General features: G+C 41.1%; 2 protein-coding genes across 5 annotated transcripts; one reads left to right on the forward strand and one right to left on the reverse strand.

The window, feature by feature from the left end:
• The first annotated feature begins 13,043 nt into the window (after nt 1-13,043).
• ncor2 (nuclear receptor corepressor 2) lies at nt 13,044-104,854 on the forward strand. 4 transcript variants are annotated; one of them, XM_082555934.1, is made up of 46 exons: nt 13,044-13,296; nt 31,777-31,972; nt 32,679-32,794; nt 40,255-40,432; nt 44,051-44,233; nt 51,287-51,400; nt 57,197-57,253; nt 59,027-59,079; nt 62,905-62,971; nt 64,005-64,177; nt 64,377-64,470; nt 67,538-67,716; nt 68,387-68,441; nt 68,534-68,632; nt 70,246-70,385; nt 72,791-72,951; nt 74,193-74,255; nt 79,415-79,557; nt 79,687-79,825; nt 80,414-80,840; nt 83,614-83,734; nt 84,307-84,568; nt 85,622-85,786; nt 86,258-86,385; nt 86,513-86,612; nt 86,793-86,903; nt 87,348-87,451; nt 90,032-90,182; nt 90,319-90,468; nt 90,567-90,659; nt 90,833-91,038; nt 91,132-91,468; nt 91,648-91,839; nt 91,990-92,238; nt 92,893-93,027; nt 93,125-93,409; nt 93,501-93,681; nt 93,806-94,188; nt 96,051-96,169; nt 96,381-96,550; nt 96,684-96,818; nt 97,690-97,835; nt 97,938-97,991; nt 100,640-100,828; nt 101,563-101,742; nt 101,833-104,854. In XM_082555934.1, the coding sequence occupies exons 2-46, from the start codon at nt 31,868-31,870 to the stop codon at nt 102,033-102,035; spliced, it is 7,095 nt and encodes a 2,364-aa protein (XP_082412060.1). In that variant the 5' UTR covers nt 13,044-13,296; nt 31,777-31,867; the 3' UTR covers nt 102,036-104,854. The 4 variants fall into 4 exon arrangements, with proteins under 4 accessions (XP_082412060.1, XP_082412061.1, XP_082412062.1 ...); XM_082555935.1 differs by having other exon boundaries at nt 91,993-92,238; XM_082555936.1 differs by having other exon boundaries at nt 86,796-86,903.
• A 4,583-nt stretch (nt 104,855-109,437) lies between these two features.
• rflna (refilin A) lies at nt 109,438-117,834 on the reverse strand. Its single transcript, XM_082556171.1, has 4 exons — nt 117,349-117,834; nt 116,895-117,238; nt 112,671-112,780; nt 109,438-112,567 (listed from the first exon to the last, which is right to left on the reverse strand). Exons 2-4 carry the CDS (start codon nt 117,111-117,113, stop codon nt 112,234-112,236), a joined length of 663 nt encoding a protein of 220 aa, XP_082412297.1. The 5' UTR covers nt 117,114-117,238; nt 117,349-117,834; the 3' UTR covers nt 109,438-112,233.
• Nucleotides 117,835-144,179: the final 26,345 nt, after the last annotated feature.

The following is a 144,179-nucleotide window of genomic DNA, read 5'->3' on the forward strand; positions in this document are numbered from 1 at the left end:
TTTCATAACTCCCAAGGAGGCAAGAAAAACTTCAAATCAACCATTTTCCACACCTCAGTTTGTTTGCAGCCTTTACAGTTTTTTACAGACGCTAGGACACATTTCCCAATACTTAGGTCACTTTTGCAAAACTCTTCACACAATCCTCCTAACTGACCGTCAGCTTGGCAAAGCAGTTCATTTCACATTCAAAATGCACTACAACTACCAAAACACTTCATTCAGGTCTCAAATAAACTCATTCTTCCAGAACACTAGCAAAGGTTGACAGCCGACAAACACACTTTGTCACCCACAAAACAATGACCTAAAAAACACTAACAACATGTAGCATTACACAGTGTTTTCTTGTGTAAAACAAGGACACATCTCTGTTTATAATTTCAATATATGTTACTGGAATGAATCAGACATCATGCAGAATTCGTCAATATTTGTTTATGTATTTTTATTTTTTTGCACTAAGTAATCCCAAAATACAAGAATTTGTATACACACCATCCACTGATACACATACAATAGTAATGCTAATCTACTCGGTCTCCTCCATTTGGCCACAGGTTCTCATCCACATCACATCTTATGTCATCTAGGGCAACACACCTAGGAAATAATATTCTGGCTGCCAGAATTGAAGGAGTTGAAAGATTGAAGGAGTAACACCTGTGCAGATGTTCATCTACAATGAGAATCAGCTGTGGCTGGTTAAACTGCATTTTTAGATTTAAAATATGTTTCAATAAAATATTGCTGTTGAATTTTGCTGTCTTTTCAAGTTTTGCATTGTGTTATTGTTTTGGCCATAAGTTTAACAGTTTTGAAAACAGTATGTAAGCACATGCAAAATGTCCTGTACGTACAAAGATTTTTGGCAGTTGTTGCGTCTGAGTGAGAAAATAATTCATGAAATTTGAGAGATGTAGTCATTGAATGCATTTTGTGCCAAAACAATGATAACTGGTCCTCAGTTTAGCCCACATAGACTTCTGTTGTGCTCACTGTGTGAGGAGTTTTGCAAACGTGACCTAAGTATTGAGAAATGTGTCCTAGCGTCTGTAAAAAACTGTAAACCTTAGGCATGGACTAAGTAGAATTTTAAAACATTTTGCTCCTTTACAGAGGCATTGTATAAATGATACCAAAATGTCAGAGAAAAGACACCGCCTGAGACAAAAAGATCACCCCAGCACTCCTCAGTGCAATTATTTTAAAGCTCTCAAAAGAGCATTTAAGCATTTTATCAAGGAAAAACAACATTTGGAGAATATGGTTGAACAAAAGCAAGCAGAGGAAACTCAAGTGACAGAGAAGCCCAGAGAAATGCAGTGCAAACTCCAAAACATGGAAGAAATACATCAAGAGACGCAGTGCAAGCTCCTCAACATGGAGAAGAAAAACAAAGGGCTGCAAGTTATGTTTAATGAAGTGCTCCCAAGAAATACACAACTGCAAAAAGAAAAGAAGCAACAGTAGACAACAAACACAGAACTGTAGTGAAAGCTTAAGGAAAAACACCAAGGGATGCAGTGCAAGCTCATCACATGGAGAAGAAAAATGAAGGCCTGCGAGGGATTTTTGATGATGTGCGCCAAAGAAATGCATCACTACTGAAAGACAAGCAACAACTGGAAACATGTTCTCCAAGACTTTGAGAAGAAAATACAGAATTACCAGTATTTTACAACAAAGCAAAAGACAAAAACACTGAAATTGAGGACAAAAAACAAGAATATATCAACAAAAATGCAGAACAAAATCCAAGCAATGGTGAGCAAAAGACTTTGCAAAGACTGTATAACCAAGTACAGCACACAAACACTGAAATGGAAGAGGAGAAACAACAATAAAAGAAAAAACACAAAGACCTCCAGTGTACGTTTCATGAACTGCAGACATCAAGAGTTACTGGCCGTCCATGACAAAGTAGAACAAAAAAAAACAACCAAATGCACAAGAAAAAGAAAGTTCAAGAAGAAAAATACAAAAAAAAGAAAGAATAATTCACCTTAGTTGGACAATTGGACATAAATAAAGTTTCACTTTAACCATTTGCCTTCATTTTATGAAGAAATGTATGCGTTAGTGTTGACAAAAACAGGAAGGGGGTCAGTTGGAGCTACATATGAAGGCCTGCGATGTGTGGGGGGCTTTCACAATATGAGGAATAATTTCATAGATTGTGGAATTAATTCAGAATTAGTCTGGATCTTTGAAACACGTACCATCGCATGCATAAGAAAACTATGGATAAGAAAACCCCAAACACACAAAATGGAAGAATTATTCAAAGTTGGCGTATATTAACTTAAAATCTGACGCACACATCAACACAATCTACATGTGTCAGAATGTTTTGGTTTGAGTGAACGTTTAAACACATTTTCTTGGTTGCAGCTGGTGGTTAAATGAGAATGAATAGAAATGCAAACGTAGACGGATGATGAAAAAATGACCCAAAGTGGATGTTTTTCACTGCAACTGAGCAAAAACCATGAAAAACATGATCCGTCTCTAAAAGCTTCTACCTGCCATCTGGGTGTCTCCTGAAAAGCAGTAAAAAATCAAAAAACTAAACAAAAAATATCTTGCGTGTAAATAGCGATCCATTCGGACTGTTTGAAGCACATTCTTCATCTCAATGTCTAAAAAAACTCTCCTAGTAGTACTTTTAGACCTAACGGTAGCTTTTGATACTGTCAATCATTCTATTCTTTTATCTTGTCTTGAACAGTGTGTGGGCATTAGAGTAGCTCTTGACTGGTTTAAATCCTCTCTGACTGACAGAAGTTTCTCTGTTAAAAGTGGTGTGTTTTCTTCTTCTGTGGCTTCTCTCTCCTGTGGCGTACCTCAGGGTTCTATTTTGGGCCCTTTTAGGTTTTCTTTTTTATATATTGCCCAGGCTGTCCATTTTTTAGAAATTTAGATCTTTTCATTGTTTTGCTGGTGACACCTAGATCTGTTTTCTATCAGGTAGCCGGCATAGTATAGCGAGGATGGGAGTGATGTGGAGTTTTGAAAGAGCTGAAGGTGAGAGATTGACTTTTGATTGAGACCAAATTATTGAGGAAATAGTCCAAATGTGACAAGATGAAGGCATGGATGGCTTTTTTAAACATCTGCTTGAAGAAAATTTAAACTTTTGCAACATTTCTTAATTGGGGAAAGCATGATTATCCAACCTTTGCAATTTGGAACTGCAGAAAATAACCCGCTGCTCTGCCTTTACCTGAATATGATATGTTTGGTAACCCTCTTGACTTTCCATCCATCCACTAAATTTCTTAACCATTTATCCAATTCAGGCTTATTGTGTGCTAAAGCCTATAGCAGTTTTTGTAGAGTGAAAGGAGGGCCACACCCTGGACAGGTTGCCAGTCTATTGAAGGGCTGAACAAAAACGCACACACACACACAGATGCACACACACAGAGATGCACACACAATTCTGCGGCCTCCCCTCCAAGGCGCACAGAGCCATAAATCCTGTCACAGTTCCCAGACAAGTCTGGCCTTTGCTTGTCTTCTCTGTCACTCTGACTCATCCAGTGTACACAAAACTGGGGAGCCCGGACTTCGGCAGCTCTGTCTTCTCCTAATGTCAGTGGGGAACGTGTGCAAGAGAATGTAAATATTTGATTAAATATGTATAAGCTGGGGCGATGACAGTCCTTTGGGTAGATCCTGTGCATCTGTGAATGCATTCAAGCGAGCAGCTTGATCAGGAGCGATATGAGGAGAAAGGAGAGAGAATGGATTGACATTTCTCCTGCTAGAGCAAACACTGATGGGGCGATATGCGCGAGATAGCATATTTACATTTTACAGCCTTTGAGACTGAGTATAAAACGTCAGTCAACATTTAGTCACTGAGCCCGCTGATTCTCACTGAAGAAAATGTTTGCGCTCGGGAAATTATCTAATTTGCCCGTTGCACGACGGAGTCTTGTGCGTGATATTCTTGGGATGACTTGAACATGTGCAAGGTGTTAACCAGTTCTTGGATCATCCAGCGGCAGCTGACACTACCTCAAAAGAGCGTCATTAATTAACATGCCATTATCAGAGCTGAATGCTGGCTGGGGGAGATTAATGCTGAAAGGAGCTGCTAGTGGATTAAAGGTCACATCCTGTATGTTAATCAGCCAGCACCCCTGACCCCTGGAAGGAAACACAGTAGAATGGGCACATTATTGCCACCTGGCTGGGCACCAATCATTACCGGGATCAAAATGGGGGCCGTTGCTCTGGGCAGACACAGACAGTGAATGGATGGGATGCAGAGGTGCAAAAGAAAGGCTTTGTCATTATTAGGCCCTTTGCCCAATAATGACAGAAGAGATACAAATCTGCAAGTGTGAGATTATGGTTGAAATGTTGCACTTGCAGTGGTTGAGTCAATCCTTTATGTAGAGCAAAGGTCACAGAGTGCAATGCTGCTCCCAGGCAGCAAGTAGAACTGGTGTTGTGAAGTTACACAGCTGCACTGAGGCATGAGTTCAAGTTTAGGATATCACTATCACAGAGTTTTGGTTTTCTTTTCTCCAAACAATAGAATCAGTGTGCATCTTACACATAATCTTTGGTGTATATGGCGCAGTTTTTTCCCCCACTCCTTTACAGTCTCTATGGACACAAACACACAAAGACCCTGTTCAAGTCTGCTACTAACACGTTGCATCCTCAGTGTGAAAAAGCCTTGAGGACTTTCCAAGGTGGATGGATTAATTTCTGGGTGTTCAAGAGAGAACGCCAGCAGGCTGGATTGGCTCTTCTATATCATATTTCTGCAGCCCACACACACACGCACACCTCCCACTCTCCCACATCTGACACGAATCTCTCAGATCGGATGTGACTCACTAGCTCTGGCAGTGTAAGACTAAATTCTTCTTCTGTTACTCTCTCCTATAATGTCCACTCAGCTCTTTCCACTGCCTTTATTTTATTTTTTTTCCTCTTGTAGTCACCCACAGCAGACTTTCGCATAGTTTTACAGGAATTTACACACAGCCAAAGCGAGACCTACATCATCAAATCCCTAAATCTATTAAATCCCTTTTCATTCACCAGAAGATGACAAAAGGCGTTTCGGCAGAAAGACACTTGAGGGTCTTTGCTAAAGGACAAAAATTCAGATCTTGGGGAAAAAGGAATACTCGAAGTGGATGCTCGGGGAGCGACGTAGATGCTTACAGAGCAGCAGCTATTCTCAGAGGACCCGGTATTCCTGCATCAACGCTTTCCACGATGCAAGGCTTGGTTCAATGCTCGTTTGATGGACTATTTTCCCTCCTTCCTAAGCAGGGCTGTGTACATTTTGACCTTGATGTCAGCACAACCAAACAGAAGCTGCTGAATAGGATATCACCCTCTTCCTCAAGGACGCATATAGCAACATCCTCCTTTGTGTGTGTGTGTATTCATCTATTCTGTGCACATTGTTCTTTGCAAAGTACTGCTCAGATGTTTGGTTTGGTTTGGTTTTATTCTTATATCATATGTGAGCATGTTTGTCTTTTTTTAAATACATACAACAGCACAGGACATGGACATGTCACGTTGGAAGGGGGATAAATGGTGGTGGTGGTGGGGGGTAGTAAGATTTAAGTGAAATCAAATGACATAAGAATGCAGTATCAAGAACAACAATAATCATTATCCTGATATATATGTTTATCTACACATATATACCCACAAATATAAAAATGCAAAGCTGCAAACATACCGATATATATAATAGATTTACATACATACATATGTGCCGGCTTATATACACATCTGTTTACACACGGATACAGATGCATGTGTTTGGATATGCATATCGATACTGAACTTCAAGTTGTGAATGTCAGACAGAAAGCGCTTCTGTGAGTTAATGAGACATGTGAATGCTCAAAAGCGTTATAGAGCATTACATTAATATGCAGCAGTTAAGCTTTTTTGCTTTAGCTTTTTTGACCCAAACCGATTTTTTTTTTTTAACCAAAATGTCATAAATCTCACTGAAGAGAAATATTACAAACTTTTATGGTTCTTTAAATCCATAGTGCCACCATCAGGTTAAGCTTTCCATTTCCACTTTAGTTTATGACCATATATATGTAATATGTATGCTTTGGGGTTTTTGCTAATTAGCACATATTAGCATACTAACACACAAGATGGCAAACATGACTCCATAACATTAACAGGAGTTTTGTTTGCCAGTATTAACATTTAGTTTAAAGCAGCATTGTGCATTAGCATAACCTCTCAGTGACACTAGTGTGGTTATAGACTGATAATAGTGCTGCATGCATTTGTTTCCACTGTACTATTAAAAAAGTGAACTGCCACCTAACCATGCAGTTCCTCACTGCTAAATACAGAACAGTTTTTTATATATTTTCATATGTTGAGCATTAGTTAACGCAGTGTTGTTGTTTTCTTTCCAATTTCACCACTCAAAGTTCCTCTTAGAGCTGGTGAAGCTACAAAATAAAACTTCGCTAAAACATTGTACACTACCTACCCTGAATGACAAACAAGCTAATGTAACAGAAGGGCTAAAGGCTGGCAGGTACTAAAACCTGAGGGGAAACAAAAAGAGTAAGTACTGAGTATTACCTTTTTTCTACATTAGCTCTGTGAATGCTACTGTTGCTAATATTACTGGTGTAAATAGTAGACTGTTTGCTGAGACATTAACAGCGATATTAAGTTACAGACTGAGGTTAACATACTCTGCATCAAAGCTGTGTTTACTGTTTGCTTGCACAGCTAGCTTCTGAGAACACCTCACAGATGCTTGATTTTCAATCAGTTTGAAAGCAAAAAAAAACATTCAGTTTTCAGCATGTCTGACAGTCCGGTAAGATCTGAGGGTTGAGGAATTAGAGGCGAATATGTCTTTATCTCTTTTGCTTTGTTTGCAGACAAGCCAAAAGTAAAAAATTAAAAATTAAAAGAAGAAAAGAAACAAAGATGCAGGGAGGCACGTTATAGGCACCTACAGATGGGAGTGGAAGTGTTAAATCTGTGTAGCTGTGTGGAGCAGCTAACTCAGTCTTCCACTGGCCTGTCAGGGCCTGAGTCCTGCTGCATTTCCCAGAGGAGCTACATCTGCATGTCTGGAGACGGTGTGTGTGTGTGTGTTAAAAGAAATGCCCCCTAAGGCTCACTGTATATTACAACACAGAGGTCGTAGAGTAATACGACAGATAAAAGTGTTCAGGGGTGAAATTCAGTCAGCTTCATTCTCTGAAAAGTTAGAGTTGCTTTCCCACTGCAAATACCTCATGCCGACGGGACGCGACCCTGGAGAAGTTCTCTTAGGGCAATTGTGAATTCTTGACTTGACACAAGGAGTGAAGTCCTCAATTTTGTGATCAAAGTCCAACGTTTACTTAGCTGACACTGGAGCAGCTGAGAGAGAGCGAAAGAGAGAGAGAGAGAGAGAGAGAGAGAGAGGGAAAAAAGGGGGACTTCACAAGGATTTCATTCTGTGTCTCTGTGGTTTGAGTGTCGAGCTTCCTCCTTTTCAGCCACACTGCTAAAAAGCTACTCCCTCAGGACGACTTACTCAGCCTGCACAGACACTGCCACTATCTTGTGATCTCCCTACAAAAAGCACATGAAAGATATACAGACACGCACACAGACACACACACTCACATGCACAGAGTGAGGGATGTGTGTCAGAGATTACTTCAGTCACAGTATCTACTATTGCACTCTATTCTTATCTCTCCGCTGTTATCAACTCCCTCTAGACCGTAAGCACTGTTAACATTTCACCTCATTTCTAGTGTAAAACACTTCCAAGCCTTATTATCGTTGTCACGCAGCGTGTTTTAATTCCAAAAACCCTCTGTTAGACTAAAGAACTGTTTGCTGTGGCTTCACATTTTCAGTCCAACCTTTTGGGATCACTTTCAAAATCCCAGCACTGTTTATGGTACAGCACGATCTCGGGCATGAATGAACCTGTACTCTTCCAGTTTATCACCGGCATTGCTTATGAATTAGGTGAACCTTATCAATCATTTATGAGCCTCTCTGTGCTGTCATTTTCTTAGATCATAGCTCCCAGCGTCGTCTCGCTCAAAGAGTGTACGTTTGCACCTCACCGTCGACATGCAAGAAAAGATCCAAGCTGCTCCGTGTGACCATGTGGGAAATGCCAAAAGACTCCATTTCCAGCATGCATACAATCATGAGTTGGAGCAATGTGCTGAATAGTATTCTGTGCTGTATATTGAGCACCACCACTACCACCCGCACAGCTCACTGAAGTAACCCATCCCCCAGCTGAGACATTTATGTGACTACATTACAGCAACGTCCCATCCCCCCACTAAGTGAGCTTTTCTGAGCAGGTCCCTGGGGTGGGTGTCAGTGTGGAAAGCAGACCTTTTTCCCTGTCCATGGGATGTTATTGATGAGGTAAGGTAATGGATCCCCCTGCTGTGCTCACAGGACCACTGAAGATAAATCAGACAGTGGGTAAGACCCAACCAGCCATTCCACCTATCTCCACACTGAACTGCCATTTCATTAGCTTTATTTATGGGGGTTTTGCACTCTTCTGAAGCCCTCCCCTCTCTGTCCTCCCACTGAAAATGCTGCTATTTCTCTTCGTCCTTTAGTGCTATGGCAACCTATATACACCCCCACCCCATTCTTCCTCTTCTTCTTTTTTTTTTTTCCATCGAAATGGTAGTATTCGACCTCCCACACATTTTTCCTGGAACTAGTGCTAGCCTCAGTCTAGTTTATGTAAAAGTCAGCCTACAGCCTGTTATCTCACAGTGGACAAAGGGCTGGAATGGAAAGTGAAGGACATCCTGGGCTTTTTACATTAGATCCAAGTCTATAGAGCTCAGCATTTCCTGCAGAGCTGTATTTGAGTTGGCTGATCAGCAGCAATTCACCTTTGGGCTTACAGCTCTCCATGTAACAACAACAACAACAACAAAAAGCAGCCACTTGAGTAAGAAAAGAAATTCGTTTTTGGACCTTGCTGGAAAGGACTAGTTGAACTCATATCATCATCACAGATCAAATGTAATATTATGGTTTTTTTTTCTTTCAGAAAATGTGTCCAAAATTGGAAAGCAGGCACAATTCACTGCTCGAGCTGAACAAGCTCACTTCTACGCCCATGCCAGCAGAATATGACACTGATTCTTTGTAGCTTTTTCATCACTATTGCTTCTTAACTGCCAAGATTTATATCACAACTTTGATAGCACGCTTAGGAAAGTCCACAGCATCAGGAGCCGATTGCATCTGTACAAAGCATCAGTGTTATCGTTGTACGTCCTATCTGTTGATTGTAATGCATCCAATCAGAGGGCAGCTATCTATGCTGACTGATTTTTCTGACGAGCTTTACAAATGCCAAACCTCCATCCATATGCAAATGTATATTATATGCTAAACCATGTGTCTATCTACCTATGTACTGAAAGTGGTAAATGCAGTGAATCATCACACATCCTCCTCACATCAGTTTTCCATTGAAATTTTTTTTTTTTTTAACTTCCTTTCATGGTGAACACTGATCTCATGACAGTCCTGCTGGAACATGTCCATACAAGGTCCACTTTAGTGTACTCCACATGAATCCATGCAACCTGACAGATGGTTGACTGAGCTAAGCTCCTGCAATTTTTGACTCGAGCCCAGTTCCATCGGTTGACTTGGACATTAGACAAGTGTGAATATGCCTGTCACGCCCACACCAGCCAGAGGAAATTCAAGCATGATTTGTCACATGAAAGCAGAGTGTGCATCATATAGATGTGTTTATACATATCTATCTATCTATCTATCTATCTATCTATCTATCTATCTATCTATCTATCTATCTATCTATCTATCTATCTATCTATCTATCTATCTATCTATCTATCTATCTATCTATCTATCTATCTATCTATCTATCTATCTATCCAGCACTCTCTGTCTCTCTCTCTCTCTCTCTCTCTCTCTCTCTCTCTCTTTCTATATATATATATATATATAGAGAGAGAGAGCTGGTTATTTCAGTCAGGGGTTGAAATCACATTTCTGCCTTGCACAGATTTAAACTTGTACTCCAAACCAATATCTGTGATTTTGTTTTTTTAAAGCTGCTAAATTACATGGATGCATGATGTAACAAAGACACAGAGCACTATCCGACTTTGTATTACATGTGAGCGAGGCTGGAAAGATTCATATTATGTCTCAGCAGTGAGATTTAGTCTACACATGATCTTGATAAAAGGCAGGAAAAGAAAAAAAAAGAGAGAGAGAAAAAAGCGTTTGCTGGCTGTCGGCCAGGTGTGGACAGACTCAGGAAGTTAAGCCGGAATTCCAACAATGCAGGCAGTCGTTAGAGTCTTCAGCGAAGGTGCTGCCATTTCTGCTCTCAGTGCTGTCTTTGTTGTGGCGGCGAGGAGGCAGTTAGGTGAAATGCTGTGGCTGTGAATGCATTTCAGCCCTCGCTCTGAATTGCAAAAACCACGAGTGACGTGTGAATGATACAAAGCAAACAGTGGCATCAAAATCAGGCTCTTCTCTCGCGCCTGCGTCCAGGGGGGAAAGATAATTTTCCCAGGCTGTTTGACTCGAGCCCAGTCGTGACAATAATAAATGCCGGCAGTGACAGGATGAATTATGCCTCAGCTAAAAATGTACATCACAGCAATAGGAAGAAGCTGGCATGTAATTACACCGGAGATATAAATAGCGACGCATGCCTCAAAGTATCCATCACCTTCATCTAGAAATCACATTAGAAATGGTACACTCGATTTCAATTAGAGATGTTTTTTTGTATTTTTTTTTTATTTCTATTTATTAGAACAGACACATTTCCCGGATTAACTGTATTTGAATCCAATTAGTTTAAGCCTAAGTGAACATTCCTTAAATACTACCCATGAATGCACTAAAAAAATAAAAATGCCAGAGTCTAATAATGTGTTTCTAATCGGCCACGGGTTTTTGAAGGATGGGACCATGCGGCATGAGAGTATTTGAATTTGTAATCAAAGCTGATCATTCAGAAAGGGGAGCTCCATTAATCTGGCAGACTCCGGGTGGCGGCCCATCTTTTAAGAAGTGCTGTTTTGATGAGGATTTTCCCTCCAGCCTCCTCTCACCTCTAAAAGGCTTTCTATGCTGCTGCTGTTTTCACCTTGTGTGTCTCTGTGTGCCTGCGATGCAAAATGTGCTTCTGGATACACCAACTGAAGCAATCTGTGTACAAATGATGTCACCGTGACAATGTCACACAAGTGCAAGATACAAAACTTTACAGGTGTGCGGTTGAGATTAAAAAGCAGGTCAGCTCATACTGTTGATGGTCTGATCTAAAAGAAAGGAGAACTGCACATTACAGTTCATTCATTTGTTATATGTGTCACTCCTTATTTGCAGAAATTTATCTGGTGATAGAAAGATGTGGGCTGAGAATTCAATGGAGTTGTGGCTGTTGTAATGTCATCACAGGATGGTGCTTAGTTGATGTTTTATTTCCTAGCCATTATGGATGTCTGCAGTGCATCTGCCAACTGATTGCCTTTAAAATCTCCAAAGTCTGCTTAGTTCATGCTCTCACCCCTGGTGGTGCCTTTCATGTGGGCTCTGGATCTACTGAAGCAATCCTTTAGTTGCACGAATAACTTGTAGAAAAGATACCCCAGAGGATCCAAAAGTGAGCTGCCGAATTTGCTTTGCATTCAGGAAAAAGTGCGCCCTGTCCAGATTTATCAGTTGTGAGAATTTGGAGAGAAAGGCAAAGAGAGTGTTGTGTCCATTTGGCCTTTGTCTGGAGCTTTGTTTAACATTATGAGGAGTCTGGCTGCAGATAAAACACAGCTGTTGACATCAAAACTGGCAAGTGAGAAACATTTGCACTTTATCAACAAGCTGATAAATTGGGCATTGCAGATCTGGGAGAGATTGTTCAGACAAACGGCTGGGTCCAAAAAACCCAGCTGAAATAAACAGTTATCTCTCCTGCTCTGTGATGGCTGAACGAAGAGATGGTGGTTATACTGATGGTTAGAGGGGGTCTCCCAAACCGCAGAGCAGAAAGAAAAACACAGGGAAGAAAGAAGAAAGGAAGGAAAAAAAACAATCCCAACTGACATCATAGGAAAGGCTGCTGCTTAAATTTAGGGCGAGATAAAGCCTGGCTGGAGTGTGCCAGATAGTTATATGGCAAATACAGGTTGCCAAGGACTTGTCCAAGTGGAATAACACAATAAATAATCATAAAATTAACTGAAACTTACTACCATAGACTGTAAAAACCAGGATTACGTTTCAGCAGATTTTTTTTTTAATGAGCCCTGCTGATTGAAAAACAACAACAACAAAAAAAACCCACAAGGCAGCCAGACATTTTCCACAAAATCCTCTCTGTGACTCAAGTAGATGCAGCATGGGTGGTGACTTTTAGAAGCCAGTGTGAAGTAGAGAAAGCAGTTTCAGATCATTTGCAAGGGACCGGCTTCAGCAGAGTCATCAACTCAGTTCACAGCATGGCATGTTGTGATCTCCTGAATACTATCCTTCAATGTTAAGTCAGTGTATTCACAGCTTGTACTTCTCCATGGGAATCAAGCAGCACAGATGTAGACTTCCTGGAGTTTTAATGCTTGGGTTGACCCCCCTTTTTTTGGAGGCTCTGGGTTCATAAAGGAGCAGGGAGGGGTGTAACTGGAGAGGGCCAGTGCGTTTGAGTCTAATGTGTACCAATAAGTCCAGGATAAGATGGAAATTCTTGTGGACTGTTTGTAGTGTGTTAGATTATGATGGAAATTTAAGCAGCTGTACCGTGTATGCTTTATACATATATATTTGTTAATCACCTAAATAGCACACCTACAAATCTATTTGGAAAATTAATCATAACATTTTATTTACCAATGAAAATGAGTCATGCCAAATTACTATAATTTTGAATATGCTGTGGGCATGGGAAATGTGCAGCGCTTTGAGTAAAGAGGAGGAGCGAGAGAGCTTATGGACCTATTGAGAAAGACAGAGGCGGTTCATCCCTGCTATGGTCTCAGCAGCAGCAGCTCAGGGAGTAGTACTAGACCACTGTGTTGTGCAGGAACAGGCACGACGTATCCGAAAACCGCTAGCGGATTAAATGAAAACGAAAACTACTCTTTCATGTGGATTAATTCCGGGGAGAGACGTTTAGTCGAAGCGAGAAGACTTTTAAGCGAAATTGGACCGAGTGACGAGGATTGGGACGTTAGTCACAGTGCGATAACACCACCGAATGATTTCTTTTGCCCCGCCGCTAAGGTTAGTTAGCTTTCATTGCTCGCTGTGTCCATTGGTTTTGGGGGGGGGCGTCTGTTCTGCTGTTGGATGACGGGGTCCGGCTATTCTTTGGAGGAGAAACAGCAGTATTGACCTTTTCGAGTCTCTATGCTGTGCTATAGTTACATGACCTATCAGACCTGTATGAAATTAAATGTTTTCGCGGTGTTCGACTAGCTGGTTACCCATCTTGCCACAGTAGTGCTAGTTGGCTGGTTATTCCCAGCTAGTTAATTATTTTATAAATCCGGAACACGTGCTACATGGCTAGGCTAGGCTAGGCTGGCTAATGGCTAACCAGGGTAGCTTCCCAAGCTAGCTGTCAGAATGACCGAGTAGCCAGCGCCAGTTTTATTCAGCTGAATTAATCATACACTGGTGGTGACTCGTTACTGACGCTATTCCACACACAACACGACCAATATCCGACAATATTAGTGATTGTCAACTTTTTACTATACGGTACCAGAAAATGGGTTCAAGCTAAGTCATTTAGCCTGCTAACTTGGCTATGCACAATAGCGCCCGGTTTGCGTTTGTAAACACTGGTTGTACATGAAGTGAACGTAATGCGCTGAATCGGCTTTAGCGGGGACGAATTGGTTTGTTGTCAGATGGCTGATAAGCTATATTTGGCGTGCAGTAGTTTTGTAAGCAGCTTGATGTCAAGTCTCTAAAAACAAAAGTAAAGGGAGTTTGCGTTAGTGTTTGGCTTCTCAACATTGCTGCTGAGTGAGTATACTTGCTGGAGTTGGACTGGGGTTTTTGGACCTCTGTGTATTCTCCGGTAAACTGCATTCCTGTCTCTACAGTCAGTCTATGTAATGATAGTCCGTCATAAAAACATTCTAATTTTGGTGGCTCTAAGTAGTTAATCGCTATTGAGACACACCTGTTAATTCTGTAAAGACTGAAAACACTTTGGTTGGATACCTAAGGTAGTGAGTTACAAATAGTTTAAAAGACGTTTTCCTAATATTGAATGCTAGGGAGGACGTTCACCTTGATGGTGTCCTTGTTCTCTAAAGTTATTTGTTCTATAGTGTATATCTTCAACTCTTGTAACACGTACTGTAGATAAAAGCCGATTATCAGCAATCAAATAATAGGCATTTGTCTTGTGAAATTTGTGTTGCTGTGATTGTTCCCTAAGAAACACAAACTCATATTTTGTCTCATATCTTACTTTTATGTGCCTACGTTTGAAACGTGTGGGAACACACAATTGCGAACATACATAGTGGTATGGTAATGTATATTTAAAAACTTGCAAACCTTAAACTGTAACTGTCTGGATATCTGGGATTAAATGATGTATTTACTGATCTGTCCTCTCTGGTTATAAAACGGGGTTTTCCCCTGGATATAGTTTGACCAAGTTGGTAAGCCACTTTGATGCACTGTATCACGGATGACCAAAGAGTCAATGCATTTTCCTGTTTCCATTAGTACATAGATTATGCACGTCACCAATGATAAAAATAGTGATCTGTGGTAAGACCACAGGTTTGAAGCAGAGCTAAAAAAAACAACAACAAAAAAAGGAGTTGGACAACAATATGATGAGTGTGTTTGTGTAAAGCAGGCAATGCCTTATCACAAATGAATGAAATGTGTTTCACTCAAAATCAATCAGTATTAAATGCAATCCATGTATTTATTTTGCATGTGTTATAGCTATTCCAGTGCCTTATAACGCTTGTGTGATAGGTTATGCTAAACAACTGATTGCTTTAGATTACTTCCTGTCAACTGAAACATCTAACTTTATCAGCAGGAAGTTTTCCCGTTAAACATCTGGTACAGTGCACAAGTCAAATTGGGACAAATTTCCATAATATCTAAAGATAGTTGGAAGATAAATAAAGGGAAAGACCCTCTGATTCATTTCTTTTTCACTCTGATATTTATACATCAGATCCCACCCCTCCCCCAACACTAGCATGGTTTAACCACCCATTAACCACCTACTGCTCCACATTGCTAATTAGCATAAGCAACATGAGCACATGGGTAGTTAGGATATTATGATGTATGTGTGTGTGTTACTGAAGCTATTTTTATACACATGCTCTTTATAGCAACAAGGAGGGTGTTTTGTTACTGAAAATGGCTAATCAGCTGTTTCGTTTAATGCCATTTTCACCACCAACGTTGGCTAATGTACAAATAATGTTCCTGCAGTTACCAGTAATGATGAAGCAATCCCTCAGTTTCTCCGCCATAGCTTTTATGTAATCTTGTGATTGTCTCATTCATGTAGTCATCCTTGTTTGTTTGCATTTACATTCATGTATTGGATTGAAGCCCACGCTGTTGTTAAAGTAATGACAGTAATGGCTGTGGCAGCAGGTCGGGTGGGGGAAATATTGCGCCGGTACTGCGTCATGACACCGTAATATGTTATTTCGGGGGCTTCAAGCTAAGTATTATTAGAAACAAATATCATTTTCCTAAGCTTCAGCCCTCAATTTTTCTGGACAGCTGCATATTAAAATCGGTTGGACTGGACATTTAATGTCCTCTAGTACAAATTCTGTGTGATGTTTGATTGCGCAGGTTGTTTAGCTTATTTAGTACATTAATGTAAAATCACTCAATATTACAAGCAGTTATAGTACTTGTAGACACTTGGTGTGTGATCAGGCAGGCTGAAAAGCTTTTAAACCTCCTAATAATCCATAATGCACTCAAAATCAAAAATCTAATTCTGATGTGAATCCTCAAAATTGGAGTCTGTATTGCATAGTGTCAGGATTGTAAAGAGTTAAATTTGAGTGAGGCGATATCTCCCCCTTTTCCAGAAGGGTAATGGGGGCAGGAGATAATCCCGTGCTCTGCATGGAGCCTCAGGGAGACCGTTACACCGCTAGTTCAATTTCTTCTCTTATTAAGAAACACAACAGAGTTATGAAACCGGAAAGGGGAAGTTCTTGCTCATTTCATTTTATTTCATTGTGAAAGATGAATCCTTACAGTAAATTCTTGTGGGAAGACAAAGCACATTGCATCGCCATAAATCAAAGATTTCCATTAAAATTCCAAATGTCTTTCTTTCATAATAATAAATGTCACAAGTTCTTTATTTTTTATTTATGTGACCATTAGCTGCCTCTGATATAGCAGGTAATCTTCCACAAACAACAAAATATACCATATACAGGAAGAGCATGTGCAACACATCTAACTCTTGTAACTAAAATCATATTCTAGATGAGTTAAAAATGGTGTTATAGTCAGAGTAATGTGAGCATTTGCAGTACATGCATAGTAAAAGACTGCCTCAAATTTGATTACATTTTTTTTCTTTTTTTGCATTTGTTACATTTGAACTGTCAGATCAGTCTTGAATACACTCCAGACACATACATGGGCAGCTGGACACCTGATAACAAACTAATGTTCTGTTATACTACTTTGAAGTCAACTTGTTCATGCGTAGATATTGCAATGTACTGTAAATTTTCTATAGATTTTGCATGGTTACCCCCCTAAATAAACAAACAAAAAACATGAACATCCACATGGATCTTTGCAATCAAATTCTAAACCTGAGTTGATCCTAGTGGACTTGTGGATGTAGAAAGTATATAATGAATGCTTGAGACTTGGGTGTAGTGCCTAAGCATGTTTTTAATTTGGGGAAATAAATATTAAATATTTGCCAAAACACCTCAACTGGGTGTTTTGGCAAATAGGCAACACCATGGTGGAGATGGTGAACCCAAGTGAAGCTATGCAAAATACCTTTTTGTAACTCAAATCATGACGCGTGTTTAAAAGATTTACAGCCCTAACCACGTTTCATTACAAGGCTTTGCCTTTTCCTATGCTATCATCATAAATAAGAATGTTTTTAATGGCTTGCTGGTTAAATATATGCTACACTGGCTCACTGTTCCTTCTCATGGTACATATTTGAATTACAGGAAAGTACGGCCTGGTTATAGTCCAATTTTAGTTGATATTTCTTCAGCACAGTGCACACAAGTTTTGAACTGAAGTCATAGCGGTTGTTTCTTCACATTCTGATAGTGGATTTAGCACAGCAGGCATATTAGGCAAAACAACGTCTGTCTATATACATCCTAACTGCTAGCTTTATATGCTGTATGTCTTCAGACTTGACCAATCCTTGTAAAAATGAAGAAATGTACAGATATGTATTCATGGACATGTATGAATGTATGTAGGTAGGCAAATGTAATTTTTTCTTGATTCGGACTCAGTTGAGTGTCCTTAGTGCTCTATAAGGATTTTATTTGGATTTTAGAAATGGTATTTGTGGTATGGGAACAACACTTGCCTTGTACTTGCTTTTTGTTGGCCAGTGTCAAACCATGCATATACATTCTTAATCAGATGTTAACAGCTTACTAGATCTGGTGACATTTGTCCACATGCAATCCAACTCATCTGTCTGCTTGGTGTGTCAGGGCTGTAAGCCACTGTTTTATATCAGCTAAAGCCTTGATTCAAATCTCTACCCGAATCTTGGCTATACAGGCCAGTTGGATGGAGAATTAAATCACAAGTTCACATGGTTTCTTACCCTCATAATGCAGCAAATCCAAGCAGATGTGACTTTTCCAACACTTAGCACTTGACACAGCAAATTAAATGTTTATTTACTCTAACTGCTGCACAAACAGAGTGATTATAGGGAAACGACACAAGTTTAGTACACGGTGCACTTCATGAACCCTCAAGTTTACATGTGGAAACCTAAGAGAGAAATATGAGGCAGTCTCTGTAAAACTGCCTCACAGGCTCTTTCCCTCCTCCAACCCAGTTTCCTTCTCACTGGATGAGTAAGTGCAGCTGTCTAGCATTTCTTGCTCACTAGTGGACTGCACCTGGTAGGTTTTGTGTGTGGAGAATGTTATGCATGACTCAGTGTGATAGAATATTATGATCAAGCACAGCTGGTCTGTTGCTCTGCTTCAGATTACAATCTAAGTGCTATTGAACTGGACAATGGTACCACCCCAGCTCTAGTGGCTACATGGGGGGGGCCGAAGTTAGGCAGCTGTGCTATTTTTTTTTTTAATTTTTTTATTTTTTGTGATTGCAAATGGAAAAACTTGTTGTGATGTGTTGTTCAAAGAAAATGTCTCTGATATTGGTTATCCTGCAGCTTCAGATTTCTGCCCTAATCATCTAAGTAATCTAATTTTAACATTTAGGCAGTTATAGAGAGGAGGAGGTTGGGCATGTTCTGTCTGCTGGCCTAGGGATTGAAAGGGTATGGAGGTCAGACCGATTCTGTGTCCATCACCTTGCAAAGTTTAAAAACGGGAGATCTATTCTTCAATCAGGAATTTGTGTTGCTTGAGAAGTAACCTGTAAAATTCCTCATGTATAAACATTGAAAACTGATTGCCTATCTTGTTATAGTAGACATTTATTATTTTTTTTACACTCTTTAGGGTGTTCATGTTGACCTTTATTGTAAAGTAGTCTATCAGGGTTTTAAACAATACCTTATTTTTTGGCTGTTTGGCTTTTGTGTGTTTGTGTTACATACAAAGTACTTCCAGAATAATTTTGTGGTATATAGGCTGTAGATGATGTTGACAGTTGATATGGCGCTCTATCACTGCGTTAATGCACTACCTGTTCCTGTCAATTACAAAAACTGTATAAACAGCAGTCTAAACTGCTACTATTGTTTGTATTCATGTTGTGGCAGTATGCATTTCTAGTGGGGTTTTTTGGTATGTGGAAGAACACGTTTTATAAGCCCATGCTTTATCGTAAAACACTTGAATCTTAGGTTAGTAACAAGAATTTTTTTTTTTTTTTTTTTTTTTTTGAGCACCAAACTTCACTTCCTTTTGTTACAATGATCTATTACAGGAATCGTTGTATCTTTTCCTTTTTAGGTTAGCTTGCTCCTTTTTATTAAATGTCATGAGTTTCTCTTTTAGTCGGTGACTTTGAAGATTAGACATGACTGCGTTTTAAATACGAGAGAATATGATCAAATGTTTAATGTTGAGCTACTTAATTTACTCTTTTTTTTGTTTCATCGATACAATTATGAAGATAATTAAATGGTCAGAAAAGATACTTAGCACTTCTTATTGTGTTGTAAAACACCATCTCAAAACCTCTTGTGATACACCTGTGTTTGGATGCTGTTATTAGAAGGTAGTCATTTATTATTCATAAGGTGTTCTGTTTTGATTTCCCTAGCTATGAATTATTCTTGCTATTAAAACCAGTCACCCATATTTAAACGCTATAAAAGAGAGCCAGACAGCGGATTAGCAAAGATTAGAAATGGCTCTGTGGTAAGTGATTCACTTGACTCTCTTACGCAACACAGATGACAGCATGGTAAAGGGCATTACTCTTGTTTGTGTGTAGGCTACCAGTGTGGGTAGTGTTGCATTTGCCTCTCTGATTAGCCCAAGTTTTCTACTAAGAGTGTGTTACAGCGTTGTTATTTGTTTTTTTGTTTTTTTTTCCCCCATTAAAGGATGTTAGTTAGCCAAGCTGAGAGTTGGTGAACACATATCAGCTGTATTCCACTGTAGAAGTGAGAGGTATGAAAGTGTAATTACTGATTGCGTGTGCTTGTGTGAGAGGACTGAACTCCTGTCTTGACATGTACCTTGGATCCATGACAGTGCAGTTTGGAACAAATTAGTCCTTTTGAATGTGCCTGTACATCAAGCTGTTGATATGACATCTGGTCTTTGCTTTGTAATGTTTGGATTTATTCCCTGCTTAAATGGTTCCCTGACTGTAATTAATTCAAGCTTGTGTGTCATATTTGGGAGCGGTGTATTGTTTGTGCCATCTGTGTCAATACTGGAGGCATGTATGGACTTTAGTATTTGGCAATACATGCACGATGTCAGTGTACATGCATAGACACCTTGTCATGCACAACTGGAAGTTCTATGAAGCTGCTATCATGAGGGGCAAAAAGGCCCTCGGGTTGCATGCTGCCATACTGAAGAACATTTCAAAGTTCTTGAATAATTAAGCAGCAGTGCAGGGGACGTAGGTCAGCTCAGCAGACAAGTGCACTCCTCAGTTTTATTTCCTGCTGCTTAGAATTGAGAGCTGAATGTCAGGTGGACTTTAAAGAGCCAATGGAGAATAAAGGGAGATTCATAAGTTAAAGCTTCATGTTATCATGTCCCACACAGCTGGGAAATAACTTTGTGTGTCAGTAACAGATAAATGATATTTTGTACTCTAACAGTAATGGCCGTACAACAATTTCTGCATAAAATGTAAACTGTTACATGAACAATTCCTTATCTTTACTTTGTGAACTTTACCAGACAAGTTATGAAGGCGGAGTTGGAGTATTGTTGTGCATTTTTTGACATTTCTGACCTGAATGAATAAGGTTTATCTAGACAACTTGAATTTATATTATTTAGTTCAGATTTTTGGATTTGCCTCACTTGTAGTGCATTTGCATAACTGTTAATTTTACAAGTATGCTCAAAGAATAAATGAACAATATAATTTAGCACTGTGATAGAGAACTTGAGTTGTTTCCAGTGGTTTTACTTACCTACTTACCATTGAATATCCTCGATAGGCCAGTTTTGGCTGATAAAATCCAGAATGCATGTGATAATACAACAGTCGGAAGCGAAAGAAAGTACCTTTATATCTCGGACATAATGCAAACACTTAGCAGAAGATGTAATCATTTAGCTTTGTCAATATACAAACTAAAACATGGCTTTACATAGCTTCCAGGTAGGAAACATCAAGCCAAATTTGAAGTGCCTTTGGCCTATTTTCTATCTGAATGCCACCAGATGGTGATAGCTGTGGTTGCAAAAAGACGTGTGTTTCTATGGAAGTATACGAGGAAAAGCTTTCGTATTTGACTTAGTAAACGATTTCCTGCTGAGTTTATGGTCTCAGTCTCTCATTTGGGGTCGTATTAAAAATTGGGTTTATCTTGTAAATCTTGGTCACACTGTTTTGAAGAGTAGAATTATTTGTGGTTTACTTATTGGGTCGTGACTTCTGCTTCACAAGCCGTCAACCAGCCAGCAAGTGGTTTCACAATCAAACCCTCCCCTGCCTGTCACATCTGAATTTTGAAACCAAGATGGCGACAGCAGAAATGCCAATCTTGAGGGTTCAAAACTAGACTTTAGCTTGGTTAGTGAGCTTCACTTTTAAAGACAAAAAAGCTGCTAATTAGTGCTACAAGACTATTAAAATGCTACACATGCAGGGCAGCAGTCCAGTGCAGTAGCTTGAATTGTCAGAGGAGAGGGACAGACATTGGTTTTCGTGGCCTTTCCTAGCACACCTGTCAGTCAAAGAAGCCATACAGATATCCAACTACCATGTATTTAGTTGCTTTACAAGGGGAGAAATAGTCATAGAGATCCAAGTTGCTTTTATTTTTATATATATATATCTATCTATCACACACACACACTTTCATTTTCATTTGTTTTGTATGTAGGCGTATTCCCGTAAACTCATTCTTAGGCACTTATTAAGATTTTTGTTGATTCTTCATAATGGAGTTACCAGAGAAATTACGTAAATTTTGCTTCCCTGGCGTCAGCATGTGTGAGTGAGCAGGAGGGGAGTATCTTTTAGATCCTCAAGAGTGTTTTGGTTGAGTGGCTTTGCTTGCATGATTACAGGGAGTCATAGTTGGCAGTGTGTGAAGGCCTGTGTTCTACACTGGGCAGCAGGGAGGGGGCAGGGCGAGCCTTATGTAATTTCACACAATGTCGCTGAAGCGGCCAGTAGCGAGGGAACAGGCAGGAAATCCAATAATGGCTCTACTGTACACCATAGACACAGCTGGATGACCACATCTGGAGGTTCAGGACAGCCAATCGCTGGTTCTGTTAGTCTCTCACCACCTCCTGGCTAGTCCTTTCCTGTCAGATTAGTCCATTTTAAAGTCTGTGTTGAAATGGTGACAATGATGCGTGTAGTCTATTGCAAAATACAAATGCATTTTTTCTTCTTCTTCACATTCTTTTTACCTTATGTCTGATACAGCTATCCTAGTGGATTATTCTGAGTAGTTATATATTTTTCTTTTGGTTGTTTACTGTGGGTATAACAGTAGGTGAATCATAGTGGGTTTTTTTTGTTGTTTTTTTTAAAACTACACCTTTTATACTAATAGCTTCAGCATACCAGTCTCATAGAGGTTTCCCTTAAAGGTGTGTAGCAGAGCATCTCCCAAAGCTAAACTACTAACATGGTTTCAAACCTAAGTTTTACCTTTGGAAAAGGGGTACGTACTTTCAAACAGCTCTCAGGGATGACTTCCCTGATGGTTCTCTGTAGCAAACCTAGCAAATCTAGTGCTTCACTTAGCTTTTGGGCTAGGGTCCAACCCTAAATTGGCAGCAATACTGAACCCTAATACCCACCAAATCTAAATGTTTTAAGATTTATGAGAGTTCTGTAATTGGCTTTTCTTATGAGAACACAGTACTGGCACTACAGCCTGAAATAGACATCTAAGCAGCATTAATGTTAATAAGTGTAAAATATATGTGATGCATATGCAACAAATTAGGTGACCTACGTTTGACACATTTCTTTTCAGTGCACAGAATATCAAGGCTTTTAAGAATCGTATTGCATTGTATGGCAAGCATTATTTTTCTACTTTTCTTGTCAAACTAAATGGCACAGTAGGTTTGTGTTTTAAAGGACCTTATTTGGGTAGCATTACATTGGTTATTTTACCTAATAAGAGTCATATCAGTGAAGCTTCCTGTGCTGTTTATACTTGAATACTTCCACTTTCATTTTCAGTCACGGCATCTGAAATAGCTTTGTTGTTATTTTTTTTTTCTTTTTTTACTCATGTCTCATGGCTGCAGGTGTCTTTGTTTCTAATCATGCTGCTGTTAGTGTGATAGGCAGTGCTGTTCCGTCAGATTTAAAATGAAAGGTCTGACAGGCTGTGGTTAAGGGTCATTGTACCTCTTTCTATCAGGCAAATTACAGCTGTGTCAAAGTTGACTGTGGGTGTTCACACTTTTTGCACAATGTCTTCAGTTGCTGACTGTGTGTTGTGACCGCAGATTTCCTTTGTGAAAGTCAAGCAGGGGTAGGCTGCAGTGTTTGGGTAACTAGGGTAACTGCTTTCCTATGTGGCAGCTAGCAGTGTTATCATTAGGAAAGCTTCTAGCATCCTTGCACCTATTGCCAGATTAAAATCGAGTACATTCAAAAATAAAATGCAGATTCCGGCCTGATTTTCAGACATTTGAATGTTGACATCTTTGTATGTTATCTCTAGATTAACCAAATTTGCCACAGTGTGCGAAGTATACTTCACCTCTTAGCCTTTTTGTTCACAGCGCTTTTTAAAATAGACACAGAAAGCCAACATTAGTGTAAGTTTAACCTTATTTCAAGCTGAAAACTCTGAGCAGTCTTTCTGTTTTGATGACATAGGAGGGCTTCACATACGTGGTGGTCTGGGTGTTAGTGATAGATGGATATATCTTCATATCCCCATATTCATTACTAGTCCAAATATATTGAGATATGCCAATTCTGATGCACATTTCAAAGCCTAAATGCTGAACACACAAGAAATCTGTTTTTGACAATTTAAGCCACACTGGTGACTGCTTTGACGTGGTGTCTAATAGTTTGGAGCAGTAGTTAAGTAAATGTAAAATTCCTAATAAAAACCTAGCAGTTATTAATAAGTTTGGGTGAGTCCACTGTTGCGGAAAAGAGGGAATATTTTTCACAGGCGCGCTGTTCCTCGTGCTGCCTAAGAATAATTGAAAGCCTACTGATGTAGTACTTGTCACCTTATGAAAGCAACACCAGTGATTGTCTAACTAATGAGAACCGCACCAGCCTGAGTCTCCAGCTCTCATATTTAATTAATGCATTAGCACACCAGGCAAATACCCTCTTCATTGGCCAGATGCCGCTGATCATCGCATATCACACGGGTTGTCTGTTGGCACAAATCGTGCCTGTGTTCTTTTTAAAAAAATTTTTTTTTTATGGCTGTCTTAGATTAAACATGTACTTACAATAAGGTATTTCTTGCATCATGACCTCTTTACAGCATTGATTTTTATGTCGTCATCCTACTTTTTAATGGCAGCAGTCTACCTTGTCGTCATTGTTTTGATATTTCAGCCTGGCACTAGAAATGCTGGTGCACTTTGGTTTGGATCTTTTAAGTGTTTTTGTTCTGAGATTAACTGAAAGGTATTTACAATCACCTTCTCTCTTTTTCTTTTCATTTTACTTTTTGTAGTACGTCTTCTTCTTGGCGTTTCTGTTCATGACACGGGCCGATCAGAATGAATTATTTAAACAGTGAAACAAGGCAAAGTCATGTCTGGGAAACATCAGTGTCAAGAGAAACCTTTTTTTGTCTTTAAATATAAAACGAAGTTGGTGAGCTCACTTGGAAATAGTGTAATGATTTCCACTGTATCATCTTAGGATGGGCATTGACCTTCTTTATGTCTTTTGACCTTAAAAGATCTATTTGGGCCTAATTGTTAGGCTTCAGTGGATTAATTGCAAGGGCTCTGTTTCTGTGTTAAATTTCTGTGGATGGGGAATGAGGAAAAATGTTGGAGTAGAGCTGCATGAATGTGCAAGACTATGCTAAAGTTTCTCCAGATTTAGCTATAAGACTGCAGGTCCCCCCTGCCAAAAAAAATAAAAATAAAAAATAAGAGCACCAGAGTTGAAAAATATGAAATCATGTTATGACTACCACAAGATGTTAAGGGTGTCCAGTGACATTAACCAGACCTGTCTCAGATCACCTGATATGTCTGGGCAGTTCGTACATCTGAAATGTATTTTGCCAATAACCATTTGGTGCTATATAAAGACACAGGAAGTGCAAAGATGTGTGAACAGACTGGTTTTTCTCCTCTCACTGGATCAGCTGCAGACTGGTAAAGACCGAAAAAATACATGGACACACTCAGGTTAAAGTCCCGTTGAAACACAAGCTTACACCACTTGTAAATGTTAATACAGGAGTTTACCAAGACTGTAGGAGAGTGTGCTTTCAGTACCTGTAAGAAATCTTCTGCCATGTAGATAAAATGGTTTTGAAGCGTCTAATCAGGACGTCAGGGAAGCACAAGGTTGTTTTTGTTTTTTTGTTTTTTTAGATTAATGTGTAAGAGAATCTACTGTGTAATGGTAATCGAATTGGTTTAAAATTAACAAAAATGACAGTACAGCATCTAATTTGGATTCACAGAATTTTCAGAAGATGTAACATTTTTGTGATTTATTTAGTTATCGGAACGATAGAAGACATCTATCGGGATATGAGATTTTGGTCATATCGCACAGCCCTAGTGGCCACATTTTTCCTGTCACTTAGATGAATGCTGCTTTCACTCGCATCTCTTTAAAATACAGGAAGGTCCCAGAGAGGCACTCTCTGGGTGTCTGAGCCGGGTAGTGAGTATAACAGCCTCACCTACTTGTTGTTTACAAGTGGCAGCCAATCACAAGAAAGTTGGCATAAAGGAAGGGGTAAGGGAGCTAAAATGGCCTGTTTGAGATGGTGGATGAACTGAGGGGATACACTAAGACCCAGTTTAGGATAAACACAGATTACCTTGAACTGTAAATCATGCAAAGCTACTTCAGTTCAGAATAAACATATGGAGCTGGTAGTGAGCTTACTAGGTCTCTGCTAAGGATACAATTACAGCGCTGTATCTTTACATGGCAAATAGTTGTTTGCTTCTATTTTAGTATTCACAATCATGTATATAAAAAAATCCTTTAATTTTCTCAGGAATGAGGACAATCAATTGTGCTCAAGCTACAAAGTCTGAGCACACTGAGATTTGAATAACTGTTTATATCAGTAGAATGAAACTGTTGTTTGAAGTCTGCCTTCTGCTCCACTTGAAGACTGCAAGCCGTCTGTGTGCTCTGTGCTAGTATTTCCAAAGCCATTCCTAAAATGGAGAGGGAGGGTGGGGTGTGTGGGGGTAAGAGGATGAAATATTGGCTTGCACTGCTGAAGGTTGAGGCCCACTCTACTATGTGGAAAAGAAGAGAGTAAAAAGAGAGTGGGGAAGGAAGGCACGCTAGAGCGAGAGAGTGAGGTGACTGAGTTCATTTGCAGCATTGGAAGCAAGCCAACGACTTGCCTGTGGGTGTCTGTAGCAGTGCCAGTGCATGTGTTTAGCCTGTCGCCTGGAAGGCCCCTTTCGCTTCAGAGTGGATGTCAAAGATCACTCATTGTGTTGGTTCTCTCATCTTGATTGAGGTTTTTTGTTCTCTGCCGATCTTAGGGCTGCTCAATTAATCGAATTTTAATCACGATTACGATCTGGGCTTTCAACGATCATTAAAAATGACTGAGCCGATTATTAGCCCCTCCCTCATTTATCCGCGACACCTTAAAGGCCGTCTGTGAAAATATTGTCGGGCATAAACCAGTCCGTGGCGCAAAAAAGGGTGGAGACCGCTGATTAAGAGGACCCGAGGGAAGCTTGGAAAGCTAAGCAGAAGTTATTTGGAGAGTGACTGCCGTTGGTTGAAAAGAGAGTTTAAAAAAAAAAAAAAAACTTCAGTGGTGTTGCACACTATTTTATATTATTTTTTTAAAGTTATTGTTAACCCTTTAAAGCCGGTCAGAGCAGCACGCTCCGTTTTGCGTAACTATTGTTAAATCCCTGTAGAACCTGAACCGTGTAAGCTAGCGCAATAATTTGTTTTGCATATGAAACCGGAGGAGTTGTACTTACATCTGATGCCATCAGCTTGTCCTAGGTCACGGTTTCGTTCCACATATAGCTTTGCAAAAATTGCATAAAAAGCGCTTGCAGGAACAAAAACATAATATTCCAGAAACACGCTTTGCCGTTCCTATCAGCTGTTCGTAACACTTCCCACAGTAAAATGATGCACATGCTGTTTTCTTTGCAAATTTGCATCATAGGATTGTTTTTTGTTTTTCCTGCAGTATATAAAAATTGCTGTATCTCCAAAATAAAACTATGAAGACACTCAAAATAAATTTCCTGTGGTGGGAAACTATTTTTTTGCAACTTTATTGTATTTAAAGTTTTGAGGGATAAACCTCTTAAATTTCTCCAAGTAGAAATATATGTAAACAAAACAAAAGCGATTTTCAATTTTTTTTGTAGTTTATTGCACTTTTTTGCAATTTATGTAATTACTATGCACTTAATGCATACATATTATTAAAATATGGGCTATAACAGTTGTATTGATGTATAGCAACTTGAAATGCTCCCACAAATGGCACTACAACATGTAAAAAAAATAATAATATAAGCTCTGGTGGACTTGGTTCTATGGTAGGTCTTAAAGGGTTAAATAAATATCGTCAAATAATCGTGATCTCAATTTCAGTGAAAATAATCGTGATTATCATTTTTGCCATAATCGAGCAGCCCTAGCCGATCTTGTGACGGCCTGCAGACTTGTTTTCTCACTTCTCAGGGGAATCTCTCTGAACACGACAGTCATCAAAGAGAGGTTTCTGCGTGGGTAGGCTCATCTCACCCCGTTTAAGTCTTTCTGGCCTCTTTTTTTTGACCTTTTATTTTGAATAGTACACATTATGTCAATACAGTAATAGTGTCTTAAATTATTTAAGGGTTTCTGCTAAAGGACTTTCCCTCTGTGGTCTGTTTACTCAAGTCTGTCTGACCAAACAATGAGTGTGCACTAGTTTTGTGAAAATATTTGAAGCCACAGTTTAGACTGCGAGACACAAAGGCACAGTCTCTAGTTGGTGTGAGACTCTGAGCAGTGTTTTCCCATCTTGTGGCCTCTATGAGCCTATGTTTACAGAGCTCCTCTGTTTCTTACAGTCAGAGCCATGTTCAGCCTTTCGTAATAGAGCCCTTTGCGTAACTGAAATCAAGTGACACTTTGTGTTTGTGACAGTTGAACAGGAAGGAAGGGTAGATAGTGCCCCTCTTTGTGCTGGGGAAAAAAGACTCAAAATCATAGTCAGACAATGGAGACTGGCACAATAGTACTCTGCCCAAAGTAGTGCTGTGATTTGGTCTCTGGTTCATTGTGCTATAAAAAGTTCTACTTTATTACCAGTTGCAAAGATTATTACTCAGCCTGTCCCAGCTGAGAGACTTGAAAGGAGCTCACTATGAGGAACTATAGCCAGTAGTTGCGGTTTGTCATGTGACGTCATGGCCACAATACTCAAGAGTTGTTCGCCATATTGAATGTGATACAACCACCGGCTGCTAGGGAACAACATGTATTCCCCGACTGGCTGGCAGCGGTTACTGAAGGCTTCTGGCTGTTGCTGGATTAAATCTATTGCTGCACCAAGTGATTCATTTGGTTGCTTGCAGATTGCAGTGATTGACTGTAGTTTTTAATGTTTGTCTGCCATTACTTGCTAACCTGCCAGCTTTTCTGGAGCAGCCCAGCACAATATCGTTGCCACTTTCCGTAAAATAGTGAACATTAATTTTTCGTTGTAGAGCCAAACAGCATATTAGTTTTCCTTATTATCTATTCTTTAATAATTTAAATCTAAAATTAGACTAATCTCAGTGTAGGCAAAGTGCTTCTTTCTATTACTCAAATTAATATTCCAGCACTAAAGAAATTAAGTACTGCTGCTCAGTTAACAGCCAGTAGCAGTAGTTAAGGCTCGATTTGTTAATGCAGTATTGGAAATGGAGGGTTCCACATAGGATATAGGGCATGTCTTTCATATGTGTGTCATCAATAAAATTGGGAAGTAACCAAATGAAACAAGATAATGTGTTTGTAGTTTCTGTTCTAATAGTCATTAATTTATCAAATCACTAAACATTGTTGCATATTAAAGTATGAATACATAGTTGGTATTGCTTATTTCATATGTTTAATAACTACTTATGTTTGTTGTTAAGTGTTTTTGCATAGCGTTTTTTAGACTAAAGTAAGAAACTACTCTGTGTCCTATCTTGTCGTCGAGCAGTGAAATGCATTTGGACTTGTTTTGAGCGTTTGGCTCAGTGACAGTGGCTTTCCCATTCAGTTTACAAAATTGCAGTGCACTTAAAGCACTTTGCTATCTTGTCAAGATTTCGATCAGTGCCCCTGTTGAGTGCCCATATTTCACCATGCCTCTTGTTGTGCGCCACACACAGCACTGAAACATGAGCTATGAGAGGGAGGCGTCATTAGCCAAAGCCCTGCAGAAATGGCAGGAGGCCTAATTTCTCTGCTGGCAGAAGTCACAGGGACACATGTCGCAGGCACTAGTCCATCCACTACTACTACTACTAGCAAAGCAGGCTTGTAAGTGTGCCTGAGAATGACGGTGAACATCATGTGGAGAGTGAAATCTCACAAATAAGACTATAAGTGTATCCATCCATCCATCCCATTGAGAAACAAATTTCATATATATATGTATATGTATGTATATGTATATGTGTATATATATATATATATACACATATGTATATGTATATGTATGTATATATATATATATATATATATATATATATATATATATATATATATATATATATATATATATATATATATATATATATATATATATGTGTATGTATGTGTGTATATATATATGTGTATATATATATATGTGTATGTATGTGTATATATATATATGTGTATGTATGTGTGTATATATATATGTGTATATATATATATATGTGTATGTATGTGTGTATATATATATGTGTATATATATATATATATATATATATATGTGTATATGTATATATATATGTATGTGTATATATATATATATATATATATATATATGTGTATATGTATATATATATGTATGTGTATATATATATATATGTATGTATGTATATATATATGTATGTGTATATATATATAAATGTATGTATGTATATATATATGTATGTGTATATATATATATATATATATATGTATATATATGTATGTATGTATATATATATGTATGTGTATATATATATATATATATATATGTATGTATGTGTATGTATGTATGTATATATATATATATATATATATATATGTATGTATGTATATGTATGTATGTATATATATATATATATATATATATATGTATGTATGTATATGTATATATGTATGTATGTGTATGTATGTATGTATGTATGTATATGTATATATGTGTATATGTATATGTATATATATATATATGTATATATGTATGTGTATATATGTATATATATGTATATATGTATGTGTATATATATATATATGTATATATGTATGTGTATATATGTATGTGTATATATGTATATGTATATATGTATGTGTATATATATGTGTATATATATGTGTATATATATGTATATATATGTATGTGTATATATATGTATATATATGTATGTGTATATATATGTATATATATGTATGTGTATATACGTATATATATGTATGTATATGTGTATATGTATATATATATGTATGTATGTATATGTGTATATGTGTATGTATATATATATATGTATATATAAATTTTTTTTTTTTCTTTAATTTTTATATTGCAAATATGTTTTCCAACATCTGCTATAATTTGCATGGTCGCTGTAATGAGGACAGGGCAGTTATTCCCTCTTTTTTATGGGGTTTTAAACCCAATTACAGGGTTGCGGCCAGTGCATTGCAAGTACTGCATGCTGCCACCATTTCTGAGCATTTGCATTGCAGTTAGCATGTCATTAGATGATTCTTTTTTTCCTTTACCTTGCAAAGTAATTTTAACTTATTCTTCTGTATGTCTGTCCTTGTGATTAACACCTGTTACCTTTAAGTAACAAATTCTCTTCACTTCCTTCCTTGTTGCAGGAGGTGCCTGAGGTCCACATATATGTTCATAATGATAACATATATAATATATTAATAATTAAAGTTGTTTCAGGCCTATGTGACAGACCTACCTATACCTCATTCTGTAGGTAGCACTCAGGGCTGTTTTTACTTGTATGTCCATTTTTTTTAAATTTTTTTTTATTTTTTTGGGTCCATATATGCCATACTCCTTGTGGATGTGACCACTCTGGTTTACATAATGTCATCTGCAGTTAAAATCTAGTGGCCTGACTCCTGAGACCTACATCTCTATCTGGAAATGAGTTATTTATGTTGGTCCTAAAACCCCATCGCGCTTGGAGTATTTTTACTGGCTGGTTGCTTGTCTTGGCCGGTGTTGTCTGCAAGTCCTCCGTGTGTGGACAGTGGGCCATTCAGTAGGCTGTGAATGAGAGGTTGGGTCTAGCAGGTGCAAGGATTCTCACTTCTTTACTAAGGGTGGAGCAGCTGTGGTAGGGATGTGATGACATTCTAAGATCTCTAGTTTTTTTTGGATGTACTATCCAGAAAGCATCAAAGAGCTGTGCTTACAGCCAGTTTTGTGATTATTCTATTGTTGAGAGCAATTCCACTGGCCTAACTTTCAAAACATCTAATCTTTTTTCTTTTCTTTTCTCATAGGTTGCAGGCTAAAAGAAACGGCCGATAATGTGCAGCATCTGCTCTACAGCAACACCCACTTCCTGCCTGTAGAGGAAGCGGCTGTGCCAGCATGTCCTCTCATCCCCAGACTGTGCCGCCGGGCCGGAGGACTGTGGACACACGGCACCTGCCAAACCCCGCCACTCTACCACTGCAGCTGCAACGGGCACACACGGTAAGGGGCCTTACACACAATGATTTTAATGGGATCACTTGTGTTGCCTTTTTGTTTTGTAGGGAAAAACATTTGAAACATGAAAACTGTAGTTGTGGCTTGGCTGTTCCTACTTGGATATTTGGTAAACAGGATTTTAGTCAGATCTACTGGAAAGGGCTTAACCCCAAAGACCCCCATAGGTGTTTTTCCAGATTACACTGCCGTAACCTGAAAATGGTCCCCTCATTAGATGTTTGAGTTGAAAGTTCATGTTTTTGTTATGGAGTCGGCATCAAGGCCTTCCGCATGATTTCCACCCACATCTCCTAATTATCAAGATTATGTTCTTCCACGCATCGTCGACAAAGCTGTCTGTGCTTGAAAGAAGAGGCCTCTGGCTGACGTAAAAGTTCATTCACTGACCTTTAGTGTTTGCAAGGCTTTTTTTTTCACTTGAATGACAGGAAGTTCCAAGACTTTAGGCCACCATTAGTTTAACCCTGCTGCTCCTTTATGTCATCATATTCATTGGACGATGAAAGTTGATGGAATGTGTGACATATCGCCAACTGACAGAGAGCTTAAGATAAAAGATAAGAAATTACAGGAGAACCAAGGCAGGAGACTTTTTTTGGGGGGAGGTATTTGTGGTTTTCTAACACTAACATTACGTGGTGTTCTAATGAGGATGGAGTTTCTATAAGATTTGTTGTCTCTGTTGTAGGATGTCGGACTGGTTGACTACCCCTCTCATCATAGCAGGGAATACAGTCCCCACCTCACCCAGCCCCATCGTCGTCGACCTTCTTTGCTTTCAGAGTTCCAGCCTGGAAGTGAAAGGTAAGGATGCCTTCTTCATGAATATGGTCTATCCCCTCACGAGGAACACATTTCTCTAATTTTGAAACCTACCAGAGAAGATTTCTCTTGGTCTTTTTTTTTTTTTTTTTTTTTTTAAACTGCGTGAGGTCACTGATTGCAATTGAATGTATGTGTAGATATAAAATTGGTGTCGGTGAATGCCCAACAATGTCTACTACAAAAAATATTTTAGGTTAACATAATTATAGCTTTTGCTGAACAAAAAAATGCTATTGATGTATTGTTACAGATCATTTCAGCATCTGCCACTGCTTTAGTTTTATTGGTGACACCATATTTTTATACTAGATGCACATTTCAATTAAAAAAGAAAGAAAGAAAAGTAATTCATCCTTAATAGTGTAATTTTAGAAATGTGGGACTGAGCTGTAGTAGTAGATGAAAGTCAGAGACTTTGTGGTGAATGGGGAAGATGTCACACATCAAGGGAGCGGCCTTTTGGGCCGCCAGCTCTGGATATTGGATGGATGGATGCTTATGTGGCATTGCCAAATTTGATGAATTTGTTCTTGTTGATTGCTAGCCACAGCCACATAGAGGCTTCTTGCAGACAGCATTTGTTATGCAGTATTATTCTGTTAAAGCCTGTGCCTGTTAACCCTCCCCCAGTTTAATCCTTATGTAATTGGCATCTGCAGCCGTTCTTCTGTAATGTTGTGTTAAACTGCTGTGCTGGGCAATGAAGCTTGCAGAGGTGGGGTTTTTTTAATTTTTTTTAATTTTTATTTTTTAAAAAAAAGCTTTTCTAATCGACCAAACAGTAAATTGGCCAAAGAATTGTATGAGTAGTACCTTGTCAATGCAGATGCAGGTCTTGTACCTGCTAATGGTCTTTATTTATATAATATAATCTCTTTTTGAGGATGAAACTTGATGAGTACTTATAAATAATTGATGTGCATGATATGAATTTTGCATGACGCACAGAGGAAGTCACAAGAATTTTTTTCCTCCTTCAGTTGTTTGGCAGATTTTCTTGCATGTATTAAAACATGCATGGAATACAAAATGTAGGCAGACTTTACTAGAAATCAGCTGACAGATATTACATCAGTCAGGAGTAGGCTGGGGTCTGTCTTTCAGTATATAAATCATCTTGTGTGTCTGACATGGCAGACAGCAGATGGCAAAATGATTCTGTAGCACTGTGGGGCTGTGGCATATTTTTTTATTTTTATTTTTGGCTTATTTAAATGTCAGTCTGCTAGCATTATGGTCTTCACTGTATAACAGAGAGCTGTGCACTGGCCCCATTTAACAGTTATTAGCTTAGCCCGCAGTGCGGGAACATTGGGTCATGGTTTGATAAACAGATAAACACTGCACAGTTTGAATGCTTCCCACTAGCTTCTGATTTTCTGACTCTTCATTCAATCACTTGGCAGTCTCTCTGAGTTGACTCACTTGTGCCTTCTGCAGCTTTTACAGTGGCAATGAATTATGTTTTTAAGCACATAAAAATAACCTTCATATGAGAAGGAGAGATTACAGACAGGTAGCCCACATTTCTTTGTAGAACCTGAAATAAACCGGTGGTCTTGCTGGCAGGCGTCTGGGGGTGGGGAAGCTTTCAGCTGAATATTTCAGGGCTTCAGCATTCCTTTAGAGATCTCAGAATTCAGACTGAAGCTCATTCAGAGTGTGAATAGTGTAATTCTGGCCTTTGGAATCCTTCAGTCTATTCTCTTCTGTGTGCTTGTCTTTTCACAAGTCTCGGTAATTCTGCACACCATGTTTCCATTTGTAGCAAACTCGGGGAGAAAATGTGAGCACTAATATGGCCTTTAGAAACTGTGCCATTCTCCAGAGATCTGTCATACTGAGAAACGGTTTGACAGATTAATGTTTTCTCTTTAATAATCTGGACTGAAGGCAGGAGGAAATGTGCTATTTTAACCTAATTACAGGTCAGAAAACCGTTGCAGTGTGTAATCACTTGTGAACCACTATGGCAGTTGTTTGTTTCACCTTCCTTTTTTACTCCTTGCAGTATCTCACTCACTCCCCCTCTTCCCGTCTGTGTGAGATCATACCAGCTTCTTGAGAAAGGGAGCGAATACATTTTCTAGCAAGCATAACAAGATACTGAAGCCACTTAACACTTTATTTTCTGGACAGAACAGAGTGTCTAAACGTGTCTGGTGCAAGAATGGAAAATGAGTTTGCACCATAGCCTGCATTATTGTTGAATTATTCTGTGAAAGTAATCGGAGTCCTTTGGGCATATGGGTAGGTGCAGTTTGGCAGTGTTCGTAGTCTTTTTAAATGAATCCTTTGTATTGCTGCTCTTTGAATGCCTAGACATCCCAGTCTTTCTTTCATTCAAATGTGTTGCATTTGTAATTGCAATGCAGCCTTTTTTGATTAAGGCCTCTAATGTGCTGAATTACTTTACATACATTATTTCATTTGATTGTTCTGCCTCTACCTGCATTTCACACATTGATTTCCTAGAAACAGATCTTTTAAGTATTTGAATAAATGTGGTTGCTACGATATTTTGTAAATATTCTCCAGTATTTTTGGCCACTGGGCAACTTTATTCCGTAATGTGAACAGAAAAGTAGATGGCTTGCACATTTTGCATGAAGTTTTTGAGCTCCACTCGCCGTCCCCACTCTACTGTGCATTATCTCACTTTCATTCATCCCAGCTGTGGTGCATTTAGCCAGGAGTCAGTCTGTCTCTGTCTCTGTCTCTCTCTCTGTCTCTCTCTCTCTCTCTGTCTCTCTGTCTCTCTCTCTCTCTCTCTCTGTCTCTGTCTCTGTCTCTCTCTTTCTCTCTGTCTTTCTCTCTGTCTCTCTCTCTCTCTGTGTGTCTCTCTCTGTCTCTGTGTGTGTCTCTGTGTCTCTGTCTCTGTCTCTGTCTCTCTCTCTCTCTCTCTCTCTGTGTGTGTGTCTGTCTGTGTCTCTGTGTGTGTGTGTCTCTCTCTCTCTCTCTGTGTGTCTCTCTCTCTCTGTGTGTGTCTCTGTTAGCCTTTCCTGCACCGTGCACAGCTGCGTAGCTGCTCCTCTGGGGAGCAACGAAGAGATTGGCAGCCACACAAACGCTGTAGTGCTTTCACAACAACAGGCAGCAATCAGCATACACGATCTCTGTTCTTGGCATAATGGGGCCCAAGCCAGTAAGAAAGTAGTGGGGTGTTGTGTTGCCCCTTCCCTGTCTCTGCCATACACTCTCAGCTCTCACTCCATGCACATCTTTCTCCTATCCTCCAGACAAATCCTCCCTAGTGAACAGATTATTCTGCACGCTCACATGGGAGAGAGGGAGAAAGAAAGAGAAGAGAAGAAAAGGACAGGGGGAGAGACGGAGAGAGAAGGGGGTGGGCTGGAGAGTTTGATGTGATTATGTAAGTGCCAGTCCTCTATGGAGATGAGGAAGTATTCGACTGAATGAGTGAGAAAATTGTGTCCGGGGGAGAAATCGCACACCATCTGGGTAATATTTTTTCCCTCCGGTTGCTTTTGTTATATATGTATCTCTATCTTTTGCCGTTTGCAGTCCATAATGTTTGCGACTTGTCTTTAAATTATATAATTTTAAAAAAAAAAAGAAAAAAAAAAGAAAAAAGCATAACACATTTCAGTCCAACATGCATGTCCACATTTTTGGATTATGTTAATGTCTTGATTGTTACACCACACCTCCAGACAGTGATGGGCTACATGTTCTTTGGCACATAAAGAAACCTCACACTAGGCCATTGTGGGTATTGGACCAGCAATTATGGTTGTGTTTTCCCTCTTCTCTTCAGAAGCTACTTCCATTTTGACACTGGCAGCAAAGTCACTGACATTCTGGCATCTGCCTTCAGGGCAGATTTGAGAAAACTGCTCCCCTAGTAAGAACAGAGATCCATTTACAACCGGGCTAATAAAACTTCCCACATCTAAGTAGCGAGTGCAGTTAACATGTGGAAACTGTCATTTGACTGCACACCAAGGCCCCCTTTTTACTGGTTTCCCCAGTGTATTAATGAATTTAATGAATGCGAAAAGTGTGATTTATACTGCCACTGCACATGCAGCATATCATGATTAGATCGCGCCACATTGTCTCTTAGTGTAAGTAAGGCTCAAACATCCAGAGCCATTGTACTGTTGGTGTGCAGTATAGGGAGTGTCATAGTTTCCTCGAAGCTTGAAACAAAGCCTTTTATGACTTTTGTATGCAGTGGCCACACACAAACCCCACAAAGACCTTCGGTATATGCTGCTGTAAATGTTAGTGTTACAGTGAGTCACCATTTCCAATTTTCTTCCTTCCTTATTTTTTCCACTTTCCAGTCCTGGGTAACCAATTGCATGCTGCCATATTACAACAACAAAAAAGGCAGTCAGTGATTATTTGATGATGATTCGGTTTGAACCAAGCCAAGCCCGCTGACGCTTGTGTCAGCCTTGAACACAAGGATTTAGGACAGCCTGATCTCAGGCTGTAACTGTCAACTTGTTTACACGTGACTTTTTTGTTGTGGTCTGTATAAATGGGATTTAATTAGGTCATCGTGATAAAACAAGCCTGCTCTGAGTCTTGTCTCTAGCCCACAGGATTAGTGTTGTCCTCTCAAATTCGTTAACTGATGGCGTAATTTTTGACCACGGACCACATCTCTCTTAAATGTCATTTTTATTTCCAAAAACGTGAAGGAGAAAACGACAAAACAGGAGTGTCAACGCTTCAGGGTGAGCTGAGGCTAAAATAATAAACAAAAACTAAGCTAAGCTCCGATGCCCATGTACATTAACTCACAGAAAAAGAAGAGAAAACAGCACTTCATTCTCAATACTCATACTTAGGCGTTCAGGGAAGCAAGTGAGCCTCTCTCGCCATTGGTTCTGTGGGCTCTGCGTATAGGGTGGGTTTACAGGCTGGAACCGGTCACCCAGGAGCTGTACATCAGCACACCAATCACAGATGAGCACCTGCACAGTCGAATTGCCATACATCTGCAACGTTAACAGTTTCCATAATGCAGCGCGTTGTTCGGAAACTAAAACAAAGACAACAGTTGTAACAATGCAAAATGAGATTGTTAAGCATTCCAACACTGGCTCTAAAACCTGCCTATAATGTTGCCATAAGATGGTCTGCTTTCATTCTGCAATTATATGGGGTCAAACTGGCATTTCCGTGCAATCTATTTCTGATTATACAGCAATTAACTGTGACAAATCAGTGAAAATCACATGTGTTGCTGTTTACATAGTTAAAATGTGAATTTACTTCTATTACATTTGCGGTTAGCAACCTTCCTTTTATATAAGAACTTGAATACAGAACACAACCAGCTGGCAGCCAGTGGAGAATAAGTTGTGCAGTGGAGAATAAGTTGTGCTTATTGATAAAGACTCATTCAGACTGATGGTGACATGTTTGCATTCTGCATTTATAAATTAGATGGCAATTATTTTCATACCTTTGCAGTTACACTCAGAGTTTCAGTCAGTCCAGTTTGGACTGTAACTGAAGCTTGAAGTTCTCTTCTTCCATGGCTTACTAACATGCGGGGTTCAGTGCTGGGTCTGTTATTTCGTTTTGTTTTCTGTTTTCTTGTGTTCTGTGTTATTGTGGGCGCTTTACATTGCAATATGAAGTGCCTTAAGGCAACAGTTGTTAGGATTTGGTGTCTTAAAAATTAAACTGAATTTTCTTTATTTTCTTCTTTAGTGGGTATCATGAGTATTGTTGCACAGATTGTGGACATTGTTTACTGGGTTAGATGACCCATCTTTCTCATATTCAAGAGAAAATGGTGCAGGCAGACTAGCATGTTCTAGGGAGCAAGCTCATATTACCCTTATTTTATACATACTTTACACTGGTCTCAGTGGATTTTAGAATTTATTTCAAAACGCTTGTATACAGACCACTAAATGGTCTAGCTCCAGCTTTGGGCCAATGTGTAGTTGGTGGCATTTAATGTAAATTCTCTGCGGAGTCTGCATGATCACAAAACATGGGCAAGCTTTTGGATTGTTCAACATCTACCCTCACAGTCTATTTATAAAATATACATCAGTTGAACCCAAGTGGATGTGGGAATTATGAGGTTTTAAAACTGAAGAGTAGCGGGACAGAGCCTTCACTCAGTGGCAGTTATGGAGTAGTCTTTTGCTCTGGTTTTATGACTGCCAACTTTGTAAGTTTTTTTTTTTTTTTTTTTTTTTAAAGGAGAGCAAGAGATTCTGTTTGATATTAACTGCCTTTAATTGTTTACTGTAGTTCTATTTCATTCCGTGGTTTTGCCTTGCTACTAGGGCAGCACGATTTTGCATAAAATGAGAATCACGATTTTTTGGCTTAGAATTGAGATCACGATTCTCTCACGATTTTCTTTTCCAGTATAAATATTTATTGCACTTATTAACTGCACATCAACTTCGTAACAGTTGAGACTAAACATAAAAAAAACAAATGTCTCACGTTTTGTTGTTGCCGCTAAATGTTGTACTGCTTGAAATTCCGTCTCCACCGTTGCTCGACACTGCGTGTATAGAGCAGGTAGTGCAACAATAGAAAAATAGTTGTGGGACGGCACTGTGTAGCGTTTGTCTAGGGTGTTGATCATTTTCCTAAATCCCTCGTTTTGATGGGAGTCAGGTGATAAGTAATAGCCTCTAATTTCTTTGTGCCTGCGGGAGTTCGACGGGTATAGGGAAGCGCTGTATAAGGTTCCCGTTATTGATGTTTGGGTGGTTGACCGGGACGGATTTTCTCCTGTCACTTTCTCGTCATCCCTGACGTGCTCTCCGTTGTTTTTTCCCCTGCTAATTTTAGCATCAGACGGCACAGCTTCTGGATCACGTGGTATAAGGCTCCGCCCTTGTCATTTGTTGAACAGGAAGAGTGAGCGCTTGTTTTCATGCAGAGTACGTCCCGGATCAAAATGCGGCACAATCGTCGTCGTCGTCTTTTTTTTTTTTTTTTTTTTTTTTTTTTTAAATCGTTGTCATTTGGAAATGAGATCGCACATAAGTATGAATCGAGATCGCGATTTTCTAACGATTAATCGTGCAGCCCTACTTGCTACTATATTTTAATTATCTGGTATAGAGCAGGTTTTATTGTGTGTCTCTCCAGTAGTTGTATTTATTTTTATACTGTTCTGTTGTAGAGCACTTTGACTTCATGTCTGTGCAAATTACCTTTATAAATAAGCTGTACTCACTTAACACAAAACCAACAAGGCACTAAGTCACCAAGACATCTTTAAGTGCCCTTTCGTATGTGGCACCTGGACTTTAACACTATCATTGGTCCTGTGCGTTTCAAGATGGAGTCACTATGTCTGTGCAAGAACAAGATATCAAGGAAAATGTTGCTTTTCATCAGTATCTGTTTTTTCCTTCTATAACATTTTGTACTTTTTCTTATCTGCTGCATTTGTTTTTGTTTTTTTTTGTCTTTTGCAGAGGACAGGAGCAGCATATCCGCTATGAGCACATCTACCTAACAGAGCCCACTGGCCAATCAGAGGTGGAGTATGCAGATATCAAAAGGCCTCGTTTAGAGATGGGACCAGAGTCTGTGATGAGGCCTTCATCCCACCGCCCGCCATTGCCTCTGGGAGGGCCTGAGGACATGACAAAGGTCAGTAGTTGGTATGAAGTACAGTAAAAGTGCCAGCAAGCGAATGAAAACAAAAAACATTCGTCCTTGACTTTGCTGCTAATAACAATAGAAGAAAGCTATGCTAAATGCAAAATACAGGGCTAGATGTAAAACAAAGTTTTTCAATTAACACAATCAGTATTTTGGGAGTTTGCTGTATTACCAAAATGATATTCAACAATTATGATTTTCCTTGAAAAATAACACACACACACAAAAAAATCATCCTAGAAATCTGTTTTTTATTTGACTCCTTCAGAGCCCCAGAGGATGTTATTAGACACACAGCCGAGGTTGTAGAGAGAGATTCAGCATTGTAGCTAAGCTGGCTCTCTGTGAGCAGCAGTAGGAAGACTAAGGTAGTTGTGAAACAGCAATTAATAAATAATAGAGCTGACCTAGATTTCAAAAGACTGAGCACGAAACTGTGTGAACTACAGATCAAAACGACTTGCTTGTGTGTAGAGCTGCTGATGAGGAGGTGTTCCTGATTTTACACAGAGTGCTTCGAACTGCCAGGGGAAGCAGCCAGCCAAGGAATGGTAAATAGATACAACAATAACAGATGGCACAGGGGAAAAAAGACAGACTCTTAGGCTAGCAGGGAAACATTCAGGAATGCCAGCAATTCCCCCTTAGAGCGGCAAGGGCTGGAAACCCATTATGTAAGTGATGTCAGATGCAGTCACTGTGTGGAACAAGTGCACCTAATGATACTGAGTTAGAAAGGGAGATGCGGCTGAAATGAGGCAAAGGGCAGATGTAGGGAGATGCAGATAAAGGGTAATAGAGGAAAATAAGAGTAAAAGGCTAACAGTAAAAAGGGAGTAGGCCAGTAGTATCAGACAAAGCTGATGGTTACAGCATGACTCACATGGACTGAGAATCAGAGGGACAAAGGCAGCATGTTACAGTAAACCATTGTTCAATCATCCTGAATTTGTGGTTTTTGGAAAGAAAATGAAATATAAGGGAGCATAAGAGTGAGACATTAGGAGAAATCATCTTTACAGGGATGATCTCAGAGTTCACTGGCCTTATATGGCTTAAAAATGAGCATTGCTGTTGATGTTATGAAATATTTATGGCACTGAAGGAATTCACATGTGACAAAGCTGACTAATGCACTTTCCCCTCTCTCGCTCTCTCTCTCTCTCTCTCCCGTCTTTAAAAAAATCTGAATGACAGCCATTCTCTCCTGGCAGATTAATGCCGGTCTCCCGTTGGTGCCAAAGTTGTGTATAATACAGAAGTGCACTGCGTGTGCTGTGGTTTTCCCATTGAGAGCATTCAGTGACTTTACTTGCGGTCTCGACAGTACATGGGAAGGAAAAACAGTGTCATTGCTCCACATGATATTTTTCAAAGGCATACTGGGTATTGGAAAAATTTGTTTGAGTATTTTCTTATAAGGTTTCTGCTTCTGTTGCGTGTGTGCAATCCTTTTATTCTGAGGTTTATCACAGAAAGCAGTAATATGTTGGTTAGCTTGACGCACCTTTGATAACCGGGATTGCTTTGAAGGAGGAGGGAATGATATGATTTGGCTTTTGCACACGTGGTGGCATTAGTAGGATTGTGTTTGTGGGCTCTACCATACTCTAAGCCTTGCTAGCATCTGTGAATAAATAGAGTGGTTAGTTGTTAGGGCATCCAATTAAACCAAGTGCTGTTTGGCATTGGTGTTATATTAGGTGCAAAGTATTATAATGACATTCACCTTTGACATATGTGAAAGTCATGTTTCAGTCACATCGGTTTCAGTAGGTTGACTCTAGCACTTTCTCAATCTAGAATTGAGAAAGTGAACTCTGAACTTAGCACGAGAACAGGATGTCTAAGGCTTCACATCATGCTGAAGAGTGTGAAACGGTTAAGCTATAAGCTATACTGGACTGGGCTTAGCAATTGAACTGTGACCTTTTCACACAATGTCAAAGGTCTAGGAACTCTTGACGTACCGCTTAACCAAAGAAAGGATAGCGTAGGGAGCAAAATCAGAGGGAGAAGTTGATTTGAAAAATGTAGTTTTGTCATATCATCGAATCCCATCTGGATAAACAAGGTTTCTAACTCAACTATTTCGTTTGCAGCTGTTGAAAGTTATTATAGTTGAGAGATGTTTTTTGGACAACATGAGTATGTCCTGTAGTTTACTGCTATATATGGTGAGTGCTTTGTTAGGGCTATCCTAGGATTTCATCATTAAGGACAGCGCCTGAGCATCCTCTGGCACTGACATTTTCAATCACAGCAGATCTGCAGGGCTGTAATGCCACCTGCCTGGTCCAGATTAGCCTACTTACGTAACCTTCATTTCAAACGTTTAAAAATAACACAATACAAAACCCAAGTTGGATAAACACTAAAATGTGTGCATATATTCAAAAAGTAGGAACATCCACAAGCACCCAGATCTTTGGCCCAATTGTTATTGAGAAATGACAGCCAGCTGTTTTTTTTTTTTTTTTTTTTCTTTCCTTCCTCTAATAATTGTTGATGTATTTTAGACATAAAAAAAAATGCATTGCTCTTGTTCAGGCAGTTATAATAGTTTGAGTGTACAAGGGTGTTTGTCCACATAGCCAAAACTTTGGTGTAGAGATCACACAATTTTTTTTTGTGTTTGTGTGCACAGAGAATAAAAGTACTGTAGAGATTTTTTTCCCCCTCCCTGCTTCTCTCTTTTCCTTTGGCTGCAAAAAATGCTGTGAATACTTGTATGAGGCACGCATTAAGGACTGGTATTTCCATTACGGCAGAAAGCCAGAAGAGTAACAGTACGGAGGCTTGACATACTGTCTCTCTATATAGCAATAAACTAATATCATTAACGTAACACACTTAACTCTGTCAGTTCAGTGTCAAGTGGTTTTCTAGTGCAGTGACTTCAGACGAGCTTTCACAGTAGCTCGCTGCACTCAGCGCTGTGGGGTGCTAATATTAGCTGCTTGTGCTGTTTGAAAGCCAATCTGCATAGCAGTCCCTCTCTTTGTGTAGCCAAAGAGCTACAGAAATGGATACCAATGCAGGGCCACAAACGCTGCTCAGTTAATGGAGATACCTCTGTTTTTTTTTTTTTGTTTTGTTTTTTTTGGACTGACTCACATCATTTCTACTTTGCTGGTTAATGAGTATCACCAGAATTTAAACCTCCCGCACATCCACTACCAATCTGATATCTCCCAAAGTGTCGTCACAGCAACAAAAATGGAGTGAGTTTGTATTTTTAAACAGTCTCTATTGTGCCTAAATCTGGTGAGAGAATCTGTGTGTTCACGGAGCCAATGTGCTGTCATTTATTCACTGGCATGTGCTATTGATGTAAAGGGTACACGCACTGTTTGGATGATGTTTCTTATAGAGTGGCCTTGAGAAATGGAAGGCGTGGGAGGAAACCTACAAGGTCGTTCTCTATAAAGAGCTTCTAGCAACAGCTTTTATGCTTGTTGTTTGTGAGGGCTCTTTTTTCTGACCTTCTGGCTATAACATTGTATACACGTGTCACACTACAAAAACCCCATTTGCTTCATTCTTACATCTTTTATATGTTTTACATCTAATCATGACACTGTGCTCTCTGTTGTGCTTCTGTAGGATCGCGGAAGCGCCATTGGGAAGCTGGAGCCCATCTCCCCTGTAAGTCCTGTCCATATTGATCCTGACTTGGAGCTGGTTCCAGCTCGGTTCTCCAAGGAAGAATTGATTCAGAACATGGACCGTGTAGACAGGGAGATCAGCATGGTGGAGCAGCAGATTTGCAAGCTTCGCAAAAAACAGGTGTGTAAATGTACAGTTCTGCTCTTAACTTTGAGGATATACTGGTTACAGAATGTTGCCATCTTATTAATGTACTAGCGTCACAAAAGTGTTGTAAGCTGATTTTAATCAGTGGGAACGCGTGTTCCAAGAATGTATTTGCCAGCTAGGTTGCAAAATAGTTTATCTTGTACAGCAATGAAGAAAAAGCTTCACATTCTTTCCTTTTCAGTCAGTATGACACATTTACGTCTCATATTCAAGTCAAGTCAAGTTGGCTTTATTGTCACTTCAACCATATACAGTTAGTACACAGTGAAGCGAAACAACGTTCCTCCAGGACCAAGGTGCTACATGCAACATAAATTTACAACATAAATTAACAGAAAACACTAAACTAGCTAACTAAGAGGCCTAGTTAGCTGGCTAGCAGAGACAAGACAGACTGACCTAACATAAATTACAACATAAATTAACAAAAACTAACTATCTAGGGAAGCCTTTTTTTTTTTTTTTAAAACAGACAGCAGACAACAAAGTGCACGTGCAAATGTGCAAACAAGAGCAACAAAGTGACAGTGTGACAAAAAAAAAAACACAACGTAACATAATAATAAGGTTTTGTGATGGTGAGTTGAGGTAGTGGAGGACCAGTAAACATTCCTTAGTGTAGCAGCAAAAATTAGGAAGTAAAGAAGTTAGTGCAAAAAGTCCAGTAATAATATTGTGCAAAAGAGCATTTACAGGTTGGTGTGTACGATATTGGTGGTGTAGGTCAGTGTGTTTGCGCTTGTGTTGATTAGTCAGTCCAGTCTCAATGTTTTGAGGTAGTTGAGTTAAGCTGAGTGATTTTGTGTGTGTGTGTGTGTGTGTGTGTGTGTGTGTGTGTGTGTGTGTGTGTGTGTGTTTATCAGTCCAGTCCCATTTTGCTGAGGAGACGGATGGCTTGTGGAAAAAAGCTGTTGCACAGTCTGGATGTGTGTGCCCGAATGCTTCGGTACCTTTTTCCAGATGGCAGGAGTGTGAAGAGTGTGTGAGAGGGGTGTGTCCGATCAGCCACAATGCTGGTGGCTTTGCGACTGCAGCGTCTGGTCTAGATGTCCTCAATAGAGGGGAGAGAGACCCCAATGATCTTCTCTGCTGTTCCCACTATCCGCTGTAGGGTCTTGCGGTCCGATATGGCACAGTTCCCAAACCAGACAGTGATGCAGCTGCTCAGGATGCTCTCGATATTGCAATCATTGTTACCTTCCTAGATTACAAAATATAGTTTCATGAAACTTAAAATTAGATTGTAAATAATTATGCAGGGTTTCCCACAAAAGTGGATTCTGTTTGTGATGGTAACTGCGTGGTGGGTTGCCGTGTGCATGTCGCTTTTACCTGCTCTTCTAGCTCCCAAAACAGCATATTGGCTGCTGCCCTCTTCCTTTTCCTCCTCCTCATAACCTACTTCTTTCTTCATTAGCTATCTCTTTCTTTTGCTACTTCTGCTGCCACAGCAACCCTGGAAATATTTTAAGCACATTATGGTACATGATAATCACATGGGGGAGACATTTCTGCTTTCATTTAAAGAAAATTCTATAACCATTTAAAGATTTTGGGAAAACTCATTGAGTCTTTAAATTTTTTCAGTATCCATGTGAGTTAAGTTAAACATTCCACACATAATCAGTCGTGCGGGTGAGATATTTTGTGCGTAGAAGTTCAGTAGAAACTGCTGTGATGTCATTCATGTGCAGTCATCCTGCATTCATGCTAATAAATCACACTGAAATTGGGTTAAAGAAAAAAAGTACTGAACTGTTTGTCGTGCTTGTAGAAGACATTGCCAGCACTTGCATGCGCCTGTGTTGAGTTTTCTTAGTGTACTGTCGTGTTTGTTTGAAATAATTGGTTTTCCAGTGTGACTTTCCCTGCCAGGCTTCAGTTGGCATCAAAGCAATAAAGTCTTAAATAGTCTTTGCTGTGTTGTAATCACCACATTTGAGCTTGTAGCTGTTTTTTGCTTGGTGTGCAGTGATTATATACACAAACTACACCAGGCTTAGTTCTCTTCACTATTTAATTTGGGACAAAAGTAAGTTGAAAATGTATATGGAGCTATATATAACAGCTTCTCTGGGGGAGGAGTGAGACTATGGTGAGGTTTTGTGTTTGTCTGCACCACTTGTATGCTGACCACACCACTTCCCCTTTGGCTTCCTTCCATGATCAGTGATGAAATCGTATGGTCAAGCTTGTTCTTTTTACTGAAATTGTTCTGTCAACATACATGTGATAGTTTGTGTGGGGTACGGTTTTAACCCTGTGAAAGTGTGTCACATGTACTCCCGGAGACACCTGCTGTAACGAGAGCTACCACAAAATAGGGTTGAGTACTTTGCCAGATGTTTATATGTTTACGTGTCTGTGGTTTCTGTTTATAGTAGCGTGTAAAAGCCTTTATTCACCGCTCACTTTTTCATATTTTGTTATGAAAATAGGAAAGATGTGTAGGATTTAATGAAACATGAAAATATGCGTGGAAAGTATATGACGCAAAGAGAGTTTGTACAACTCGAACAAGCTTGAGGTACAAGTGGTATGACCACATTTATTCTTCAACATAGCCTGAACTCTTTTAGGCAGGCTTTCTACTTTAAGTAGTCTTCAGCAATAGTTCTCCAGGCTTCTTGAAGGGACAGTAAAAGCTCTTCTGTTGTGTTAAAATGATTTTGCATTGCTCTCCGGTTTCCTCCAATTTTTAAAAGGCACACTGCTGGGATATGCTGAACTTTTACTTAAGTTTTTTGTGCAAAAAACTTAATTTTATGTTTGACAAACTGGATGCTGGTAACAAACTGACTAAATATGTTCTTAAAATTGGTTCTTCGCTAAGTTGTAGGTATGACACAATACTGGTTCATCCATTGAGTTAAGTTCCTGGTTTATGCTTGAGTGATTCATAGGTCTGTGCTAAGTAGCGGGAGTGAAAAAGCAGCAAATTGAAAGACCCTCAGAAAGTCATGAGAGCTATTGCTCAACAGTACTTTAATAAAAAGAAATACAAGAAAGTCTGGGTTGGAAGGAAAAAATACAAAAATGAGAGTGGCTCAAAACTTTTGCACAGCGCTCTAAGTAACGCAGTCAAGCTGACAGTAAAATGATGGCCCTGACATCAGAGATGAGGGTGGTCTGAGACCTCATTGGTGTCACCGCTGATGTAATCTCATCACAACATGTCCTTTAGTTTGTCCTGTTTTTGCCACACTAACATAAATCAACTATTGCTGTAAAATTTGCTGGCATGAACAACACGACTGCTGAAACTGAGAACTGCCTCCTTTCTCTTTTTTTTCCAAATTACCACAAGAACCAAAATGAAGCCAGCTATTGGATTTCAACCTTGGTGTCGAACCTTTTTAAATGATGGAGAATCTGAACTCAGCTGCTCACCAGCATAAATCAAGATCCCTCCCCTCATCATCGTCGCTTAATACACACAGTATTTTTTATGGATATTTTTACAGTCCGGCTCTCTTCGAGCATTAAAACATCTGGACTAATTAGGTGGCATGCTAAAACTTTAAAAGGTTTTGGCAGAGTTGGTGAATGGGTGGCGGTTAAGGTTTAGGTTACAGCCAGCATGATTCATGTCAGCCAAGCTCAGGATGGCTGTTTTATTTTATTTTACTTCATGGTGGGTTTGAACAGGGAAGGGGGCTCTCTGTGGGGATGTCTGTTTGCCTCACCAGATTCTTATCCAGGGCTATAATGGCAAAAGATGATCCGTCTTATACTCCTCTCAAGTAGATCCTCTGGAGGCTTCCTTTCTCCCCTTTCTGAAGCCCCTGTCAGGAGATCAGAAGGGGGAGTGGGGAGGGGAACGTGGCTGACTTAACTGGTAGATACGTTGTATGGTCAGCAGCACTTGGTCTATTCTTCCAGATAACTTATAGCTGAGTACACTTCTCCAGTTTCTGTCTCCATCTTTCAGACCCATAGACTGAATCTTATTGAAATAAGGTAAACAGGAAGTAAGATCTCAGCTCTCTTTTGTGTCTTTTATAGACTTTGGGAGGGTGTCAGAAATGCAGTGTTGGGGAGTAACGGAATACATGTACCGCCGTTACGTATTTAAAATACAAAATATGAGTAACTGTATTCCGTTACAGTTACCGTTTAAAAAGGTGGTATTTACAATACAGTTACTTTGTTGAAATTAATGGATTACACGGCGGTACTTTCCTGTTTCATATTGTGGCGGGTCAGGACTGTTTGGGTTTGACAGCTACGTTCTGTTGTTCCAGGTGGCAGCGTTACGTTGCCATGGTTACAGGGTGACGCTCTTTCTCTGCGTGTTTCCTGGGTGAGAGAGTGGCCTTTTGTTGTTGTTGTGCTAAGCTAATAGGCAGAATGCTACATGCTCTAAAGAATGTAGCCTCATGGGCAGTGTAGTCCGTGCTGCAGGGAGAATGCACTGCCATACCCGTTATGTGTCTGTGAGCGCGAGGAGGGAGAAAAAGGCGAGTGGAAAACTACGAGTTATCATCGAGCAGAAACAGGAGCTGGAAGCATGTAAATATAATAATAACCACTGCAGCCAAGAAGAGTGCCTGACGAGCCCAGCTGTAAGTAAGCTATTAAGACTCAACTGTACGCTGTGTTCGTGTTTTCCTCTGAAACAATACCGTATTTCCCGGACTACAAAGCGCACCTGAATATTAGCCGCACAAGCTAAAATCAGGGGAAAATCCTGTTTTGTACATACATTAGCCGCACCTGACCAAAAGCCGCAGGTGTTTCAATGTTGACTTATCATATGTAAGAGAATATGCACAAAGGGAATTGTCAGGAAAGAGATGGCTGTTTGGAGACACACCCCTTTTATTAATATTTTGAAAAACAAGTTATGGGTACATATTTGCACATGTAGTACATAACAGTAACCTACAGCACACCAGAAAAATAGATTCGGACTACCTTTTAGGCTCAGGTGCAGTGACACAGCTTTAACAAGAAGAAAAGTCAGTCATTCACCACCATCTTTCTCTTCTTCCTGCGCACTAAAACCACCAAAGTCCTCTCCTCCAGTGTCGGATACAAACAGGCTCAGGATGGCTTCGTCATCCACTCTCCGCTTCTCTCCTTCGTTGTCACTTTCAAAACCAAAGAAATCCTCATTGTCAGTGTCGGAGTCCTCCTCTCCATCATGCAGCAGTCCAGCCCTTCAAAATCCGTTGCTGATCGTGGATGTTTTCACACTTTTCCACGCTGTCAGAATCCACCGGTGGAGTTGGGCATAACTTGCTTTTCGCAAGTTTATCGCCGCTCATCATCCACGCCTCCCGCTGAACGCGTAGCGCTACTTTGAAGTTTGTTTTTCTCGCTACTTCGTACGGCACTACGTTGCCTGGCGGACGGACATGTGACTAACATACCACTCTTGAACCCCGATCCTTCCGCCAGGCAACGTAGTGCCGTACAACAGCAGAACAAACAAAACAAATCGTCTTACGATATGACAAAAATCATGGACAATCCATAGAAAAGCCGCACCTGACTAAAAGCCGCAGGGTTCAAAGCTTGTGCAAAAAGTAGCGGCTTATAGCCCGACAATTACGGTAAGTTCCGTTGGAGCAGCCTTTCAACGCCTCTCTCTGTCTCTCGCTAGCAAAGTTGACCCAGACAACGAAGTAAAGCTATTTTTCGGCTACGAGCCCAACTCGGAGCCCGACATATTAGCCAGAGGTCCCTTTAATATGGTTTGGAGCCGTGGACCTTCAGTAATAGTAATAAATCACAGCAATAGTACATTCACGTAGTTTACCTGATTAAGACTTATGATGCTTTTTAAGTTGAGTTTCTTATAAGTATCAGACTATACTTGCTGCTGTATTAGATTTTTGTCAAGCTTTTACTGAAAGTCTGTCCTTGGGTCTGACTCTTTCAATGTAGCGATTGAAAAGAAGCAGTAAATTAAATGCAACAGTCCTTGTAATCAGATTTTTCTCCACCTTGCATCTCATCTGTTGATACAAGTTTAATTTGGACACTTGTTCTTATGGTTTAATAGTTCAGAGTTTAAGCACTACCTAACATATCTCAGAAGGAGGACAGAAAACTAAATTGTGATTGGATAATTTAATCAGGTAATTTTAAGTATTTGGAGTTTAAGAACAGGCTAACGGTTAATTTCTTGCTAACTAGCAAATCACTGTTAGACACAGACTTGGATGACTGGCACTGCTGAATAATAAGAAGGAAAACGGTTGTTCATAGGTCGATTCTACATATGCAGCATGTCCTATTTAAAAGTGAATTTGTTAAGCTCCAGCTTTCTGTGTCGTGTTTTAAGTGTCTAAAAGTGTTTTAATAGCTTTAAGCTCTTCGCCGCCTTCCGTTTTCAAAGTCAGAAGGAAGTGGCTGTGTCCACATGCTGCATATTGGTGTCATAAAGTGTGGGCGGATTAATTATCCTGACTGGTACATTTAGCCTCTTCCACATATGGGTAGAATGCACAGTTTGAATAGCAGTCCCCCTTTGGTTGCATTTACACTTTGCTTTTCCATTTATGATTTCTGCTTTTCTTTCTATAAACTGGTTAGCTTCTTTCTGAATGCCAAAATGCTCCACAGTAGTTTCCTTAAGTCCTCTGGTTCTGTAGTGTAATCACAAGTAAAGCTTGGTCACCTGCCAAGATGACTAGTAGGTTAAAGAACTTCCTCTGTTCCAGTATTTGTCTGGTGTTGTTTTTCCACATGTTCATGTCATTATTTCTCTCTTTTCTGTCTGTCTCTGTCTCTCTCTTTTTTTAGTCAATGGATGTTCAAGCTACACACCAGGCATTGGCTCTGTTTACAAGCTGTTTTGGTAACTCTTTGATTAACTAGACCCTGGGGTGCTAATAGCTATTACAGTAAATAGGACAGTTAATGCTGTCCCTGTTGGAGAGCTAGAGAAGGACAGCTGATCTAATGCACACTGTCTAACCTCACAGCAGAAACCTGTGAGCCGCAGGTCTTCCTTGAAGTCCAGGGCCCTATTTTAAGCATTAACTGTCATCTTTGTTTACACGCACGTTACAGCAACAGCTGGAGGAGGAGGCCGCAAAGCCCCATGAGCCAGAGCGACCCATCTCGCCACCACCAAGTGAGGCCAAGCACCGCAGCCTGGTGCAGATCATCTACGATGAGAACAGGGTCAGTGGAATACACACACACACACACACACACGCACACACACACACACGCACACACCTTGCATTTGAAATAGTTTCACTTCATTTTGACTATATTTATCAGCACAAGTAAATAATAGTGGAGGAGGGCAACCGTTTCCTCATGTTTGGGTGGTTTTTGGCTGGTGCACGATAAGCCCCTAAATTAAGTTGTGCTGTCCTCTGAACATTCTCTGATGTGTGATGTATGCTAATTTTGAGATGAGAAGCTGCTCAGAGTTTGAAAATAGTTTCTGTAAGCTAATCTAAATTGCACAGCAGGTGTAGCTTTAAAGAAACCGCATAACATACAAGTAGTCTATAGTACTTTTGTGATTTTCATTAATACACTTACACCATAATCAAAGTGTGTGTTGCTCATGGTGGGTTTATACAGTCTGCAAGAATGTTTCTTTTTCTTTTCATTGTGATCTGTCGTTTTTAAATACCTTATTTGATTAAATTCTTGAAAAAAAGCCCAACCCTAAATTGTGTAACAGAGACGGTGAGTGTCACAGATGCGTCTCATACCTGTTCTCTAGTCTTTAATGTCAGGCAAGGCAGAACGACTTCCTAAAGGTCAGCATAGCAAGTATGATGAATTTACAGGTGTATGCATGCAAAAAAACCCAAACAAACAAAAAACATACACATATCAGGGAATGATACAAATGCACTTGTGTCTTTTATGCAGGTCTGTTTATGCAAATTCTCAATTCTTTCCAAAAAGAAAAATGAAGCAAAAATAAAAAAATTCATTAGAAAATGTGGCCAGTCTTATTTATTTATTTAAAAAGTCCAAATCAAGGCAATAATTATGTGCTGCAGAGAATGTTGTGTACAGAAGTCTATATTTGAAGTGATTCTCTGTGCTCTCGGTCCCTCTAGTGGTTGGAAGGAGGTTTGCACCTCCATTTTTTTTAATTATTATTTATTTATTTTTTAATAAAGTGGCATTTTAAGAAGGGAAGTCCTCCTTTCATTTCACTGTGCCCCCAGATTCAGGAAAAGAAGCTGGATTTAGGAACAGGTAAACAACTAATTGTTTGCTAACAAAGCAAATTTCAATATTGTCAACATTTCTGGCACATTCAAGGCACCAAAAATGAAGAATTGATCGTAAAGGTGTAAATTTTAACCCTGATTAAATGTCATTCAAAACAAAACAAAAAACTCAGTTCAGGGACACTCTCCCCCCCCCCCCCCCATCTTTGCTTGTTTTGAATCATCATGGGCATGTCAGTGTAGGGTCATCCATTCTCTGTGTTATTCAGAGTCCGTGTATGGAGGCTCCAGTAGCACAAAGTGACGTGTTGGTCGTAGCCCATGTCTTTTACAGCTACGTTTTATGTCCTTGCCTTTGGCTAAAGGCGGTATGTTGGACCGTTACACAAAAAACCGACAAATCTTGGTATTGTGTGTCCTGGATCTGGCTGCAGAGCAGAACATTTTTGCGTCATTTGTTTGCCTTCAGGTTTTGTTTTTGTGCAGAAGCTTGGTTTTTAGAGAACAATCATTTTCTGCTAGTTCATGGCCACAAATGGCATTAAAAGCCCTTTTAGGAGAGCTGGGGTTGTCCTTCACAACTATTACTGTCATCAGGCACAGCCGACTCAAAGCATTTCTGCGAAATAGCAGGACATTGCTTAAGAGTTATCTGGATGTGTACAAATCGCTGACTTGTAGCGTTACCTCTGTAACACTTCCCACTTCCCTCTCACTGACTTGGTGTACTTTGGCCTACTGCCGACCCTCCAACTTGCTTTTGCTTCACCCTCCCTTTCTATAAAAAAAAAAAAAGAGCTTTTTTTTTTCTTTTTAAATTTATTTCTATTTGTTCTCCTTCTCTATGAAGGAGTCTTAGGGCCATATTAAGAAATTATTCTATGTTTTGAGAATAAAGTCAAAATTTTGCGATTGAAGTCAAAATACTATTTTAGCTAAAATGTAGAGATTCCAGACAGCTTCTATACCCTCTACAAAATGCCTGGTGTTGATGATTTAGTAAAACAGATTGGACAGCTGTCTTATCTTGTGATACAACACGCATCCTTTTTATTGCACAAGGGTGTAACCATTGATATTCTTGCTATTTCATATTTTACAAATCAAGCCAAATTTTTATTTCTGGCTTATTTCCCTTCTGGCCAGGTGCAGCTTTCTGCACCATCTTTTCAGTGTCTTTATACTGTGTTTATGTGCTAAAAGAGAAATTTCCTTGTAACTAAAACGGAAAATGATGTAAGATTTCATGAACTCAACTACACAAGGCATTGTTTAGAGGGTCTTGAAACTGGAATCTCCACATTTCAACTTTTTTCTCAAAAGAGAATTTCACTTTTATTCAAGATAATAATTAAAATATAAAGATGATGATCTTAGAAAAGTGAAATTTAACATAATACAGTAAGATATTAAATGAATCCAGGTATTGTGATCTGAGGCAGTAAAGATATCATGCTGAGAGAAAACAGTTTTTTCTGGCTTGGTTTTAAATACTACATGTGAATGAGGTGATAATACACTTGAAGGTGTACGGTTGCTTCTAGAAACGCCAGGAAATCTTAGAATAACTTGTACAGCCCCATCTTTTTTTGCAGACAACAGTTAACAGTAAATGGCCTGTTCTAGATAGAAATCATTTACGCCTGGCAACATCTGACTCAACGGCTCCTGGTGCGCGCGCGTGCGCGCGCGTGTGTGTGTGTGTGTGTATTAATGCACTCAAGCTCAAAGCACACAGAGCTGTGGAGGTTAGAGCTTGCGCACTCGAAATTTTTTATTTTTTTTTTTAAAAGCAAATGATATATCCTCAAATGTTTGCTTTTTTTTTTTTTTTAGAGGTTGCAAAATAACTTGCATCCTTTATGTCCCTCAGCTTTGGTGCTATACCCAATTTCAAACAAAAATAATCACTGGTAGGTGTGTGCTGAACACCACCTTGAGTATGTATTTTAACATGTCGCCACACACAGGTGTGTATTTAAGCATCTGTCTATTATTACTTCAGCCTCCGTGTACCCTTTTGAGCTCATGTCTTTGTGTTGTCATTTGTTCCTGCTACACTCTGCTCAGCTTTCTCATTCAGGGTTACAGCCTCATTTCTGCTGACAGCCCCCCAACTCTGGGGAAGGCTCAGCTCGGTTTCACTCTTCTCATATTTAGAACACAGACACAAAACACAACAGGAAAAAAGATCCTGTGTTACACTGGCTTGTGAAACTTGCATTGAGCTATGCTAAATTCTTTCATTATTCTGTGTTAAGTTTGCCCTCTAGGCTTTATCTTTTCGTACCTGTTTTTTTTATTTATCCCCCCCCCCCCCCCCCCCCCTTATGGGAGTTTCACAGGTTTTGTGATTGTAGTCACATTACACCCCCCCCCCCCCCCAAAAAAAAAAACAAAAAAACAAACAAAAAACCACACTATTGTAGTTTTAGTTTGAGCTTATGACATCCATCCATCCATCCATCTTCATCCGCTTTGTCCGGGGCCGGGTCGCGGGGGCGGCAGCCTAAGCAATGACCTGCTGGAGAAAATAGTTGATTTACAACTGCGCAGCCCTTATGTCCAGTGTGCTACCACAGGGGAGTGTGATTGAAATAATGGAACCAGCTTCTCCGCTTCGGTTGTGTGATGGGCTATCTGTGGTAGACATGGATCGAGAGAGCAGTTATTAAAAGCATCGTCCCTCCCTCATGAAATAAGCAGAATAGTCTTGTCTGCTTCCCCTCCTCACTCTTTATCTCTGAACATGCCATTTCAAGTATTTTCATCTGAATGTGTGTTTCAAGCGGTTTGAGGTCAGAAATCATGCAGTCTTGTTCTCAAATTCGCTTAAAGTGTCACAGCCAGGAAATGAATATAAATCCTCGAGTCTCCCAATTCCCCTGAGGATGAAAGGCTGCTTTTAATAATTGCTGCTCATTAACTGCTTCTGTAGTGAGCAAGCTCTCTGAGGCAACACTCTGCAGCCTGTTACACCTACTCACTGGTGACGAGCAACAGGAATGAGGAAAAACTCTAATCAGACTGAAGGAAGAATAATAACATCCCGATACAGTATTTGCATTTGAAAGATATGTATGCTGTGCATATGTAAAGCATCAGTGCTTCTGCTTGCATTCATAGTAAGGGGAAATGCACGGTAGTTTTAAAGGTAGGACCTGTGTCATTTGGATTCCCTCTCAGGTGACCTACTTGTCAGTCTGTGTTGACTGAAGCTGAGCTGTGCTGAGCTTCTCTGGGGTCTCACTTTCAAGTCTGTTTGCATGAGTCTTGTATAAACTTAGGAGAAGGTCCCCAAACACCTCCTTTGCTACCTCTACAGTGAAGAAACATGATGGGAGGTGAAGCGTGTAGGCTCCATCACACACCCACCCATTTCTCCCACATGCTCCTCTCCATCCACCACCCTTCTTTGTTTTATACTGCCAATCCTGTCTGTAATAGCCCTTTCCCATTAGTACCTACTTAGGGTTTTCCATTACGTGATAACACCTGATACCATATATGCTTTTTTTGGGTACCTACTTGACCGCGGTTCCAAGCGATCCAGGGCGACTGGAAAATATGACATCGAAAAACTGTGTGCCACCAATTGGCTAGTCAGAGGCATCACACGATGAGTCATTAGAGCTTCTGCTTCACGAAAATTGAAACCGCCGGTTTTAAAACCAGGCGACAAGGGAAATGGCTACACGGAAACAACACGGTGGACACGAGTCTGAAAAATGCCGCAGGCCGCCCTAGTTGTCGTGTTCTTGTCGCATACAAATGACGTCACGAGACGTTCGGACGCGTCGCTATAAAGACCCCGCGCCACCTTAGGCGGTACTCGATTGTAATGGAAAACAAGTCGAGACGGGTTGTACCACTTCAAGTCGCGTTGAGGTAGTACTAGTGGAAAAAGAGCTGAAGCCCAGGCAGTTTAGACTGATCATTGAGGAAAATGAACTGAGATGTGAAACGGAGTGTGCAGCGTGCCACCAAGGAGGGGCTGTTTAATTAGGCTTACATAGTGGAATAAAGAAAAGCATGAAAAAGCACTGAGAGGAGCAGTCTGGGCCACTGCTTTCAACATTTGTCTAGTGGAGGGAGCTAAATATAAATGTATGGAGGAGCAGAGCAGCAGAGAGGTCACCCCGAGATGGGGGTGTGTGGGTTTTTTTTGTTTGTTTGTTTGTTTGTTTTTTGTCGTCTCTCCCCCCCCCTCCTTTTTTTCCCTTCTTTTTTTAACTGCCCAGCTTCATGCCCCAAAACCCCTCCTCTTGTTTTATGGTCCCTGGACCAGGAATTTTGTTTTTTAAGGGGTTGATGGCTGTAGGTAGCTCGGAGCTTTCTCTGTCTTTCATCAGATGTCTCTTATTAGATAAGTACCAAAGCCTTGTAGCCCCCACCCCTCCTTGTTCCTTGTGTTTTTTTTCTCTTCTTTTTTTCTGCTCTTTCTCTCCCACTCATTTTTTGTTCCACTCCCACTTGCTTTCCTGCCCGCCTGCTCTTCCTCTCTTACCTCTCTGCTCAGGGGTGGTGAGTAATCTTTTATTTTTTATCTGAGCGAGAGAGAGAGAGAAAGGGGAGAGGGTGCTGAGGCAAGGAGCTGCGGCCCAGCTTCAGTTAAAAGCTCTAATAATAGTCAACGCATCCATCTCTCCATCCAGCCGGCAAGAAGTGGTGTAGCCTTAGTGATCAAGTTAGCATGTTCATTGCGTTGCCGTGGTGATGGCAGAGGTGCAGGCGGCCGGCTAATGTTCTACTTGTGTTTATCTTTGCTCACTAGAAAAAGGCAGAAGAAGCTCACAGGATACTGGAGGGACTGGGACCCAGGGTAGAGCTGGTGAGTAGAGACTTTACTTTATCTCACAAGTCAGTTTTAGCATTTCCCTTTCCTCCACCCCCCGTGTTTTTTCACAAGGTCACATTAGAGGGACAAAGGATGCTTAGGGGAGAGGAACAAGCCTGATCACATCATGACCAAGTTCTTAGGTTAAAAATAATGAAGTGAAAACATTTGTGTGCTATCTTAAAGCTCCATTAGGTGGTATGTTAAATATTTAATTTTAAATAAAATGACTCGCATGTTGCTTGTTCTAGCAGTCGTACTGAAATGAGTACTTCTGCTCCTTTATACATTTCCAGACTACTGTGTTTTTCTTCATCTACATCCTGATATACTATGTGTGGCCATCTGGCTGTCCATACATCTTACTCCCACATGCATAGTAGCACACTGAGTGTGTCCACTTGGCTTTTTAAGTTTTTTTTTTTTAATTTTTTTTTATTTTTTAATGAGCCTATTCAAGAGCCCACGCAAAATACTATCCCTAGTTTATTTGTTTTATGAGTGAGTTCGCTGGATTGAATTATATCATGTTATCGGTCTTCTGTCAGTCACAGCTTTGTATCAGTCTTGCTAACCTCTTGAAACCCTTAAATAATAAATTTCTAAAAGCTGATATTGCATAGATCCCAAAACTGCAACTTTCATCACGCGCTGAGCAAAATTCACTGAACCAGCAACAAAAGAAGACCGAAATTATATTTCACTTTTAAAAACTGTAACATGAATTCAGCCTTACCTTTGCTTTTTTTTTTTATACCAAAACTTTAAAAGTCGTGGCTATCTCTCATTTCCTGAAAATCTCCCACAATGCCTCAGACCCTTTCCTGCCAAAACGTTGCCATTTTCCGACAGTTACAGCGATTGAATTTAACAATGGTAAGTGTTGTGCTTTTTGCATTCACTTGTATTTCTCGCCCTGCAATTTCTGGTTGGTGGGGTTGATGTAAACGTTGTGAAAGTTACTGTGATCCTACTGGCTCAAATGATTAAAAGGAGGGGTCAGTCATGCAAATCGGCCAATAGAAGCCAAAGTTACTGCCCCTCAGAATTTTCAGGCCCACAGATTATCCATTACATTCATGGAAGGCCCATTATGCACATGTATGTGGGCAATTCGTCAGAAAATATTCAAATACAAGAAATCTTTAGGCATGTAAAGAAAGTTAATGCTGTTAATACCTAAGAAATTTCAATTTTCACTCACTGTGCCAAATTGCAATACGCCTGGCTATGTCTTCACTAAAACCTCTGCAACTTTTCTCAGTTTCACTCCGCAGCATTGCAGCTATTGCAACTTTCACCATATGGATATTATGTGTGCATAATATCCATATGGTGATTCATGATTTTCTGGAGTTTTGTATACTGCAGCATATTTTCAAAGGTCTTTTTTTTCATATTTTCTTAAAAATATATATATAGATTTTTTTCTTCCATCCTCAGTTACTTTGACACCTGTATTTACACCTCTGATAAGGTCTCACAATTTTAGCTTTGTTTTGATACTAAGATTGTTTATCCAGAGTGTATGCAGAGAAATACTATATTTATTTTGGACATTTTATTTTTGAGCAGTAACCTCAGGAAAAACCCTGTGGTTTAAGGTCATATTTTATTTTATTTTATTTATTTATTTTTTTGCTGTAAGGTGAGAGTCATATTCATGACATGTTGGAAGGAAAAGTGACATATGACCTTTGTTTTATCTGTTATACAGTTGGAAAAAAATGGCTTTCTGTTCATCAGCTTTTTTTCCCTCCAATCCAGCCTCTGTACAACCAGCCATCTGATACCAAGCAGTACCATGAAAACATCAAAATGTGAGTTTGTCATTATATATGCCTACACACTCTTATCACTAAGTCTTTTATACACAAACACTAAAATACAGGTGTAACGTATTGAATATGTTAACTGACATGGGACCTCCTGTGGGATAAATGTCACTTTAGAGCTCTTGATGGACATGTTTTTATATAAATTAATTACAAACGGATGTATTTAAAGATGTACACCGATTTAGCCAAAGCGCTAAACCCACTGACAGATTAAGTTTTTTGTGTCAGTGTTGTGGTTTTTGTGTCTTTTTTTACAATCGCACCTGTCAAGCAATAGAATAAATTAAGCTGCGAGTGAACACAAAGATGGAGGAGAAAAAGGCAGCTTTAAAGATCCAAGTGATTTTGGCAAAGACCGACCACTGAAAGTGGTTCAAAAACTGGTGAATTAGCGATAAGGTCATTGGTAGTCAGTGTGTGTTGATGCACATGGGATTGAAGAACTGCTGCTGTTGACCTCTGTCCTAAATGGTGAACATCGGTGTCAGAACTGGATCCTTCAACAGTGCAGGGTGTTCTCTTCTAAATAAAGATTTCTTTTACATCATGTGGATGTTTAGGGCCACTTTTTCCCAAATTAGCGAAGAGATTTGAAGAAGATCTGGTGAAAACAGTGTTCATCTGGGAAAACTGGATTTTGCTTTAACCTACCAAAACATTAGATGCTTTCAGACCAGAAAAATATATACATTGTTCTAATTACCTAATATCCCTTTTTTGTGTCTCTGTGTGTCTGCACTTTAAGAAACAGGGACCGATAGTCTTGCTTCTAGCACAGCACAAACCTTTGACCTACCTAAGTGTATGGTTGGTTTTGATTCAAGAAGTTGATCTTCTTGAATCAAAACTAACCATACACAGCCCTCTGGCAGAAACCTGTGTTTAAAAAAAACAAAAACAAAGAACAAAAGTCAGTTTTATGGTAGGGAGGAAATGCAGTGCAAATTCACTTGTCAAGAGAGATGTAAAAACATTTGCTTGCATTTCCTGTCAGCTTGCAGCCTGTCGTAACCACACACAGCGACACAATGTACTGAGAAATATTATGAAGCTGAATCCGGATTACAAGAAAGTCAAAAGGCCACAGAGACCAAAGCGGAGGAATATAAGTTGCTATGGTTGACTGGTTCCTGTCTTTTGGTGTTGACTGGCATATACTGGTAATGTAGGCACAAAGGATTTGTTATTCAAGCTTTTGGAAACCATCATCAGTGGCACCAGGACCTGCAGTTTGCTGGTAGAGACATCTGTTAAGGGTTAATGACTCCCTTTATACTTGGTAACATATAAAGAAAATAGTTAGTTTTTTTTGTTCAAATTATGTTCAAATTGAGTGCTTTAAACCATGGATGTAGTGTCAATTCATACTTCTCCTTTCCAGATATATTATTATGAAACATAACACACAACTTAAATCATAGTGTTCTCTGTCTTGTTGTTGTAGTTGTTGCCTTACCAGCTGCTAACTGGTTAATATTTCACCCTGCTGATCTCACTGCAAAGGGTCTCCTTTGCAACTTATCGGATATTAAGGATCTGCTGCTAAAGTCCTGGGGAGTCATCCTCCTTGGCAGGTCAGAACTGCTTCAGCAGCACAAGGAAGAGGTGCAGAAGACTCAGGAGCTAGTTTTAATGTTGCGACTGATTGATGTGTAATCAGTGTATACAAGGAATTTGAAACCATGATAGTAAAACGTTAAGAGCAACAACACCTACATAATGTAAATGAGGTCCACACAAGGCAATTCCTGTTATATTCTGTTAACTTAGCCTTTGTTTTTGTTTTTATTATAATTCCAACGATTGAAACTTGGTAACCTTAGCAGCCATTAATCCCTGCATTGGTTTTATATTGCCTCAGTGTGAGAAACTAGCTGCTTTCCACCACATCCCATATTTCAACTATCCTTTACCCACTGGCAGACTACAAACAATGACATTTCAGAGGGGGATGTGAGATAAGCTAAGTAGTGAGACTTGATGGAATTAATGTGTGTAACAATAGGGAGGCTAAGGGGTTAAAAAGACAAGCAAACACAAAAAAATGCCTACTGGAATAAGAGAGGAGCAGAAAGTATACAATCCTGTGTGGCACTGCCATGTCTGTCAATATAGCTTATGTCTATCTGTAATCTTTTAAGGACTGTAATTCACAGTGAGACACATCAAACGACTCTGGGAGGGTGTAGTGGCTCGCCTGCACCGTTGGCACTGTAGTTTGGGCAGTGGCGCACCACAAGATGTGTCTGACCTCTTACCCGCACACTGCTGTCTTCACCCCTTTTGATCCCTTCATCGTTTGATCAGTATTATTGCCTCAAAGCAATTAACTGAAAACTGTCTTCACTCTCTTCGTGTTTATGTTATTAAATACCAGTGTGTCGCTTTGAGCCTGCACAATTGACTCCTTTGTTTTGTTAACTGGTTTGATAACCTTGGTATTCATGTTGGGATAGGCGACTAGTAGTATCTCTGTGGAGCTCTGTCTCCATCCTAGTTCATCATCTCAGTGTATCATCACACAGTAGTAGTAGTGTCACAAAGGACATTTACAGATATCCTTTTTGTATGCAGTTTACTGTAACGGCAAATTCTAATTATGAGGTTTGAAAAGTTTTTTGGTTTTTTTTTTTTTAGTGTGGTGGCACCACTGTAGAACATCTGTCACAATTTTGCATATAATGCGTCTTTCAGCCGTCATGTTTTAGAGGTATAATGCCAAATTACAGTGTTCTCCAATATCTCAGAAATGGCACCGGCTTACAGCAGGACAAAGGAAACCTTTTGTAAGTGTTCAGGGCTGCTAATCTTTCCCTTTGCCATCTGGTGTCTAGAGGACAAAGCCATCTCTGTCCTTAAAGAGCTTAATCTATCAGTCCTGTTTTTGCCATAGTGAGTTAGTTCTCATCCATTATAGGCCACACTGTGTGGACATCTACACTATCTAGCTGGATTTGGCAGCTTTTATCTTTCCTCAACCCTGCTGCAATGCCACAGCTCAACATGTGTCTGTGTTTGTATGTGTGTGTGCGTGGGAGTGTTTTTGTAGGTTGGGGGTTGAGGCTCTGTAGATCTGACTTGGTTTTGGTACTACAGATAAAAAGTTGGGAATGCGAGCAGGGCCATCGTCAGCATTTATATCTCTGCTTACTGAATGCTATCGTGCTATCTTTAAATTTTCACAAGAGTCATACACCCCTGTTAGCCCACTTCCTAGTTTTCCGTCCTTGTCCATGACCTGAAGGACCCTGCGGCTCAGCTGAAGTGACTAATGTAGAATAAGATTACATTAATCAGTGGGGAACGTGACCTTACAAGTGACAGATTAAGTGTCAGGAATAAAACTCTGTCTTGCAGCAAAGAAAGAGACAAACTGAGTGGCTGCCTAAGGAGATTACTGGCCCTGACCTTTATTTGAAGCTCTGTGGCTGGCTGTTCCCAGCACAGACAAGTTTTATAAGTTTGGCTCCCCTCGCTGTCCTTTCCACCCAGAAGCAAGTTTGAGTTTATCGAGCGGTGGCATACAAGGACAGGCATTGTTTGTGTTTATGTGAGTGTGTGAGAGTCTGAGAGAGAGTGTGTGTTTATGTGGTTATTTTTGTATTGAGAAAAGAAGTGCCGCACAGAAGCTCCTGAAATAATAGAAAATGTACCTGAGGATCTTGAGGACATCATAGGCTTGGCTCCATTATGTGAGAGAAATATGATGAAAGCCAGAGCAGTGTCTGACAATGATTGGATCCCCCTCACATGTTCTCACCTTATTCTTTTATTCCCATCCTTCTGCCCTCTGTTTTCTCCTCTTAGAAACCAGGCGATGAGGAAGAAGCTCATCTTATACTTCAAAAGGAGAAATCATGCTCGTAAGCAGTGGGTAAGTATAGAACTTCACATTTTTGACTCTCTGCTGGCCTTAGCCCGTGACAGATGACTAGTATGAAAGTGGGCCAGCTGCTCCTTGAAGTGCGTGGCCATTTTAGGCATACAAAAAAAAAAAAGGTTGTGGGTATGATCTGCTGTTGGTACTTGCACTGTGCTCCTGGGAAACAATTGCTCTCAAAACCAACCAAAAAAATAACCCATGTTGTCATCTGAAAGTATAATTTTGAATTCACTGTACACTGTAATGAGCAGTGTACAGGGTTACCCAATGCTCCAGCCTGCCAGGGCCTGAGTAAGACTGAGCTAAAGAGCACGACTATAAATAAAGCTGAGATCAATGGGGTGAGTTCTGATGCTAGAGCCAGGCAGCCATTGTAAAATCAACTGACTTGACAGGAAATCATTATTTTTTACTGACATTTGCGTGTATCCAAAAGTAAAAAATATATGATGAGAAAGTAGCATCTAATCTCTCAGTTGGTGCCAGAGGAACTCTGTCACAGCATATTCTGTATTGTAAGTTGATGTAAGAAAGAAAAAAAAAATGGTTCAAATGCAGCACCTCATCAGTGTCACGGTGTCCACTCTTCTCAAAGTGAGGAGCTCCTTGTGGGCAAAGTGAAGGGGGACGTTACATTGTAATTTATGAGCCCGTCGAGGGTCGTGTCTCCACCAGGGTTAATGGCCTGCTTTACAGCCTGCCTGTGAGGATGCTGGGAAAACAGTTGGCTGCCGTCTGCCGGAGATTTGACTCGAGGCTAGACTCCTCGTAGAATACCAACACGTCACTTTGCCCCCTCTGAACACACAGGGGTGCATGGTAGGATACACCCAGGAGACGTAATATGAAAAATCATTTTGTTCTTTGAGGGTTGCCGTGTGTTTTAAGGTTTCCTGTCAAATCTTCAGGAAATGCATCTTCTCAAACGTAATACTCCTCCTAGTTCAAATCCAATATGGCGTAAGGATCATATTTAAATAGATCCACATTAGACTGAGCTCGTTTTGTTTCTGTGATCCTTCAGGAACAGAAGTTTTGCCAGCGCTATGACCAGCTAATGGAGGCTTGGGAGAAGAAGGTGGAGCGCATTGAAAACAACCCACGGCGCAGAGCCAAGGAAAGCAAGGTGCGGGAGTACTACGAGAAACAGTTCCCAGAGATCCGCAAGCAAAGAGAGCTGCAGGAGCGAATGCAGAGGTGGGATGATTTGTTTTCCCTACCGGCACAACAGACACTGTTAATGTAACAGACTCAATCAGTTTGATTTGTTGCCTTATTACTGCTGCTCTTGTAAAGCGTTAACGTGGATTTGTTTCATCATGTGATGTAGGTAGCTCACTGCCAGCAGTGTGTGGGTAGATTTGAATGAACGGGTCTTCTTTTTTTCTTTTTGTAGCCGTGTTGGGCAGCGAGGGGGTGGGCTGACCTCATCTGCAGCTCGCAGTGAACATGAAGTCTCTGAAATCATTGATGGAATATCAGAGCATGAGGTAAGCTCTACTCTTAAAGTGGCTTAGCCCCTAGACTTGGTCTTCATGTGCATCTTGTATTTGTAAGTTCTTCCCAGTCAAGTTGGGAGAAATGTGATTATGCCTTAATATGTAAATCTGTATATGTGAGCGTTCACCTATTTCGTATTAAATATGTGAAGTTTGTGAGCTTAAAAATTGTCTATATGTTAATTGCTGCTGGTTTAAAGGTAAGTGCAGCTCAGGCCAAATATTGATGTGTAGCATTTTAGCTTCACTGCACTTTGGATGTTTTTTATTGCTCTTTTTTTTTTTTTTTTTTTTTTTGGTGACGCCTGCAGTTACTGGTGGCAGTATTGATACCAGTTTAATGCTGCACCTCACACAGTTATAGGTGTACAAAGAGAAAAAAGGACCAGAAAATCTGTCAGTAATTGGCCTTTCCCATCATCATGCTGAACAATCATCTTTTTTTTTGGTTTTGTTTGTTTTTTGAAAGACACAACGTGAGTCTTTGAACAAAAACTTGCTGTAAAAGTGAAAGCTGGTTACCTTGCTAAGAAGTCAGAGGTGTGCTGTTGCCTGCAGCACTTCATCTGAACAGATCACTAGCAGTTCCTCCTTGTTTCCTTACTCTCTGTCATAATTCAAACCGATTCACTGACAGAGCAGTGCCAGAGCTGCTGACATAAACAATGCATTTGCTCTGACTTCAATATAAGTCAACTTGTGTTTTGTTAGGTGAATTTAAATGTGAAAATACTACAGTGGGAAATGTTTGGTTTGCTTCGGCTATGATAGTCTTGTCATCAGCTTTCCAGTGACTGGAGGGTTGCATGTCTAATCGACTGACAATAAATAATCGCAACATTGTCAGGAATAAATACATCTTTAGAGTCCTGACTTCGGTTCAGGAGATGAAGCTTGTAGTGAGGAAGAGGATGACTCTTTATCCAGATGCCAGGCGCGCTGTCTTTCTTTGTATTTTCACTTTTTTGGCAGGCATGAATAAAAATTTGCCTTCATGGCACTTTTCTCCTCTACCTTTGGTGTACTTTGTATGTGACCAGTCTCTAGCCACATGGATAAATGCAGTTAAGCAGAATGACAATGTAGATTTAATCCTCGCCTATTTTTTTTTTTTTTTTTTTTTTTTTTTACATTTCTTAGCATATAACCCTTTCAAAAATATGCCTCAGTTCACATTTCATTCCAGTAATTCAGTAACCAACATTTAAACATCCTCTGTGCAAAAATTTATGTTTCTAAAGTGAAACAGTGGAAAAATTACAGCACTGTCAATACATGAATATCCAGACGCTGTACAAAAATGTCCACTTTCGGCACACAATTGGACACCATACCATTGGAATTTTTTTTTATGTATTAAAGAGCAGAAATTAATTAATTTTATTAACAGGCCTAAAAATGCTTTTTTTAAAAATATTTTTGAAGAATTAACCACACATTTACATGGTAATGGCCCTTTTCTGCAGTGCGCATAGAGCGTTTGATTGGCCTCTGGGGCTGTAACTTTGGTTTCCTTTGGTCAATTTGCATGATTGGCCCCTCTTTTTAACCGTTTGAGCCAACAGGATCACAGTAACAATGTCACGTTGACATCACTTCAACCAATCTAGAAGATAACCAGCCTTTCTTTAGCCTGATACATGAAGTCTGAAGAAATTCTTGTTTGGTTTTGTTTGTTTAGCAGACTTCTGCGCATTTACGTAACTGCTCGTTTAATCATGGCTTGTTTTCGGTGTGTTTGGCGGTTATAGAAATGGTTTATATGACATTTTTGCTGAGATTCAGAGCTTTCTGTGGATACCACACATGTCTGGACTTACATTTCTCACCTGTGTTATAACCAATTAAATGTGATCTCCTCCTTTTTGCCCCGGCACCGGGGGCGTGGGGCTTAAGTGGTTAAAAAAATGACCAACTATACTTTTGAGGCCACCACAACCCAGAAGCTAGCACAGCTGCTTTCAGCTGGAATGCTCTCAAAGGCTTTAGGAGTTTCTGGCAGTTTCTACTGGCTCTCTCACTGGTAGTCTTACCTCCTTTCTCTTTGCTTTATGTGCTGTGTAATCTGTACAGTTGACCCATAGCCTTAGCTTCAGTAATCATAGTTCTTGCCCGTTACACTCTGTGTAATTGTTCTGCGATGAATCTAAACCTTCAGGCAGAGAATGGGGAACTTTAGCATGGACTTCAAAATCACAGCTAAGTAACTGCCTGGAGATTTACAGGTTTTGGGAAGAGTTTTAGTATTAAAAATATTTTGACATTCAAGTGTTGTGGGGCATTTAAAGTACAAAAGCTAATAATTACTCCAGTTGAAATGAAATTCAGTTCTCAAAGTGTGTTTTCCAAATTGAAAATATAGTCACTGAAAATATCACAGACCAGTCACATGCAAAGTACACCAAAGGTAGAGGAGAAAAGTGCCAAGAATGCAAATTTTAATTAATGTCTGCACCTTCAGACTCACGATATGAAGGATCACACCTATGTTTTATCATCTGAGACAGGGTCCCCCTCACCAAAGAAGTGAAAACACAAAGGAAAGACACAACGTGACTGGCATATAGATAAAACGTCATCCTCCTCCTCATCACAAGCTTCATCTACTAAACTGAAGTCTGGACTCTAACACACAAAAATATGCACAAAAGCTCGTACTTATTCCTGACAGTGTCATGATTACTTATTGTCAGTCGATTAGACTGCAAACCTTCAGTCTTTGGAAAGCTGACAACAAGACAGTGCTTTTCATTTACAAACCAGTCCTGAGGTTTTGGTTCTTTGTTACGTTGCAAATAATTGAGTGATGGGAAACAAGTCTGTGAAGGAGAGCTGCTATTAGACCTAGCATAACAGAGCCTGTTGAGTCACCAAATCACACTGAAATTCTGTGCTTGTTTTCCAAATGCTTCAAACATCATGTGCTACCACACAACTTTTTAAGAGAGTGCATGTCTGTATTAGCACTAGGCTGTATGTCTCTCTGGAGATCAGCCCCCTCACTCCAGGATGTTGATTTCTCTGTCTTGTGTGGGTTTGTGGCACGCGTGGACACTAGAACACAGAGAAGCAAATGCGACAGCTGGCAGTCATCCCTCCTATGCTGTTTGACGCTGAGCAGCAACGCATCAAATTCATCAACATGAATGGGTTGATGGGTGATCCCATGAAGGTGTACAAGGACCGGCAGGTTATGAATATGTGGAGCGATCAAGAGAAGGACACGTTCAGAGAGAAGTAAGCTCCTTTCCTTTGATAATAACACTGCTAGAAACAGAAGCTGTTGGACACCCACAGCACAGCATATGACCAGACTGTTGGTTTTCCTTCATCTTTACAGGTTTATTCTGTTTTCAGATGCTGTATTAACTTTCAGTTCAGCTCTTACGTTCATAAAATTTCCTGAGATTTGCTTTTTATATAACATGGCGAACTGCGTCTTTTACTCCCTGTGAAACATGTGTGACTGAGAAAGGGTCAGGGAGTTGTTAGTAAGGAAGTGACTCTTCCTCTTTCGTGAGAATTGAGAAGAGGCGGTTCAGGCAGCCAAATCAAACCCGTGCTGTAAAATCGTCAACTTTAAAGTTTGGCCCCACATAAACTTCAGCTTCTTCTTCTAACAATTCTGATCTAAAAGAAATACTAAGTAACCGGTTTTATTTATTTATTGAAATATTTATTTATGTAATAGATTTTAGATTTAAAGCAGGGTTTTTGTTTTTCTCCTTTTTTCTGTTCTTTTTGTTTTATTTTTTTTAAGGTAAGCTGAGTCATAAATTCTCATTTTCTTTCTGTGTGATTGCTGATGTCATCCCACCCCCAGGCACTCTCTTCGTGGTATTTTGTGACTTTCCAGAAATTACCATTATTTTGGATTCATTCTGTTGCCTTTGTTGTGCTTCCACAGGTTCATCCAGCACCCCAAAAACTTCAGTCTGATTGCGTCTTTTCTAGAGAGAAAGGTATACTTTTTTTTTCTCCCTCTTCACTCCTTTGTTTTTGTGTCATTCCCTTTTTTCAAGGCATAAGAAATGACATTTGTTTCATGTTTCAGACGGTGGCAGAGTGTGTGCTCTTTTACTACCTGACCAAAAAGAATGAGAACTACAAGAACATTGTGCGAAGGAACTACCGACGCAGAGGAAGAAGCCAGGTATTTTCATCTTTGAGGCTTACACTTCTGATAGATTCTCTGCATTGTGATTGAGTTGAGATAAGATTGTTTTTGTGTAGAGCACATGGGGTACTTTATGTGTAAATATGGCACACTGAAAGACTTAAGTCCCTTTAAAATCAACTCAGAATGAGGCTGATAATGTCTGTTGTAAACACAATCATCATCTCACCATGTTAAACCATTTTTCTGTAGTAGGGTGACGTTATTCCTGCTCCAAATGAACTCTGTTATAATGTATCTAACCGCAGGTGCTAACTTCATGGTGGCACTAATGAAATGGCACATGTAGGGCGACCTTTTCGTATGTTTATGAGCAAACTATGTCATCTTTCCTGAAGAAACTGCTCATTACCAGGCACTTTGCGACCATATCTCTTGATTAGCAGCTAGCATTTACAGCTCACTGTCACAGAGGGAGGTATCTGCAGAGGAGGAACAGAAAGTGCATTGCTATACGTCAGGATTGCTCCAAATGGTAACAGATTATTTTTGGGGAGAGGAGAAAATATAATAGGAAATGACTTAATATAAATGTTAATGTCTTTCCAGCTTCACAGAGTCCAATCTTTTTCTAAGTATTGTAGTGTTGTGTTGAGATCATTATTAATTTCACAGAGCGGGAGAGGACATTAGGGATGCTGTGCAAATGGAGAAAAAAGAATTAGCTTCTCTGTGTGAAAGGTGCATTTTTAAATTTACTCTTCTCCCTCCCTAACAACAAATGCTAAGTAAGATTTTGCCAATTGTTGTTTGGTTGTCAGGAGCTACTGAAAATATGTCTATTACAGAGATACACATTGTTTACATGGTTTGGGTGAGCATTTGCTCAGAATGATACTGCAAATACCTCAAAAAGAGAATATGAGATCTTAATTCTTGATGAAGAGCCGACTGATCATTGTTAAGCAGTATTTATGGTTTTAGGTCGAGCTGCGTGTCAGTGCTGTGAACTCTAACCATAAAAGCCCAGACAGGCAGGAAACTGCTGAGGAAGTGGTTCTGGGTGCTTCAGGAGCAAGAAATGTGCTACTGTAATTTCGGAACTTTCGCATCCTCTTTGGTTTTGCCTATGCTAAAATTGAAGCTGCGTAAATCTTCATTTAGGTAAAGTGAGATGCATTTAAAAAACAATAAAAGAAAGCAAGGTTTTAGAAATGAGGAAGAGTGGAATTTCTTTTTTTTTTTTTTTGGTTTCATATTCTATGTTTAAAAAAACAAGAAAAAAACACCACCACAAAGGCCAGCCTGACACCGTCGGCTAGGAAGTCTCAGACTTGGGTTCTGCCACCAAAATTGCTAAGTCATTCGCTGTTTGGAAGCAAGCAGAACATGCATGAAATCGGAGAAGATAAATTGTGGTTAGTAATGCTAGAAAGATACTGGAGTAACCTACTCAAGTAAAGCTGTTAACCACCGACTGCTTCTTTTTATATTAATCTGATGGGCAGGATGCACAGGATTTTGACAAAATCTGAATGCCTCTGCGTTTGCACACTGAAGCAGGAGATTTTTGGGTTGTTTGTTTTTGCCAAACTACTTGGGATTATCTTTGTAATACGGCACCTCATTGTTGTGTTTTTTCCTCACAGCACGGTCAGCAGCAGCAGCAGCAGCAGCAACAACAAGTGAACCGGAACAGCCAGGAAGACAAGGAGAAGGAGGAGAAAGAGAAGGAGGCAGAGCGGGATGAAGAGAAAAATGACACTGAAGACAAGGAAGATGGAATGAAGTGAGTTGCCATTAATTTAAAAAAAAAGAAAAGAAGTCAAAACTATCCAAGCAAGCTTTTAGCACTGGGAGCTTTAAATTTGAGAGCACACTGACAGCTCAAAGAAAAGATGGAGTTGAGTGGGTGAACCCATACAGCTGGAGTAATTTTTCTTACTTGATCTTTTTCTCCAAGTCGCAATTTTTCGAATTGTTCCATGTCAGGATGCAGGAAATGGAGTTGGGGTAATTTTTGGCTATTGGGAGTTGATCTGGAAATGCAATCATTCTGTAACCCTTGAGCTCTTTCTCCCTCACCTCCAGCCAGACTTTCCACCTACAGCAATTTTGAGCTTCCATTTGCTCTCCCTAGTAGAGCAGCTGTTTTCCTGTTTACGTTCATCCCTTTGCAAATAGCACAAAGTCTCATTTTTAAAACTCTGTGCTTATTTTGTTAGTCTGAGTTGTTTTTGGTGAGGAAAATAAGCCGTGTAATTAACCTAGCTGGGTGCAGTGTTGAAGGAGGGGGTGTTTTTAGGCACGGTGCCACTGAATGAGGCAGAAACGGTAGGAATTTCATTGCATTCTGTTGCCTGAAAATTATTAGATAAATCCATCCCTCTGCGTGTGTATTTAGGCACTATATTATGTTGTCAGCTGAGAGTGTACACTCTAGCAGTTTCAAGCAATGGTAGGTCATATTTGCAGATGTGTCAGACTGCAGGAGGATGATGATGATGAAGCGTTGCCGGGTGCCCGCCTGCTCTGAGGCGAGGCCAGGGGACTCCGTGACTCCCAGCACACCCCGCTGCCTGCCTGTCACCCCTGGCACAGCTGGCTTGCCTATATTTAGTGTGCCACCAGCTCCCCTCAGCAAGATTAATGGAGCTGGGGGAAGATGAATGGAGGAGCAGAAGGTTCAAATTCAGTGGCTGTCTCCTGGCATGCCATTGTGCAGACACTCAATAAATTATCCTGGAAATAAAAATAATGGAAAAAGCAGCGTCTGCATACACGTTCAAATTTTTGATTTGAAGTTTGTTTCATTCTGAGGTATTTTTGCCCATCCTAGGGCTGTGTGATATGACCAAAATCTCATATCCCGATATAAGACATCTATCGTCCGATAACGACATAAATCACAAAAATGTAATATTTTCTGTAAATTCTGTGAATCTCGGGCAGCTCGACTTGCGGGAAGTGTTTCCAGCTGCGCGTCATGTAACTGTAGTCAAGTGTTCTAACAGATGCGTGAAACTATACATTTTTAGACATAAGTTGTAATGGCCGCCATTTTCTTTGTTATTTACTTTGAGTATTTATTACACAGCGTGGTGCGGGGCAAAGCCTGTTCTAACGTTTGAGTCTAAGGTTTATTTTTTTAGCACCTGGCGACTCTTTTTTTTTATTTCTCATCCGGAAATAATCTGCTCTTTCACGTGATTCTCAACAGGATCTTTGGCTTTATTGTGAAAGGTTTATGTGGAACATAAACAAGCGGACACGCGATGGTGTTACCGTCGTTGTTGCTAACGACAACGCATAAAAACAGGCGCTTGTCCGTCCGTAGTGTGGTTATATAAAATATAAGAGAAAGAGAGAACTTTAAGAAATGAATATAGCCACTGCAGTGACCATCAAAACGATGAAAAAATATTGTTGTAAACAGTTTATTTTGCGACCCACGAAACAAACGATAGCGTAAAATGAAACGATAGACGTTTTTATATCGTCATCCGATATGTATCGTTATATCGAACAGCCCTAGCCCATCCTCATTTGGACAAACATGTCCGTGTCCAGGATTGGGACAGTATACCCACGCAAGTAATTGCATCAGGCATATAAGGTCATTATTTTTGCATATCAGAAAACAGTCCATTAGTTTCATTTACCTGCTTCTCTGTCCACATATTGAATAATGTACCACAATTTCCCAGTGTTACTTCAGTGAGATGCTTTTTCTTGGTCCTGCTGTTTTTTAGCGTTGTAGTATTGAAATGTGTCACAGCTCCTGTTTGTTCAATATTTGCATCCTATCATTTGCATTTTTTTTTTTCAGAAATTATTATAGTCCCAATAAATATTAAATAAAATTTATATCCCTGATGAATATTTGGAACCATTTTTTTTAAATCTTGAGTCATCATTTTGTGATGAACTTTGCCTGCACAAAACTCACCACAGATCATGCTTGTAGTCTGTTCTTCTGCAATAAAACACTTGATTTCAGTTTCAGACTGAAGCCATTATGCTGTTGAATCATACCCCCCACCCTACCTTTGTTTTGTTTTGTTTTTTTCTTTAAAAGACTATTATCAGTGCCTCACAGTGCTGCCCAGAAATTAATGTCCCGTTTAATAGACCCGACCATTCAGCAACCCGGTGCATTCTCTTGCTGACTCTGTTGACATTTTCCAAATACAGGGACGACACCTCTGGAGAAGATGCAGAGGACAAAGAGCCTCCCGTGGCTATCAAGGGTCGACGAACAGCCAATAGCCAGGGACGCCGCAAGGGCCGTATAACCCGCTCTATGACCAGCGAAGCAGAGGAGACCTCAGCACCGCCACTCAACAATGAGCTCGGTCAGTATCTCTTGCATTGCAGCAAATTGGTGCAGATTTCTCCTCTCTCTTCTTTCAGTGTTAAAAAAAAACAAATTATCATATGACTTAAGCCACGCTGAACTCTGTAGCCTTAGAAAACAATGTAGGTAAACAGCATGATAAAATTGCTATTGGACTTATATACAGATGTAAAGACATACTTTATTACAAAATCATTCTAAATTAACCCTATAATTTTTAACTGGATGTAAAAGATTAAGATGGCATGCAGGAATAAATTGTGTGCATTTGTTAACAGCAATTGAACAAGAGAGAATCTTTACAGATAAATATTTGCCATCATCACTCAGCACTGAGTTTGGTCACCTTTGATCTAGTTGTGGTCTTTGGTCCCGTACCACAAGAGTGCACTGTTGATCCTTTGTCTGTTATTCGTGTTGTCTTATTCAGTCTTAAACTCATTACTTTTGCCTGACTGTCACTCAAACACCATAAAAAAAAGAAATCGTAATGGGTGTAAAATGTGGCAGCATTAGGTACGCACACAAAATCCTATTGGCAAAAGATGAACTATTAATAAAGGACTGTGTGTCAGCACTGTCCCCCTGCTTAGCTCTGTTTCATGTTCTAACAGATGGTGTGTAAGCTGTGCACACACAGACAAACTAGCTTCAGGCTAGGATGGCATTTTTGATGTTTCAGCATTTGTGCATACATGCTGCAGGTGTAGTCACAAAGAATCCCCTGGTGACTCGGGCTGTAGGGGCTCTCAGTCAGCGGCCACACCCCTGCCACTGTTTGCTCCCTTGCTAGCAGAAGTGCTAGCTGGCGCAATGTGCCCTTCACAGGTCCATATAGAGGACACGTGAGCACAGACTACTGCTGCGCTGTCCTGTCATGGAAGGCCAGGGACAGCCTGGCTTATGGCCTGTGCAGCGAAAGAAGCCAGTTGTTATGTCTATAATCATTAACTGACTTCTCTCCTTGGATTTCCTGCTTCCACCATCTAAAACAAACAGTCCCTAGCGACCCATGCTGCAGTGCTTCACTAGCAAGCAACTCAAGCCTCCCTCCCCCTCTTATTCTTTTTTTCTTCTTTAATTTCTCTCTGTCTTTCTTCTCGTCAGTCACTCCCTAACAGACATAGTGACAACTCCCCACTCCCCCCTCCACCTCCTCCCGCCTTCTCTAACTTGGTGGTTCTCCTTTTTTGTCTTTTTTTTTTTTTTTTTGTCTTTTTAAAAAAAAAATTTTAACAGCCAATCTTGAAATGAATGAGAGCTCTCGCTGGACTGAAGAAGAGATGGAAACTGCCAAAAAAGGTAAGACACCTTTCTTTTCTCATGTGAAGTAGCTTTATTGCATGTTTTATGTATTATAATAAACTCGTCAACGCAAAGAATACTTATCAGCTTCAAGCACTGTTCGAAAGCATAGACAAGTGATGTGGCTGTGACTTCCTGTTGGTGTGGTAGCAACCACCACGTGCTGCTAGGTTATGTCTATGCATGTGTATGTCAGTCTGCCTGAACGGAGTCTGCTGCTTTTTGGAGCCGTTTCCCTGTGTCTCTGGGTCAAGGCAAGCCTGTATTTTATCAAGGAGGCTGTAAAGTCTACCCCTTATCAACCAACCCCTGCGAATACGGCAGTCATTAACGAATGCGGCTGTTTATTGTCTCTCACTGAAGATTACTGGCTGATTCATAAAGGTCACTGACATTCTGTCAGTTTTCCTTGCACCTGCACTCTCTGAGTATGCTTTTAAAGTTGTTTTTTTTTTTTTTTTTTTTTGGTTTCGTTTTTTTAATATGCAGTACATTACCCTCATTTGCTGATTCAATGAGCCCTTTACCTGCAGTAATGTTTACTATGCTTTAAAGACACGTTTACATATTGCAAGAAAAGGTGAGTGTGTGTGTGTTGGCAGTGACATTGCATATAAAGATCTTTCTTTACTCTTCACAATAAATGTATCCTTTTTCGATAACTTCTAAAATAGTGGGCAAAGTTGATCAACTACCTCTTTGTAGTGCTAGGTCTTCTGCACATGATTCACTGGGTTTCACAAGGCGGCTGCTTTGTGGTAATTTATAGGTGATGTGTCATTGTGCTTTGTGCGACTGGCAGGCCTGTTTTTGAATGTTTTGAACAGCAGATGAGGTGCCTTGCAAACAACTATCAGAAGCTCCAGTGTGATATTAAAATCCCATTTAGTCTGCACCTGCTTTGTGCTTTGTGTCCCGTCTCCTGCAAATTGCTACTTGGGTGTTTGTGCAGGTTTGTGTGTTAAGAGGTTATTTTGTGATAACTGGCACTAGCCTGGCTCGAACACGGTCCTGTGTAGTAATCCTGGTTAATGTCTTCAGTTCCATTCTCCTGCTGTAGGATTAGTGGGGCACTCCATCCAAGAGGATTAGCCTGGCAGCTCTGTGGGAGCGGTGCTTCTGTGAAGGGCTTATGTAACCACAGAACCCCAGCTACAGTACCAAGGGCTGAGGAGGAGGAGGTCGTTTTATCATCAGTTCTAGCAACAACCCCCACACCTGTCAAAAGGGATTCCCTTTCCAAGAATTCAGACATTCCAAGATCACAACCTCCGTCCTCCCATTTCCTCAGTTGCGCTTTAGTTTTGAATAAGCTTGTCAAGGTGCTTTTCCGCAGCAGGTGCTTGACATGTATATGTTTTAAAGAGGTTTAGGTGTCCCGATGCTAATGTGTTTATCCCTTTGAGCTAACCAGATCTGAATAATGGCATTTATAGTGTCTGGCTGGGCCTCACCATTCCTGCGTGGCAGTGCCAGCCAGCAGTGCCTTCGAGGATGGCATGGCCACACTTGGAGATGGATCGCCCTTGTCTTCCCCAGTCAAAGATTGGCACCTCAAACAAGAGATGAGCAGGCTTTGTAACTCTGTCTTAAACCCACCACCCTACGCCTACGTGAATGTGGGCACATGCAAGTAATGTGTAGCAAAGGCTATGCCTGTGTGTGCTGGAGTGCGTACCAGTCTTGGCCAGCATTTATGTAAGTGTGCTAATCTGCCAGGCTTCGCTTGGGTGCGGGCAGCCAGGCAGCTGGATAATAGGCCCAGCTCTGCATGCTGGAAGAACCCATTTAAAGGAGCAGCAGGTAGAGAATGCCATATTATCTTTTCTCCCTTTCTCCTCCGCCGTTGCTCCAACTCTCTCTCGTTCTGTCTCTCGGTTGGGAAGATGGCAACAGCCCAGATTGGCAAGAGCTGTGGAAGATTTGGCAAGCGCCTCTTTCCCCCACTCACTTTCTCTCTCCTCTCACTGTGTGTTGTTATAAACTAGAGAGGTCACATTCAAGATGAAAAGCAGGTCAGTCAGGAAAAATGTGAAAGCCTTTATGCTTTCTCATGGTATCAACATCAACTCCCTCTCTCACCCCTGCTGCCCCCACTCTTCTCTCTGTGCTTACTCTCCACTTCTATATCCTTTCCCTTTCTCCATTGTCTCTCTGACTCAGTGGCTCTGCTTTCTCTGTGTTTCCTCGCTTTCACCAGGCTTCTCTCTCTCTCTCTCTCTCTCTCTCTCTCTCTCTCTCTCTCTCTCTCTCTCTCTCTCTCTCTCTCTCTCTCTCTCTCTCTCTCTCTCTCTCTCTCTCCCTCCCTCCCTCCCTCCCTCCACCCCCCCCCCCCCCCCTCTCTCTGTTTACTCTTGGACTGCCCGAGTGTATGTTTGTGTCTGTGTGCTAGAGTATTAACGAGAGAGAGAGAGAGAGTTTGTACTCACTCATGCGGTTGTGTGTGCATGTGTGTGTATGTGCATGCCGCGGTGCCTGCTGGCAGAGTGAGGTAGGGGGAGGGACAGACCGACGGAAAGAGGGAGGGAGGGAAAAAAAGAGAGATAGAGGAGAGATCAGATGAGGAGAGAGAGGCTGAGCACATAGAACCGCCCCACAGTCCCACTTTCCTGTGGAAGTCTTCCCAGACGACCGCCATTGGGGAGAGGAGCGACTGAGAAGAACAGAGCAGCACTCACCGAAGCACAGGGAGGACAGAGGGAGAGGGAAAAGGAGGGGAGAGGCCAGGAGCATGTGCTGGTTTAGAGTATGTCAACCTGACACCGGCTCATGTATCGAGCCAGCTGGCAAGAAGAACACTGAGACTGAGCTGTTTTCATCTCCTCTGCTCTGGATCCGGAAGGCCCAGCCCTGAACAGCTTCCCTGCTGGCCCTCGAGAGATCAGACCGTCTGATAGCGTTATCCAGAGCAGGGGCACGAGACGACGACCAGAGCGACAGGCATGTGACAGACAGGAATAACCACTTTCTGGCCGCACCAGGTGTTGATTGGACTTTATCTGGGAGGAGCTAAAGAAAATACGATGTCCTGATTGGGTGTGAGGCTACCACCTGTTTCAGTATTCTTACAGCTGATTGGATGTATGCTACATGTGTGTTGCTCTGAGCAACTGAGGCCCTGAGCCAACTATAACTTATTGGGATTGTGCTTTGTGTGGTTTGTGTGCTTGCGTGTGGCGGATCAAACTGGATATAGCTAGAGGTCATCACAAAGTGACCTTTGACCTTCAGTAAATAAATTGAACTCTTTAGCACTTCAGCTTCACTGCATGCTGCGAAGAGTTAATCTAACTTCTATAAATGTGCTTATTCTTATGCCACCGTTGTTTCATGGTTGGTGTGAAGGCATATATTTTTGTGTGTACTCTTATCAGTTTCGAGGGTGTATGACTTGTAGGGCAGTCCACCCCCTCCCACCCACCGACTTTAAAAGGTTATTAGGTATCAGCAGTCACGTGTCTCAGTCCTCATGGAGCGAGTCAGGCCAACCAGTCTTTTCTTCCTGGGAGAAGCTTTTCTAGCAATACCTTTGGTGGCAGCAATGAATATTTCAGCTGAAAAACCTCTTCCACTTTAACAGTTTCAAGGTGCGCTGCCACTTTTAGACTCCAGAAGCTCAGACATGAAGATCACCCAAGCTTGTTATGGCAGCTCTTTTTATAATAGTATTAATAAATTCTCAGCCGAACAGTGAATATTATAGGTCTTTCCACTTTTTCTGCATGATTCATAGCTTTGCTAGCCCTTTTAGCTAGAGATTTTTTTTTTTAAATTACATTTACACACTGTATGTGTGACACAGCACTTATGTAGGTGCTAATGTTAATACAATTGCAACTATTGTGCGAGTGAAACACGACTGCAGTTTTAAAAAAAACTTTTTCATATTTAGGTGGCATTTTATGTGTCGTAATATCAGTGTTATAAGTATCTCTGTACACAAAGTCTTATGAAACATTTCCAGGAAATGAGACTTGTAAACAACTAATAGATCAGTTTTTATTGCAGATATTACTTAGTAATAGTCTTATCACTAACTACTCAATCCAGTGTTGGTATCAGATTCAGGCTTTCAGATTATTATGAGAGCTGAACTGATGGGGCTGTAAACAGCTGTCCTTTCCTCTCCTTTGGCTCGCAGCTCTGCGTGTCGTCCTACTACCTCCATTAAGCGATGAGATGCAGAGACCTCTGAACCCATGGCCAAGGTTATCCCAAGACGTGTTGGCTCTGTGCCTGTTAATAACACCCCTCCCACCCACCAGCCCCCAGCAACCTTTTGAGAGCTGTCCTGTTGCCAGGACCTGTCAGGCTGGCACAGGAAACAAGTGGGTGGTGTAAGCTAAGCCTCTTACAACACACTGTTAATGAGCTGCCTTTTAGCTAACAGCAGACTCTGGGAGGGGGGCGCTGGAGCAGATTCTATGCTATCTGTATTTCTCATTTACTTGTCTTTATGCACTGAATGCTCTCTGCATATCTTACTATAGCACATATACACACTTTATGTGTGCGTCCCTACATTCTTGTGTGTTTCATGACAGGTTGATCTATCACAGCCCTGGCCCAGCGGGTGCCTGTAGACTCTTGTGTAAGGCCCAATCATGTGCTTGACTGAGTAAAGGACTTGGGTTTCTTGGAAGTGGGTCACATCAAAGTCAGTTAGAATATGACACACAGTGACCCCAGTGGAGTGAGTTAGTGATGTCATTGGTTTGACTGGCGGTTTACCTACCACTAGCACGTCCCTCTCCTTTTTGCTTTATCAGTCTCTCTCTTTCTTTCACTCTCTGTCTGTACTTTGGAAATCTATGTTAATAAGCCATGGTGCTCCTGGCAGAGTGGAACAGTGTCTATGTTACACTGTGGGTAAAACTCCCAGGCTGTGCCGCAGTTTAGACAGCTGTATAGAGACGGATGTTCCTGGCTATTGATTTACAATGGCAACGCTGTACACTTGAAGAGATTAGAGATGGCGTTGATAGTATATAAGCCAAAATAACCATTAAATTTACAATCGTCACAAGCAGTGCACTTTGCACAGCTTACATCTTTTACAGCTGCAGAGAGAATAGCAGATCATCAAGGGCCACATCCACACGTCTGTCTCTGTATGTCTATCCTAATCCCTCTGCCTGTCCATCTGTTAATTCTAGGCCTTCTCCAGTATGGTAGGAATTGGTCCGCCATCGCCAAGATGGTGGGATCAAAGACCGTGTCACAGTGCAAGAACTTCTACTTCAACTACAAGAAGAGGCAGAAACTGGATGAAATTCTGCAGCAGCATAAAATGAAATCGGTAATCAAAATGACATCCGCAAGCCTTTAAAAAAAATAAAATGAATTTTATACTTTGTGTAATGTTATACTGTAAGATTGCTTCTGTTGAGTTTTTTTTTTTTTTTTTTTTGGGCTTATTTTCACCCAGGAGAAGGAACGAAAGGCCCGTCGTAGAGGCAAAGCCTCACAGAATGAGGAAACTAATGCCCCATATCCAGCAGAGGAGGAGGAGATGGAGGGTTCAGGAGCCAGCTGCAATGAAGAAGAAGCCCCCGAGGATGGAGAAGGTATATCAATCCTTATGCCTTGATTTTAAGCCTTCTATTTTGTCTACAAAGTTGTTTGTATTGCATTGAATGTTCAGGACAACTACAGCCGAACTACAAACTAGATTGCATACATAGACTTAATAACTCTCTTACAGTTTAGTTATTAATGGTTGTAAATGTAGAATTTATGCCAGAGTTGTTTTTTTTAAATTGCATTTTATTCTACACAAACTTTATAAAGTGGCATCGTTTCATATGACAGAAAAAAGTGTTTGAGCAGCTCACGTTGGCTTAAAGAATCATGGTTTACAAATGGGAAAATGATCATGAAACGTTGCTGTAGTTTGTTGACAGAAGTGTACTGCGTAGACTGTACTTCCTCAATAGAGCACTGAAGTCCTGGGGGCTTTCATCCATCATTCCAATTGGTTTTGTTTTCCCCTTATTGTACAGTGAAACCTGATTAGGCAGAAGACTGGCACTGCGAAAAATCTTCTTTAGCAGAAAGAGATAAGAGGAAAAATGGAAGAAAAAAGGTGAAGGAGATAAAACATTTGTAGTACAAACCTCTAATTTGTTTCCTTTCGAACCCTGTGTCCCTGCCAGGTGGAGCCAATAACAGCTCTGACACGGAGAGCCTGCCCTCGCCGCACTCGTCTGAGGACAGCAAGGCTAAGGAGGAAGCCTCAAGCAAGGCAAAGGGCAGCTCAAACACTGGCGACAAGAAGGAGGACCTCGCAGACACAAGTCAGGCAGGGGATGAGAAACCTCCAGTCAAGGAAGATGCAGATTCCATTAAACAGGAGATTAAGACTGAAACAGGGGAGCCCAACAGAGACCAGCTGCAGCCAACACCGCCCAGTGATGCCACAGATACAAAACCTCCCACTGCAGGCACGGAGGAAGTCAAGAGCTACAACAAGAACTCCAAGAAGGACCATGCGGCCAAAACTTGCTCCCATGGAGACAGTGACTCTAGTGCCACTTGCAGTGCTGATGAGGTGGAGGAGACGGACAACACAGATAAGAACAGGTGAGGGTTCGTAGCAATGGATATAGTGGATAATGGTAAATGGTAATTTCCCATTTGTTTAAATTAAAGCAACAATTTTATACAGGCACAACATTAAAACTGTGACCCGTGAAGTGAATATGATGGATGCTCTCTCTACAATGCAGTATTCTCTTTCATCGCATTTGTTTCATGACTATGGGGTAATGCTTCCTCCCTGACCTCATCAGAAGCTGAAATACTATTACGCCACCTGCTATAGGCTTTCTCAGTGACACCCACATAATGGGGTGTGACATAGCGTGAGATGTCATTCAAAAACCTCTTCTCTCTTCTCACGGAAGCCTGTTGGCAGCTGTTCTTTGGGTACTAAGCTAACGGCTCTAGCCGTACCCTATTAGGTAGCAATACTGTATAAAATAAGTAGCACTACTTTTTAGTCTGCGCTACCCAAAGAACAGCAGTATTCTTCCCTGCACATTAGTTTGGTGGCTGTTTAGCCGATTGTCAGGCCCACCAGCATGTCTATGGCTAACAACCTGAGTGAAGTTGGAAATCTGTCTCTCTGCAGCAACAAGAGATACACACCCAGTTTGTGTGGCATGTGTAGACTGCTGAGGCTGCCTTGACCTCCCCCCAAATCTGTATCCATTGTATTCCTTTATGACACAAATTGTGCCACTGCAGGCTCGCTCACCAGGCTAACCTGCAGGGCAGTGTCCCTTTGGTGTGTGAGGCAGCTTTGCCACAGGGAAAAGTGCTAATACCTAAGGACTTTTATGCAGAAGCACACTCTGAGCCAGTAGCTAATTCTTTCCCATCGCTGGTGGCAGACTGACGATGTGAGGGCTTTTCTCTATTAGAGCTATCCTGGGAAGCGACGCTAACAATGATGGAGATGAGTCAGCTGATTCAGAACTCCTGTCTTCTAACTATAATTTCCAACTCCCTCACTACCAACTAAACCTCCATCGCTGTCTACCTTATAGCGCAACATACAGGACATGTGCAAGCACACAGCTGCTAAGATCAACATCCCTTCAGAAGAGGGTAAGATAGCTAAACCAGATACCACTATGTGGGAAGAAATATTCGTTACATCCGACAATGTCCTCCAGTTCCAGAAAGTGGGAATATAGGCTACTGGGAAAGCCATGGGGCTAATGGTTCTTGTGGGGCGGGCATGCTGGCTTGGGCTCCCCACCCTAATGACAAAGGAAAAAGGATTTCCTTGACACCTCTGTCATCTGCCAAGGCCTCTTGGTTGCAGCACAGGCAGCGTCTCCCCCAGCATTGCATTTTCAGGATTCCCAAAGTACCAGCCCCTCAGGCTGCAGCTGTTCTCAAGAATAGGGACATTTGAGGTTCTGATGAGGTCATGCAGGAGGCCCATAGTGAGAACCATCAGCACTAATCAGAGGACCAGGCTTATAGCCATAACCCTGAATTTTACAGGGACATCTTTTCCCTGGTATTTATGTGGTTATTACTTTTACTGCTATTTACCACCCACCTAACACTGTTGCAGATCAACAAAAATGGCTGTACCTTAATGTCCTCCAACAGAAAGCAAAAAACATATCAGAAAACCATCTCGAGAATATAAGAAATGCCTCTGGACAGTGAGCCTGTTTCCAAACTCTACAGACAATGATGCTATCAAACATCTGTTGCATATAAAAGTATGAGGCACAGTGGCCTAATACCACAGCAGCACCCAAACACTCCAATATCACCAATGCCATGCAGTCATAAGATACAATGATGCCATGTTCAAGCTCCAAAGGCCTCAGAGCTGTTCTGGCATAATAGGGACCTACACAGTATTAGGCAGATTGAGTGCTGATCAGTGTATCCCTTCCCTGCTTTATTTCCCCTGTTTACATCGTTATACCAGTTTGAGAGCTTTGTTGTAAAAAATCTTCTGGTTTTTGAGTTTTCTTGGGTATCTTACATCTCTGTTCTGACACAGCAGACATAAGAACACAAAGCAGTGAGGGCTTTGAAGTGGTAGTAGTTGCCTAGCTACACTGTACAGCATTGAAGCCATATTTGGCAAGCTGTGTTTGTGTGTTCATGTACCACAGGTTGCACTTTTCTATTAGCCAAGGATTTTATTTGCACATCAGTATGAAAATGTGTGTGTGTGTGTGTGTGTGTGTATATATATATATATATATATATATATATATATATATGTATGTATGTATGTATGTATGTATGTATGTATATGTATGTATATATATATATATGTGTATGTATATATGTGTATGTATATATGTATATATGTGTATGTATATATATATGTATATGTATATATATATATATTTTTTTTTAAATAATAATATTAATAAAACATGTCGTATGTGTCTGTGAATGAGGCCGCTAGAAATTGGTGTCAGAGTGCGTAGGAGAACTGATTAGTCGTGTTTGCACGGTACTTGTTCAGTTTTTTCCATGACAGCAGACTGCATGTACTGGCAGAGCTCAGGGAAATGCTGCCCTCTGCCAAGGCAAACAAAAGGGGGAGGGTTGGGGGGGGGGGGGGGGGGGGTGTGCATGCGTGGTTCTGTGCATCGATTTGTGTGTTTAACTGTAATTCAGAGTCTGTTGTGTTTTTTGACAGATGTGTAATACATCAATATGAATCTTTACTTTTTTCCCATGGTCTCAGGCTATGTCAGCACACATCCTACTACATTAGTGGGTGGAAAAACTAAACAAGTGATTTTGTATGCTCTTCTTTTCAACCTCTTCTTTACTCCCACTAACTTATTTCTGTCCGTCTGTGTAGAATGATGTCTCCACGGCCAAGCCTACTGAACTACACTCATGATGGGGTCATATCATCCCCACTACAGAAGCCCATGGATCTGAAACAGCTGAAACAGAGAGCAGCTGCTATACCACCTATTGTGAGTTGCTAATTTTAAAGTTGCTAGCTTTAGTTCTTGTTTCAAACAGTTACAGATCTTTTTTATGTATTTATTTATTTTTTATTTAATATGACTCATGCAGAACTACTTTGCTAGAATCCAAGAATACACATATGGACTTGATAATGAGCATTGTTATTGTGTCCCTATAAACCTTTATGTCCCTTTTTAAGTGAAGAGCATCGTGGCTTTCCCAGCCTTTGAAAGTGTCTTCGCCACATAAAACTGATGAACTCACGCACTCACAATCTTTCATTGCAGTTGTGAATCCTATCAAAGTCTCTCTGCTTACAAGGCTAACACCATAGTAGGTGAAATTGTTAAGTCATAACTGTATAAGATAAGCCAACCAGATGGAGGATAACGAGAAATGAGATAATGACCATTAGGGAAACTTTAGCTTGTCAAGAAATAAGAGATGCGTCTTAGCTGACATGCTTATCAGATATTTTATGTGGCTAACCATATGTCAGCTCCTGGATAGGAGTGGGCTTGTGTTATATGTGTGGCACATATGTAACTCTGTTATTTTCTTGTCGCCCTGTGTGCAGATGCAAGAAGCCTCGGTGCACGGGGGTCAGCAGAGTGGGAAGGCATTACTGCCTCCCCACGCTTTGGCACTGTACCAGCAACAGATCACCATGGCTCATGGGGAGTCCTCCCAGGAGGTCAAGCTGCAACAGCAGCAGCAGTTTCCAGGCCAGCCAGGCAAACAGCAGCCTTATACCCCACAGGCAGACAGAGACAGGGAGGCTCTGCACAGCAACAGCCCACGTGTTCGCCCGCGCAGCCCCTCTGCCGGCGAAAAGGATGGTATGCACACCTCCATCACAACAGAAACTTCTCTTATTGCCTAGAAACTATATTTACCTGCTGAAGTTGCAAACACAAGTTCTTCACAGTTTTAGGTTTTCAGCTTGGATCCTTTTTATCACTGTTCTGTATGACCTTAGTGTCACTCCACTGCAGGGTGTACAGCTTGGTGTTTTATGAAAACAAGATTAGAGGATTAATGAAATTATTTTTTTAAAATGAGGTTAATGAAAATGCAGTACAACATGCTGTTCTAGTTGCATTTGATCTAGTTTTACTTTGTTGGTCCTTGCTACATCCTGTAACCTTGAGTCTGTGTACTCTAGTGTTTAGGGCATTGAAGTGTTTCTGGGACACTCAGGGAGAGGGAACTGATAAATGATCTGGTATTGCTATTGACCCAAAAGGGAATACAGTCTGGTTCAGTGCAGTTACTGTAAGCTTGTTGAATGGACTTTTAAAGGTCCACACAAAGAGAGGTCTTTTATAACCAGCATGTGCACGGCAGCTGTGAACTCCAAAGTCCTTTTTCATTCATTTATGCTAACATAAGGACAGATATAAACATGTATTCCAGCTGATATCTATTGATATTTTTCAGCATTTAATCACCGTGTGGGGGAAGTAATAGTTACAAGTAAGCGCTTGTGGGGATTTAAAAAATTGAGGATTTGATGATTGTAAAAATGCTGTGAGGATTTAATGATCTGTGGTGTGCTTATGTCCATTCAGAGCAATGAGAAGCAGTTGCTGCTCCTCCTGCAGGGATTAAGTAGGTTCATCCATTGCCTTTTAACTTCTCCTCAGCTGGATTTCACTTTAAATATTAGCACTGGGATGGTGTGATTGTATTAAGTAAGGGTACTAATTCAGTGGCGTGTCACTCTGTCTGGGAGGTAGCATGAGATATTCTTTGTAATTCTTATGATGACATTGATGAAGGTGTGGACAGTAGTGTGTTGGTAATGGCCAAAGGACAACTTCTTGGATTAGTGGATAACCATTTGTGTGTTGTTACCTGGTCCTGACTCTCCTTGTGTGTCACTGTTGCAGAAAAGCCCCCAGCATTCTCTCCACACAGTGAAGCTAAGAAGCAGGCGCTCGGCCCTGATGACCCGAGGACCTCTAACTTGGGGCGCTCAGTTCTATCCCCTTACCCTGTGTCCCCACGAGACATGTCCAAGAGCACTCATGACCAGCACCTGATCCACTTCAACTGTGAGCATTCTCTTTACATCAGCGGTCGCCAATCCCTGGGCCTCGGACCGGTACCGGTCCGTGAATCGTTTGGTACCGGGCCGCGAGAGTTGAGGCTCAGGTCTGAAATGTATGGTTTTCAGGGTTTTTATCGGTTTTCGGCATTATTTTGTTATTGTTTTTATCGTTAACTCAGTTTTCCTGGGTCTTTTCATGTGTGTTATGAATAAATCTTCTTTTTTTCGGTACCGGTACTAAGTTTTTTTTTTGTTGTATTTATCCGCGACACCTTAAAGGCCGGTCCGTGAAAATATTGTCGGGCATAAACCGGTCCGTGGCGCAAAAAAGGTTGGGGACCGCTGCTTTACATAATCTTTTATCTGTACTGTGAGAACATTTAGCAAATCCATGTCTACTTAACTTGCTTTTTTAAGCCTTTGTCTAAAGATCACTTGCTCAAATCTCATTCTCACAATCTCATCCATCTGCCAGCGTTCCAGCCATCAGGCCACCCCTCACTGCCGCAGGACAGCGGAAGGCTAGCAGCAGTGAGACCGCTCACAATGCCAGAGCCTCCACCTCTCATTTCCTCCTCCAAGCCAGGAGGCTCTATCACACAGGTACAGCACCACACCAATAACATTAAGTAGACATAGTTTGAGAGTAGAAATCATGTAATTGTTTTGATCAGTGATCCTACATATTGTTCTTATGACCATGTACATTTTTTTTTAATTAAATAAACAGGGCACACCAGTACAGCTGCACAGCCCAGCTCATGGGTTGGACCATGGGAAGATGCCCTCCGCACCGATGGGGGTGCCTTGGATGGATCAGAGGAAAGGGGGTGAGTAAATCTGGCTGAGGGGATTGATACTCTCTCATTATTGTGCCCTGCCCCTCTCAGCAAGGTCTGTCTTCAAAATGAGATTTTACTTTCAATGAGACTTTTACCTGGATAAATAAAGGATAATAAAATTGTCCCTATTCATTTTGTTCTCTTTTCTCTCTGTAATCTAATATATAGCAGGTGGTTTTCCAATAGTAAAGCAGGAACAGCTGTCCCCTCACAGCTCGTCCTCCCAAGCTGATAACCTGTCAGCCCAAGGGCCATCTCATGATAGTGCTGCTGGACGTGGTGGGTGCTCTGTCTTTTCCCACTGTTTTACTGCCATACTGATTACAAGCAATAAGCCACAGATTCTGAACAAAGTCAAATCATGACTTGCTTTTTATTCCAACACACCAAATTGGAGTGACTTTTCTAAATGTACTGAATGTAACCTAGGCTAGACTTTCAATCTCTCTCTGTCTGGTCATTCATCTATCTGTTTATTATAAAGTCAGTGGGTAGTTGAGTTCACTGATGTTGGGAAAATGTGAAGATTGAGAGAAACTGCCCAAATCTGTATGTGCAGAAGTGATTGTACTCGGTGATGCTTCAACTTTTTCTTTTCGGGTGGTCTTGCAAAACAGTTTCAAATATTTATTTCCAGTTAAATGCATTCCTCTTTTTTACTCTTAATGTGACTTTACATGTTGGATTATAGTGACAGCTGTCTCTCTCTTACTGTCCTTAAAGCGTCTATTTCAGCTGTTCAGGGGGGTAGTATCACTAAAGGCATCCCAGGGACCAGACTGCATCCTGATTCCCCAATTCCCTATCGAGGCGGCTCCATTACTCAGGTGAGTGCTGACCGCTGAAGTAGTCCTTGTAATATAGCTGCTATACTGGAGTTAAAAATGCTCCAGTATAAAGTTCAAAATTGGTACAAAAGTGGAGAGACAAACTCTATTCAGAAAATAACAACAGGCTTATTTGTATTTTCCAAAGAATTTTACTCATGTAAAGGTTCTTGTTGTTTCCACTGAAAATACTCATAGGCTGTTGGTTTGATGATGTAACCTACAGATAATCCCTGACCACTGTTACAACTCTCGTTGCAACAGTCTCCCATATGTACAGTTTGTTGGGTGGGGCAATCCTCGTGTTTGTTAATAATATTCTGCTGACTCTGTTCTAGTTTGAGTTGTGCATTACAACACAACTGGAAAACTGTTCTCTTCCCCTTTTCGAGGAACCTCCGAGCAACCTTTCAAATTCACTGAACACGCTTATAAATAATTCCCCAGTATGCAGGTTTAGAAGTGACCTGCTTTTGTTTGACATCATAACTAGCACGTACGGCTAGGATCTAAATCAAATCAGTTTCTTAAGTCAAGCTTAAAAGTTCATTTTTGTTCCTAAGTGAAGATATAAGGAGAGTGCTTTTCAAGCGGCGCTACTCCTGTGCAGTCCTCCAAAATCTCAATTGCACATTGCTCGACATAGATGACACTGTGCATTGGTTGAATGCCGATTTGTTAATAAACAGGCTGGGAAAGGGAAAGGAGTGACAGCAGAGATCTCGAGAAAATCAAAGATAGGGGGAAAAAAATACAACATGAAAAGCAAAGACGGCTTCTGCAGGAGTCTTTGTATGTTAAAACTTTGCTCTTCCTTCTGACTGATGGGCCAACAACAGCCCACGGTCTTGTTATGTCACACATTTTTGACACTGCCTCCACCTAGCAAGGTGCATGCTGGCTCCAACTCAATTCCAACCACATGATTGATGTCATTGACCCTTTCGTGTTATATCTCAAAACATGAATTGGCTTTTATTGACTTTAACCTCCTAGGATCTGGTGTCCACATATGTGGCCATCACATTTTGGGTTATTTAGACCAAAATACTGAATTTTGCTCTACAAGGGCCTGATTATCCACTTATGAGGACATTATACTGCTACTGTTCTATCAAGATTTTAAACGAATATGCTCATATGTGGCTCTCATTTTTCTTAAAAACAAAAATAAGGCAAAAAAAAAAAAATCTGGTAATTCTTTGTTTTTTACATTCATCGGGCCCCAATATGTCCAAATATCAATGAAAAATTAAAAAAGCATGTAGTGGAAGAGTTTGGGTCTTAGGAGGTTAATATTGACCATGTCTCATATTTCTGTAGGGGAGAATTTTTTTGCAATAATTATCTTTATTGTTTTATTGCCCAGCCCTAGCTCACCATTTCCCCTTGTAATACTGAACTGAAACTAACACTGTTAAATTAAGTCAAGGTTCATAGCGACAGCAGCATGTACAGCTCATACACTGACGGGCCATGCATTGTTAGCAGTACTTCATTGGTTCATTTTGATGCCATCACTGGTTTCTGCTCATAAAGTTGAAGGCTTTATGTCTTTATACCTGCCACAGTCAATTTTAGCAGCCTTCATGCGTCTGAGCTTTGTCCTTTTGATGGAAACGAGAGCAGCAGAGCTGGTTAGAGGTCATAAGGCTGGTGGATTTCCGTGGTGCTGTGACATAACTGCAGCTCTGGGTGGCCCCGTCACCTTAGCAACAGGTACACAATGTACCGCATCTGTTCCCTCTTTACTTTATCTATATACTCTAGGCGCGGGCAAAACCAGTCATTGATATGCCCACTGTAATATCATATCCAGCTGCCATACTGGCTTCTATCTGCTGTTGTGGATTAGTAAAAGGAGAGATGGCTGAAAGTGTAACATCTCCATTGTTAGAGGGATACCTTTTTAGTGTGCAGGCTACTGTTCAGTGCACGAATCCATATAGCATTGATGCCTCTTCTTAAAGGGTAGGTGCGGGTAACTTAAGTCAGCGCCATCTGATCCTATAATAAGAAACCATGCTAGTCTGGCCTCGTCCTTCCTCAGTGTCTTCTTGGAAAAGCTGCAAGCAACACAGTAACAATGTTCCCTAAGCTACTACTTTTCATGTCCACTTTAGTGACGTGACTCAAGTTGTGTGAGTGGGTTCACTTGATGATTCCTCTGAAATGTTTAACCTCAAGCTGTACTTATTTTTAACTTAGTGTTTTCCTTCTTTGACATAGTTGAGTCTGATTAGACTCAAGAACAGTCAGCTTAAATTTCCATAGATGTTTGTTCACTTGTTTTTCTTGTTGTTTTTAATTAGTGGAGTAATTGTAAATAACAGTTTAACACTCGTGATATAAAGTTTGTCATTTCCGTAACATTTTTTGTTATGACGTTGGCACTGTTTAGTTTTACCGAAATGAGGATTGTTAACCAAGTCTGCTTGTAGTCAAGGTTGTCTGCTGTCAGGCTTCACTGTCATTTGTATATCAAAATCCTAATCAGACTTCTTTTTTTTTTTGATTCTCTGTTACAACACACTGATGGTACAAAGTACAGGTCTCATTTCTTCTTTTTGTTTTCCACAGGGGACGCCGGCTGATTCGCTTTATAAGGGAACCATAGCGCGACTAATGACTGAGGACAGTGCCAGCCGAGTTGAGAGGGAGCGCGATGAGGCCCTGTCTAAAGGACATGTGCTCTATGAGGGCATTAGTGGGCACATTCTTACATATGATCGTAAGTAGCACTTGGCCGTATTGTCCTACTTTTTGCTGTGTTGCTTTTAGTTAATCTTAGAAATAATATTGATTCAAATTGCACATACCTTAAGAAATACTGTCAGTATATTTACTGAGATCTTTGTCATTTATAGGCTCAGCATCCCAGACTCCTAAAGATGAGGGCCGAGGTGGAGGGCAGTCTGGGGAAATCCTGGGCCTCAAGCGTCCTTATGATGTAATGGAAGGAGGCATCTCGAGGGGACTGCCTATGAGGGAATCGTTGTCTGCTGCCAACTGTGAAGGTAACAGATGACATATAGAGGTTTGACTTTGATTGTTTATGAAATAACTCACCATAGTCTTACACCTTACCATTCCCTCCTTGGTCCCTCCACCTCAGGACTGATTGGACGAGCCATGCCTCATGATAGTGACAGTCCCCACCATGCCTCTTACAAGGACTCTCATCACATCCGTGGTTCCATCTCACAAGGTAGCAGATCTCGAACCCCAGATTATTCAGCTAAGCTTATAAAACCTTTGTGTCTGTCGCTCATGTTTCTTTATCCTTTGGCTCACGTATGGCTAAATTATGAAAAGAAATGAGAACACTAGGCTTCCTGCTCTTGTTTGAAGATCAATAATAGTCATATATTAAAATTTCAGGTATACCTCGTCATCTAGATCAGGATACCTACATGAGGAGGGAACCTAAACAGATGAAAAGAGAGAGCCCCCCACCTCGTGGGCCTGGCTCTTTGTCTGATTCTATGAAAGGCCGAGAGACCATAGTGAAGGAGGCTGGGCGCTCTATCCACCTCATTCCCAGGGAAGAGCTCCGACAGCCTGGAAAGGAGGGCATCATTGTACAGGTACACACTAAAGATAATGCTAATGACACGTGTAGAGACAATCAAACACTTCATGCTTGCTAACTGAGTTAATTCCCATTGTGGTCTCTGAAGGGATCGTCCATGAAGCAGGAGGTGGCTAGTTCAGGGAAACGTCATGATGTCCGCTCCATCATGGGCAGTCCCTACCACGGTACACAGTCACACCTGGAGATGCGTACTGAGAGAAGCCGATATGAAGACGCACCTAAAGGGCGCCCCAGTGCAGTGGTCAGTACAGCTAGTCCCATATCGCGCTCTTCTCCACTGACGCTGGGGTCAGAGCAGGGTGGCAAAGCCCATCACAGCCCAGTGGGCTACGATGATAAAGGAGCCTTAAGGACACCTTACCCTGGATCCTCACATCGTAGCTCCCCACTGTCCAGGGAGGCAGGTCAAAGGCAGCATGAGGGTAAGTATATCACATGCTAAAATGATTGAGAGTTTGTAATTTAAACGAAAAAAGAATCAAGAAGTATATGAAAATGCATAAATCGTGTATATGTGTGACAGGCATGTAAAAGAGTTGTTCTGTACTAAAAATTATTCTGTTTCCTATTAATTTTTTTTGTTTTTTATTTCCCCCACCAGTTTCCAGTAAGAATCTGACTCAGGAGCGTAAAGCCACACCAACCCCCAGAGAGATGACTACCACCAAATCACCACTTTCCACTCTTCCAGATCAGCAGACCCTGTTTCCGAGTCTGGGACATGAAATGTACCGTCACATTTCCTTAGCTTTTGATCCTGCTGCAATGGGTCGTAGTATCCCAATCGACTCAGGTACTGTGTCCATTATAGTGTGTACATGTTGCCCCCATCCTCATTAGAGAACAGTTTAATCATCTGCAAGGCATTTGTGTGATAATGTGATGAGAGTTTTACTCCAAGTTGAGTGACTTCCTGATAGATCATCTTCTTGTTTATACACAGCAGCATACTACTTGCATAGGCCCCTTGCTTCCGGCGCTCCATACTCTCCCCACTACCCCTACATCATCCGTGGCTTTCCTGACACCGCCGCCCTGGAGAACCGGCAGACGCTGCTCAACGACTATATCACTTCTCAGCAGATGCATCAGTGGCCCGCAGCTGCTGCCATGGCTGCACAGCGCTCATCTGACATCATGAGGGGCATTCCATCACGTGACCAGGCTGTCCCCCTGCCCTACCCTCCTCGGGGTAAGGGCAGTCACTAACTGAAAGTGCAGTCAAGTGTGCTGCACCTGCACTACGAATACAAATAGGAGTATGAAACAACAGCAGGGTGGTTGTTATTAATAGAAGCACCTGCAAGCCAAAATTTAATGTTAGTGCTGTTCATGCTCGGAGTTATTTAAATCAATTTGGTGGACAGTTTATTTATAGTCAGCTGATGTACAGTAATAAAGCAGCATTTGATTTTGTCATCACACTCTGTGGGAGAGTCTTATTGTCCTTTATTATGGCATTTTCCACGATTTTCCTACAAAAACAAATAAATATAATAGAAAAAAACTGAACTGCATTAGTGGTTGCTGAAAATTTGTCATGTAGGATGATTGAGGGAGCTGCCAGTCAGACTATTTTCCAATATAACGCATTGAAGGAACACATCTTGACTCATTTATTACTTTGTCTTAGAACACTAGAGCAGAATCTATTAAGGGTTTATGTTTTAGTAATTTGCTTCTGCTTTCCCATTTATCTGTCAGAAATATAGAATTTCACATAGTCCATCATTTCAGATTTAATAAATATAAATATCACATTCCCTCATAAAACATTTGCATGACTGTTGACAGCCTCTCATTATTTTTATGCCCTGTAATCAGCTGACCCTTCTCTGTCCTCTAGGGATCATCGATCTTTCTCAGGTATCACACATACTGGTCCCTCCCTCTCCAGGGACAGTGGATCGCATCCCTTACATCCCTGGGACGAGCACCGGCTTCCCTGGCAGACCTTACACCACCTCTCCCATCTCACCCGGTACAGTTAATTTCACTCAAGCAGACTCACACAATAAATATGTTGCACTCTTTTTATTTCTAAAGTTCTCTTTCTCTCCCATTTTTTGCATGTGCAGTTGGCTCCTCACACATGAGCAAAATGCAAGGCACGGCCTCATCTTTAGAGCGTGAAAGAGACCGTGAACGTGACAGGGAGCGGGAGCGTGAAAGTGAGAGGGAGCGGGAACGGGAAAAGGAGAGGGAGCGCGAACGGGACCGTCAGAGAGATCGGGAAAAGGAAAGGGAGCGCGAGAGGGACCGCGAAAGGCAAAGGGACCGGGAGAGAGAGAGGGATCGAGAGCGTGAGAGAGACAAGGGCGGCTCTATTGGAAATGTGGAGCATGCCCCCATCTGGCGACCAGGTGTGGAGAATATGGTGTTCTTCATTTTTATTTAAGTTACGAATCTAGTTTGGAATTTGCAAAGTTATACGAGTCTGTTTCTGCTACTTAGGTACAGAGCACAGCTTGTCAAGCAGCAGCAGCAGCGTAAGACCTGCGTCCCAGCCGCACAGCCACCAGCACTCCCCAGTGTCGCCTCGTACCCAGGAAAACGTCCAGCAGAGGCCAAGTGTCCTGCACACTGGGGGGAAAAGTCTTTCTGTCAACGAACACTCCGGCTCATCTGTGTTACGGTAAACTGAACTTTAACACAGAAAATTTGAATAAACAGATAAAAAGTTGTACGCGCTTTTTGTTTGTTTGTTTGTTTGTTTTTATAAATACAATTCGCTTTTTTAAATGTGTTTGCTTTGTTAGGTCCATGCCCTCAGGGTCATCCCACTACCAAGCTTACCCTAGCCATCTCCAAAGGACAGGTGTGCTTTCTGAGGCCTACCCAACTGCCATGGATTTAAATGCACCCAAAGAGCAGAGTCGCGATGCAGGCAAAAACAGGGGAGGTCTACCCAAACATTTTCAGGACCAGCATGGCCCATCCAGTAAATCTGACCCCAAGCTGTCCAGCCCCAGCCCAGGTGGACTATACCCCGGGTCTTATACCTCTGCTTCAGGCCGTCCCCAGCACCTACTGCCTCTGCAGTCAGACAACCCTCCTGGCCGTGGAGAAAGCGGTACACCTAGTAGGGAAAAGACTCAAAACAAACAGATGTCCATTCAGGAACAAGAGCTCCGATCACTCGGTAAGACCACCATGACTGCGGCCAACTTCATAAACGCAATTATTATGCGTCAAATTTCTTGTGAAACGGGGATGCCAGAGATGGGCTCGCTTGTTGCCAGCAGCGCCACTAATGGTAAGACGCTCTGGATCCCAGGGGTCCCCCCTCATCACCCAGACCCACTCCCCCGTCAGTGTGTGGCCTATTGCACGCTGTGGTGGTTGGCATTATCAGATCAGCAGAATTCATTTACATTTTTGTTTCAATGCTGTAGTTGGTTTTTTTTTGCCTTTTTTCCCAGTTTCTCCCTTTTATAGACTTAAAGTCCACCAAGGGTGCCCTCTGGAAAGCCTTACTTCTAGCTTTCCCAAATTGGACAATACTTGATTAGATTAAATTTTTAAAAGAATTTGGCGAGCTTGAATGAGTTTTGATAGTGTTTTTGTGAAAACTTGATTTTTCCAAGAAGATCCTAGGTGTCCTTTAAGGTAGCTAAAGCTGGTGGGACATTTAGGTTGAGCATCCTTTGCTGCTTATGTTCATTTTATTTCCTAAGAGGATGTGACTTGAATTTAACATGTGGCACCCTCCTCCCTGTCATTCGGCTGCTTACATTAAGAAAATATTTCACCACAGACAGTTAGATCATCAGAGTAGTATTTTTATACCCTCTGTTCAGTAAGACTGCTGTAATTCAAACATATGTAACTCAGATGAAAAAGAACATTGAAATAGAAAATTGGTCTGATAGTTTCATTAAACAGGAAAAGCATTACCATCCACCAAACTCACTCCCTGGGGTCCCAGAGTGCACCAGTGTTGCAGAGAAGGCAGGTGGGAAGGGGAAGTAACACGGCAAAGACTGGAGACACTTTCAGCGAATCAGGGGGAGGGGGTACTACAGCTTCTGGCCTTCCAAATCTGTGCATGTTCCTGTTTTACTGCTCACTGTAATCTATGCTGATTTATTTAGGTTTTCTTTTTTTTGGATGTTGCGAGCTAATGTACTCGAGAAGCATGCTTGTCAAAGCTGATGAGATGGTTGAGCTAGATGACAACACCAGGATGATGTTGTTCACAAAACAGTAGATGGATCCACAGAGAGAAATACAGGTGCTTATAAAGCTGCTGCTGAAATGAACCCAGTCTCTCATGTATTTTCTAGCTAACAACAAAAGGCAGAGCTTGCTGTCCCCACAGGATCACTCATTCCCTCTCTGGGATTCACAGAGTCAATCCTGGTCCCCTCTTTCAACTTACATCATCCTCTGAAATGAATAATGTAGTGTAAGAGTTGTGTAAGAAAAACACGTAGCGAGATATGACACACAAAGGACACAAAGTCTTGAAATCCATGTGCTGTAGTGCTCTCGAGAGCTTACAGGGAGAATGTTTTAGACCCTCGACTGAATGGAGTTTCTGGAGTTAGGTTTTGTACTCTAGTATGATAGTAATAGCCTATTTCTATTCATAACATGCAGTACACACTTTTTAAGTCCCTCAAGTGATATAAAGGAGGATGTAAAAGTGTCTTTTTGAACTTCTTCATTTCAGTTACTGATGCAAAACCTGTCAATTTTAGCACCATTTCTGGTCAAAGATGAGTTTGCCAAGGCTGTATGCAAAGTGTGCACTGAAAATATCTTGAGACCTCTTCACACTTACTCATATTTAGATATATTTTCTTTTTCTTCTTCTTCTTTTATTTTTTCCAAAGCTTGCACCTTGAGCCTACAAAAGTCTGGATGAGTGTAGAGACATCTCAGGAAAAAAAATGCTTGTTTTCTTTAGGACATTCCAAAGGTTTGGAATTATGTCACCTTAACCTGAAAATCCAAACTAATTTTTAAAGTGTGTGTGTGTTTTCTGGATTCGACTCTTAGCTATGACACACGGTCTTTACCGTTCTCCATCTGAAGAGAGACTGTCTCCAGGCCAGCAGCCCCAGTCCCCTTGTGTCAAAGGCAGCCAAAGGGTGGTCACTCTGGCACAGCACATCAGCGTAAGCCCTCTCAACTACTGCATAAAATAATCTAATAATTAGAAGTGCTTTATAAAAGAAGTTGGCGTTTGTATTAAAGCAAATGCATGCATGTCGAATCTGTTTAGTTTTCTTTAGAGTAAAATAAAACCCTTACACACGGGTCTCCTGATAGAGTTTATCTCAGACAGTGTTGTGTAATGTCTGATGTTGATAATCTTCACCCAAACAGGAGGTGATAACTAAAGACTACAGGCAGAGCCAGCAGCAAAGCTACCACGGTTCTCCTGTCCTGGACTTGACCCGTCCACCCAGTGCCTCCCAGCCCCCTCCCACTTCACAGGAGTCTGCTCAGGGGACCCGCTATGCCGAGGGACCTGGTGGAGAACGCAACAGAGACCGGTAGGAATCTCTGTTGGGTGCAATTAGTGCATCTAACCTTTTGTCTTATCTTAAATAAGTGATAAAAAGATTTTTATGTCATAGAATATATGTAATGGATAATCAAAGTTATGATATTCATGCTGTTTTCCAGATCTCCACCTCAGCCTAAAACATCACCTGTCAGTGTTTCTATTGACGGCATCGAACCGGTGTCTCCTGCTGGAGCCAACTCTGAACCTGAAGTCCAGAGAGGAGCCTCCTACCCCAGCGAGCAGGGAGAGCAAGGGTAAGTTTGGATTTGGGTTGGAGCAGCAGCATGAAAATCAAGAGTCCGCTCCAAAAAGTCCATTATGAGCACAGTTTATTTACATTTAGCACCACTAATTAGATTATTTCACTGAGCAAATTCTGTAACACAATGTCAAAATTTAGGTCCTGGTCATGAAATAGTAGCCCACTGTTTTGTGCTTGCATATATACTGTACCTGTCACATGTGTATGTGTAGTTTAGTCATGTTTAAAGGACAGTGACAGACTCTGACATTGGATTGTGGTTTCCGGAGTTTCTGCTCCAGATAACAGAGTTGCTTCTGGGTTAATAAACCTACTTTTTATTTTCTTCAGTCAGAGAAATAGGAAACGTTAATGATTGCGTATCTGTTTGGCAGCCTTGTTGCACTGAAAAAGTTTTTACAACCGAAGTGGGTGGCATGATTGTCACGTAATCCTCTGGGCCATAAATTGTGATTGCCAGGTTTCAGCATTTATTAACAACTGATTGTGCTGTGTTTCATCTCTGAGGTAGGAGAAAGGAGGAGCTTTAACGTCAATAAAGAGCATCTGCTCCTTGATAAGGTGGCATGACCTGATGCCTTGAATGTAGCACCTTAACTGTTTAGGAAATTCTCAGTATAGAAGGCAGGTACCACAGCTGAGTACAAAAAATGTGGGCTTGTCGTCACAGCAGTGCACACCAGTAGATGGTTGGATAAATGAGTGTTTTTTTTGTTGTTGTTGTTGTTTTGGAAGTTTTTTGCAATTTTAAAATGATGAAGCCCTTATATTTACATGTGTGCTTATTAAATTGTCTTGTCACAGGAGTCGGGTTAGTTTGTGTCTGTGTGCATGTTGACATCATAGTACTTTCTCTTCTACAGGATGGGTTCCCACTCTCCTCCAAATGCCTCCCAGCCTCCTGCCTTCTTCAGCAAACTGACTGAGAGCAACTCGGCTATTGTGAAATCAAAAAAACAGGAAATCATCAAGAAGATGATTTCAGTAGTGGGAAGTGAAACTGATTTCAGTAAGTCTGACATCAGGACTGGTCTTACCGAGTGCTCAGTAGTAAACAATGTTATTCTAATTTAAATGGAGCGTAAATAAGAAACCCTGTTTACACTTTCAGATGCTGGTCAGCCTGGAACAGAAATCTTCAATATGCCAGCATCTACAACTGCAGGTAATCATTTAAGCCACATTGCTATTAATAAACAGCAGAACAATGAGCGAACGTTTAGGCCGAGATACCCGTGCCTTCTTGATAATAATGGATCGGCAGCTTTACCTAAGAATTGCATAACTGGCATCATCAACAAACAAAAATAACTTTGCATTTTCATAAAGTCAAACATTCAAAATGCAACTTGCGCTTGATCTTCCTTTGTGTGGTTAATACAGGGTCTGCAAGAGGCAGATGCTACATGAGTGTGAAGTAAAATAAATGTAGAAAGAAATCAGTCATGTTGATATTGTTGACCAAGTGCAGAAATTTCATTTTAGCTCTGTTTTGTTTGAAAAACCGGTCTTTGTACTTACACAACTACACCACATTTGATTTAGGTTTAAGAAGATTGATGTCCACCACCTTGGCAGACTTTAATCTGTCATGGATCACAGCTATCAGCTGCTCACTGGGGAACAGTGCTAGCTGCATGTTTTCAAGTTCTGCTCAAGTGTGCTGCAGGTGCAGTGTAGGCTTGACTTGGTCTCCTACTTGTTAGATATGAGAAAATGTATGAGAGCATCTATACATGTTACCTTTACAGTTTAAATTCCTCCTACAGTCTCACCATCGGTGAGGAAGCGTTAGCTAACAATCCATTTCTGTGTGCAGACACAAAGCTCTGATTTGAATGCTAGCTTTGGCTAATTACCAACCACAGTACTTAAGACTGTATCAGCAAACTGTGCTCTTGGAGACTTGTACTGTTACGCAAAGTCAGTTTTGTGTACTTTGGCACATCACAACCGTGCAAGAGGCAGCCACGAAAGTTTGAAGACGTGCAGTTTAATGCACCGCTAGAATCAGTCAAAGATGGGTGTGGTTGGAATGGGCACATGTCTGAGAGCATTGTGGGTGGTGGTGGGCTCCATATCTCTGTGAGACGATCATCTTCTGCAGTTTTATGCTAGCCTGTGAATTCCTCTGTTGCTTAACTTGAATTTAAACACATAGTTTTCATATAACTGGGCTGACAATTATGACTCTGTTTACTGTTTCTGAAAGTGTTTAACAAAACAAACAAAAAAAATCCTGAGGGTTTTTTTTGTTTGCTTGTTTTTGCCATAGCTGCAGTTTGCAACTGAAACAGTAGTGGACTGAATGAATATGTATTTGCCGTAGTTTCCCTTTCAGAGCACAATATTTAGGAAGGAGATGATTTAAACTAACCACAGAAAACACTTTACTGCATCAATCTTTAATGCCAGGGGAGGAAAGCATGTCTTAGTTTGTGCCTGACATAGCTGTGATATATGACACTAGGAGTGCTAATTTATTTGGAATGCAAGTGGGAGATGTTGGCAGTATTGTAGGCACAGGTGGATTGTTCAAGAGTGTGTTGCCTTTGCTTTGGCTCGGTCCTGCAGAACGTTTAGACCTGATCCTCACACATTTCTGCTGTGTAAAAAGGCTGGTATCTTAATGTAACTGAGCCAAGCTTGAAGTGAGCTGTTAGGAGGAAAACATTACCTGATACAAGAAGTATACATGACAGAGATGTATTACAGGCAGCAAAGGTACTTTTAGCAGTAACAGAGTTCAGGTTTTGTCATATTTCTACAGAATTCAGTGCATAAAGAAAACCTTTAGTCAGCACACCTTCATGTATATATACTCCTCTCTAGTAATCAGTCATAGGATATTCAGATTTTGCTGAACTCCAAACATTACCTGTCAGGTTGTGACAGAAGAGCACGCTTTTATATCAGGGCAAATATTTCTTCGGCTGTCGATCTCTGATCTAAATTGCCGTGCTGTTACTGAAGAGGAACACATGCTTGAAATCTGCGCTTATACTCTATGTGCATTCCTTGCTCTCTCAGCCAGTCTTCTAGATTTTGCAAATCTATCACGAATTTAAAAGGATGCTTTGATTCTGGAGTAATTTTTTGCACTAATTTTGTTCTCTGAGTCAGTTTGGTTCCAAACAGTGCATCTCCTGCCATTTCCTAAATACATTTTTAGGGTTTTTTTTGTCTTTTAATCTTGAAGATAAAGAACAAGTTTTAGTAAGTCCATTAGAAATCTAAAACCAGGACAGAGTTTGAAATTGGCTTTAGTAAACGCTGAGTGGAGTTTTCTGGTTTCTCCACAGTCCTCTGCGCTCTAATACAGGTGCTAACAAGTGTGAACTGAAGCTGCTCAGTGGTTTTAAATTTAACAGGTGTTTTGCATAGTGGCCTACACCAAGGCTTTGATTGCTCTTTCAGTAACGAAGGTTCTTGTTGCCAGAACATTTATTTTTAACTTAACCTGGTTTCACTGCCTCTGCTGATGTGCTGTCTCTTTGTGTGTGTGTGTGTGTGTGTGTGTGTGTGTGCGCGCGGAGAAGAGGCTGCAGCTCAACCATTTTTTTTAATTTTTATTTATTCACTCAACGCTACATCTGTAACTGAATTTAAGTACAAGTGTGAAACACTCAGGCTGGTGTATACCAACAAGTAGAAATCCTGTATTTTTTGATATCTTACTCTATTCACTGCTGATGCTCTTCGTCCTCCCTAACAGCGTTTTTACATATTTTTTTACTTTTCTGACCATTTTGCATCTCACTGTTGTGATTTTCGGCCAACTATTAACCTTTATAATGATCTCTTCTTTCACAGTACCTGTAAACATCCGCCAAAACCCAGCCCCAGAAACGCCTGGAAACTCAATAGGCCTGGAGGCCATTATAAGAAAGGCTTTGATGGGCAATTATGATCAATCTGAGGAGCGCTCTCCATCCAACGCTGCTACCCCGCTGAGCTCCGGTTTGTCTGCAGAGGGGCGAGTTGAAGACTCTTTGTCACAAGGTGCCAACACTTAAGAAACCTTCATACGTTATCTGGTTTGGATTTGAATCCAAAGGTTCAAATTTTACACCTACACTATATTTTTATAGAATTTGCATCCGTGCCATCTGATCAATGGCACCTTGCACTGTCCTTGTATCATGTTACCTAATGTTTGGCATATATATGGAAATCTCTGTGGCCAGCATTTCTATTTATGGAGTGGTGTTTCTACTTAAACAGATGTCTCCATTTTAACAATTGGTCTAACATGCTTCTCATCTATAGTAATAAATATTATCAGTTAGCTGAATTATATGATCTGTTGTGCAACCGTACCGAAGTGTATTTTTGGGTTAAAGCAAGTTTTAAGTCATAAAGGAAGCACTATGGAGTTCTCTGTTTGTTGCCTAAAAGTTACGAAATCAACTGGCTGATTCAGCATACACATCACACATGTCGATGCTCTTGTCATTATCAATACACTGATTGCAACCCAAGAATAGAGCAGCGGTGCTTGGTAATTTTCCTGAAATGACACGGTTTAGCTCTGTCTGTAATCTTGTTTACATTGATTAAACCTGCTCCTGAGTACGTTAGGCGTTACTGATGTGTTGCTGTGACAAACAGAACCATACACGTAAACATTAATGTTGGAAGCTATAGTTTATGTGGCCAAAGGTGGCTCAGAATAAGCATCTTTAAACGGAGTATACTGTAGACTCAGATCGGCGCTTGATCTCCTTTGTTTGCAGGAGGCACAAAGTCCTCGAAGGGTAGTGGACGCTCTAATGGGCGCAAGGCAAAGTCTCCAGGACCAGGGCTTTCAGGAGGTGAGAGACCTTCCTCAGTGTCCTCGGTCCACTCAGAGGGAGACTGCAACAGGCGAACCCCGCTCACCAACCGTGTCTGGGAGGACCGGCCTTTGTCTGCAGGTATAAACCTTTGTGACACTGATTTCATATGAGATCCTGTAGGTGCAGTGTGAACACTTGCTAACAACTCTTTGGTTTTGCTCTCTGCAGGTTCAACACCAACTCCGTTTCCATGCAACCCGCTGATCATGCGTTACCCCAGCGGACCGATGCCTGCTCATTCACCCTCCTCTGGCCAACAAGGGAGCCAGGGACCAGGGTCCGGACCCGGACAGGGTCGCCCCTCCTGGGGGGAGGAGGAGCACAAACCTCTGCTTGTGTCTCAATACGAGACCCTGTCCGACAGCGAGTGACTGGAAACGGCAGATTAAACAGGACCTGCGTACGGTCACTCACCTCCACAAACACGGCATCCGCAGACCTTCCCACACCATTCCAACACGTATTTCCTCCATCAGTCATCGAGAATGGATCGCGGCGTCCTCTCATGCACCTGATATGCCAAACAGCGACGAAGTGGAGCACTGCTGCACCCCCCGTGCATGCATGTGTGCACGCACGTGTATGTATGTTTGCGCTTACATGTTATGCATTCACTCCAGGACTGCTCCAAAGGACAAATCACTTTTTCTTTTTTTTTCTTTTTTCTTCTTAATTTACTACTTTTCCTCACTGGCCTTATCGATATACACACATGGACCTCCACCCTTTGCGGGTATCCTGGTCTAATGTTTTTACACTTGTGTGGAGGGGACTGAGATTGTGTCGTTGGTCCGGTCAGGAGGCCGATGACTGCTGCTCTAGTGACAGATGATTTGACCTGAGAGCAGCGGCATGCACACGGATGACCCTCTCGTATTTCTTCATGGTGAACTCCAGGTGTACGTGGCTTGAGCACTGCTACCACTACAAGAACACATGCGAGGGTGGACAGGAGGAGAATCGACGTGTTTGTTTTTTCCTTGGGTTTTTTTCTTTTTTGTTGGTTTTGTTTTTTTTTTTTACTTTAAATTCTGTCAGTCCAGTCCTGTGTTTGGTGAGCTGAGACCTTTAGTACATTTTGATGGTGAACTTTTGATGGTGTCATTTTGTTGTAAGGATGTATCTTTTTTGCGGGGGGGGGGGGGGGGCAGGCAGAGATTGTTATGTGGGTGGGTCATATCATTGGTTTACAGGGTAAACATGCTGTTCGTTGCTGATGTCGTCACATAGTGGGGAGGGCCCTGGAGAAAAGGCAAAGCCCTAGTTTGACTTCAGGAATCCATGTGCGGAGAGATGATTTGCCAGATGGATGGCACTGAGACAAGTGACACTCTCACTGTTTTTTTTTATTTTATTTTTTTTATATATATTAACCATGTCTGTGTTTGTTGAAACGGTTTTTTGGATATTAAGCACTTAGTTGTCAATCTGTTCACAATGGCATTTAAGAAATTGTTTCCTGTGTCAGGTGGGAAAAAATAATGGACACAAGAACTGCGTAGAAAATCCCACTGTGGAGGTCTCCTTCAACATCTGCTCATTTTGTTCTTTGGTCTTGCCACCTCTATTGTGTAGCTCGCCCGCACTCAAAGCGACAATCACATTTCGGTGATCGATGACTTAAGCCGCTTCGAGCCAGTTTGCAGACCAAACTTAAAGCTGCTTAAAGGCGAATTCCACAGCATCACTCGAGTTTCCTTGCATTAAAAAAGGTGACTTTAAAGAATTAAAAAAGAAGCCATCCTTCTATGACTCTTGGTCCATGGCAGTGTCGGGTTCCTCTGGCCTGCTAGAATCCCGATCTGACCTCTGACCTTTTGCTGCCCAGAAGAGGCACTGAGACTCGACTCCTCATCCAGGCAGATTTTGTACAGTTATGAGATATTCTTAGTGTTAAGTGCCATTTATTTTACAATATACAGTACTCAAGTGACGCACAATTTTTCTTTTTAGCCCCCACATGCCGGGATTTATACTGTCCACACAGGGAAATGTAAAACAAGAAACAAACAAAAAAATAAACAAATGAAACATCTTTTTTTCCTCCCTTCCCAATCCATCACTGCCTTAGCTTTTAAATGTTTCACTCATTCGATTTGTACACTAAACAAGACAAAACTGTGTCAAACGACTGCTTACCTGGGCCTGCATCAGACGCTTTCTTAAACAACAGACCTATGACAAATTAATTCAAGTGTACTTCATTGCAGCTCCTGAGTTTGTACGAGTCAGAGGAGGTGGAGGGGCGAGGCGTTCAGAAGCATCCTGGTAGTTTTTACACGACGATTTCTCACAATTTTAGCACATTTTCGTGCAGCGTTTTAAAGGTCACCCTAACTCTGTAAATTGATGTGAAAAGCTTCTGTTTTTCCTTCCCTGCCTGGGACTGGGAAGCAGCGGCAGTAAGCTCGTGATACTCGCAACACAAACATGACTGTTATAGGACTACCTCCTCTCCCTCCTTCATCCTACCTTGTTGACGGTGAAGCATCTAGCTGGCCTTACCTGCAAAAAGCTCATCTCAGCTGTGTTTGAGGTCTCTTTCTTTTCTTTCTTTTAGTTTTTATTTTAAAGTTTTTTTTCTGTCAAGACTGATGGATGGTTTATTTGATCAGGCACGGCAGAAACAGTTTCTGCGTGTATATCACTTATCCACTGATGAAATTTAAGAATGTGACGCTAAACAGACTAAGCCATATCCAGCTGTTCCCTGACTAATATGTTTTTTTGTTTTTTTTAAGTATACTAAAAATTAATTTTAACATGTATCCAGTTTGTTTTTTGTTCTCACTGTTTGTTCAGTGCACGCCTGTTTCATTTGGAAACCAGATTAATCATTCAAACCTAAAAGGACAAAGGTGATTGCTGATGGTGTTCCCTGGACTGTCCAGTGGGGGGGGTGGGATAGGGAGGGGTGGGGGATTGACAAACAACACATTGTTCAACCATTTTGTGCATTTTTTTTTTTTTATTATAACCCACTGTATAATAGCAAGGATTGTATATACAACTGAAGAGATGTAAATATTTATGTGGCTTGCTTCAAGGTTGGTATTACAAGAAAAGAAAGAAGACATATTCACATGGTTAAATTCTACATGCCCACCAGCAAGCTTTGTGGATAGCAGTGTAAAAATGAAAAACAAAAGAGACACTGCCTTAATGTTTAAATAAAAAGCTTATTGCCATTCATGGTCTCAGTCTTGTTATTTATTGGCAGGGGCTTTGATTGAGGGGCTGCCATTTTCCATTTGTACTTATTACTGGAGCCTAAAGTAATGGCGGTTGATTTACAGCAGGGGGCGGTACAAGCAAATATTTCAGTTGCATGTTGAATGTCTTGTTGTGAGGTTTTTTTTTTCTTCTTCTTTCTTAAACAGAAGAATTGAAGAAAATGGGTCGAGCTGCATTTTAAATTTAAGTTTGCAGCTACAAAGTAAAGCTGCTTCATGTGCTCTGCGGAGATTTTGCCGAATTCAACAAACCCCTGATAAAACCTAAAATCAACCGACCAGTAGAATGCAATTTCACTTTGTAATCATATGATATATAAGATTTGAGAGTCGGTAAGCATCAGCAGCACAGTTCCAGTTCAATCTGCTATATAATTATTAGGACTGACAGAAGAGACTGTGGTCACAAATGCATCGTTGGTGTCTGAGGTTAGAACTGGCAGACTGCTTTGAGCTGATAGGAAGGCACCGGTAACTCCGATAACCACTGTTAGACCCAGAATGTATGCAGAAGAGCATCTCTGAAGGCTGGATCCGTTCTGCCTTGCATCTGCAGCTCAGGCTGGTGCTGCTGCTGGTGGTGTTAAGATGCGATAAATCACTTCTTTTACACCACACAGCACAGCCATCCTGAGCATTGCTGGCTGTTCCCATCCCTTTATGACCACAGTGTGCACATCTTCTTTTGTCAAAGCTCGCATCATCTCAAACTGGTTTCTTGAATGTGAGAACAAGCTCACTTTACTGAAATGGCCTCTCCAATTAGATTTCAACCCACCTTTGGGATGTGGGTGGGGCAGGGGATTCTCATCGTGGATGTGCAGCCGACAAATCTCCAACTGTGTGATGCCGTCACGTCAAAATGAACTAAATCTCTGAGGAATGTTTCCAGCACCTCATTGGGGGACTTAAAATTGATAACAAATCAAATTTGAGGTGAAGTTTGAAGTTTCACAATAAAGTGAGAGTATATTTACTAGGGGTGCAACGATATTCGTATCGATATTGAACCGTTCGATACAGTGCTTTCGGTTCGGTACGCATATGTATCGAACAATACAACATTTGTAATTTATTTTATCAACTTTCCTTCTGACGATGCTGTCTGTGTTGAGCGCTCAGTGAATCTGCGTTCGACTACTCCGCCTAGGCTGCACTGTCGAGCGCAGATCCACTGAGCGCTCAACACAGACAGCATAGTCAGGAGGAAGAGCGCAGGGCAAGCTAGCAAGACAGAAGTTAAGCTCTCCTTGCAAGATGGACCTCCCCCACCCTCATTCAGATCTGGCGTTTGGAATTATTTTGGTTTTCATGTGACGTATGACCCTGAAGGTAAGCGAGTCATGGACTAAAGTAAAACAGTATGTTGGATGTGCCATGCAATGCTTAATTACATGGGTGTGAACTAGTGTGTTAGCGCAGTTAGCTCGTTAACGTGTTGGCCGTCTAGCCCCATGCACGGGGCGATCGGCGGTAGCTGTTAACGGAGATTTGCCGTGTTGTGGCGTTAAGGTCATTTCAACGAGATTAACCTGAAAGCACTAGTGGGAACACAACGAATATGACTGCACATTTACGCCGACATCATCCTAGTGCAAAGACAAAAACAACAAGCATGCTACTAACTTTAGCCGAGTCATTTAGACAGCTGTTAGCACGTGATTCTCCTTATGCTGCTGAGAATATAGCCCAGAAGAAGCGGATAGTATAGCTTTTATTTTGGAAAGAGACATTTCTCTGTAATAAACTCTCTTTTCCAAAGATGAGTGATTCCTCAATCAGATACAGGGCTTGCAAAATCGCTAGCCCGACGTCCCGGAGCTAGCGATCTTTCCAGTCGGGCTATGAAAATCTCTCTGCCCTGCCCGTCGGGCTATTGTAGGAAAAATATATGTCAATGCTTTTGCATTCTTTCAGAAATGTAGCTGGGTAATTATGTCATTGGCATCGGTGAGCCACTGTCAATATGTGACATATTGAAATCGCGTTTGAATTTGCGCTTGTTTTTTTGCTTTCACTTTGCAATGACAGCACTGATCTGTGAGTGATGATAATTTGTGCACCAATTCCTCTGACATCGTCTTATTAATCGTTAGCTTACTATGCAAACATGACAAGTGAAATCTCCCGCAGCAAGCTTAAACATGTGAGAGGTTGATCACACAGAGAATCGCTGAGCTTATGTGAGTGCGTGTGTAAAAGTAGCAGTATATATATTTTAGTTCTGCTGAGCCAAATAAGACGGGTCGGGGTGAAGAAGTGACAGCCAAAGAAAAGCTTACCACAAAACGGAGAAGTTATGACAAATGAGACTATAAGGCAAAAAGAAAGTGCAGCTTTATGGTTTCATGGACAAAAGAATTTCTGTGGCTGCAATATGACGAGCTAAATAACCAGGGCTGCACATAAGTGGTCCGCAGGTGCGCATTCGCTGTCAAAATAAAAAACGCGCACAAGGGTTAGGGTTAAATTTAAAAACTGTACTTTTGAGTTAAAATATATATTTATAATTTTAATAAATGACAAATTAAAAAGGCATGAACATTTTTTTGTATCGAAAAAATATCGAACCGTGACACCAAAGTATCGAACCGAACCGAACCGTGAATTTTGTGTATCGTTGCACCCCTAATATTTACCTGCTTGTGGTTTTCCTATTTTGTCAGCCGTCCAAAATGGCTCAGATATGGTGGGGCATGCTCTCACTACAACAAGCCTCTAGTCACAATGATAGTTTTTCTTTTACTGAGATGCAGCTATAAAGTAGTTCCTACAGGAAGCTGACACTAAAAGGTTGTAAGCACCATGAAGCCAGCTGATAATAATTACATTGTATTCAAGAGGAAGCAGACATTTCCACAACTATTGATGTCTACAAAAGTAGAACACACACTAGAAACCAAGGTTATTATCGTTAACGAAAACTAACGAAATAACGAAAACTAGAAGTGAAAAAACATTTTCGTTAACGGAAATAAAAATAAAAAAGGAAAACTGTAATGAGTGTTCACAAAACTAAAATTAACTGAATTTATAGCAAAAATGTGTTTAGTTTTCGTAGATGTGTGCGTGTCATACAATAGTCAAGGGAGAAAATGAAGTTTAGTTTCCAGATTTTTGTCTTGCTGTGTCTCATTATGCCAGCAGGTGGCAGTACGTTAGTCGAGTCGTCTGTGTTGCTGCTCTGTCCACGCGCAGAATCATGTCAGGAAAAGTCGAGAGAAAGCGCCAGAGTCCAATTTGGGATTACTTTGAATATGACTGTGTTTTGGATAAAGCAAGTGTCTTGTAGTGGAAAGAGACAAATTATGAGGGACATTTCTAAAGGGGAAAAAAATCCCACAAACCTTAAAGTGCTCTTGAAAAGCTCACACAAGAAGGCTAACCTAGCTTACCTTGAGAAGGTAAGGGAGCACACTCAACCCTCATCCCCAGAAAACAGAAGCTAACCCCAGGCAAGGCAGCGTGATGCATCCCGAGACAACAGGACGGGGACATCTACATAACTGTGTGAGTCAATTGCCTTCAAAAAGTTTATCAATTCACTTGAACCAAAATTACGAACACCCGGTGCTGCAAGAGTTAATAGTCTCATTGGGGCCAAGATATACATTTTATAGTTGCCTGGTATCAATGGTTGTTCATCTGCCTTTATTTATTTATTTATTTATTTATTTAAAGAACCCATAGGTGGGAATGTGAGTTGTCTGTCTCTGCGTGTTAGCCCTGCGACAGACAGGCGACCTGTCCAGGGTGCAGGGTGTGGTAGCTGGAATAGCAACATACCCAAGGATAAGCAGAAGAGCATGACTGATATGACGAAACTGGGATTTTGTTGCACTTAATTATTGCAAACACAACTAAAACTATAACTGAAACTAATCAAAACTAAACTGAAACTAAGGATTTTCAAAAAAATAAAAACTAAACTAGCAAACAATTGGTAAAAACTAATTAAAACTGATATAAAATTGAAAATCTGAAGTCAAAACTAAATAAAAATAAAAACTAATGAAAATTGCAAAACTATTAAAACCCTGCTAGAAACAAATAGAGGAAAAACTGTATTCTAACATTAATTTTGGGGTGAGCCTTCCCTTTTGGTGGTTTGTTTAAAAATAATAAATGTACAGTTTGGATTAACACACTAAAAGAAAAAGCTTTTTATAGATGAGGTCCTAAATGTGAAAGTGCGGTCAGGCCCCGTTTGCTGCCTCGCCACGGGAGAGACGGATGAGGCGCCGAATGATGATGTGGGCTGCAGCAGACTCCCATCCAAAAACCTGCACCAACACTGCCAGCAGCAGCTTATGTTATTTTTGCTGCAGTCTGATATTTAAAACCAGCCGAGGATGAACATGCGGAACGATCGCCACCTTGATTTACAGCCTCTGCTCTTGGACAACGCTTTAAAAACATTAACATTACACTCTGCCTGATGGACAGGCCTCGACTCTATTTTAATGGGGTACAGTCTGTCAAATAGAAACACCTGTTTCTGTTTCCCGTGATCACAGACGAGCAACAAAAACAACAGAAGTAAGGTTTGGGAACTGCTTGTCTTTTATTCCATCAGGATAATCATCTTTTGTTTTAAATTACTTTCTTCGATCAGAATAACAACAATGATTGGCGTACAAAAATAGAAAGAGAATTGCGAAGTGCCTCGATACCACATATACAACAGGAAAATATTTTACAGTAACAAAAATCAAGTGTTAGAAAACACACAAAGGATCTCACATAAAGCCACCAAAGTATTACACTCGACACTGGTCGACTGTCTCTCATTATCCTCTGACATTTCACAGGCTGTCTCTGACATTTCTCGCACCATCTGCACGTTGCAAAACTCGTAACATCTTCCCGAGGAGCTTTGTTTTGTAGAAAAAAAACCGTCTCCTGAACAATTTCCTCAGCCGCTCTATTTTTTTACTTTGAAAAGAGCAGATCTGCTTGTCTCGTCTCTTCTCGCCCTTTATATTTGTTTCTTCCTCTCTAAAAATACCCCCATCTTACAGTACTGATGCACTGCCTCGGCTTCGTGCACGCCTTACTTTTCCGTTTGACACTTAACCCGGAGGCTATTTCAAACTGTGAAAATACAAGAAAACCTAAACTGACAATCAACAACACACACTGGCAATGACTTAAAATTGATACCTAAGAAAATTTGAGGTAAAGTCTGAAGTTTCAATATTTGCCATGTTCAATAATTAAAACATGTACATATATTTATATTAGACACACATAAAGAAATAGATGAAACCCTCAATGGAGAAATGTGGCGTGGGTTCACTGCTTCACTTTTGTGAGTTTTTGTGCTACCATGGATCTAAAAAAGGAAATGCTCAGTTTATTCTAGACTCGCCTAGTTAATTAGATTTTATTAAATAAAGTCTGCACATCGGTGACAGAGGTTTGATTTCACAGGCTAGTTTTTACTAAATATCTGATAAACAGAAACAGTGCTCTGTTTTCTTAATTAAATGTTACTTTAGCTTAGAGCCCGACTGATACCGGATTTTTAAGACTGATACCAGTATCGGGTGATTTAAATATCAGATATCCCGATTTATCGGCCAATATTTTTTTTCTTCTCAGACACAGAACTTTCTCAAAATTCGCAGATTTCCTTCCCCCCCCCAACTTTTCACATTTTTCCTGTGTAGTTATTTATTTACTTGTCTGCTGACTGCTCACATCAGCTGGTTGTGGAGTTTGATCCAGTGCCCTGCCTGGAGGAAAGCTGCAGACATAGTTTGCCCTCTGGTGGACAAACTGTGCAACAACAACCACAACATGAGTTCAACTTAAGAGCGTTTCTCCCGTTTCTTCCTTGCTTTTCAAATGTGTTTATCACAGATAAGTCTGCTAATATCAGCTGACAGTATTGGCAGGACTCTAGTTTAGCTTGTTGTGTAAGACTGGCTTTTTGGAAGGTATGCTACAAGTTGTGATTCGACATCAGAGATTAAATCGATTATTATTCTTATTATCACTTAAAAGTATGGACGGTTTTACTCGCTAAGGTATTCCTCAATCTTTAAATGAAATCACTTAACGAGTTGTCTTTCATAGTGTCCGCTGCCACTGAATGTGGAGCAGTGTTGGCAATAACACGAGGAACAGTTAAAACAGATGTAAGATCACTGCACAGAGTGAATTTGGAAAAGCTTCTTGTTTTGTAGGCCTAACAGAGAAGCAGATGAGTGAGCGCCACTGTACAGTTTGTTCTGTACTGAGAATTATGACGAGGGAGTGTTACATACTTCAATCTGATTGTTAAAAGTGAACTGTTTGAAAAAGACAGGGGAAAAAAGGGAATTACTGTTGAAGGTCCTGATCTCAGTTATACTGGAACTACAGATGATGTGGTCCTTTACCCACACTTTAATTCACTTTTTAAGCATTAAACTCTTTATTGCTAATTTATTTATTCATTTTTGTTTTGCAGCCCTTCAGCACCTAGAGAGCAAACAAGGACCAGTCACCAAAACTGCATCGTTGACTGCACTCACCAGCGCGTTTGTTTTATATGAACAGCTGTCGTGGTCCGACACAGTTAAATATAATGCTACAGAGAGTTTTTACGGAGATCCCATGTCTCCTCATATATCCTCTCTAACTGTGTTGTTTTGATAAAAGCCTTAGCTCTCTCGATCAAACTGCACAAGCTTGAATTGAAAGTGTCCAATGATAAGCGAGTGCGCTGCCTCAGTGTGCAGTCTCACTCAAAATGCTCTTTGGTCCAAATTTTCATACGCAGTCCTGAAATTCCCCCGTGCTGTGCCAAAAGCCCTTGGAGAGAACTGTGATATATAGAAAACAAGTGCAATAAAGCCATTATTTAGAAAGCTTTACATTGTGTGTGACTGATTTTTCAAAGGCTCGGCTGAAATCCAAAACACGAGTCTTGATTTTTCTCTATATACACAGATATCTACATTCTGATCATTGCCATCACTGAGGTTGCAAAGGAACCCGAAGTAGTGCGAAGGCCACTTGTCAGCGTTGTAATTAAATAAGACATTAACCACCGAAGCGCAGCTTTGAGCTGCCAGAAACCCAGCGCCCTTCCTTTTAGAGACTGCAACAGTAGAAAATCTAAATATAATCAGGTTATTAAATGCCACTGCAGTTTCTTCCATGGCCAGTAAAGGTGAACAGAGCAGGGTTTTCATGGAGTCCAGATATTGCTTGAAGTATTTCCCTCTCAGTGTGGGCCTTTGTGAGTTTTTTTGTCCTTGAAATAAAAAAAGAAGAAAAAAGAGAAAAGAACCAGGACAATCACCAAATAGCTTTTGTTCCTGTGCAGGCTGATGCAGTCCAGACCCTACAGGTCCTCTGTGTAGATGATGCAGGGACTAGTATCCTCACTTGACTCCAGTTTCACTGTGGAGACATACCAACGGCGGGAGCCTGTGGCGTTGTAGTTGAGCGTGGTGCGGTAAGTGTTCTTGGCATGTTTTGGGTAGATTATGGTGGTGCTCTGGTAGCTGACGGGCCTCTGCCGGGGCTCCAGGTACACCTGGGTTTTGTAGCTCCTCCAGGTGCAGTTCCGCACCGCCACCACCGTCTCGCTGAAGGACGTAGCCGTGGGAACGGGGGTGCAAAACACCCGGTCGCGGTAGTGCTTGTCGGAGTCGTACTTGACCTCAGAGTTACACCTGAAAACGACAAAGTGGCTGTTAAGAAACTCACGTGAAGTGGATCAATAAAGAGATGAAAGAGGATGCAAAAACAGTGCCACATCTTTACATGCGCCCTTACTTGATTTCCTTCTCTGGTTTGGGGTTGACCTCGATGCTTTCTCCAAAGAACACGGGGTGCATGCGAGTCTTGGGGTCGGTTCCCGTGGAGTTCAGCAGCAGGTAGGGCAGCTGTGCAGAGAAAACACAGGTTACAATCTCACATATAAGCAAACAATCATCCCAGATAAGAAATCCCAAAAGAGCCAGTTCAAATCACTGGAGTCCCCACCCTGTTTCTTCTCAACCTCGCAACAACTCTCCTTTTAAAAGGTACAGGCCAGTACTACAACAATTAGACCAGAAAGACGACAACAACACTTTCACTCTCCAGCCTGTCTTTATCAACAGGAAAAGCTGTAAAACGTGTTAAAATACATTTAAAAGTACAAAAACGTAGCCCTCCTTTTCCTGCCCTTATGTTCCAACATCCCAGCTCTAAGGAGGTTAACACACCCACACCACTGCTGGTAGAGATGCAGCGTGTTACTCAATGTGCTTTTTAAAAAATGAGTTTAGATTACAAAAGGTTAGCTGCACTACCTCACATGCATTAATTATGTTGATTGAAGACATTTTCTTTTAATCCATTAACAAATTTGTCCCCATATCCTCCTGAAGCTAAAGCTGACTTCTTACTGAAGTCAAAAACGCTCCAATCAATACCTGTACAGTTTATTGGCTATATGTTACTACACAGGGTTGTTCACGTTGTTATGACATGTGGATTACAACACTTCTCTTCCAAATATCATGCAATACAAATTTGAAGTATTGTTTTAAGCACACCCCCATTATTTGGTTTTGTTGTATAATTTGTCTGTTGAAGCTCTGATTGTGACTTGACCTCTGACCTACAAGACTGGCCCCCTCTGGAGCCTTCAGTGGACACAAAAGCTGGTACAGCAACAATGCAACGAACCCTTTTCTGTACACGTGCGATTAAAACTCTAACCCCGTCTGAATCAAACCACTCCACAACCGCAGCTCTGCTCCCTCTCACATTACACAGGAGAAGCTGTCACATGCTGCGGTTTGGACTGCACATGCCGCTACAGGGGACGAGCAAGAGAAGGCCAAGGGCGCTGCAGATCACCGCGAGAAGCTCGTCTTACCTACAGCCTACCATCATTGCCGCGCGGGGCTGTCTGTACGACGGCGCCGCGCTTCAACAGCTGCCACGCAGCAGCGAACAAAAAGCCGAACCTCAGCCTGGTTCGTTTTTCTGCTCTGTGACTTGGAAACAGCGCGCGAGGGTCTGATTGTCTTTCCACCGCTGCTCCAGCGTGGAGAGCATTCCAGGTATTTCGCCGCAGACGGTGCGCTCTGGCAAGGTCTGCAAAGCAAACAGTTGTGAATGGAGGGGAGGCCTCCTCCAGGCGCCGTATCCCCGAGCATGTACACACAGCACAGCACCCCCCACCACCACCACCCCACTGGAAGCACATATCCACGTAAGAAGAAATAGTGTGCAACTGAGTAACCCACACAATGCCGAGCTATGGAGAGAAACGCCAACCCAAACACAGACTTCCAACTGTAGGCTGTTTGTTGCAGCAAAGTCTGTGTTTGTGTGGATGTTATCCAAATATCAATAGTATTGATACCAGTGCTGGTATTGGTATCGGACTGATACTAGCCCGGTAGGATCGATACTTTGTTTCTACTTTCTGAAGCCCAGATTCTACTTGGCTGCAGACACAGACACGGACAGCTGGAGAGCTGACAGCCGAGTAGTCTCCAAAAACATCCAGTTTCAAAATGCATGTTGTCTAAACTAATTATTATGAAACGTAAATAACTGCATTGTCCTAAAATCATGACACGCTGCTCTCCTTTACATAAGCTACCTTTATAGATTTGAAGTATTGGTATTAGTATCGACACTGACCCTGTATTCACTTGCTATCTGATCGATACCAAAATTTGCTGAATTGCACAGCAGTAGAGGCATTAGAGGCAGAGCCAGGCTCATCAGTGTCCCACAGCAAGCCAAATGTAAGAAAAAGTCATCTGTCTCCTTCCTGTCCTTCCTGTCTAATCCACCAGCAGCTGGAGCCACCTCCTTGAGCTGGACACGTCCACAGCCTCTGAAATACACGCGATTACACGACCACGCATGTGCTTTTCATGCATCCTGTCGCTCCTGTAAATCTCTTCACACATAAAAAGATGCAGATATAGGAATAATTATCCTGCATCTGCATGAATTTGAACCACGTTTGAAAACGGACGAAGCTGGCTGAGCATTTATCTGTGTTTAATTTGAGAAGTGAGAGGTCATCAAACACTTGTGCAATGGCCTGAGGTCGCTTTAGCGAGCCCCCCCTGCACCTTCGAAATAGAACCAGAGGATTATTCTTAGGTAGCATACAAAAACAACACAGAAATAGATTTGGAAGGAGTAAAAAGACAACAAACAAACAAAATTCGGCGCATAGTTACACCTCCTTTCATCCTGCCAGCAGATTTATACTCAGTAAACTTGGGGAAACTGTTTTTTAGATAGAAATATTTGACTCTTTTAATTCAAACAGGCCCACAGACAGAAGCGGGAGCAGCTCCTTTCTTTAAAAAAAGAAAAAGAAGAGGGAAAAACCACAAAGCGGAGGAGTCACTCTAATCCAAACCTCCAGAGGATTAGATGATCGTTTTTTTTTGCTTCACGTCCCAGCACACACCAGTTTCGTGCACCTCCCAGGATGCAGCGCTGCATTTCTGAGGCCTCTTTTGAAACACTTTAAAAGCCACCTCAGCCTGTGCAGACATGTTCTTAAGACTTTTGGAACTGGGAGTGACCTGGAAATGATTTTCAATCAAATCAGCCTCGTCATGTGATTCACTGCAGGACGTGCCAATGAAAAGCGTTTGCCTTGAAAGAAGAGACAATGTCTCATGTTATGTTGCTTACCCAGCAAAAAAATAAAACAAAAAACAAAGTATTGCCTTAAACTGCAATGTCTGACTCATTTTGCACATTTGTTTATCATATAGGCAGGAAGCTATTTAGGATTTTCAGATAAGACAAGAAACAGCAAAGATCAAAAAGGCTATATAAAGACAGAGTTTTTATTACTTCCACATTTAAACTCATTGTGAACAGCATTTAATGCAGAAAGATGCTGGCTTCCAGATGTCCAGATGTTTTTTTTTAGACTTCAGTGATCTTTTTGGTGATTTTTGAGGTTCTTGGATACCCTGCAACTTCATTTTGATGCTTCTAATTCTATTCTTTTTAAGGAGCTGGGCTTGTGAGTGTTCAGAGATTGAGCAGGACTAGCAAGATATGGACAAAAATATTAATATTAAGCAAGAGATCAAAGTCAGAGTAAAATAGCCAAATAAATGAGTGTTTGAAATGGACAGTTTTGCACCTGTAGGGGACTGTCTGTACATATTTGTGCTACTGACTTTTCTAAATCCCCCACCCCCCATGAGAATGCAACATGACAGACTGTGAAGGCTAATACTGCACATAGCTTTAGGATAACAAGCAAAACAGGTTGAAGTACTGCCCTAAAAATCAACTAATTTGAACCAGCAGGTTTCAAAAAGAGGGCACTGACCTGCTGCTGACGGTTAATTTACAGGATTAAAAGTCTGGTTTTCTGTCTACAAGTTCACAGTCGCGATCCTGTAGCAACAGCAGACTCTGAGTAAAAGCCTGATCCAAGGTTTTTCATATGCAAATCCTCAAATACCATTATTATTTTGATCACATTTGACTATTTACTGATCTGCTCAGCCTGCCACCTTCATTCATGCTGATGAAGTAACGGTGTTAATAAGTGTCATCGTTCTGAGGGAATTCAGGAAAGGACCCCTGGGAGTCCCTGGGCCCTAATTTCGTAACAGGGTTAGACTCAGGGCCCAGCTGATGCACGAGGCTGAAAAAATAAAAACGTTTTACTGTATTGTGGAGGGCCCAGAGTGCAAATTCATAAGTTTGCAACTGAATTCCAGAAACACACACACGCACTCATAGAGAAAGCAAGAGAGAGCTTCCAGATGTTGTGTGAGGGGGACTGATGTGAAATCTGTTCCTGGCCAAAAGCTAAAATGACTTTCAGGTTTTCAGTTTCTCTTCCTTCAGCGTCATTACTGAAGATGAACTCCTTTGTCCTTTAATTCATTGTGTCACTGAAGCATCTGAGTGCAAAATTGGGCACAAAGAGCAGGAATAAGTGTCCGCTCTCCGCTCACACGGCGGTATTAAAACAATAAAGTGCAACAGTTTGTTTCTTACCAGTTTCCCTTCTCTGCTTTCCTTCTTATAATATCCATGATGGCTTTCGACGGGCGTCGTGCAGCTGCCCGAGCGCGACTCGATCAGAGCCGGAGAAAGCGAGCAGAAGGGCGGACTTGGACTGGGGGGCAAACCCGAATCTGGACTGTCGAGCAGACCTTCCCGGTTCTTTCCTTTGAGGCTGTCATCCATCGCTTGTAAATGTAGGTGCCCCACCATTTCTGGGACGGCTCAGTTATTTAAAAAAAAGGAAGCCCAGTCGCACTCACAATACTTTTTTCTTTCCTTGAAGCGCTCCTGAGTCGAGCAGAAACAATCCTGTGCGAACTCTCTCAAGAAGACTTCTGCAAGTGAGGAAAAGAAAAAAAATCAGGGAATGACATTTAACCACTGGCCACAGGCTTTGGACAAAACCCTCAGATTGATATCAGCTCAGCTTCAAACTTTACTGTACCTGCTCGGTGTCAAGTATCCACTTTAATCCGGAAAGATATTCCAAATATGCGCGAAGAAGTCCGAAACAAACACACGGTAGCCACGGACTCAGCTCCAACGTGAAATATTATGTGATTTATAATTTAAAAAAAACCAACCAAATAAACAAACAAAAAAAAACTATGTAGTAAAACTCGCGCAAAAAAACAAAGAGTCGACAGCGCGTCTGGCACCGAGCTGCATGAGAGCTCCTCTGCTCTGACCGTGTGTTCCAGTATGTGTGCGCCCTGTGTGTGCGCGCTCTTCACTGGAGAGCTCCCTCTTAATGATCCTGCCAGGCTTTTTTCGGCCCCCCCTTCGTACCTGGATCTAGTCCAGCCCTCATGATCTGGATCACTTCCATGTACAACCGACAGGGGCGAGCACATCCTCCCTGCTCCTCCCGTACACTTTGGCTGGTGTGTTTTGCGAACCTGCTGACGCGCATTTAAGCAAATTATCTAATTTCCTGACTGCTGCTTAGATATATTATAATTAGTAGGTAGGGACAAGTAATTAATCATCCGCTAGTAACGAGAACAGATGCTGTGATGGAGTCGTTTTATAATGTTGGCGAAGAAGAAAAAATTAAAAACAAATAAGTATAATAAGCAAATTGTTCTGGCACTTGTTCAGCGTTTGCACTTGGTTATAACTAATAATTAATTGTAAGTTAATGATATACGACTTCAGCAAAGCAACCCTTTTATTAATTATTAGCACCGTTTCGTGGCAATTCATGTAGTAGTCACAAAATGCGATTTTGTGCGTCTATGAGGATGCATGGATATTCAGCAGGACTGTTTCGGTTGGAAGCATGTTTGTATTTTTTGGAGACCTCACCCAAATAGTTTTGTTGCCTCACCCTAACCAAAGAGAGAGTGAAAAAAATGTAAGCATAAGAATAAAATGGAAGAATTTCTGACAGTAAATTCTTTCCCATTCATTTCCCCACGAGGCCTCGCTTCCTGTCTCTGGGCATTCATGTCATGAAAAAAGTTCAAAAGTGTCATTAGAAACGAATAAATATATAAAATTTCAACACTATTTTAGATCATTTTTTGGAGATTAAGTTGTATTTGGATAATATGTACTTGTGAATTGGTCATTTACAATTAATACATGCTACTCATATTTTGCAAATCAATAAATCACTCATTGATTTATGACTGAAGTTAAATAAAAATGCGTTTAGAAATTCTCCTTCTTCATCTGCACCATTGCCAGCTTATTTTGTCACAGGCCTCTGCAGGGCCCAGTAGCCATTCATACATAAAGAGTAACTGGTGTAAGTCCTGTCTGTGCACTGAGCAGTCAGCACTGTAGTTTAGTTTGCTGTTAGCAATGTTAGTATACTGGGTGTTATCCATTTTTTGTGTTACTGCTGTGATTCATCAGGTTGAAACTTGTATTGCTGACATTTTCTTGCAATTTCACCAACATGAAAAGATATTTTTTCCAAGTGTATTTTAGATAACTTCAAAAGTCTTTTTTTCCCACTCCAACCCTTTTCAAACACACAATGCCGGTATTGTTACAATATTTTTCCCCATAATCTTGTTTTTCACTGTGAAACTTTCTAAATACTTTCATGCTAAAGCTTTATAAACTTTTTAAACCAACCACAACGCCGACTTTTAGCCTTTGAGACTTGCATAATGTTTAGTATCCTTTATAGCTTTAGAAAAGAAAGACCTCTCTGAATTTTAAGTCCCAGTTAGGTTGAAGATGAATAAAACCCTCTTCATGTGAAACACATCAGTGCAATCTTAAAGACAACCTTGGAGAGAGGAATGATGGTGGGGTAAGAATGTGGGATATATTTTTGCAACTCTTTGGAACCTTACTAATAACTGAGGACCATTTAAAAGCCACACTCTACCTGAGTATTGTTGCTGACCATGTCTATCTCTTTATGAGGATAGTGTACCCATCTTCTGATACCTACTTACTGCAGGATGACAGTCCATGTCACAAAATTCAGATCCTCTCAAACTGGTTTCTTGAACATAAAAATTAGCTCCCTGTACTCAAACGGCCAATAGAGCACCTTTGAGACGAGGTGGAATACGAGAGTTGTGTTGTGGGCGTGCAGCTGACAAATCTGCATCAACTGTGAGACTCTACCATATCACTATGGACCAAAATCTCTGAGGTATGTTTCCAGCACTTTACTACATCTATGCCATGAAGAATTTCAGCAGTTCTGAAATCAACAGGGGGTCCAAGCGATGTATCTAACAAAGTATTTTGTGGATGTAGACATGTGTAGGCATGCATTTGCAAAAAGGAAGAAGAAAGAAGTCGGACAGCTAAACAAAATAGAGTTATCTACCATCGTTTTTGACACAATCTGTTTTGAAAACATGCTCTGATAAGACCTGAAACCTCCAAATATGGAAAGCTTTTCACACAAAGCTATTCAAAAGTTCCCCAGATATATTCAAAGATAATCCTGTCCCGTCAAGAAGCATCCTTGTGCCAGTCGTGTTTAGTTAAGTGAAGAAATGCTCAGTCAGCTGCTTTGTTTAAGCAGTTTGCTTTTGTTTGGAAAGCATTTAGTGAGGAAAAGAGTGATTCATTATTTTTCAGGAGATCTGTGTGTCTGCGTGTCTGTAGCTATCCTTCCTGGTATATTTCAGGACTGGGTGGAGACGGGTGGTAACTCTCCATCCAGCAGCAACCAAATGAGTTGCTCTCACACACACACACAGACACAAACAAAGCAGACCTGAGTGAACAGGCAGCAGTCACTGTGTCAGACAGAGGAGACTGAATTGAATCCTTGTTGATCATTCCCTCGACTAACATCTGCACTCTCTGTTCATACTCTTACAAACAGCAGCTCTGCCAAAAGGGAAATCAGAGCATAAATAACAGCCAGTGTAGAACTGCACAGACTCTTAAGTGGCTGATTGTATCTTTGATGGTCCAGCAGCTCTTCATGGTGATTACCACAGATTTCCAGGAAATCATGCATGATGGTTTTTTCCCCCTCCTTGTTTGTTTTTTCAGTTCTCATAAAACTGAGATAACTCTGTGTTTGCCTTTGTTGTCTGGAAGATATATTTAATGGCATGCCTGTTAAGCCTGCACAGCTGTAATCTTGTTTGCTGAGAACTGTTTTCCCTCCTCCATGTATTCTGTTTGGAAGCCGCAGCAGGAAACCGTGGAGAGAGGTTTTTACTAGCATTCCCCGCATCAGGTGTGTTTTTGTATCATCGTGTCCATCCTTAAGAGCCCAGTGATGCTGATCCTCAGACATTCCAAGGATTAGTGTGGAGATCTGGTACAGATTAGCCGTAAAACACTGGGACCCAGATGATGAGCACTTTCGTGGGTGCAGGCATGTCTGTGAGCATGCCGAAAGGAGGAGTTGCTCAATTGCAACCTCAGCGAAGGATAACCCAGAGAACTGTGAAAATAACAGGAGTGAGCATGGTGGAATTTTATCTTGGTATTTTACACATGGGTCGGTTTCTCCATGCTGCACGTGGACGCATTGATAGATCAGTTCAAACCCACAATCAGCCTATCTAATTCTAGTCTGCAAGTGAATATCTGAAGCTGTCTTACATATAGAAATGTGGAATCGAATAGTTTCATGAGAACTGGGTTCTCAGGTTGAGGTATGGACTTTGGGTCAATGCTGTAGATTTGCTGCAGTGCCGGTTGCATGACAGTCTTGGAAAATCTTTAGCTGTCAGACAGATGACCTTATCTTTGATTATAATACTTTTGTATTCAGAGGAATTCATTGTAAAGTCAATGGCTACAAGGTGTCCAGGTTCTGTGGCTGCAAACAAGCCCAAATCATCATCCCTTCACCACCGTGCTTGACAGTTGATATAAAGTGTTTATGCTAATTTGCTGTGCATGGCATAACAAGGTGTTTATGGTCAGACAGAAGTCTTGTGGTTTGTTCAAATTCAAGTTTGTAAGTCGTTGCAAAGGCATAAACTGTGAGATAATAATAGTATAACTAAATAGCAACCAGAAAACCTTGTTGTTATTTGGATGAACTGATTGCAAAGTTATTAAACATCCTCTTTAGAAACATATTGATTAGGTTCTTATAGACTTTTATGACTATTACATTAATGTTGTTTTGTGTATCTATGTTACAAATAAATCTGAGACAGTTTGACACAGTTTAGCTTCATTTCTAACACGCAAACACCACATCAGAGCTCATTTCCCCGGCATATTTCAGTGCCCATTGTTTGGTTTTACAGGTTTTACAAAGAGGAAGTTAGTTCAGCTGACAAGAAGGAGGTTACTTTATGACCAAACTGAATGTATTTTCCATGTCCTTCATCACATGTTCAGGGAGATGATTAACTCCATTATTATGTTTGGGACGGCAATTTGCATACCTGTTTTATCCTTTCAATTTATTCAGTAAATGTTATTTAACAGGCACCTTTACCATTTTGACCCAATTCTGTTGGAGCTGATTGAAGAGTTCTGCAATCAATATTCTTCCTGAGTTTCTGAGTGCTTGGAGATCCCAGGAGGCGTTGATACAGACACAGTGGGGGAGGAAAGTCAAGCTGTCGGCTGATGATTCATTTTTTTAAGTACTCCATCATCCTTCCCCCTCACAGGGCAATCATTCCTCACATCCTGCCACACACACACACACACACACACACACACACACACACACACACACACACACACACAAATGGGAGAACACAAACATGTTTGCATAGAGTCAGAGGCTCGCTCTCTTACACATTCCTGATCTGCAGAAATCTCTGGCATTCTCTCCGCAGTCACACAACCCTGCCAAGCCAGCTGTACGAACTGCACCAGAGTAACAGCAGGACGAGGAGGGGGGTTGGTGTAGGTGTGTCTGTGCGAGTTTGTTTGCATGCAACAACAGAGCAACAGGCATTTAGCCCCCGTGACCAATTTTTCACATTTTCACTGTGACACCTTTGAGACTCATATTGTCTCAAATGTGTGCAGCTCACTGTTCGTGACGGGGTGTGTGCCTGCTTCGGCGCAGCCCTCAGTGTAAACAAGGCACAGAGGGGCAGTTCCCAGCAGGACGAATATTTTGAGCTGACGGGGACGTCAGAGTTGTTTCCACACACAGACTCAGCTGTGAATCTTCTCCATGTTGCAGATAGGTGACCATTTCTCCAGTTTGCCTTTCACACAGTATAGACGTAAACGGCGGCTGCTCGTTCAGCAGACTCATGTGGCCCCGCTGCACCTCTCCTCTGATAGCCTTACCCCTGCCCGTTTGAAAAGAAACAGTTTTTGACATGATGATTGATGAGCCTGGCTGACTTTCAGTGTGCCATCCAAACCACAGAGTTCAATGTGAAATGCACTTCTCAGGAGCCTGGCTGCATCTGGTTTTATTAATGTACAGAGACTTCCTCTATCTCCACTAAATCTCTTCTCCTTCCATTCTTTCTAAACTCTTTTTCTATATAGATGGTCTGAAATTGGAATATTTCTTTACTAGGGGTCAACTCAAAGATACCTCATAAAGCTACAGAAAAATGTAAACAAGAGGTTCAAATCTGGAGCGTCAGTCTAGCTCTGTGTGGATTTTCCCCCCACAATTTCATGTTGACTTGATGTAACAGGGTGGCCCTTAGCGGCTGGAAACACAGTGAGATGGACCAAGGCAAATGTAGTGGAACAGAAAGCATTTATTTGCCATACAGTTCTCCTTACAAACAATTCACTCGTCGAGCTTCTTCACAGCACAATCAACCTTCTCTAATGACAACCAGCAGCCTTAAATATGTTCAGCGTTCACACACTAAACTATTATTCCACTCTCAGGTAAATTCTTAAATGCCAGCCTTCCACCACAGTATACAATATACCAATTTGAATAAATAAATACATTTCACATTTTTATATTAATAAATATTTCACACTTTAATTTTGCACCAAACCCAATTTTATAAAAACCCAAAAACCCAAGCACAAAAAGATTCACCACACTCTCTTAACCCATGGTCTCTCCTGGAACCTTTAAATGGTGTCTGGACCCCCAGGGAACATGTCTAAAGTAAAAGCATTTAGTGTAAAATTCCTGTCAACTCTAAAAGGAGGAAGCAAAAGTTCAACACAATGGCTCAATACGTAGAAGCAAGCTATCGGTTCCGCAGTTATGAGTCACTGTATTAACAGCTAGAGCAGAGGTGGGGAACTCCAGGCCTCAAAGTCCGGTGTCCTCCAGGTTTTAGATCTCACCCTGGGTCAACACACCTGGATCAAATGATTAGCTCATTACCAGGTCTCTGGAGAAATTCAAGACATATTGAGGAGGTAATTTAGCCATTTAAATTAGCCATGTTAGAGCAAGGACACATCTAAAACCTGGAGGACACCGGCCCTTGAGCCCTGGAGTTGCCTACCCCTGAGCTAAAGCATGGGTGTCAAACACAAGGCCAATGGGGCCAGAATTGGCCTGGCAAAAACTTCAGTTCAGCCCACTGGGTGGCTTTGGTAAATGACCTACATACATTTTGGACTTTTTACTGTATGCTTTATAGGTTTTACCATTTTCCCTATTGATAATGACCTCCCCCATGGTCAATCATACGACACCAGAGTAGTTACTATAAAAATGCTTGTAGTTTTTTTGTGAGCTAACAAAAGCTTTCTTGTGTATAATTCCAGGACAGTGTGGCCAATCAGCTCCCTTTTCTTACTATTGAAGCACAAAGAGTCGTGCTGACAGATGTCTCATGTACTACAGACTTACTGTTGAAATTGCACTTCTCCTTATATTCAGATATCTGTGGTATTCGGGTTGTAATTAAATTTCACATTGAGAGAGAGGGCGGATTCATGAGTCCAACCCATTTCACATCCCCACATCAAAGTGAGCTGTAAGGCCCACAATGCAAAATGTGTATGACATCCTCGATCTAAAGGATGCTTTCATCAATCTGCTGCCGGTACAAATGTTGAATGTACGCAGGACCCTAAATCATACCCTGATGTATTGTATCGATCTATCCATATATACATATATTGCCTTGAGCTCTGTCCATTGGAGAGTCTTGTTTTTAGAGGAAGCTACATGAATATGTCTTGACTTGATCTTGGACTGAGCTGATTAGTGTTTGTGTTGCTCTGTGCAGTCTTGCACATTCTGCTACCCCCTTACTTGGACTTCCCCGGCGCTCCACAGCTGTTGGCCTTGCATGTTAGCAGCTCATCCACTCTCAGCTGTAATCAGTGATTCACCTGCACTCTTCTTCCTCTGACATCTTTGCTTTGTGTGAACAGTAAGTAGGTAAACACACGAGCTGACTTTTGTTTAACGTGTCAGTTACAGCGGCTAACTGTGTTTATCGATATACTCCATGATGCAGACTTAGAGCATTGTCTTTTATCAGCACACATGCGGATCTATGTTCTGCTGAGGTAATTGCATAGTGACAATTTAAACACGTGTAACGTCATAAAAAATTGACATTGTGCGCAGACAGTCGATAGTCAGTCTCTGGCTTATAGATATGACATGCACATGGTCCACGTGAGTCACAAAACTCTGTAAGACAAATAGCAGGGAGCAGGAGTGTCAGTGGTATCCACCCTCAGAAAAAAGAAATGCGAACAGAGATACAATCTGAGCTTTGTGACACTCTATTGATTTTCAGTGGCATTTATTGACCGAACAAGGTGTGCAGTGGTCACAGGGAGAGCTGGGCTCAGCGGGGGAGCAAACACAGCCAAGTGAGTGAGCCAAAGAAGACAAGAAAAGGTCACGGCATGTGTAAAGGACAGAGCGATAACAGCTGTTTATGTTTCCTGTCCCATTCCTCTCCATTCATCTCTACACCCGGCCCTGCGCTCTGTGCTCTGGAGACATAAACAAGCCCCGCTCCCGGGCCGTGACAGGAGCCTTGCCTATTTGCTCAACATGTTTGCACAGGGCTGCGGTTTGGGTTCGAGCGTAAGCTGTGCATAAGTAACGAATCAAACGCAACAATTTGAGACTGATGTCAACGACAAGCAGCTCACCACAGTAACATGATATTTATTACCACACAATTAGAACAAAGCAATTTAGCCCAGGTTGTAGGAAGAAGAAACAATCTGGGACTTCCTCTTCAGTGACGCAGGGATTTATTCTCTACAGTTCATTTTCTCCAGAGAGCTTCTTTTCCTCTGCTGCCTTGGGGGATAATTTAAACTCTCATCTCAGAGTGATTTGTGCTCCAGTCACTTCTCATGACTCGTCTCCTGCAGGCTGACAGCCCCTCTGCCATCAGAGCATGGCTGCGCTTCCCATGGTGCTTTGTGTTTGCCTTCTAGCCTGCAGGAGTGAAATGACAAGCGAGGACCACCCATGTGTGCTTTTGCCTTACTGTTCCCCAGTTTGAGTTTGTGCGTGCGCGCATGTGTCTTTGAAACCATAATCCCTCGTTTATGTTTGCATGCTTGCACCCTGGGCAGCATCATGACCCTTTATTTTGAAAGGCTGACATGAAGACTTAAAGAGATCACACCGTAATAACTGATAATTGACTCTTTTCTTTTTCATTACATAAAGCAAACACTTATTTGACAGGTGGTGTAAATACGCTGTTGTTCTGGGAAAGTTAGAGCCAATCGTTTTTGGCTTCATCGGTTTACTTTTAATCTTCTCAAAATGCTCGCTTAAATGATGCGGCACTGCTCGAGTTTAACAATAACCTGTTTGTTTGTAAGTGACAGTTAAATGTTCCCTTTTTTGAACACGTGGCTTGGAGCGGACAGCATGATTTGACAGACCCTTGCCAGATTTTTCCTACTTAACACTGTGTGCTGCATTGTAATGTATAATATTTCTCATTGCCTCTGTCAAATGCAATCAGCATTACCATTACTCTTTCTCTCCTTTTCTCTCTGAGCCTTAAGGAGGGCCAGAACCGAGCACCAGTAACAGGACTTCCCTGTAAAGTTCGGGCAGAGAGTTATTCATGAGCTGCCCATTCTCCAGAGGTCAGAGGACCTGCTGTGCAGAACGGTTTGCTGCTCTCTGGTGACAAAAAAAAACACACATCTTGACTTGGCTTCATTGTTGGGGTACAAACTGTTCTCCATGTGTATCTGTCTGCTGAATGACTCACATGGGTTTCTAGCTTCAAGCATCCTGGAAAGAGGGTAAAGAAATCTCATTTATAGTGACATGCTTTTCACATGCTGTGGAGCTCAGTTATTATAAAGGATTATTAAGTATCCATTCATCTATCTAGGCAGGGTACACCTTTGACAGGTGGCAGTCTGTGACTGAACTCACACATAGAGAAAGACAGCAATTCATACTCACATTCACATATAGTCAATTTAGACTCACCTGTTAGCATAATGCATAACTCTCACAGACAGAGTGAACACACAGAAGGACTGGGTGAGGAATGATTATGCTTTAAAAAGCTGGGCATGGAGGTGTCACCTGAGACCTGCAGGCTGGGCAGCGAAGCCGGCGTCTAAAAAGTATCCAATGAACGGGCCACAGCACATGGGAGAGGTCATGCGTGATTCTGACAGCTTTATTTTGATCTACTGCTCACAAAGAGAGGACTCTGACTGGGAATCCAATAATAGGAGAGAACTTCATAAAGCGCTCTATGAAGGAATAGTAGAGCATTGCAAGGATGTTGTTTAAAGAGTTTTCTCAGGATACACTCCCATTGCTGGCATTTCCTGAGTCTTCTCTGTGTTGGTGTTGAATTTTAGTTGTTTTTCAAAGTTTGGCCCCAAATACTTTTACTCATTTACCAGTTCTACCTGTTCCCCTTGGATGGTGTTTATGATTATATCAGCCACTTGCCTCTTTTTTTTTTTTTTTTTTTTTAAAAAACAACAACATCAAGACCATCTCTTTGTTCACATTAAGGAATTTGGCCCTACAATAAATAGAATAAAAAGAAAGGGTGAGAGAACACAAGTCTGTGGGGAACAAGCTGAGTTGTTGGTTACATAGATGAAACAGAATGAAGACTTTCTGGGGAAGAATATGTGGCTACATGTGTTAAATGAAAAAAAGACAGATCTGCAAACAGGAGCCTGGTTGTTGTGTTAGAGGTTTCCAGGGACTTGTGAATGGTGTCCATCCACAAGAATCTTCAGCCCCTCTGCTGCTCTTCTTTGGAATGGGAATAATCAGGGATTGCTGCCATAGCTGATACATCGATGGTACAGTGGAGCCATTGATAGAATTCAGGAACAAGAGCAGGAACGCCTCTTCCTAGCTGCTCAGCACAATCTTTAAACAGTTCTTGTTATCTGGCCCAGGTGCTGAGTTATCTTAGGTCTTCTTGAGTGCTTCTGTAGTTATTGCAAGGGCTGCGTCTCCAGGTTTAAGTGGGGAGATGGTAACATTTTAGTGGCAATTACTATCTTGCTCAAATCTGATGTGAAAGGTCATTAAGATTTGATGCTGGACTACTGCCTTCAACCTGAATAAACTCGTGGGAGGACTAGGTTGTATTCACAGGTGCCAAATTCTTCAAATCCAGTCAGGCAGAGCGAAGAATTCTGCTCTTAAATTTTTGCTCCACTTTATCGCTGCATTTATGTTTGGCAGATTTCTTAAAGCACGCCTGGCCTCTCTGTTCTCCTTTTTTATCAGCTTGTAAACCAGAGAAGAAAACTCTTTTTCTTCTTGAAGGTTTGGCTGTGTTCTCTTGTCACCTATGGTTTATTATTAGGGAACACTGTAATCTTTTCAGTAGCAATATGCATTGTCTTCTTCTTCTTCTTTTGGCTGCTCCCTTTATGGATCACCACAGCAGATCATACACCTCCATCTCACCCCCTCGTTGGATTCCTCCACTGTCACACCAACCCTCCACATGTCCTCCTTCACTACATCCATGAACCTTCGGTGTGGTCTTCTTCTTTTCCTCCTGCCTGGCTGCACAATCTTCAGCATCCTTTGTCCTATCCCTCCTCTGCACATGTCCAAACCATCTCCACCCTGCCTCTTTAACTTTGTCTTCAAAATGCTCAATATGAGCTGCCCCTCTCTTGTACTCATCTATACATTCTGGTCACTCCCAATGAAAGTCTCAAAGTTTCCAACACCACCTACTCTCTTTTTGTCACTGCCACCATCTGCAAACCTTGTAAACCTTCCCTTTCTTAGTAGAAATGAGGTTGTCTTGTCCAGAATTAACATCACAACTGACCAATAATGTTGTTGTGATGTCGAGTACCCAAATGTCTGCTGGACGCAGATCGAATGTTTCCAGCACCTTGTTGAATTGGTGCCATAAAGAATTAAAGCAGTTCTGAAGGCAAACGTGGTGTCCAACCCAGTCCTGGTAAGGTGTAGCTGACAAAGCTGGTGAGTCTTATAAGACTTGGACAGGTAGAACATTCATCTGGACTTTGGACCACATTAATACTGGGCAGGTAAACTGGCACTAAAATGGATATGAAGATGAAAAACAGGAAATAAGCGATGACGGTGTACTGAACACAAATCTAAACACAAGGTTAAGTGGTAATTTAGGACTGGAAGCAACGGGCATAAACATTCAGTGAATAGCAGAGGTAACTCAGAGAGCTTCTCAAAGTAATGACAACCTTTCAGTAAGAAAAGCACAAAAAAAAATCCAAATAGGCTTTTTAGATGAAAATTTTAGTCAGAATTAAGAAAGCTCCTACCATCATACTGCTGACATACACGGATGTTAATGTGCCACTATTTGTACACAGAGGGGTGAGTTGAATCTGCGTCTGTTGCTCTTACTCACTCGTCTCTGTCAGTTTCTTTTACCTTTGCTTACATTCTTTCTCCTTCACTCAAAGTCACCCAGTTTCACCCATTCAGTTAATCACTCACTTACTCATGCACTTTCTTTCTGGCATGCTTGAACTCCCTCACATCTTTTTTGTTTTCCCCTCTCCAGTCTGGCATTACCTCGTCAACAAAGCGCTGACCTTTGAACTCTCTGATTTCATTCCACTGCCTGCCTCTTCCTTCCCTCTCCACCTTCCTGGCCAGGTCATGACTTGAGAAGTGTGCGGCTGTGTTTGGAGATAGTCTTGTGAATTACTGTTCATATGTCAGCCTGTGGTTTACAGCACGTGTTGAAATTCTCCTTTGTTGTCTGACAGTGGCAGAGTGCGGAGATGGTTTACAGTTGCATGCGGGGCTGGAGGTATCTGGAAAAGCCTTGCCAACATGAAAGAGAAGCAAATTCCTCATATTTTCCCCCCGTTACATTTTCAGCACCGAGATCCAAAGTAAAAACCATTTGAACACCTGGGAGAATTTACCCTGCCAAAGAGCCAAATGGTCAACTTACCATCCAGTCCAATAACAGCGCTTCATCATTAAATGGAATTCTTTAGAAAAACCAGACGCAGGCTGTAAAATTATTAGATAATTGATCAAAGCTGGAAGTGCCTCAAGACTCCGGTTAATGGTAGACTGGAATCAGACTTGTCTATAGTGACACATGCTGACTGAGGTTGTTTTTTTCTGCAGCCCCTGTCTGGCTTCTGGCCTCAGGGAGGGTACATCTCTGAGCTGTTGCTTAACACAGCTGTGGGTAAACAGGCTGTGTTTAGATGCCCGTGTCTCAACCTGTAGACACGCGAGGACGCAGAGGCGCACAAACCGATACAGAGTGGGTGTGCTCGAAGTGCCACACCAAAAACTCTTGCCACAACTTGTTAGACTGAATGAAATTGTACTCTTGCACACCTATAGAGCATAACATGCACGCATCTTTTGCACACTGCAGAGAGATGTAGGGCTTCTAAGCAGGGAAAGTAACAGCGTTTAATCCTGAGTGGTATGTAATCTGAAGCCGGTTTCGCTAAACGAGCTCATTGTCAGAAAGCGGAAAAAGTAAACATCATTTAAGGACGTTTTTGTGGGGGATAACTCACTGAAAGGCAATACTGTACACAGGGGAAAAAGAAATGTCTGTTTCATACTTTTACAGAAACTGTGCCATTGCAGAACAGTCTGTAAAAATAATTGCATTAAAGATAATTAGCATATCTGAAAACGCTTTACAGTGACCTCCTATTAAATCAAAATATCAAAATTTTCCTTTAAAACAAGGTGTGTGTCTTTCCATGTATAATTCCACCAAATTAAAACATATTAACATCGACCATCATATTAACAGACCACAACTGAGTATGTTACCTACAGACAGCTCTAATCACAGTCAGTGACTCTGTCATTACTCACATCATAGGCTGATATCACACTGAAGATTAACAAGCAGCTATTAAAAACCTAAACTGGAGCAAATATTGTTTTTTGACTCATTATTGGGGAGGTGAAAATACATCCATCTTCTTAACTACTCATCTAGCTCAGGATGTCCCTGGAGTGTATCCCATACTTTGCTACCCCTCCCCCCTCTTGTGTTTAGTTGTTTACATATTATTTATGTAATATGTTTACATATTATTTATATTTTCACCAGTTGTTGTTTTTGTTGTTGAGAATTTTAATTGTACTTTTTGTATAATAGTTTCTCAACAGTACTTGTTTGTTTTTAATTTGTTAACTAGTTTGCGTGCACTTTTTAATTAAGATTTTTCTAAAAAAATTGATAACATTCATTTTCTATAAGCATTTTGTATTTAGTGTCCTGAGTTTCAGCTATTTAATAATAAAAAAGGAAACATCACAAAAAATAATTAAGGTCATGAAAATTGAGATTTAGCAATTCAATGAGGCATCCACCGTATTTATTGAAAAGTATCGGTATCGGCGATACTGGCCCCTATTTACTTGGTATTGGATCGATACCAAAATATGTAGTATCGCACACCACTACTGTAACTGTTGGCATGATGATATTGTATGAAGTCTTCAAATAAACCAGTGACAGAAAACCACTTGCGTCTGCCTGTGCTTCGAGGGAATTATAACTACTGCCGCGTCCATCCAGACATAATTCAGTACATCATCACAATGTATATCCAGCAAAAACAGGGTAACACAATGGAAGTCAGTAGGTGAAGTAGAAAAAACAAAGAAAGGAACTCCCTGCAAAACTGAACAAGTTTCCTGAACACATGTAGCACTATGCTGCCACCTCAAAATATCTTCCTTTATCACTGTAATCACTTTCCACTCAGTTCTGGTTAATACAATTACAGAACATGGCGGCTTCTTTCCTGTAAGTGTCTACACTTTGTCAGGAGGACGTGATCAGTCAGAGAGGCGGGCCACATTCCACAATGTTATTTCCTAAAAGGAGCCACTCAAAGCTTCTGATATCGTCTAAGCACAACCCCAGATACTGTGATTCAGTGTAGAAACAATGCATTTTTTTAACCTGCTGGCAACAGGTGGTTTCAACAAGTGTCAGACATATTCTACACAAGCATTCATGCAAATGTACGCCCTTTGCTGTAGTACAGTATATTGTGCACAAACAGTGGCAAATCATTTGGTACACCGATTTAAGAAAAGCCCAAAATATTCTGGTGTCCTGTCTAGACAGGCCGCTGCAATTTAGTTTCCTAGAACTCCACCTGCAGTGATTAAAACTTGGAGATGCTTCTCTGTTTTTACGTGACCCATTTTTACACAGGATACGATGGTTCAAACTTGAGCTTCAGCCTGGTTTTGGCAGTGAGTTTGTTCAGCTGTGCGGGGCTGGACTGAAGACTCGCTTGTCCCACCAGTCCACGTTCACCCTAACCGACCAACATGCAGCCAACAGCAGCACAGCATGCAGCTGCCTCTCGGGCTTCCCTAAGCTGACCTGCAAGGCCGTCAAGCAGGAACAGCAGGTCAGACAAACGTGACAAAGGTTTATTTATTTTTGTTCAGTCAGACAGTCACGGACCATTTCCCTCCACAATGGTTTATTTTCACATTTACGGCATCCATTAGCCCCTGAGCATCCAAAACAGGGATCTGCGATTTGTGCATATGTAAGCTATAAAGAGCAGTGAGTGGTGGGGCAAGTGCAGCTCTGCCTGCCTCTAAACCAGGAGCAGTATTTGCGTTGGATAGGACGGATTTGGAGAGATGTGTTTCTATTCGTTGCTCTGAGCTCTGAGCCAACTGGTCCATTTTCCCCGATCCACTTTCACAGGCTGCTTTTATCCTTCACAAAGCCCAAATACCGCAAGGAAAATGGGACGGGGCGGAGTTCAAACGACAGCTCAAAAGTTTTATGTTGAGACGAATTAGAAATGACTTTTTAAATGCCACTCTGTATGTGCTGCCCTACTGTAAGGACTCCGCTAATGAATTTAATGTGCAGTTTTTGGCATAGGATGTTCATTTTGCTTTTTTGGCTGATCAAAACGTACGAGTGATTTATAGCTGCAGGGAAACTCTGGGTTGTTTGGTCCTGCGGGCGTCTTATTACGCTTTTTTAGTTTCCCTTGTCTGCGTCACCACTGCATCAGACTGTGTTTACCATTTTACATACAGGCTGGTAGGGAAATATTGCTCTTCAGTTGTAATTTCAGGCTGATAGACCGAGAGCTATCATTGTATAGTGCATAAGGTTTAAGATGAGAGGTCTGTGGAGTTCATTTTATTTCCAATTATTTTGCAGTTTTCTTTTAGAGAAATGTTCCTCAGCTTAAAAAAATGCATCAAGTTCAAAGGGAGTTACATGAAGACTAAGAAGGAAGATTTAAACACACGTTTCTGCTAATGTGAGTCTAAAAGTCTGCAGCTGCTGGTTGGAAAGGTTCAACCTGCCTGCTGCATGTAATTATTTACTATTCACTGAAAATGGCACCTTTTTTTTTTACTTTTGGAGCACGTCATTTGCATCCGCTTTGTAATTTTGAGTCTTTGTGAAAATTTTTGTGGACAGCTGTAAGGAAAGTGGTGCCACTTATCATCAGAGGTGGTCCCACCTCAACCTCAGACCTTTATATGTATTGTAAAGCTTGTTGCTCTTATTTTACTTGATCATTTAGGCTCTGGTGCTTGACCGGAGGCCTGGGAGCTTGAGGGTCCAGTGCAGTATCTTTGCTGTTCCTAGGACTGCAATCTTCTGGACAGAGATCTCAGGTGTTGTTCCTGGGATCCCATTTTGGTGGTTACTGCCCTGAGTGTGCCGATTATTACCGTTGCCTGATGTGGACCGTTGCCATAGATATTGCACTTAGAGCTATACATATATAAAATTTGCCACAATGCTGAAAATTTTGACTGCCACAACTTTATTGCTGTACATATCCCATATAGTCAAGTAAAAAATAGCTTTGGGGGTAGTTGGCTCTCAGACTTCATGTGTTGGTTTTAGTTTTTACAGAATGAACTTCTGCATCTGATCCGTCACGTTACAGTTTCCCCAAAACACTCCTTCTTTACTCTCTCAGCACTGGGAGGCAAAAATCCCCGATGAAGAAGATTTGCCACCAACGTCGCTGACAGATATATTTAAAACCATCACTCTTTCATTGCCAACTCATCGTGAAGGTTCTTCCATGGGCCGAGTGACATGATGTTTGGGTTGGATGTCATACAGGGATTTATCTAAACTCAGCTGATGATGTGATAACTGACAGGAAGTCTAGCAGAGAGCAGAGGGATTTTACGCCACACGGGCGACGGGTGTAGCTGGAGGCATCGTGCTTTTAGATTGCCCTTTATCCATTCAGTTTATTTTTCTTTGTTTTGTTTCTTAAATCCACCCTGAGGTAACTTTTTTTTTAAAAACTGAGAGGAACTTGGGATGACCACACAAAACACATCTTTAGCTGTAACTCACAAATCCATGCAATGATTATTGCAAAATTTCACACAAATGTCTCAAAGGATTCAAGCAGGAAGTGAAGGCATTTTTACATCTGAAAGGTCAAAGGTCATTTTCAGTTGGATATCATAATATTTTGCAAAAGCACTTTAACCATTTTCAAAGCTGCGCAGAAGGGAAAATAGTGAGTCAAAATATTACTGTATAGCACTGTGTGCACATATGGTGTTCCTGTTCATACTGAGGCTCCATCAATCCTGGCTCTTTATGTGTAAATGGCATCGTTACGTAGGGGAGACCGGGGATAGTTGTAACATTTTTGACATTTCTGTCTGTAATTTGGAGCTCGTTTAAGGTAGTGGATTCAAAATGTAATGCAAAGTATTTACATGTCTCTGCTATTAAATCGTGCAGCTATTTTCTCTGCAGCACAATTACCCATTGCATGGTATGGTCTCAAACACAAAGAGTGAAATGTTACAATTAACCCCATAGTCTGGGTTAGTTGTAACATATCCTGGGGTGAAATGTAACACAATGAAATAAGGGTACTAACAAAACATTAACATGTAATCTTTGTTTATTCAACACATGAATGCACTTAGAGCCATTTATGTAGCTGTGTGTGTGTGTGACAGAATGCAGAAATCTAGCTTTTGAACATATTCCAACCCCCCAAAAAAGACAAATTATGGAATTTTCTGCAACTGAATATTTCATTAATTTTGGTTGGTCTTCCTTGCGTTTGGCCTCATTGGTTCAGTGGGCATTATAACCTACAGCTCTTGCACCAACTTTGAACATAACAATGAAGCTGAAAAAATGTAGTTGTTCACCAGCATCGCAATTCCATTACTTTTTATCATGGCTTACCTTGGTGTGGTTTGCAAAGTGCTTCAGAAAGATGAGGAAATCTGTTTCTTGCACCCATCCTGATTTATTTCCACTACCAGTACTTCCTACTGGTCCATCTCTGACACAGTGGTCTGCATAATGTATGTGTGGGAACACAAACAGTGGAGGAATTGTGTTGCCAATGGCATTAACCGCATATACAAAAGCGACCAGTGAACCTCTCTCTGCTGATGTCGTTGCCCCAACTTGTTTAATATAAGTTAAAGTAATAGTGTGGTAAGTTGTAACATACATTATTGTTACAACTAACCCAGACTGTTGCTGTTACAACTGACCCAGACTCCTATAGCCATGAACTCGCTAACATTACAGGCAATGGCTAAAACATTAGCACTAAAGACCTACACAGAATATATCCCCATAGACATACAAATAACATAATTTAAGTTTGATGACTTTAACTGCAAAGCAGATAATGCTATTAGAAATTGAAATAAAGTAGAAAAAATTACTTTTTGGTATACAAATTACTTTTTTTCATGTTAAATTGTCTGTGTTTGACAAAATGTGCTGATTTTTCACATGTGATAGCAGAACTGAGATGGGCATGCACAGGATGAGTCACATCATTTGAAACTTACCCTGATTGGAGAAATTGGAAGTGTTACAACTGACCCACGTTACAACTATCCCCGGTCTCCCCTACTCACGTGTATGAACAGGCTGTGCTGATAAGAGCTTGGCTACAACCTATTCCTTGTGTGATTCTTTCTGCACCTTCACTGAGAATCCACATGTTAAATATACATATATCAAGTTGAGATCAGAAGAAAAATAGGATACTTTCATTCTTTCTATCTTATAAAAATAGGTGTCACTAGTATTTGGAGGTCTATAAAAGAAGGTGACATCTCTGCTTCCTCAGATCGAACATTTATAGAACATTTATCAGTGCTTTCTTAACTACATGGAGACATTTGTCTTGTTAACAAATCATTGCTGGCTATAAAGAAAAACTGATCATATACAGTATGTTAGCAGGCACAGGCTTCTATCCAGCAGGAAGTAATAACATATAATTTGATCCTTTGACACCACAGCATGTGCACAGTCGTTTTTGTTGTCTGGTTATTTCAAAATATGACACATTATTCAACGGAAAACACACAAACACTGTGTAACAGTCATCTTTTGTGGTTGCTCACTGATGGCGTGTGAGTATGCGTATTTGAACGTGCTCGCACAGGCACGGAGGGAGTGTGGCGGGCCGAGCAGGTCTGATATTATTAGCGGGTGCTGAGCCACACAGACACAAACACACGCGCACACACCTACACACACCTGAGCCGCTGGGTTAGAGTGACTGTGCAGTAAGGGATGCAGACTGTGACTCACACCGTGAACATGACACCCGCACTGTCCGGGCCATCGCATGTCACCGAGACACACCCTGCTTGCGCAAAAAAAAAACTCAGCTTCTGACGCAAACGAGGCAAATGAAAATGAATGAAAATGAATCCTGCCTGTCCGCCCCTCGAGGCACAGAAAGACCTTGTAGGCCTACGAGTTTTGTTTTGTTTTTTTAAATGTAATTTTATGGCTGCACCGGCAAGTTTCCATTGATTCATCTATTGATTACCCTGAGAAATGTGTTGAAATAAATGGGCCCACCTTTTTTTTAAGGATGAATATTTCATCCACATGTGTATAAGTTTATTGATAGCATGTGGCTCCATTTAATGCAGACACATAAAACAACAAGCAGGAAGCATTAAAACCATGTGAGCCTGGCTTCGCTCGCTCTGCAAGGGACCCACTTCTCAATTCAGCCTGTGTGCTCCCAGCCCAAAAAAGGGACACACACACACACACACACACACACACACACACACACACACACACACACACACACACACACACACACACACACACACACACATAGCTGTTCAAGCAATTAGGCACGCCTGTTCTCCATGTTGGAATAATAAATACAGACTGAGGGGTACTGCCCCACTATACCCAGTTAATGCATCTCTTTTAGCCCTCCGTACCTTATTAGAATAAACAGAAGTGGCGTGCAGGTTTGGCAAAAAGTTGACGAGTGGCAAACAGACCAAAGGGTTGTAGGCGAGCTCACATACATCTCGTGGTTTGTTTAAGCTGACCACAGGAGCAGTTTGTACAGTGTGAGTGTGCCTGGCGGTACAATCAGCGTGAGAAAGTTTGGTGCATTTTAAATTGACTTTGGTTTGCTCGCCTGTGATTGACCAGCCCCTATTTTAAAAGTGCCAATACAATAACAACCCCCACCCCACCAATGTGGTCTTCTTTAGAGGGGGTAAAACAAAAGCTTATTTGAACAACAGTCTCACTCGTTCCTGGCAGCGGGTATCATTTATTTGTGACAACCAACAGCGCGGATGACTCCCTCCATGGTAAACAGTCATAAAATAACCCAGGATTCAGTTGCATAAACACAAATAGCTGACTATTCATAGCCCCAATGAGAGCTTCCAGGGACACCAGAGGGCCTTGAAATGCACTATCGCCACTTGTGGAGTTATGACAGGGTAGGAACTGAGGCTGCCTGAAGTGCTAGGTAAACAAAGGCATTTGTTTACAACTTCTCCTTTCCATTGAGTTTTAGTTTTTGTCTCCCCTTCTTGTTCTTCTTGTTCTTGTTCTTCTTCTTCTTCCTCTTCTTCTTTTTTTTTTAAAGGTATTTGCTTCTCTTTGTGAAAAGAGAAACACTCTGTTTTGTTCCTCCACCCTGTAATTTCCCCTCACACAAACTTTGCTCCGGCCATCAGTGCCACAACCTGAATAAGAAAGGGGTTTTCACGTAGACAAAGATGCTTTCCATCAGTGTTTTGCTTCTTCCGGTGCTTGTGCACACTGATTTGGTCTTATGTAACTCTGTCACGTGAACCTCTCTACAGATTGGATGGTAAAGGTGTCAGAGCTCCCCCTAATAGTTGCAAGCTATTTTCTCAGTAAGACATTAACTTATCATTACCACCACCACTGACCACAGTGGAAGAGGGTGTGAGTAAGCACTGTGCTGATTGATCGGTCTGTTTATTTTTTCATTTTGCCTGACAGGAATTTCATACTTTAACTTTCAGATCCCTTACAGATGGCCAAGCCAGGCCTTTGAATCCCCCACTGTAATTAACCTTTGGAGGAGAATAACAAACCAGTCCACAGGGGCACTGTGGCCTGGCTCAGCTGCTTTGATGTGGTTCCTGTGTTTGTTCTGCCAATGCACTGAAAGGGAGGTGAACTCTGTCGACGTGTCCGTGTCTCCCGATGGGAGGATGGTGCCGGTGGGGGTGGGGGGCTCACACCCGTGGGGGTCTGACACACCACAAACTCAACCAGCATGGGAGGAGCTGTTATCGTCTTTCTGAAGCACTGGCTACATTTCTTTACAGTCAGGACCCGGGCTTTGCCCAAAGTTTTTTTTCTTTCTGCCTTAAGTGACCCACAGGACCTAATGATGAGCTTAGGTGATGCATTCACTCACTGATTGAGAGATAGTTGCTCTGTTGATAGCTCTCAGATAGCTCTTTTGTCTTTACGTGTTATCTCTGTTTACCCAGAAATCATGTCACAACCTATGATTGGGGAATGCTAAGTAGAGCATTCATATCTGGCTTTGGATTCTTTCTCCTGGGCTGTTTTACTTGTTACACAACCCTTGAGGTTGAGTAATGTGTCAGTTTGTGTGTGCTGCTCTGTCTTATCATCTTATCTTAAGTAATTTTTTTCCTGTTAAATCCTCTGTCAACTGGTTTGTTTTATAACTTACAAAGTTTTTATATTATGCCAGTGATTATTCAGGTAATTTTTATTTAGTAGTTTATTTGTATTTATTTTACAAACAACATACAACAGTGTCACTTTGTTAAAGTATGTGCTAATACTATAACTCATACATAAAAGTGGATTGTTGTGCACCCACTTCCAGAGATCAGTCAGTGGCCCGTACTTTTACCCAGAGCGCTGCATCGGGGGTGCTTTTCCTTCAGCATTGTCTCCATGTGCATTTCTAACAGGCCTGAGAAACAATGTTGGCTTTGTGAAGGGTTTCCATGAGTTTTCTGTTAGGGACGTGGCATTTCAGAGAAACAGATTCCTTTGAATGTGTCACAATGGCAGTGGATTTTTGTGTTTCAAAGTGTGGGTTGTTTGCAAAATGGGCCTTCAAAGGTATAACACGCTCAAAACTCAGTTAAACAGTATACGTATACTGATCTTCTTTACAAGCTTTTAACTAAATACTTATCTGTTTCCTTCCTCTTTGCAGAATTGTTGCATGTATGTGCATTTTGTACGCGCACTGCAAAATTTTCCACTGACCCTGATTTGTCAGCGGGTGGAGGGGGGTGCAGAGCAGTGCAGCAGCTCTAAGCTGTTGACAGACTAGTGCTCCATCCTATCGGCTCTGTATAGCTAACATTCTGGCTCAATGGGCCGTTTCAGCACCTCGACACTCTATCCCAACAGGACTGCTAACACCTCGCTAAAGCTGCGCTATACATTCTTTTACCCTGTGTCTGTGTTTTGAAGTACAGCTGTTTATGTTTGATCAGGTCTGGCTAAAAGCTAAGTGTAACACATGATGATTTTGTGCATTCAGTACAAGAAAATTGTTGTTGTTGTTGTTTTTTAAAAAGGAAATTTGTTGTCAAGAAACCAAAAGCTTAGATAGTAAATCTATGTTATATAAACTGCATAAAAACCCTAAACATTTTCTCACCTTTCAGCTGAATGTTTTGGTGAGGGATGGATACACATATGTCACATAAACACAGTTGCTCTATAACACAAGCCTTGAAACCAGCGACTGAGACCATAAACATATTGGAAAAGTGTTCACTCAGATCATGGATCAAGTAAGAAAAAGGGTTATTTTCTGTTGGACATCTATGCAACCTGACTTCTTTTTGAAACTACAGTGTCTTCCCCTGCTGGCCATTACAAAGAGTGCAGGTTAAATCTGTGCACTCTCAGAAAATAACCGTTATAACTGAGACAATAAGCATAATGTTCATGTATACAAAGGGACCAAAAAGAGGTGTTACAGTGTACCAGAGGAAGATGATCCAAGGGCAAAAGATGGGTGGCTCTAATTATTTATTCAGCTAGATTAAAAATATAGCTTGAACCCAAAATTATATTTTTTGTTGCGAATTATTCCTGCACACGTGGCGATACAGTGTTAATGATAACTTTTCAAACATACATGTACTGTAATGTGATATGACACATTTATTTAAACAGATGTGTAAGCAGTTATCATAATTAACTGAGTGGAGGAAGCTGATGTGCCCAGGAAAGAAACAAACGTACCCCCACTCCCACAAACACACTCACCCAACAAAACAAAACAGACAAACATGAGATGAAACAATGAAAACAAACAAACAAACAAACAAACAAACAAAGCAAAGAGGGCGTGCCCTGTTGCTTGCACTCTGCTCTTTTTATAACTCTCTGCGGGTTCACGGAGGCTGGCTCCTGCATGGCTGCCCAAGGCATTTGGTTACCAAGAATTTAATGTGCGCGAGCTTACATCAGAGGCCACTCGCTCGAGTTTGTGACTGAGTGCAATCTCATGTTGTGACAGCGTGTGTCACCTTTACTGGCTGCAAGGTCACAGAGGGTGCAGGTTTAGGGTGCATGCATAAAAGCAGTTTATGTGAGCCATATATGAAAAGTGAGTTACTGTCAGGTTTATAGAGGAAATTAGTTAAAAAATATACACTCAACAAAAATATAAACGCAACACCTTTGTTACTGCTCCCATTCCCCATGGGATGGACGTAGAGACCTAAAATTCATTCCAGATACACAATATAACCATCCCTCCCAAACAGTGGTCACAAATCAGTCCAAATGTGTGGTAGTGGGCACATCTGCTATATTGAGATAATCCATCCCACTGATACAGATACATTTAACCTGTAAAGGCAGCTTATTTAGGGAAGAGCAGTGTGTCATGATTTATGACATGAATCATTATCAATTTGCAAATTCTGAACACTTCTAAGGACCACTACATCACTGTGATTTTTTTTTTTTTTAACTTTTACAACACAACTTTTAATTTTTCATGTATTTTGTAGCTGGGAATTTTGGAGACCTGACCTTTAAAGCACTTTGGGTCAGCTTTGTGGTAAAGACTAAAAATATAAAGTAGATATGATATTCGGCACAAAAAGGTTCAGACATTTTTCATACTGCAATCTTTGAGGTTGTTACATTTACAAATATATAAGATAAGATATATGCAACCCACTGAACTGTGTTATATATATATATATATATATATATATATATATAACACATATATATATATATATATATATATATATATATAACACAGTTCAGTGGGTTGCATACTGATAGCAACAAATCGTGCTAGTATCAATCCAATACCAGGGTCCGTATCAAAACTGCTGATATTTGGATCAGACTTTCTGGTGTAAACTCAAGCATAAAGATGATAGAATTACTTACTCATTTAGTAATTTGGTGTAGTTGCAGGGGGACCTCCAAATTAGGTTATTTAGGTAATATAAAGTAAACTGCTTTTTGCAGTTATCCGATAATGTGACATTTGTTTTTCCTCCATGGTCAGGCCTAACTGTAGCAAGTTCTTATGTCAGCAGCTATTTTGTTAAGTACACTCATAAACATTGGTAATAAGGAATTTATTATAAATCCCAGTTACAAAGAAACCATTTTAGGGCAAGTATGGCATGGTTGGAAATGCTCAAGGGACCACCTGTAGCAGCACAACTCTGTTAAAGGCCAGCATTTTGACAGGCTGGAGGTAGTGTGGGTGGTCTGACAAGGCTCAGGTTCTAATGTCCTCTTGCAAAGTCAGCAAGCCCAACACCCTCTGCCCACACTGACACCACATTACCTAAAGACAGCCCCTTGTGAGCACCAGTAACTTAATTGGGAGCACTGACTTCCAGGAAAAGCACCAGCTTGTGTGATGTCTTTGCTGCCACTTCATCCGCCTATTTACACCTTTTTACCTCTGCTCTCTCAGACTTACTCAGTCACTTCGTCACTGCATCTATTCCCTTTCTAAAACTCACTGCTTCTCCAGTTTGCCCCTGTGTGGATAGCAGGAATCTGAAGCATGGTTGTGCTGAAACTGAATCCTCAGAATGGGAGTGGGAGACTGAGCAGACTGCTTGAGGGAGGTCATGCAGGTTTATGGAAGGTCACAGCAGAGCTCACCTAACGGTCGGGCCCAGCACTGATCACACATGCAAACATGGTGTACTTTGATCATATGCCTTGAGGTGGTCCCCCATCCAGCGACCTCCAACAAGTTCTAAAGTTATGCAAGCGCCACAAGGGTGGTGGGGTGGTTGGGTGTGTGTGTGTGTGTGTGTGACCTCCTGTTCCACCTCAGTCTTGTGACTGCGGGGCACAAAGATGGTGGTGGGCATTTGAGCCATGTGGAAGGTGACTCCTGGTGCCAGTGTTGGGTTTCAGACTCGACCCGCAAAGTTGGAAGCAGAGACCATGCACTGCTGCTCTCGGGCCAGACAGCGGGATGTAGGGAGAGAAGCAGAGTGACAAAGAGTTTGAAATAGAAAATTTAAGAAAGAGAAACCGCACCTTCATAACAACTCACCATCCCCACCAACACTGACAGCACAATTCTGGTGAATCACTTATTGGGTGTGAGTAACATTTTTACAACACAAACTGATAAGATACAGCTGGAATGTTTTTGGATCCTGGTTGTAAAACTAGAGACTCTCAAGAACTAATTTATGTGAAGTTTTCCTATTTTAAAATTAGACATCTGTGAAAAATGATGTAATGAGTAAAACAAGCACCCTTTAGAAAAATCTCAGAGAACCTTTGGGATCACATTTTCTGCTAATTTAGAGACGTTATTTTAAATAATGTGGTTTTACTTGAAGTTTAGGGAACACCATGCATGAAAGGGTTAAAGCAACCAAAATGAGCATTTCATCTAAATAGTCTTGTTACAGACAATCATTTTTACTCTTATCTTTAATAACTAATGCATTTAAAGCTTGACAAACTTTCATTACAGTTGCATGTAAGGATAGAGTCAAAGTTTTTAATTCTTTTCCACATTTTTGAGCCAGTGATTTATTTCTGTGTGATATTTTTCATTCATCCATTGCTGTGAGTGCTGCTTCGATAAATGCTTTCTTTTATTCCTGGCATGTCTGAGTTTGGCAAGGAGGAGAAGGTGAAAAGACTGAAGACAAACCCGGAGGAGGAGGTGGATGTTTTGAGGAGGATACTTAACAAAACAGTGCAGGCCAGGAAGGACTCCAGAATCAGATAAAATGTTGTTTAGTGCTACTCAGGCTTGAATTTTCTTACTTTTGCATTATTAAAGAAATGTATTGACTTTCTGCTTTGGATGGACCTCATGGTTAAGGTGTTGCTATCTAGATGGGAGCAAACTATGTGCAATCTCGAGGTTATGGCATCATCCACTTCCAGATTTGGTTTATGTACACATTGGATGAGATGGTCAAGAAATTATTCTCTCCAGCACCTCATCACATGTGACGTGAGGGTAACTGGTCATTAAGTCATTAAGCTCTGATGGCATCGACTTATTCGGTACAGGAACTGTCCAGGATATTTTCCATAACACCGGTATCTCTCTGACTGAGGCTGTAAATGTGACTCAGGATCCCAGATGGTTGGTCTGTGCAAATAAAATGTGGATGATGGATAGAAGTCCAACCTACAGCTTAGAACACATGCATGTGTCTGGTGCCAGATGCAAAAGTTTGACACAAAAACATGAAATGAGTCCACCACAGATAAACTTCTCTATTGGCATGAGGATAAAGTTGTTAGAGGATCACGAAAATTATTCCAAGTTATCACAAGGCTGATATGAATGTCTGGAACAAGGATCATGGCAAACTGTATGTGTTCCTACCATACATCCAATCTCTTCCACTTATCCTTATCTGGGTCAAGGGTGGCTGGGGGGAGGGGAGGGTGCTAGACCTTGTCCGTTACTGTCTTTAAGTCTGACGTCATTAGTCGTTTCTGGTTCCAACCTCTGCTTCAGGTCCCAAATTCAAAGTAACACTGCGGCATCACTGAGAGTTAAAAACTGTCTAAATTCTTTCATGTTTAATAAAATGATGATCAGTGCTGCTGCTCTACCAGGTGTAACAATTAAGTTTAACATCCAGGCATCCATGAAAACAGAATTTATGAAATTTAACACAGTTAGAAG

Source organism: Aulonocara stuartgranti (assembly GCF_965226115.1).
Source record: "Aulonocara stuartgranti genome assembly, chromosome: 12".
Lineage (NCBI taxonomy): Eukaryota > Metazoa > Chordata > Actinopteri > Cichliformes > Cichlidae > Aulonocara > Aulonocara stuartgranti.

What these genes read in the sequence shown, in the direction of transcription:
- rflna (XM_082556171.1), bottom strand. Translation starts at nt 117,113, where the DNA reads ATGGTGGGGCACCTACATTTACAAGCGATGGATGACAGCCTCAAAGGA. An exon ending in AAAGCAGAGAAGGGAAACTG is followed by an intron (nt 112,781 to 116,894) that starts GTAAGAAACAAA and finishes TTCTCTGCACAG; the next exon opens with CTGCCCTACCTGCTGCTGAA. An exon ending in AAACCAGAGAAGGAAATCAA is followed by an intron (nt 112,568 to 112,670) that starts GTAAGGGCGCAT and finishes TGTCGTTTTCAG; the next exon opens with GTGTAACTCTGAGGTCAAGT.
- ncor2 (XM_082555934.1), top strand. Translation starts at nt 31,868, where the DNA reads ATGTCCTCTCATCCCCAGACTGTGCCGCCGGGCCGGAGGACTGTGGAC. An exon ending in CGTCTTTTCTAGAGAGAAAG is followed by an intron (nt 68,442 to 68,533) that starts GTATACTTTTTT and finishes TTCATGTTTCAG; the next exon opens with ACGGTGGCAGAGTGTGTGCT. An exon ending in AGCGAGCAGGGAGAGCAAGG is followed by an intron (nt 96,819 to 97,689) that starts GTAAGTTTGGAT and finishes TCTCTTCTACAG; the next exon opens with GATGGGTTCCCACTCTCCTC.